Source organism: Bos taurus, chromosome 23 (assembly GCF_002263795.3).
Source record: "Bos taurus isolate L1 Dominette 01449 registration number 42190680 breed Hereford chromosome 23, ARS-UCD2.0, whole genome shotgun sequence".
Taxonomy (NCBI): Eukaryota; Metazoa; Chordata; class Mammalia; order Artiodactyla; family Bovidae; genus Bos; species Bos taurus.
In genome coordinates, this window is record NC_037350.1 from 38527224 (window position 1) to 38671402 (window position 144179).

General features: G+C 39.8%; 1 long non-coding RNA gene across 1 annotated transcript; it reads right to left on the reverse strand.

The window, feature by feature from the left end:
• Window positions 1-16834: 16834 nt before the first annotated feature.
• On the reverse strand, window positions 16835-76379 carry LOC132343645 (uncharacterized). Its single transcript, XR_009492575.1, has 3 exons — window positions 76162-76379; window positions 54079-54143; window positions 16835-17572 (listed from the first exon to the last, which is right to left on the reverse strand). It is a non-coding gene; the product is annotated as an uncharacterized lncRNA (long non-coding RNA).
• Window positions 76380-144179: the final 67800 nt, after the last annotated feature.

The window sequence follows — 144179 nt, forward strand, 5'->3', positions numbered from 1 at the left end:
CAAGGTTGGTTTAACTAAGCTGTGAGTTACCTGGAGTGGTTTTGTTTTACATGGGCTTGGAACTTATATTAACCATCTTTCTATGCCTCTTCTTGGAAAACTCATGGAAAAGAGGGATCACCTTAATTTCACTTGGTGTGTCCGGGGAAATCAGATAGTTTTTATACAGTTCACTTTAACTATAACACTTTATAGGATCCTAGGATTAATTTCGGAGAAGGCAATGGCACCCCACTCCAGTACTCTTGCCTGGAAAATCCCAGGGACAGAGGAGCCTGGTAGGCTGTAGTCCATGGGGTCACACAGAGTCAGACACAACTGAGCAACTTCACTTTCACTTTTCACTTTCCTGCATTGGAGAAGGCAATGGCAACCCACTCCAGTGTTCTTGCCTGGAGAATCCCAGGGACAGGGGAGCCTAGTGGGCTTCCGTCTATGGGGTCACACACAGTCGGACAAGACTGAAGCAACTTAGCAGCAGCAGCAGCAGCAGCAGGATTAATTTCAAGATTTGTGACACAAATGTCTTTGTGTTGATGTTGATTTGGGTTAACATATTTCCTTGTAGAAAGGAGGTTGTGATGAACTGGATGTTTGGCAAATAGAAAGAACTGGAGACAGTCACTTGCCCCAGAGAGTTAGGAGTTCACTCTGTATCTTCACTTTCATCTTTCTGGGATTATTTTGTCTCCTGGCAATGCTGCAGCTGAGTGAATCTCAGAGGCACACGCCTAGCTCTTCATTCCATATAAATTTCTGTCTTACCCTCTTCACCAGCAAAAACTCAAAGAAAGAAACCTATTTCTTTATTACTTATTTCTCTTCCATAATAAAATATATATTAGTCCTGGGTCCTATTCTTTCTCATCCAGGTATTATACAGGGAAATGATAGCATTAAATAAATATTGAATGAAGGATTTCCAATAAGATACTGATGGACTAACAATGGATTGGCAACTTATATTTCCAGACTTTTAAAATTTCAATAGGACTGTATGAGATACAATGTTTTACTCTAAAGACATAGGGGTGGTTTAGCAATAGAAATGTAGCCAAAAAATTACTTAAGGCAGGTACCTAGACACCTAGGAACTGAAAATAGTACTAAGCAGAGGCCATAAAGAAGGCTGAATTGATAGTTTCAACCTGTGGTGCTGGAAAAGACTCCTGAGAGTCTCTTTGTCAGCAAGGAGATCAAACCAGTCAATCCTAAAGGAAATCAACCCTGAATATTTATTGGAAGGACTGATGGTGAAGCTGAAGCTCCAATACTTTGGCCACCTAATGTGAAGAGCTGACTCACTGGAAAAGACCCTAATGCTGGGAAAGACTGAAGACAAGAGAAGAGGCTGGCAACAGAGGATAAGATGGTTGGATGGCATCATTGACTCAATGGACATGAGTTTGAGCAAACTCCAGGAGATGGTGAAGGACAGGGAAGCCTGGTGTGCTGCAGTCCATGGGGTCACAAAGCGTCAGACACACTTAGCAACTGAACAACAAGAATAGAGGCCATGAGGTCCCATTACCATGTTTTTCTAGCACCAGGCTGGATCTGTGTTCAAGGCCAAGTTCATCATATAGGGTGATAGGTCTGTTCAAGCTGTGAAGGTTGAAGTCATCGAAATGGAATATGATTTTGGTCATTATCATGCTCCTCCCAGGCAGTAGGGACCTTCCTGTTTTATTCCTGAATGTCTATCCTTACACTGAATACCCTGACTCTCTATCCTAATGGGGGAATTAGCAGGATAATCAGCATAATTGACCCATTCCAATCCTGGGCATCACGTCCCAAGGGGGATCTAGGAAACAATACTCTATTAAAACTGGTGTTTAGTTATCATTCAGACCGATAGTGTGGAGCTAGGCAAAAAAACGGAGTGTCCAAACATGGCAGCACATGATTCCAACAGTAGGCAAGCGGGGATAGTTTCAGACATAAAATAAGTCTAAAATTTCAAGGCATGGAAGAAAGGAAGATATCTTTGTACAAAGTCCAATTCAAGTCTAGGATCTGAAGAAGCCAGGAATCAGGCAAAAGAGGAGCCATGGAAGGAACATAGGAAAGATCTGGGATGGCAGACGCCTAAAAGAAGTATAATGAACTCAGTAATTAGGAGACTGGATAAAAGGGGACAATCACTGGATAAAAAGAGAAAAGATAGAAACCTAAATGTGGAGATACCTAACTATGCCAAAGCCTTTGACTGTGTGGATCACAATAAACTGTGGAAAATTCTGAAAGAGATGGGAATACCAGACCACCTGACCTGCCTCTTGAGAAACCTGTATGCAAGTCAGGAAGCCACAGTTAGAAATGGACATGGAACAACAGACTGGTTCCAAATAGGAAAAGGAGTACGTCAAGGCTGTATATTGTCACTCTGCTTATTTAACTTATATGCAGAGTACATCATGAGAAATGCTGGGCTGAAGGAAGCACAAGCTGAAATCAAGATTGCTGGGAGAAATATCACTAACCTCAGATATGCAGATGACACCACTCTTATGGCAGAAAGTGAAGAGGAACTAAAAAGCGTCTTGATGAAAGTGAAAGAGGAGAGTGAAAAAGTTGGCTTAAAGCTCAACATTCAGAAAACGAAGATCATGGCATCCGGTCCCATCACTTCATGGGAAATAGATGGGGAAACAGTGGAAACAGTGTCAGACTTTATTTTTCTGGGCTCCAAAATCACTGCAGATGGTGACTGCAGCCATGAAATTAAAAGACGCTTACTCCTTGCAAGGAAAGTTATGACCAACTTAGAGAGCATATTAAAAAGCAGAGACATTACTTTGCCAACAAAGGTCCATCTAGTCAAGGCTGTGGTTTTTCCTGTGGTCATGTATGGATGTGAGAAAGAATTGATGCTTTTGAACTGTGGTGTTGGAGAAGACTCTTGAGAGTCCCTTGGACTGCAAGGAGATCCAACCAGTCCATCCTAAAGGAGATCAGTACTGGGTTTTCATTGGAAGAACTGATGTTGAAGCTAAAACTCCAATACTTTGGCCACCTGATGCGAATAGCTGACTCATCTGAAAAGACCCTGATGCTGGGAAAGATTGAGGGCAGGAGGAGAAGGGGATGACAGAGGATGAGATGGTTGGATGGCATCACTGACTCAATGGACATGGGTTTGGGTGGACTCCAGGAGTTGTTGATGCACAGGGAGGCCTGGCATGCTGTGGTTCATAGGGTCTCAAAGAGTCGGACATGACTGAGCGACTGAACTGAACTATCGAATTTAGGATGGGATCAGCAAGATATATTTGACACTGGTTAACAACCACCCATCTCTCCTAAGGTTTTTGTTGTTCAGTCGCTAAGCTGTGTTTGACTCTTTGCGGCCCCATGGGCTGCAACACACCAGGCTTCCCTGTCCTTCAGTATCTCCCAGAGTTTGCTCAAACTAATGTCCATTGAGTCAATGATGCCGTCCAACCATCTTGTCCTCTGTCGCCCCCTCTTCTTCATCTCCTTAAGATTGGTGGTACTAGAATTTGGAAGTGTGTGTGTTTGTGGGAGGGGTGGGGTCAGTTAAATAATCTCAGTTTCTCTGTTAAAAACAAGGGACAATGGATATGATAGGGATGGGGCCAACTTTTTCTGGATCCCAAGGCATCCATTTTGGGGTTAGGCTTCCGTGCCCATGCAGCTCAAACGTTAAAGAATCTGCCTGCAATGCAGGAGAGCTGGGTTCAATCCCTGGGTCAGGAAGATCCCCTGGAGAAGGGAATGGCAACCCTCTCCAGTATCCATGCCTGGAAAACCCTATGGACAGAGGAACCTGGTGGGCTACAGTCCATGAGGTCACAAGGAGTCAGACACAACTGAGCAACTAACACTTGCACTTTTCCTTTTCTGTCCCCTGTGTCCAGCTTCTGAGATAGTCTGGCTTTGTGGTATTCCTGAAAACATACTCAGTGGTAGGACATGGATTCTCTGCTACGGGCCTTCTCTTATAAGCCAGGTTTCTGATCTTCCGTCCCCTGAGCACCTTCTCTGGACTGTAGGTCTAAAGGACTTTATGAAGCCTAGAAAGATTGACCTTGTCAGAAAAATCTGCCTTCTATAATTCAGGCAGGAGGTGTGTCAGATGGAGCTTTTCCAAGTTGGTCCAGTCTGCCTGAAGAGAGGTGGATTCTCTGAGGCAGAGAGGGTCTGGGGAATCAGCAGTTAGTTGCCTTGGTTTCTAAGAAATGTCTCCACCCTTCAGTTGGTTCTGAAAATAGTCTGTTTCACTTGAAAAGGGAATGCATGCTGAGTTCTCTTCTCAGCTTATAAATTATGCTGTATTAACACTGGCAACAGTTTCATTTTCACTGTGTAGACACGAGGCGGCACAGAGTGGGAAGGGCCGGCTGCCAGGCCCCGGCAGAGACGTGTGAGCAGCGATTTGAATGCTGGATGGTGTTCGTGCTAACGTGAAGGGTGGGTTTCCCAACACCTGTCTCCAGCACTCAGGCCTTTTATTAAAATTATGAACGCTTTTGCCACCTAGGTTGGTTTAGTACAAGGTGAAGCACATGGTCAAATAAATGCTATGGTTCAAACAGCCTTAAAAAAAAGAGGCTTTTCTCAAAAATGTCCACTGTCTGGTCAGTGAATCTGTGATTCTATTATAGATTCATCTATAGGGGGTTATGATGTAACAGTTTATTTTATTATTTTTTTTATAAAGTACTTTCTTAGTTTTATTTTTCAAATATTTATTTATTTGGCTCTGTTGGGTCTTAGTTGAGGCATGCCAGATCATTGTGGCATGTGGGTTCCGTAGTTTTGGGACACAGGCTTAGCTGTTTCATGGCACACAGGAACTCAGTTCCCCAACCAGAGATTGAACCTCCATCCCCTGCAGTGCAAGGCAGATTCCCAACCACTGGACTACCAGCGAAGTCCTGTGATTTAACACCTTAAAAACTCCCTCTTCCACCATAAATGCAATGGGGGTAGAATCACATATTTATTTCACTAACCCTTTGATTGAGCCAGATCTTCTGTTGTAGGCAAGGCACTTTGCCCATGTTTGCGTGCTAAGTCGCTTCAGTTGTACCTGACTTTTTACAATCCCATGGACTATAGCCCTCCAGGTTTTTCTGTCCATGGAATATCCCAGGCAAGAATACTGGAGTGGGTTGCCATTTCCTTCTCCAGGGGATCTTCCTGACCCAGGGATTACATCTTTATCTCCTGCATTGCCCACATCTCCTGGACTGCTCATGGCTTCTTTACTGCTGAGCCATCAAGGAAGCCCAAGGCACCTTGGTCCCACCTAAAATTTCTATTGCCATTACTGGCCACAAAGAACTAATTCATCAATGATTCCAGTCAACCATCATGACAAGTGCAACAGGGGGTGACTAACAGAGCATGAAGACTGAGGTACAGGAAAGGCAAGATTCATACCCAGAGAGCACAGACCTAGGTAGGATCTGACCAAGGCCATCCTCGGGAGGCCTGACGATGAAGCGAGAGCACTGATGGATTGAAGGCAAGGAGGGAAGTGTCACAAGGAGGAAAAGAAAACACAGGATGTAAAGATGGGAGACATTTTTATACAGTTTTGTTTTAGAGATCATTCATAAAGCCATACACTATGGAGCAAGGCGGCCCCTTTGAAACACAGAAGGACTTTCTAAACATGAAAACTCAGTATATTAAAATCCATAAAAAGTTAAATTTCCTATTTAGAATTAGAAAAGTAGCAACAGTTAATGTCTATCTGAAATGTGAAGTGTTTTAGAAGTTTCTGTAGGGTGGTGTTTTTGTTGTTTTTGTTTTTTATTTTTAATCCCTTTAAAGACGGAATGTTATCAGTCATAATGGGTCCTGCTGTGTGTGGGCTCACTTGCTTCAGGAGTGTCTGATTCTTTGCAATTCCAAGCTCCTCTGTGCACAGAATTTTCCAGGCAGGAATATTGGAGTGGGTAGCCATTTCCTTCTTCAGGGAATCTTCCCAGCTCAGGGATCAAACCTGGGTCTCCTGCATTGCAGGTGGATTCTTTACCGTCAGAGCCACCAGGAAGGCCCTGCTGTAGGTAGCTGAAGATCCAACTCAACAGACAGGCTTAAATGACAAGGACATTATTACCTTATGTAAGGCTTCCAAATGTCACAGTGAGCTTTAGGCTTGTGTTAGTCATTCAATCGTGTCTGACTCTTTGCGACCCCATGGACTATAATAGCCCACCAGGCTCCTCAGTCCATGGGATTCTCCAAGCAAGAATACTAGAGTGAGGTGCCATTCCTGTCTCCAAGAGATCTTCCCAACCCTAGGATCTAACCTAGGTCTCCTGCATTGCAGGCAGATTCTTTACCATCTGAGCCACCAGGGAAATCCTTAGGTTAGTTGAGTCAGTTGTTCAATAATTTGGTAAAGCATCCAATTCACCCCTTCTCTCTACCCTAACAATTTCAGTGTTGTTTAATCTCAGAGTTGATCCCCCCAGTAGTCATGAGATGGCTACTATAGACCCAGGCTACAACTTCTCTTTGTTCACAGCTGGTGAGAGAAAGAATTTCTCTCATAATGTGGAATTAATTTATTTCCCTTTGGTCTCAGTGAGCCACCCAGGTTCACATACCTGCAGAGAAGGGCATCTGCTGATTGGCTTCTGCCTGAGGTCCCGAACCGATTCATGAAGGGACTTTGAGATTATGTGATTGGCTGGAGGACTTATCAGGAACTAGAATCAGTTTCTCATAGTGCAGAATGAGAGACCAAGAGAAAACGGGAAGAATGGTTTAGGAAGTCAAGCACGATGTCCACAATCTAATTAGCGATGCCTCTGTGAGTGAGATGGGAGTGGAAGGCACAGTCACCCCTCATCCCTTGCTCACCTCTGCCTCTCATTCCTTTTTAGCCTTCAAACACTATTTGTACTTTCCAGGAACTTCTAGGATTCCAGTCTGAAACCACTGTCAGAGTAAGGGCCACATCAACCCATGAGATCAAGCAGGTGAGACTGAGTAGTTCCCTTCTCCAAGGGCTTAGAAATTCTGAGCTTATATCAAAGCCTCTTGTGCCACACGTTGCTGTGCCTTTAGTCTGTCATATAAATCCTTCCTCATCTGTGTAAGGAGAAGTAACCCAGAATACAGAGTAAGAAGTCCCTGGCCAAAACAAAAGACAATAAAGCTGAACAACACAAAATCTCATAATTAAGAATTTCTTTAAAAACAAAAAGAATAAAGGCATCTCAAATTGACTCTTATCTACATCCAAGAATATTCTATCCTTCCATGTATATTATTGGGAAGAGTTTTGTTTGTTTGTTAATGTTTCAATTTGCCAAAGGAATTTAAAGAAGAAAAACTATTTGGATGTAAATTTTGATACACCTGTTAGAAAATAGTTCTGTTTGGAAACCATGTTTTAGAAATACAGGCATGATTCTCAGCATCTGTAAGCACACGGCCTGGCAACTGCACTGAGCACCAGCTAAACTCACAGGAATCATCAAGGGTAACCTGGGAAAGGCCACCCAGGAGCCCTGTGTTGATACCAGGGCTGATTAGTTTTGGCCATTAACTGCGAAAGTGGGTATCCTTTATGAAAGTTCCTTTTTAAAAAAAGAAACTTCTTGAGAAATCTCTCAGGAACTGTTCTGGTTGACCACTAGAATGAATTAACTTCTTGTCTATTTTAACATCATAATTCCATGCTGTTATTCTCCCACCTACATAACCTATTTTAGGGACCTAACACTAGCATCTGCCCCAGTTGCATGTTTTGATCAGAACTCACTGCAGCTCATTTGTCTCTTTGCTCTCAAATGCCTGTCATGCTCTTTTCCCCTGTATTGCTGGGGCTGACCCCTGCATCAGCATTTCCAGACCTCTTGGCCAAGTCGTCTCCAGGTAAGTCCTAACAACAGGAGGCCATAGTCCCATGGATGGAGGAGCCTGGTGGGCTGCAGTCCATGGGGTCTCGAAGAGTCAGACACGACTGAGCGACTTCACTGTCTCTTTTCACTTTCATGCATTGGAGAAGGAAATGGCAACCCACTCCAGTGTTCTTGCCTGGAGAATCCCAGGGACGGGGGAGCCTGGTGGGCTGCCGTCTCTGGGGTCGCACAGAGTTGGACACAACTGAAGCGACTTAGCAGCAGCAGCAGCAGCAGCAGGAGATTGGAGGATCAGAGGGAAGAGGGCCTCAGCTTATTTCCCTATTTCTCTCTGCCACGTCAGATCTCCTCTGTATCTTCTCAGTGGCTTCAGCTCCCACTACTCAGTTCCTCCCTGCATGTTGCCAGCCCCCACCAGACAGACATGCTACAATTTCAGCTCCTGCCAACTGAACCCTTTGGACACAAGATCTGACATACTTGGTTGAATAATTAGTTTGATTTCTTCAAATTCATATTTTATAATAGCACTCATGGATCTCAGTTGCAATATCCCAATTCACATGTGTGGGCAGCTGCAGTCAGCACTCAGGTCCCAGTAACACCACCCCTTCTCATGGTTCCTCCAGGCCTATGGGTGGTAGTTACTTACTCACTATGGTTGGTACTCACCTTCCTTCCCTAGCTGCTCCTTGGCTCTTCTAAGAACACTGAAAACATTTTCCACTATTGCATTCCTCTTCTTGAATTATCTGACATAGGTTATTTTCTTAGCTGGAACTTAATTAATACTGTGGGGAAATAGTTGGGTTTTTTTGACAGGAAGTTATTTTGATATACCCACCATGCCAACCCTATAGAATTACAAATGATAGTAATATTCTTTGAGAGTGGAATCATCTTATGCTAAATCAACTCCTGTCTTTCTTTGTTTAAATTTTCTATCGCAGACTATGTTTTATATCGATGCTTGTCCACGTGTTTGAATAGTGAAGACTTGAAGTCCTAAGTGTATCAGATAAGTCAGTAAGGCAGAAACCATAGAGTGGGTTGAGTCCCTTGTGGGCCTTCGTCTATGCACCTTTGTCTTTCAAATTTCATGTTAAATGTTTCAAGTGCTTTTCAATATCAGGGATGCTAGAAGAATCTTTTGAGTTTAACTTAAAATTGATAGAGCCAAATAAAGAAGCTATGTTGAAAATTGACACCTACCTCCCATGCTTTCCACTTAGAACACTGGTGCACAAGGCATATCTAACTTGTAGTTTTTGACCAAACATCAGTTGAACTAAAGGGGAGAGCAAGGAGTTAGTGCTGGTTGAGTAAGTCTGAAGCTTTGGCTAAAAATTCCCAGAGGGGTCTCAAATCAAATTACATGTAAGGAGAAGCAGACATCCCCGGGCAGGACTTGAAGCACTCTGAGGTCCGCTATCTTGAACACGAAGGTGGGGTGGCTCCGTGCTTGTCTGTGTTAATTACCACTTAAATCATTGGGTAGGATTAGCAGAATATGCATAACTCTGATGGGTCTTTATTTGCACACGATGAATTTGATCTTTCCCATATCAAATGCTAAAGTATATTATGAGAGAAGAAAATATCCATGATTACATTTTTTAAAAATAGCAGACAGAACGGCTATAATTTATTTAGAGAAGAAGTTCAAGTTCTCCGTTTAGCTTTTAAGAAGGACTTGGGAGAAGATTACATTAGACAATTTTGCATCGTGCTGCCGACAGAAAAACAAGCCAGGGTTGGTAGAGTGTGAAGAAGATTCCCCACCCCTTGCTCAAAAGAAAAAAAAAAACAACACATAAAGCAAATTAAACAGAAACATAAGCAGTTACTCTCTCCCACACCCCTACGAAATAACAAAGAAAAATCTGTATTTTGTTTTTCAAGGTATAGTAGAGAGAGATTTTTTTTTTTTAATGTGCTTTCAAGTCCTCAGGGACTTTATAATTTATCAAGAAAGACACATTCTTCCTAATGAAAGGTTACTGACCTTCATGAATGTGACAGTTCAATTACAGCCCATTCATATGCAGAGCAGCGTTGATAAAGGATTTGGGAAATGTGACTAGCATAGCAAAAAAAGAAAAATGTCTAGGAAATTATTATTAGTTAAAAAAAAATTTTTTTTAATTGTGAAGCAAGAATAATAAATAAGATTGGCTCAGGTAGCGGACCCTTTTCCTCTGGGCCCCAGCAGCCCATTAGATTTGCTTCAATGGGCATGCTGGCTCTTTCTTCATCCTTCCTAATATTTCTGCCTTTTTAATCCTCTGAGCCACTAAACCTAACAAATCGGCAAGCCCTTGGGGTTCTGAAATGCCGGGTTTCAATTTTTTTTTTTTTTTCCTCTTTCCTTTGACTGGCAGGACAAGGTGGAACGTGTCTCAGTGTTATTTTAAGTGCTTGACTACTATTTAGATGCCGAAAGGGACTGGAGAGTTATAAGAGGGAGTGTTACATACCCTCAGCCACCCACATCCAGGCACTCAAGCCCCAGTTCACAGGAGGCAGGCCCCTCCAGAGGGGCGGAATAGTTAAGCCAGAGCCTGGCTAGACTCGCTGGAGCCAGTCTCCGCCAAACTTGGGTGACACCTGTGAGCGGCTGTTTGCTGAGCTCCTCCAGGTGTGGGAAAGAAAATCCAACTGCCACTCTGTAAATCAGCCCAGAATGGTCCTCTGCCAGGGGTCTCTGGAAGATCCCAGAAGGAGGTTCTTTTTTGGCAACTGCTAGTAGAGATGCTCCTTCAACCCTACACTTTCCATTAAGAATAAGACAAAATGCATCAAAATATAAGATTCTCTTTGGGATAGAACCAATATAAATATTTTAAACAACTTTGAAAAATAATCATTGTTTTCATTTTTTGTTCTTTGCCTTGGAAATCAACATCAGCCCCACACAGGTGTGGTGTGTCATCAGATGGTAAACTTTACTGAGAATTTTGAAAGAACATATGTGTCCCCGCCATGCAATATACTGCCTGGCACATAGTAATCATTTGTTATTTGCTGAATGGATCCCCCTTTCTTACAGCATTTCTTTCCACTCCATTTTTGGATAAGCACTCTGACCTAATTATAATTCCTCTCAGATATTTACCCACCCTAATTTGCTTTTATAGGTGGCCTTCTTCCTTCACCATTCCTTGGCTACTTCACTTCAAATTATTTTCAATCACATTGCATCTTTGAACATGTCTACTACAGAAGGCATTTTTTAAGGGAAAGATTTGAAGAAGTAAAAATAAGAAGGAAGAGTATCAGTGTTAATTCTGCATATGATGCTGGGAAAGACTGAGGGCAGGAGGAGAAGAGGGTGACAGAGGATGAGATGGTTGGATGGCATCATCGACTCAGTGAACATGAGTTTGAGCAAACTCATGGTTTGGAGATGGTGAAGGACAGGGAAGCCTGGTGTGCTGCAGTTCATAGGGTCGCAAAGAGTCAGATATGACTGAATGACTGAACAATAACAAAATTTGTAAAAAACACGTCTTTTCCCTCAGGCATTAATATGTGAAGTCATACCTAACTGGTAGAAAACTTTCAAACAGACAGTGACCAGCAGCAAAAACAGTCCTGTTGAGTATAACATAACTCAGTTTCTCTACTTCTGCTTCTCTTGAGCAGTATTCTGAAAAGCTTTATCAGATTTCTTTGCAAATCAGTATGTTAGGAATTCATGTGGAATGGAATTCAAATAAAATCATCTCAAAGTACTATTTCTTGAGTCTGAATATTCCATTTCAGAAAGATTTATCATTTAAATACAATACTTTTAGTGAAGTAAATAAGTAAGAGAAAAAACAAATATCCTATATTAATGCATATATGTGGAATCTGAAAAAATTAGTATAGTTATCTTTTTACAAAAGCAGAAAAATAGACACAGATATAGAGAACAAATGTATACCAAGGCAGTGGGTGGTGGGGGGCGGAAGGGGAAGGGTGGCATGAATTGAGAGATTGGGATTGATGTATATATACTGTTGATACTATGTATAAAGCAGATAACTAATGAGAACCTACTACTATATAGCCCAGGAAACTCTACTCAATGCTCTGTGGTTACCTAAGTGGGAAGGAACTCCAAAAAAGAGGGGATATATGAATATGTATAGCTGATTCACTTTGCTGTACAGTAGAAGATAACATAACACTGTAAAGCAACTATATTCAAAAAAAATTTTTTTAAGAATAAAATTATGATACTCTGAGAAACTAAGATACTTTCAGAATATAATCTAAAGACTAGTAGGGTAGTCTTTAGCTACAGTAATATTTTAATGTGTGTCTCTTTTATTTTGCCCAGTTTTTATTTTGTCCCATGTATAATTTGACTTATTTTATTTTTAATATGAGGTGAGGAGATAAGTATGCTGCATTACTCACACATTTTTATATACTAACAAATACCTTAGATGACAAGGAAGTTAGCAATTTGACAGTAAGATCTTTTTGAATTTTGAAATAAATTTGTGCCTCTTAATAGATATAATTGATATATGCTTTAAATTAGAGTTCTATAAGCTTTATTGGGAGAAGGCAATGGCAACCCACTCGAGTATTCTTGCCTAGAAAATGGACAGAGGAAATGAAAATGCTCCTCCTGCCATGGACGGAGGAGCCTGGTAGGCTGCAGTCCATGGGGTCTCTAAGAGTCGGACATGACTGAGCGACTTCACTTTCACTCTTCCCTTTCATGCATTGGAGAAGGAAATGGCAACCCACTCCAGTGTTCTTGCCTGGAGAATCCCAGGGACGGGGGAGCCTGGTGGGCTGCCGTCTATGGGGTCGCACAGAGTTGGACACGACTGAAGCGACTTAGCAGCAGCAGCAGCAAGCTTTACTGTCTCAAAGTTCACTTTTGTTTAGGCGTCTTATTTATTTTTTGCATAACCTGAAGGACATGTGAGCGCAAAAGTGTTAGTCGCTCAGTCATGTCTGGTTAGTCGCTCAGTCATGTCTGGCTGTTTGTGACCCCACGGACTGTAGCCCGCCAGGCTCTTCTGCATGCTAAAAGATACACAACAAAAATTTCCTTCGATGACTATTTTTCTCTGTGTCAGACCTACACATACTCAGAACTCTGCTGTAGTTTTGGGAAGCTTCTCAATTCTTCCAATTCAATGCTGTAAGAAGGTGAATTTGGAATTTTAAAAAAAAATCTAGATCATAGTTGCATACCTTATAGCTCTTAATACTATTTCTGACATTTCTTCTAAAATGTTTCTTTTTTTACTTTTTTAATTTTGGATATCACCCAGAACTATTCAACTATTAACAGACTTTCTCTGACAAATACTGTGCTTACAACACACTATTATTAATTTTCTGCTTTATGGATAAAAAACAGAGTGTTGCAAAGATAGTAAGTGGTAGAGCAAACCCTCAAATCCGTGTTTGCCTGATTCCAAAATCTTTTCACTTAACCAGCTCACTACTATGTTTGAAAATGCACTTAGCAACAAGTAACAGGAAATCTAACCCAAAGTTGCTTAAATAAGAAGAAAATTGTCACGTGATCCTAGGTAGGGTGGCTCTAGCAACAGATAATTCAGTAACTTAAAATTATTACAGAGGACACAGATTCTTCCCATCTCTCAACTTTTTTTCTCAGGGCGTGTTGAGTGCCCTTATCTTGAGAAGGCTGCTATAGCTTTTCGGCATCCCCTTTTTATATGTCAATGCCAGAAGTCAAAATACGGTAAGAAAAATTCATACTTTTTTCTGGACACTTTTTTAAAGAGCTAAGAAACATTTCTCTAAAGCTTTCCCTCATACTTCATTAGCCAGAGCCGGGTCATAAGGCCCTTTCTAAATAGCTCATTGATAAAGGAAATTAAATTACCACAAGTGATTTATATAAATCAAAATTTATTGGAGCTAGAGCTGTCCTTTCTTCAAGGACATGATGCATAAAAAAAAAAATGTGGGTAGTATATCAGAACAAAATTTGTTTTTTTTAGCAAAAGTGGAGCCTAGCTCCAGTTGTCAACCAATAAAGTCCACGACCACAGAGCTATCTCATGATTGCCAGGCACAAGAAGAAAGACAGGGAAACGCTAAAACAGGAAAGTTGGAGATCAGTGGAAAAAGAAAGAAAAAAAAATTGAAATCTTGTGTATAGCAGGTGTTTGATAATTGCTGATGACAGGAAATGCATGAAATATAATTTACAACAAAGTTAATCTGACACATATTTAATGATATGTGTTGTTCCATGACATTTCAGGCCAATAGTTTAGTAGTCTGCATAAATAATTGTAATTAGTACTACTTTTTGACAGATCTTTATAGCTTTTGATCTTCCATTGTTAATTAGTTTAAGAACAAGAAGCAAGCATCAATGTTCAGAGGCTTTTTATTTTCACTCTTCTTAAGAAACAGTTGAACCTTCATCATATACTTACTGACAAGTGCTGGAATGGTTCCCCAAGAAGTGAAATAACCCATGATTCCTCTACTCATCCTCACCTACCTGATGGGATCCAGAAATGAGCCACCCCACCTCCATTTCCTTTGAGAAGTAACCAGTGGCAGCTAAACATGTCAAAGTATCAGGACCTATTGCTGTCTGACCAATCAAATCTGTAGGTGAGACTTTTCAGAAAGCACAGCAATGAATAACTGGTTCCAGATATTTCCCAATTCTGATAAGGAAGGAGGGACTGGAATCACAGTGCAAGTTCATAAGAGGTTTCCACCATGGTTAACAGACACAGCACACTAGATAATAATTGGGAAATCTGGCTCTTCTTTGGCCAGATCCTTTAATGGTTAAAGTGTTGTTTCCATAAAGGTAAAGAATGTGCTTGGTAATAACCCATCTTTAAATTTCCTTCCAGCTCTACCTTTAATAATTCCAACTTACCATTTCCCTTTAGGCCAGAATAGTTTAATTCAATTATGAGCAGACACACAGAATTGTATCTGAGGTGATTTTGTATATTACTGATTTTAACGAGTTAAATCGATTCCTAGAAATTTAGGTTTGTTGTCCAACTCTTTGCGGCCCCATGAACTGCAGCATGCCTAGCTTCCCTGTCCTTCCTTATCTCCCAGAGTTTGCTCAAACTCACATCTGTCTTCACAGGATCAGGGTCTTTTCCAATGAGTCGACTCTTCACATCTGGTGGCTAAATTTAGGTTAGTCTCTGCAGTTTGACATTGCCAATAAAGAGCTCTACTATAATCTAAATGTGGGCTAGTTTCTAGAGAAAAGGTAAAGCATTTTGTTACATATTATTCTCTTTTTGGAACCCTGAGCCCAAGTTTGAAGTTTCTGAAGCCAGTCCAAAGAAAACTGAGATCAAACAAGACTGTTATTCTCTATTATTATTATTGTTTTTGTTGTTCTCTTCTATTGGTGGCGTAAGAAACTCCTTTGATGCAGCATCATTAGAATGCCAAAAATGGGCAATTTCTGAGGAATGTACACTCTTTCTTTGATCCTGAGAATGTATCTTCCAGACAACCCCCAACTTTGCAAGGTTAGACATTCTTGCTGATTAGCCTTGAATTCCTGGGTGGACCCTCCCCAGGCCATCTGAGATGTGACCACACTGGTCAGAGAATTTGTTCAAGTGCTCCATCCCAAGAAGCTCTCTCCATGTGCCCATGTCCCTGTGCCAGCATCCTCTCCCTTCTCTCCCACTCAGGGTGTCACTAGTCTTTTTACAATGTCACTGTGGATCTCAAATCCTTGCCTACCCAGTATGCTGACCAAAAACTGTGCCTTGGCAAGACCAGGGCACAGAATCCACCTCGCTCTTCTGGGAGAGTCCACTGCCTGTGCCCTACCAGGAGCAGTCTCTGCTCCCATCTCCAGCCCCACCTTCAGCTAGACCACGCTGACCTCCGGACTCTTTCTCAGAGAAATAGTGAACGGTTTTACTGCCCTGGGAAGAAATGTGGCTCCTGGACATAGCCTGATTCTGCTGGCTCTTCGCACCTACCTCTTCATCTTTTTCTTGGGGGGATCTGAGGAAAGTGGGAGCCTTGGGGTCATGTTTTCTCTTTGGTGCTGTGCTTACACATTGGCAGGAAGAGTCTAAGGTGAGGATTCTAGAGCTCCTCAAGGAAGGGCTCAGAAACGCTCATCTGTCTTCTTGAGTCACCAGAGTCTATTTAAACTCACTGAGCAGACTTGGAACAATTATTTGCACACCAGCACATGTGTGCTTGGCTCCCCAGGTGGCACTAGTGGTAATGAATCCACCTGCCAATGCAGGAGACACAAGAGATGCGGCTTTGATCCTTGGGGTTCCAGAAGATCCCCTGGAGTAGGAAGTGGCAGCCCACTCCAGTATTCTTGCCTGAAGATCCTATGGAAAGAGGAGCCTGGCAGGCTACAGTCCATGAGGCCACACAAAATCAGACATGACTGAATGACTGAGAACAGAGCACATGTGCTTATATTATTTGTCACCCCAAATGCCCAGCTTTCTAGAAGGAGGGGCTTCTACTTCCAAGGTACACTCAGCCCTGATGTTCCAAAACCTGTACAGTTTATGAGCCCCATTCAGTCAACATCTCCCCTTGTCCTGAGCAGTTCTCAAGTACCAGATTTTACATTCATCAAGTTTACTGATGGAATTAAAGCAAAGGAACTAGCATGCATATAACTTTCTCTGGGAGGGTTGAGCCCACTAGCATAATTTTGTCTTTCTTTATGCTTACCTACTCTTCAGAATAAGTGTTATTGCTGAAAAAGCACATTTCAAGTTTGGAAAATCTTAAAGTATGACACAATCATAGCATCTTAGTCCAAAAATGTGTACAAGAAGGGGAAATGTTAGTAAATATTTGCTAATTTTCACACATTTACTGATTGTTGTTTGGAATGTCTTGCTTAATCTTACTTGATTTCACTGAAATTGGAGGAGATTTACTAATTGGAGAAGATACGCACATTGGACCCAACCCCAGCGTATGCTTTGCAAATTTAATTAGAAACTGGCTAGTGTGACTTGGTGAGAGTAGGTTATATTTGCTGAACTGGAGACGAGAAATTTTCTTTTGTTTCTTTTAAGCAAGATTCAGGTGGTTCAATAAACACCACTTAACTGGGACAGACTTGATCAGGGAAGTTGCTGAATTGGGAAACCAATTAAGTCTAATGATAATTAGCATGTGCTGCTGCTTAATTGGGATAGGTGGTCCACGGAGTTGGTATCACTGTAGGTAATTAAATGATGCTCTTGGCGGATATGAGATAGAGTCTTCTTGATGCTTTCAAGACTGAAGGCAATTTATTTCCTCTCTTGATCATGCTATTGCTAGTTGAGGAAAACTCAATTTCTAAATGATGCCTTCAAAAGTTCTACTTGTTTTGAAAGGACTTCTTTGTGTATGTGTTCATTTGTCTCTCTAAATGGACTGGCAAGAAATAAAAGTTTTATGCATTTTTTCAAATGCAAAGAATGAGACATGGAGAGTTGAAGTGACTTCCCCATAGTTATCACCATATCATGGTCAAACGTGGATAAGAACAGGGAACTTCAGTATTCCTCCCCAGTGATTCAGCACAGGGTTCCTCAGTTGGCTGTCAGGTTCAGAGAGGCCCGATGGGGCCGTGGGAAGAGGCCTCCTGATGCTTGTCACTACCCCACAGAGATGAGAGCTTTGCCTCGCTGGGCTTCAGGGTGCTGCTTTTATTAAATGAAGGTGTGGGACTAAAGAGTCACAAAGATTCCTTCCAGCTGTAAAAACAAAAGTACTTCAGTTTTGTGGCATTAACTTAAAAATTGTCATTGGAGAAAAAACTTCATCATTACCAGTTATAAAACCTTTCATTATATGGCTGTGCATGCTCAATCACTCAGTCGTGTCTGACTCTTTGCAACCACATGGAGTAGCCCACCAGGCTCCTCTGTCCAAGGGATTTTTCAGGCAAGGATACTGGAGTGGGTTGCCATTTTCCTTCTCCACGGGATCTTCCCAACCCAGGGGTTCAAACCTGTGTTTCCTGTGTCTCCTGCACTGCAGGCAGATTCTTTACCTGATGAGCCATCAGGGAAGCCCCATTATATGGCCAGGTCACTGGCAAAAAGTAATAATGATCTCAGGCCCTACATTTAAAAAAGTATTACTGCACAAGATGTAGCTGTGTGCTTCTTGTAAGGTTGGAAGAGAGGTGGGGCTGGGTCCTCGTGGAATGATTTTTTGTCTGGGCTGTGAAAAAAGCATGAGTTCACAGAGCGGAGAAGAAAATGGAAGAGATACTCATGAGTCTGGACAATCTGAAAAGCATAAGGAAATGAATTACAATAGGAAAAGAAAGTAGAAGACAGTGAAATGTGCTCAGTTCTGTGAAAGGCAGAAAAACCCGAGTGTGCAACGATGAAGAACACTGGTTCCCAGGAGTCCTACAGGACAAGACAGTTGAATAACCTTGAACATAGCACCCAGAAAAGATGGGATTGGGGAAACCAGGCTCTACCAGGAAGAATGTCCTGAAGGCCCAGAGAACACATGAATAGCAGTTATTAGTGGGATCTACTCTACAATTTTTTGGATTTAGATATGAATTCAAGATACTGAATCCAAAACTCCTTTCTTCTATTTTTCCTATAAAAGTCAGCATACTACCAAGCCTTTGGACCCCAAGACACTCAATCATAATAGAAATGTGATGATTAAATAATGTGTAGCATCCAGCCTCCCCTAGCTCTTTTTTTCCTTTCTTAATTTGTCTCCCTGAGCTCATCATTACCAAGAAACGTCACATTCCTCCAAGAAACTTACACATTACCTCTAAGAAACGTCACCATCAATTCTCTCAATAGATCGTTGATGACTCATAATTTGAATATTATCTTAATTGGCAGAATCCTATACTGTCCTTTGAACTTGAAGATTGCTTTAAATCTCCTATTGACCTGCTAACAGTAAATTCTGTCTAAATATTTATTTGGGGGTCATGGTGTGGAGATAAATATCAGAGAAATATATGTAAACATATGCACATATATACACTCAGATAGAGATGAAAATATAATTTTCTTATATTTTAAAAACAAAATGATATGAACTTTAGTATGTGTGTTTTTTTTTAAATGATTTTGTTTCACCCATTAGACACATCCCAGTTTATAGCCAGTGAAAGGGCACATTTAGGTGACTTTACTCTGTTCCTATTTGTGCTATTACATGCAGGCTTGTAAAAAGTCAGTGAAGCATTGCCAACTACAGTGTGAGAGAATGCATATGGTTGATTTAAGAATAAATCAACAAACAAATAGACATAGAATTTCCTGTGAACTGCTTCAAGCTCAGCTGCCATTGTCTTTGTGGAGGAGTTACTGACATTCAAGAGAAAGACCAGTAAGAGATCACCAGTAAGAATCTGATGACGGTGGCCCTAAGCTAAATGGCAAGAGTTCTAAGCTCCATTGTGAAATTTACCTACTTCTATTGCCCTTCTTCCTGAATTTTGTAAATATAAAAGTCTACTTCTGGTGTCAACTGCGCATTATCCTGTTACATTACTTATCATTTTATTATTCAGATGGCCCTTGACGAAAGATACCTTTGGTGTACACATAAACTTTCTGAACATTTCCTTCATTAAGAAAAAACCTATCCATCTGGAAGTAAGGGCCCTCGTATAAGTAAATCAACAGTATCTCCTTGAAGTGTGTTCTTTGCTGTCACTTGGGAAGTGCAGTCAGGCACACAGGGAACGGAACTCTGGAGCACCTGCAATAACTCCAGTCAAGCTCCTTGACCACGGGGACAAAGCAGTTCACTGAAGCTTCAGCTCTGGTGACCTTTATACTCTCAATGCTTTACCGCTTGATTAAAAATGTGCTCATGCTTCAAGGCAGATTGCCGACGGGCTTTATAATAAGGCACAAACACACGGAGAGATTTACCAGAGGTACTTTATGTGACCATTTTTCGGGAATATGATTTTGTTTAGGAAGTTACTAGAGCCGGAATGACAACTGCTCTGTAAGTCCCTGGTAAGTTTTCCAAATCAGTTCATGTGGAAATCAAATTGCACCTGAGCAAATATTGAAGGGTGGAGCAAAAGGACGGAATAGCTTTCATTTTGCAACCACAAAGATTACAATAGCTCAGGCACATATTTTAGGAAAACAGTTTTTCTTCTGTGAAATCACTTTGCGTGAAATTGCAAGATCAATTTTGGTGGCGTGGATAACCTGAGTTGTTTTTTTCACAACAATAGCCTTCAGGAGAATTAGGATGTAACTCCTCATGGAAAAATAAATGGGAAAAAGAGCTCACCTTATGTTTTGCCACCTAACAAATAACATTAATGATGCTGGTAGATCGTAGAAGGCAGATGGTACGACATGATGGTCGATGGAAAAACATAATCTAGAAATTGATAAAAGCACTCCAAATCTTTCTCTAAAAAGATGACAGTCATAAAACAGGGCCAATATTTAAAAATTGATAATGATAATAATAGTTACTTGTAGAGTGTTTAATGTTCTGAATACTATTCAAAGAGCTCTATAGGTTTCCATCACCTAATCCTCACAACGCTTCTGTGAGTTAAGTACAATCATTACTTGGTCGCATCACAAGGAAACTTAAGCTTCTTGTTCTATGTTATACAGAGATTAGAGAGATATTAAGCATCTTGTTATATGCTATATAGACATTATGGTAGAACTCAAACTGACACAGTCTAATTCTGAAGACTTTCGCTTAAGCCACATATGACACAATTGCCACGTTTACTTTAGTTATAAACAAAGATGGCCTCAGTGACCAGAGATGGTCAACCCATCAATACCAGGGTATCTGTTTTGAAATAAACTTTAAAAAGTAGGAAAGATTCCACCAAGTTCTTCTTGAGCAGCAAGATCACCTGAGTAAACTAGTATCTCTTTCACAACTTTGAGGCAAAGAAGATTACAGTGGGTGAAAATATGAACTTTTGGAGCCAGACACACCAACACAGAAAGTGCAGCCAAGTCCCAATATACATTTGGCAAGTTAGATACCTTTATCTCCTCCATTACAGGCAGATTGTTTACCATCAGAACCACCAGGGAAACCCGTCTATGCCTATTTTCACATCAAGAAAGTGATGATAAAAATAGTCACTTCAAATATTTTTTAAAATTAGGACTAAAACAGGTGATATTCCTCAACTGCTTAGTCAATGACACTTAATATGCAACCAATCAAGGGCAACTGTCACTATTATTTCTTAAAAACATATGAATAAGGAGCATTAACTAGAGCTGGAAATTGCAACTTATTTGCTATTTCTTATTTTCTATTCAATATACTCTTTCTTTTCTCTCTCTTCCTTCTTTTCCTATGAATATTATGAAGGGGAATGTTCCTCCTGTAATAGTATTTTTATAATATCGAGTTTGAACTCTTTGGGAAAAAAGTAGTTATGTAAATTTACCTATAAGTAGCAATGAGGGATTAAAGAAGAAACTGAGATAAAAGTCAGTCTATGGGTGGCTCAGACGATAAAGAATCTGCCTGCAATGCGGGAGATCTGGGTTTGATCCCTGGATAGGGAAGATCCCCTGCAGAAGGTAATGGCAACCCACTCCAGTATTCTTGCCTGGAGAATTCCATGAACAGAGGAACCTGGTGGGCTACAGTCCACGGGGTCTCAAAGAGTCGGACACAACTGAGTGACTAACGCTTTCACTTTTTTCATGGGCAAGGGAAATGATCTTTTAGGGGGTGGTGATAAATTAAATTAATAAATTGAAAACAGAAAGCATGAAAAAGAGAGAGGGGACATGTCTTATACCAAACAAAGAACATGCCTAGAAAAAATTTGACAGGAGGTGTTAAAAACTGCCAAGTATGATCCGAATTATTTGAGACTATCCTTTGGTATGGGCTTCCCAGGTGGCTCAGTGGTAAAGAATCTGCCTGCAGTGCAAGAAATGCTGGTTTGATCCCTGGGCTGAGAAGATTCCCTGGAGAAGAGAAGAGCAACCCACTCCAGTCTTCTTGCCTGGAGAATCCCATGGACAGAGGAGCCTGGTGGGCTACATACAGTCCATGGGGTCTCAAAGAGTTGGACATGGATGAGCATGAACACCCTTTGGTATAAGTCCATGATTCTCAAACTTAGCTCTACTTCAACAGCTGGGAAGGCTTAAGTTTTGTTTTGTTTTGTTTTTTTAAATTGTGGCAAATATAACATAAAATTTACCACTTTAATCTTGTGGCTTGTGTTCCATTCAGTAGTATTCATTATATTCACACTTTTGCTACCATCACCATGGACCTTCCTCAGAGCCTTTTAATCTAGTCAAACTGGCCTTTCTCCCTCAATCCAGTTCCTGGCAAGAACCTTTCTACTTTCTGTCTCTATAAATTTGACTGTGTTATCCATTAAGTAAGTGGAATTACACGATATTTGTCCTTTTGTGACTGGCTTACTTACTTAGCATAATGTCCTCAAGGTTCATCCATGTTATAGCCTGTGTCAGCGTTCCCTTAATTTCCTTTTTTTTTTAAAGCTGAGTAACATTCTATTGTACGTATATATATTTTGTTTGTCCATTCATCATTTGATGGACATTTGTGTTGCTTCCATCTTTCAGCTTTTGTGAATAACACTGCTATGAACATGAGTGTACAAAAATCTGAGCCCCTGTTTTCAATCCTATTCAGATTTCCCACTTTTTTTTTCATGATTCAGTCATGAAAAGTTGTGTGTTTCTAGGAATTGGTTTATTTCATCTAGCTTATCCAGTTTGTTTATATACATTGTTCATGGTACTCTCTTAGAAGCCTTCATGTTTCTATAAAATAGGTAGTAATGTACCCTATTTTTTTACTTCTGATTTTATTTGAGTCTTGTCTCTTTTCTCATAGTCAACATAGCTAAAGGTTTGCCAATTTTGTTAATTTTTCTGAAAAACCACTTCTGGGTTGTGTTTATTTTCTCTATTGTTGGGGAGGCTTTTTAAAAAGTGCTAATATCCTGTTCCCAGATGTCCTGCTTTAATTTAGTGTGAGAAGGAGTTTGGATATCAGTATTTTCTAAAAGCTTCCTTGGTGGTTTTAATGTGTAACCACATTTTAGAATCACTGATATAAGAAATTCTTGAGTCTGGAAGTACTTAATGGCATTTCATAATTCAGTATTTAGGTTTATGACAGGGGAATTCTTGTAGAAGATAATGCAAAATAATGCTAATCGAATGGGTCAGTAAAAAGTGGTGAGCTGGAATTTTAATGCTGGGTTCCTCTCTTTCCTCATAATGAATGACTACTTGTGTTATGACAATGTAGTTAATAAATATTCACAATAGATTAGGTGTTGTATTGAATAAGCAAAGTGTACTGTTAATCCCTGCACTCAAAAAAAACTGACAAGAGTCAAGAGAACCAAACATGTATCATTTGTAAAACTTTCATCTCTAATACTTCTGAGTTCATTTCCCAAGTTTACTTCCCATTAACTCCCTGTTCCTAGAACTACCAAAACAAAACTTTCCAAGGAATTCCAACTTTAGTATTTCATGTAATCTAAGACACCATCAATTTTAAAATGTAATAATTTTAAATGTTTTAATAAAATCTCCCCAAATGGCACTTTCAATAAAGATTATGACACTGCATCAATTGTAAAATGCATCCTAGGTTAAGAGATATTAAAATGTGAAAAAATAAATATCTTTGGATCAATGAAATATGCAATGTTTCTCCTCACCTGAGCAGAAAGATAGATTGATAGGGGACAAAATAACACTGGGCTTCCCTGGTAGCTCAGATGGTAAAGAATCTGCCTGCAATGCAGGCAACCTGGGTTCAATCCCTGGGTCATGAAGATCCCCTGTAGAAGGGAATGGCTACCCACTCCAGTACTCTTGCCTGGAGAAGTGTATGGACATAAGGGTCAGGCGGGCTACAGTCCGTGGAATTGCAAACAGTTGGACATGACTGAACAGCTAACATTTACACATGCCAAGGGATACTTGCATTTATATGGCTAACCAAAGGTTGGCTGTGTATCTGTTTATCTGGGATAGTGGACTTCTGCTGTAAGAGTCAAAAGAACACAAGAGATGTGTTCTTGATGTCTCTTCCAGGGCTTTTAATATAATTCAAAACTTTAATGTTTACCAGATAACTCAAGACATGTGCTTTTGATAGAAGGGGCAGTCAGACCATGTCTGTTCTAGATATTTGCTCTTGCAAATATTTATCTTATCCAAGTTGGGATAAAGCCAGTTTATCTCAGTCCAAGTCTCCACCTCAGTTATGCTGAGAAAGCAGACAAAATGAAGCATCTGGATCAGATGAAATGGCAAGACCACAAATCTGAATCCACGCCATGCTGGTGGTCTTGCAGAACCAAATGCAATGTGAAGGACTCTCCCATGATATTTGGGAATTTGACCAGATCAGAGGAGGAAATTCATAGTGGAAGATGTGAATATTAAAATATTCCAGGAAATTCTAGAAGATCATGATTACTTTTGACCCAAACAATTAAAATGACCTGCCAACGTATATGGAGAAGGCAGTGGCAACCCACTCCAGTACTCTTGCCTGGAAAATCCCATGGACAGAGGAGCCTGGTAGGCTGCAGTCCATGGGGTCACTAGGAGTCAGACACGACTGAGCAACTTCACTTTCACTTTTCACTTTCATGCAATGGAGAAGGAAATGGCAACCCACTCCAGTATTCTCGCCTGGAGGATCCCAGGGATGGGGGAGCCTGGTGGGCTACCATCTATGGGGTCACACAGAGTCGAACATGACTGAAGTGACTTAGCAGCAGCAGCAGCAGCAGCCAACATATGTGGCTGTGCTGCCAGGTTAGAACTCAGGTCAAGTTTTCTGCGCAGAAAATCAAGACCCCTTGGTTTATCCGCTTTTCCTCTCACACTTTTCTCTTCCTACATACATATTTTGTGAAGATTTTTTTAAAGTTTCCTCATATAATATGCTACTCTCACTCGGTTTTTTCCTCCTTTGAAAATGTAAAAGACTCCTTTAAATAGAATGTGCTTTGTCAAATCCAAGATAACAAAGGATTAAAGAAACAGCCAGCTGTTTTCGACAGAAGTGGGGAAGTAACAAGCTAGAAATATTTCTGTTTTATGCATGTTAGCTGCTGTTAGGTTTCTCCTTCCTTATTTTATTGCCTAGTCCCTTGGGGAGGGGCACCAGCTTTTTACCCTCCACCCTTGATTGTCAAATCTTATGAGGAAAAAGCGACAGTGACTAATATTTAAGTCCTCTCAAATTATCCACCCCACCCCCCACTGTCTCCCAAACACAGACAGTGCAAACTCATAGTTTCATATGCAGCCTTTTAGTTTTTTGACTTGGGGATATAATCCTTTTTTAACTTCTCATCTTTAAAAATGCATGAAAAAGGGTGAAGGTAGCTGAAACTAATAACAACCAAGAATAAGAACTTGGTTCCTGGACAGACTTCTGGAACCCCGAATAGCCAAAGCAATCCTGAGAAAGAAGCACAAAGCTAGAGTCATCACATGCCCTTATTTCAAACTATATTACAAAGCTATAGTAAACAAAACAGTATGGCATTGATATAAAAATAAATAGATCAATGGAACAAAATAGAATGCCCAGGAAGAAACTCACATGTATATGGTCAACTAATTCATGACAAAGGAGCCAAGAATATACCATAGGGAAAGGACAGTTTCTTCAATAAATTGTATTGGGAAAACTGGACAGCCACATGCAAAAGAATGAAACTGAATCACTTCTCTTACACTATACACAAAAAAGTGAACATAAAATGGATTAAAGGTTTGAATGTAAGACTTGAAACCATAAAACTCTGAGGAAAAAACAGGCAGTAAGCATCTTGGCATTAGTCTTGGGAGTGATTTTTTTAGATTTGACAACAAAAGCAAAGGCAACAAAAGCAAAAATAAGGGGGGCTACGTCAAACTGAAAGTCTCTGCATGGCAGAAGAAACCACCAACAAAGTGAAAAGGAAGCCCCATTCAGTGGGTGTAAGTACTTGCAGGTCATATATCTTAAAGGCAGTCAACATTCAACATATATAAAGGACTTCTACAACTCAATATGCAAAACACAAAGAACTTGATTTTAAGATGGGTAGAGGATCTGCACAGACCTTTCCCAAAGAAGACATGTTGATGGCAAATAGGTACAAGAAAAGATGCTCTATGTCACTAATCATAGGGAAATGCAAATCAAAAACATAATGAAATATCACCTCACACCTGTTACAATGACTATTTTCAAAAAGATAAGAAATGAAAAGCATTGGTAAGGATGTGGAGAAAAGGGAACCCTTCTGGTACACTCTTGATGGTAATGTAAATTGGTGCAGGCACTATGGAGAATAGTAGGGAGGTTCCTCAAAAAAATAAAAACAGAACTACCATATGATCCAGAAATTCCATTTCTGAACATTTATCCAAAGAAAATGAAAACATAAACTCAAAAAGATACATGCATCTGATGTTCTTTACAGTATTATTTACAATAGCCAAGAAATGGAAGCAACTTAAGTATTCATCAACACACAAATGGATAAAGAAAATATGGTATATATACAATGAGTTATTATTCAGCTACGAAAAAAATGAAATCTTGCCATTTATGATGGACCTTAAGGGCATTATGCTAAATGAAATTAGTTAGACAGAGAAAGATAAAAACCAGATTATCTTACTTATGCATGGAATCTAAAACAAACAAGCTCAAACTCAGATACACAGAACAGATTGTTGGCTGCTAGAGATGGGGGTAGAGGTGGATGAAATGTGTGAAGGGAGTCAAAAGGAGATACACACTTTCTGGTACAAAATAAATAAGTTTTGAGGATGTGATACACAGCATGGTGACTGTAATTAATAATAGTCCTCTACATTCAAACCTTCAAGTTGCCAACTTCCAAAGATGCAGACACGTGTTCACAGGTCCAAACACCATAAGTGAGCTCATGTGTCTGGTGTACATTGTCCTGTGTGTGCATCCGCTACAAGTGGTTGTGCTTTTGTGTACCTTACTGTACTGAGTACTGTATAGAGTACAGTAGTACAGTATCTTTATTTCAAGCCCAGGGTGTCGGAAAGCAAGTGTAAAAGCTGTGGTGATGTAGCTAGTACTGCAAAGATGTGCCAGGAATTGAAGACACAGAGAAAGAATGAAGAGAGATGAGAGGAAGAAGAAGTAACTGAAGAACCAGACATTCACAATGCAGGAAATGGCAAGGGCCACTCGAACATAGGATCACGTTATCTATGATGAGAGAAAAGGAGCTACCACCTAGACATCACTGGATTGTTATTCAAGAGGGTAAATAGAATTGAATCCAGCAAGGATCCAGTATGGATGTGAGAGTTGGACTATAAAGAAAGCTGAGTGCTGAAGAATTGATGCTTTTGAACTGTGGTGTTGGAGAAGACTCTTGAGAATCCCTTGGACTGCAAGGAGATCCAACTAGTCCATCCTAAAGGAAATCAGTCCTGAATATTCATTGGAAGAACTGATGCGGAAGCTGAAACTCCAATACTTTGGCCACCTGATGCGAAGAGCTGACTCATTTCAAAAGACCCTGATTCTGGGAAAGATTGAAGGTGGGAGGAGAAGGGGATGATAGAGGATGAGATGGTTAAATGGCATCACTGACTCAATGGACATGAATTTGAGTAAATTCCGGGAGTTGGTGATGGACAGGGAGGCCTGGCGTGCTGCAGCCCATGGGGTCACAAAGAGTTGGACACGACTGAGCGACTGAACTGAACTGAACCTGTGCCATCAATGTCAGGCATCAGTGAAATTTCAGCTTGCCCTCCATCTCCTATTGGTAATCATTCTTCAGCTACACCATCTCTCACCTCCTCTCCCTTCTCCAGTTAGTAACTCTTTTTGCTTGTTTAACTATGCTCAAACTACCACACAATTGCACTCATCTCACACACTAGTAAAGTAATGCTTAAAATTCTCCAAGCCAGGCTTTAGCATACATGAACCGTGAACTTCCAGATGTTCAACCTGGTTTAAGAAAAGGCAGAGGAGCCCAGCTAGCTCAGTCGGTAGATCATGAGACTCTTAATAAATGACCCAATCAAAAAATGGGCCAAAGAACTAAATAGACATTTCTCCAAAGAATACATACAGATCGCTAACAAACACATGAAAAGATGCTCAACATCACTCATTATCAGAGAAATGCAAATCAAAATCACTATGAGGTACCATTTCACTCCAGTCAGAATGGCTGCAATCCATAAGTCTACAAGCAATAAATGCTGGAGAGGGTGTGGAGAAAAGGGAACCCTCTTACACTGTTGGTGGGAATGCAAACTAGTACAGCCACTATGGAGAACAGTGTGGAGATTCCTTAAAAAACTGGAAATAGAACTGCCTTATGATCCAGCAATCCCACTGCTGGGCATACACACTGAGGAAACCAGAAGGGAAAGAGACACGTGTACCCCAATGTTCATCGCAGCACTGTTTATAATAGCCAGGACATGGAAGCAACCTAGATGCCCATCAGCAGATGAATGGATAAGAAAGCTGTGGTACATATACACAATGGAGTATTACTCAGCCATTAAAAAGAATACATTTGAATCAGTTCTAATGAGATGGATGAAACTGGAACCTATTATACAGAGTGAAGTAAGCCAGAAAGAAAAACACCAATACAGTATACTAATGCATATATATGGAATTTAGAAAGATGGTAACAATAACCCTGTGTACGAGACAGCAAAAGAGACACCGATGTATAGATCAGTCTTATGGACTCTGTGGGAGAGGGAGAGGGTGGGGAGATTTGGGAGAATAGCATCGAAACACGTATATCATGTATGAAATGAGTTGCCAGTCCAGGTTCGATGCACGGTACTGGATGCTTGGGGCTGGTGCACTGGGACGACCCAGAGGGAGGGTAGGGGAGGGAGGAGGGAGGAGGGTTCAGGATGGGGAACATGGGTATACCTGTGGTGGATTCATTTCGATATTTGGCAAAACTAATACAATATTGTAAAGTTTAAAAATAAAATCAAATTTAAAAAAAAGAAAAGAAAAGGCAGAGGAACCAGAGATCAAATGGCCAACTTCTGCTGGATCATGGAAAAAGCAAGAAAGTTCCAGAAAAACATCTATTTCTGCTTTATTGACTATGCCAAAGCCTTTGACCGTGTGGATCACAATAAACTGTGGAAAATTCTGAAAGAGATGGGAATACCAGACCACATGACCTGCCTCTTGAGAAACCTGTATGCAGGTCAGGAAGCAACAGTTAGAACTGGACTGGAACAGACTGTTTCAAATAGGAAAAGGAGTACGTTAAGGCTGTGTATTGTCACCCTGCTTATTTAACTTATATGCAGAGTACATCATGAGAAACGCTGGGCTGGAGAAAGCACAAGCTGGAATCGAGATTGCTGGGAGAAATATCAATAACCTCAGATATGCAGATGACACCACCCTTATGGCAGAAAGTGAAGAAGAACTAAAGAGCCTCTTGATGAAAGTGAAAAAGGAGAGTGAAAAAGTTGGCTTAAAACTCAACATTCAGAAAACGAAGATCATGGCATCCAGTCCCATGACTTCGTGGCAAATGGATGGGGAAACAGTTGGAACAGTGGCTGACTTTATTTTTCTGGGCTCCAAAATCACTGCAGATGGTGATTTCAGCCATGAAATTAAAAGACACTTACTCCTTGGAAGGAAAGTTATGACTAACCTAGATAGCATATTGAAAAGCAGAGACATTACTTTGTCGACAAAGGTCCATCTAGTCAAGGCTGTGGTTTTTCCAATGGTCATGTATGGATGTGAGAGTTGGACTATAAAGAAAGCTGAGCACAGAAGAATTGATGCTTTTGAACTGTGGTGTTGGAGAAGACTCTTGAGAGTCCCTTGGACTGCAAGGAGATCCAACCAGTCCATCTTAAAGGAGATCAATCCTGGGTGTTCAATGGAGGGACTGGTGTTGAAGCTGAAACTCCAATACTTTGGCCACCTGATGCGAAGAGCTAACTCATTGGAAAAGACTCTGATGCTGGGAAAGATTGAGGGTAGGAGGAGAAGGGGACGATCAGAGGATGAGATGGTTGGATGGCATCACCGACTCAATGGATATGAGTTTGGGTAAACTCCAGGAGTTGGTGATGGACAGGGAGGCCTGGTGTGCTGTGGTTCATGGGGTCGCAAAGAATCGGACGTGACTGAGTGACTGAACTGACTGACTTGCCTGTTTCCTCTCTGTGGGCCCCTGACATCTATTGTACTATACCACTGTAGTCTTCAAGGTACTGTACTATAAGATTAAAAATGTTTTATTTTTTATTTATTTTTTTTATGTATTATTTGTGTAAAAAGTATTGTAAACCTATTATAGTCCAGTACTGAGGGGTATGGATAGAGAGAGATACTCAGTCTCTGGTGTCTTTTTTATAAGGGCACTAATTGCATCACAAAAGCCCCACTCTCATGAACTCATCTAACCCTAATTAGCTCTTAAAGGTTCCATGTCTAGATACCATCACATTGGTGACAAAGGCTTCAACATGGGAATTTTGGGAGGAACACAAGCATTTCGGTTATACATATTTATACACATACACACACTCACACACAAAGAGTGTTAAAATGTTAGCAATGGCTATTATTGTAGCTTAATCTGAAAGTCCACAATGGGTTTTTACCATTAGTTTTATATGTTTTTTTGCCATCAAAGTGTTCTGTGCCTTATTTTTGTTACTTATGCTATTTCATTGACATATATATATCATCTGAGCCACCAAGGAAGCCCCAAAATACTGGAGTGGGTAGTCTATCTGTTCTCCAGGGGATCTTCCTGACCCAGGACTCAAACCAGGGTCTACTGCAGTGCAGGTGGATAGATGCTGGTTCAATTCCTGGGTTGGGAAGTTCCCCTGGAGAGGGATAGGCTACCCATTCCAGTATTCTTGTGCTTCCCTGGTGGCTCAGACGGTTAAGAATCTGCCTGCAGTTCTGCCTGCAGTATGGGAGACTTGGGTTCAATCCCTGGGTTGGGAAGATCCCTTGGAGGAGGGCATGGTAACCCACTCCAGTATTCTTGCCTGGAAAATCCCATGGAGACAGAAGCCTGGCGGGCTACAGTCCGTGGGGTTGCAAAGAGTTGGACATAACTGAGCAACTAAGCACAGCACACATTTCATACTCTTTTCCTCACTCCTTTTTCCCCTTCCTTCCTTTCTTCCTTCTTTCAGAAGTCACCTCATAACATACCTTCTATATATGTAAGAGCAAGCCTCTTACAACTTGCTCTGAGATCAATTTTCTTTGAACAAGACCCTTGCACCATTATAGTACAGATGCCCCTCTGCAATCGTCTCAGTGCTGTATGAGAGACTGAAGCAACTTTCTAAGGATACATTTTCTATTTATTTTATTATCTTTGTATGAGGATAAGGACCATAATAGCATAGAAGTTAAGACCATGGATTCTGAAATCAGATTTCCTGGGTTCATTTTTCAGTTATATTATTAGTAATGTTACAATCTTAGATAAGCAATTTAATCCAGCAGTACTTTCATTTCATATCTATAAAATGAGAGGAATAAACATAAATACTTTACAGACATGTTGTAGGAGACCAATGAGTTCATGTATTTAAAGCCCTTAGAATAGTGTTTGTGCGTATGAAGTACCAAATGAATGTTATTTACTATTATTATGATGCTGTAACACGATTTCTACTTCTAATGGATTGTTTCTTAACGCCTCTAGACTATGTTTACTTTAAATCTATTATTTTAAAATATATCTGTTATCAGTCATGATACTTGGTTTTGGAACTTAACTGCCTTTCTCTCCAGAGATATCAGATTTATAATTTTTTTTGTGTGAAAAATCTCTTTTCTCATCTGCATAGCTGTATTTCATTCTTTGGCAATTTATCATTCCATTTTCATAAGCCAGAAGAACGAATCCCAAGTTTTGATAACATATATAGAGTCAACCATTCTTTTCTGACATATTATTTTAAAGGTCGTTATATTTCAACTAGAAAAACAAACAAAAAAATGCTTCTCTTCCTTCCTTTCTTGTTTCCTCCCTTTTCAAGGCTTTCAATATATTATCCACTCTTGAATTTAACTTTTAAAAATTTACACGTTGCAATTTTATTTGGGCCTGTTATTCATTCTTACGTGTATTCACAGGATACAGTTTGGGTCACCAGGTTTGGTGAGTCTGGCAGATACTTTATCGTGCAAACCTGTAGCCGTAACACTAGAAATAGCAGGATACGAGGAATCAGGGCATCTGTGATCAAGTCTCAGGCTTTCCGGGAATAGCCTGTGCAAGTCACTTCATTTCATGAAGTGTTAAAATTTTTTTTTCCTTCTAAAAAATGAGAAATGCAACTGGAGATCTTTAAAGCCCCTTTCAGTTTGGAAAAACACTTAGATTCTAGGAAGATGGCATTTGTCTATGATCAAGCCACAGCAGCCTGAACTACACTCTTTGAACCCCAAAGCAGATTACCAATGCCATGTACCCCTTCTTCTATAGGGTTAACAGCAGGATTGCTTGAATTTCTTATACCTGTAAGATGTACTTGACTTTGGTAAAATATGGATGGGGTAACCGCTGTCATTTATGTGTGAAGAGCTGAGTGGTCAAATTTTAAAACCTTAACCTTCTCCAACCAGCAAATGCTCCTGGGTGCCTTCCCAGCCTAAGAATGATGCTTATGTTAAGAAAGAAGGAAAACTGATAATTAACATACATTTTATTTTATTTAAACCTATCTAATGGTTAGCGAGATTATTCTTGGCGCTCATTTCTACCTAATGAACTTGCAGTTTGTTTAACTAGAACAGAAGGAAATTTCCAAAGATGGTTCACACTGGCTGTCGCTGTTCTGTAAATGGAGTCACCTTTAAAAGGCGTTATTTCCTTCTCTCTGTTTAGGTTGTGCTTCAGTGAAGAAGTTGTCCAACTAAATCCTATGAAGTGTGTTTCTCCCTTCATGTCACAGAGTTCACAGAGTCACAGTTTGATCAGTGTTCAGAAAGAGAAATTTTTTTTCCCTTTCAAAATTGTGTGGGTTGAAAAATCCTCCTTGCTGTCAAGCTCTTCATGACTAATAAATGTTACCTGTATCAAGTCTTCTAATTATCTCTAAGATTTTGGATTTTAGAGCCAGCAATTTTATTATTTTACCATCTGCCAGAATATTTTTGGCAGGGTTCAGTAGAAAAATAGGCAATGTGGATGAAAACTTAACTCATTAAATACTAAACCTAAGAACAATGCCATGGAGTTTTGCTTAAGCAAAGCTGCTACTGCATTTGGTACCACTAGGTCCATGAAGAATTTGAGTGCTTGCCATGCCTTATCCTCTGACATGTCATTCACACAAAAGAAATTAAAGAGGGAGAAAAAACTATTTTCTATGACAGTTAATGTATAATTTCTTCTGAGAGTGTTTTCTTACTTAAATGACTTATAAGTTATTGCAAATTAACAAAGAAAATTAAAAACACAGTTATACATTTAAAAAATATTTTCCCAGTAATAATGTTTGTATTGAGACTTAGGGTGTCTTTGTGATCCTTATAAATTCTTCCATCACACAGGGAATGTAGGTATATGAATTGCAGGCTGCCTGAATAGTTTAAATATTTCATAGATTGATTAAATTGCTTCTTAACAAAAACACTGCATGTATGCTCTTTTGCCTAAAGTAGATACCTATCTTTCTCTGCTATAAAGATGCCACACTACCATTTTAATGGAGAATTGATGTGATAGTATGCCCCATGCGTCATGCTGAATGATTATACTGAATGATTATTATGATTATACTGATACTCAGCCAGTATACCTGTTCACATGTGTTTCTACATCTTTGAGCCTGTATTTGAACTCCAACTCTGCCACTTCCCATCTAGCCATAAGGAAATTATTTAACCTTGTCCCTGTGTCTCTCAGATTCTGCCTCCAGTCTAGGGATGATCCCAGTACTGGTTTCAGGAGATGGATGTGAAGGTTACATGAGTTAATGTGCATGAAACATGTAGAACACTAGCGTACAGTGATCCTTCAATAAATGTTACCAATATGTAAATATTATTTATATTATTTGACCTAGAAATTGTGTTAAGAGAAACTTCTTAAAACATGTATGTATGCAGAGAGATACATGCCTCAACATTTATAATAGAATAAATATGGAAGCAATTATAATAACCAAATACAAGAGAAGTGCGAACAGAAAGAACAAGCATATGGTGGTGTGGCTATTGTTGTTGTTCAGTCACTAAGTCGTGTCCAACTCTTTTCAACCTTATGAGCTGCAGTGTGCCAGACTTCCCTGTCCTTCACTGTCTCCTGGAGTTTGCTCAAACTCATACTTGTGTTTACTGAGTCAGTGATGCCATTCTACTATCTCATCCTCTGTCACCCCCTTCTCCTAGAAAATTAAATGAAGTATGTAAAGATTTGAGCTTCCCTGGTAGCTCAGCGGTAAAGAATCTGCCTGCAAATGCAGGAGATGCTGGTTTAATCCCTGGGCCAGAAAGATCTCCCGGAGAAGGAAATGGCAGCCCACTCCAGTATTCTTGTCTGGCAAATCTCTTGGACAGAGACCTTGGTGGGCTACAGGCTGTGGGATCACAAAAGAGTTGGACATGACCGAACAACCAAGTAACAACATATAAAGATTTACATATCAATTCCAATTTTATAATATAAAATAATAGAGACATGGCACAAAATTGATCTAAATATAATTTCACTTCTATAAATCAGTAAAGAAAGAGGGAATGAAATATAAAATGGTGTAAATATACAGGGATGATCAGACTTATGGATGATTTTATTTGTTCACATCTTTGGGCTTTTTCTTGTAATAAATATGACTTCAGAAATAAAGAGACAGAGAGATTTTACTGTTACTCAATGTCTCTCTACCTCCCCAGGCATCTTTTGACTATGGAGATAATCAGCCAGTGCCTCTGACCAAGCCATGTTTTAATCCAAGAGTAACTACCCTTGGAGAATATCGCCTGTTTCCGGGAGTAAGAAGAAAATGGTCTGCACCATGGCAACATGTATTACTACTGGCTGCCCAGTGGAGCAAAAGGTACAAGCAATGAGAGTAAGGGGAACTCCTAGAAAGCTCTCCCGAGGCCAGACTGTATATGTGCACCCCGGAGCTCTCCCACTGGGAGCCATTTCCTACATTGGGACTCAGTCGTTTTGTTCCTCCTCAAGATATTTAGTCAAACTTTTTGTTAGTTACAGAGGCCTCTCCAAATTTGAGTTGAAGGGAAAAAAGCCAGAACCTGGAATAGTTCTTTACTTACTGTTGTTGTGTAGTCTCTCAGTCGTGTCTGACTCTTTGTAACCCCATGGACTGCGGCACACCAGGCTTCCCTGTCCTTCACTATCTCCTGGAGTTTACTCAAACTCATGTCCATTGAGTTGATAAAAATATCTGCTACATCAGATTATATTTGGTTGATGAGTATTTCAATATGACTATAGGACAAAATCAGAGAAGGCAATGTCACCCCACTCCAGTACTCTTGCCTGGAATATCCCATAGGTGGAGGAGCCCGGTAGGCTGCAGTCCATGGAGTCTCGAAGAGTCAGACATGACTGAGCGACTTCACTTTCACGTTTCACTTTCATGCATTGGAGAGGGAAATGGCAACCCACTCCAGTGTTCTTGCCTGGAGAATCCCAGGGACGGGGGAGCCTGGTGGGCTGCCGTCTATGGGGTCACCCAGAGTCAGACACGACTGAAGTGACTTAGCATAGGACAAAATAGATGTCAAAGAGGAAATAAGTTGGGATAATTAATGTGGAAATTAGGCTAGGAGTATAATCATTATTGAACAGCATGAATTTTTTTGAATAAGAGTAATATGAACCAATAAATTATTTTTTTATTTTCAAAATCTTTATTTTAATAAAACATTATCTGATATCCCATTTATATAACTCTAATAAATTCAGAGATTCTCTGGTTGAATAAAGGATTGAAAGTACCCTAGACATTGGAGCACTGCTGGAAATACCTGCTTAAAGGTTAGAAGATGTGGCCAATATCTCCTGTGAACCCCTGAGTTATTTAGAGAGATGCTTGTGGTAGGCTTTTAAAGAATTATGCATGTGCTAATTCACAGGTAGAGTGAATTTTATTTCTCTCTAGTGAACTCTTACGGTCAAACTGTATTAACAATGGAACTTTACTAGAGAAAAGAAGATGTAAAAATGTGTATGAAGAAACAAAAAGAAATATTGCACAAATGACCTCTTCCCCTAACTTATGACTGTTCACAAGAAAAAAAATGCATATATATACACACTATATCACTGACATGTAAACTCTAAGTATGTTGACTTGTTTCTTGAGCAGAGTAGGAGTCTCTAATGTCAGAAATACACAGAAATTTTAACTAAATAAAAACTATTATAAACATTATAAGAAAAGAATATAGTAGTACAAATTTTAAACAACTTAGTTTTGAAAGACTAGATACAGAATACAGGTATCAAGAACCCCTCAAATAAAATAATAACATTATGCAAAGAGCTGACTCATTTGAAAAGACCCTGATGCTGGGAATGATTGAGGGCAGGAGGAGAAGGGGACGACAGAGGATGAGATGGTTGGATGGCATCACCGACTCGATGGACATGGGTTTGGGTGGACTCTGGGAGTTGGTGATGGACAGGGAGGCCTGGTGTGTTGCGGTTCATGGGGTTGCAAAGAGTTGGACACGAGTGAGCGACTGAACTGAACTGAACTGCAGATGTTAATTTGTATTCTACAGAGAAAAGATAATTCATTTTTAAAGGTATTAAAAGCTCTAGAGGAAAACATCAATACATTTTAAAAGGTAAAACTTTGACTAATCACATTCTCATTGTTGAATTGCTGCTAAAAAATTTTGGAACAATATTTAAAGATTAAGGAGTCACCACTAAAAATGGGAAAAACCCAGCTTCTTAGAGATTAAAATATATCTACTAAATATCACTGACATCAAATTATAAATTAAAATGTTGACTGTGTGGATCACAACAAACTATGGAAAATTCTTAAAGAGATGGGAATACCAGACTACCTGACGTGTCTCCTGAAAAGTCTGTATGCAGGTCAAGAAGCAACAGTTAGAACTGGACATGGAACAACAGACTGGTTCCAAATCAGGAAAGGAGTAAATCAAGGCTGTATATTGTCACCCTGCTTATTTAGCTTATATGCAGAGTAGACCATGAGAAATGCTGAGTTGGATGAAACACAAACTGAAATCAAGATTGATGGGAAAATATCAATAAGCTCAGATATGCAGATGATACCACCCTTATGGCAGAAAGTGAAGAAGAACTAAAAAGCCTCTTGAAAGACTCTCCTCTTTCAGGAGAGTGAAAAAACTGGCTTAAAACTCAACATTCAGAAAACTAAGATCATGGCATCCAGTCCCATCACTTTATGGCAAATAGATGGAGGAACAGTGGAAACAATGAGAGACTAATTTTTTGGGCCCCAAAACCACTGCAGATGGTGATTGCAGCCATGAAATTAAAAGATGCTTGCTCCTTGGAAGAAAGCTATGACCAAACTAGATATCATATTAAAAAGCAGAGACATTATTTTACCAACTAAGGTCTGTCTAGTCAAGGCTATGGTTTTTCCAGTGCTCATGTATGGATGTGAGAATTGGACTATAAAGAAAGTTGAGCACTAAAGAATTGATGCCTTTGAACTGTGGTGTTGAAGAAGACCCTTTAGAGTCCCTTGGACTGCAAGGAGATCTGATCAGTCCATCCTAAAGGAAATCAGTCCTGAATATTCTTTGGAAGCACTGATGCTGAAGCTGAAACTCCAATACTTTGGCTACCTGATGTGAAGAACTGACTCATTTCAAAAGACCCTGATGCTGGGAAACGTTGAAGGCAGGAGGAGAGGGGGTCGACAGAGGATGAGATGGTTGGATGCCATCACCGACTCAATGGACATGAGTTTGAGTAGGCTCTGGAAGGTGGAAATGGACAGGGAAGCCTGGCATGCTGCAGTCTATGGGGTCACAAAGAGTTGGACACGACAGAGCAACTGAACTGATACATTAAGATTGGCCAGAGTGTAGAAAAATGTTCTTGAATATATACTATTGTTGTATGAACTGGTATAGTCTTTTGTGGAGAGCAGTGTGAGAGTACTTATCAAAATTAAACATGTACATACCCCTTAACCTAGGAAACCCTCTTCTGGAATTTACTATAGGGAAATATTTATATTTCCCTATGATACGCCCACAAGGTAGACATTTACAGCCTTTGTAATGTAATGTATGTTTATATGAATCAAATAATATTTGAAAGAATAAAGAGACTATTAGCGGTTGGTACTTTGAAAAGTTGGTTTGAGGTAAATTAGAGAAAGCTTATTATTTATAGTTATATCTGTACTGCTGGAAATTTTATAATTAATAAAAAACAATGAAATACTGATAATATTCTCAATTTTAGAATATTTAGGAAATAATCATAAATTGATTTTAAAATATTATTATGATATATGGCTAAAGATATATTCAAACACCAATTTAGACCCTTCAATGCCAACATTATACTAGAAAGTGTGAAAATATGTAAACAAAATATTGGATGATAGAAATTAAACCTGTACAACAAAGCGAGTTCTAAAAAAAATGAGAAGAAAAACTTTTTAAATGAAAGTTGTAATGAATGATTCAGCATATACTGTCAAACACTGGGATTCTAATTACATATATGTTAACTAGACTTTGCTCAGTCATGTCCGACTCTTTGTGACCCCATGGACTACAGCCCACCAGGTTCCTCTGCCCGTGCGATTCTCCAGGCAAGAACACTGGAGTGGGTTGCCATTCCCTTCTCCAGAGGATCCTCCTGATCCAGGGGTTGAACCTGAGTCTCCTGCATTGCAGGTAGATTCTTTACCATCTGAGCTACAGTATGTTAGACCATTTGATATTGTTTCACATCTCTTGGTGATCTCTTCTGTTGGGTTTTCCCTTTTCTCATTTATTTCAGTTTCAATTTGTGTCCCATCTGTAGACTTATCTTTAGTTCACTGAAACTTTCTTTGTGCTATATGCTGAGTTGTGTTGTTCTCTTTCTCAAAAAACAACAAAAAAGTTATATGTTGAAGTCCTAATCCCAGCATTTCAGAATATGACTGTTTTGGATACAGGGTCTGTTTTGGTGACCTCTTCAAAAAATAAGTAAGTTAAAATGAACTTGTTAACTGGGTCCTACTCTAATACTGCTGATGTTTTTACAAGAGGAGATTAGGACATACAGATACACACAGAGGGAAGTTCACATGAAGACACAGGGAGAAGATGACCATCCACAAGCCAAGTAGAGAGGCCTCAGAAGAAACCAGCCCTGTCAACTCCTTGATCTCAGTCTTCTAGATTGCCCATTTATGCGGAAAAATTTTGTTGTGTAAGTCACGCATCCATAATATTCTGGTATGGCTGTTCTGAAAAACTATGACGCTTGACCCTGCTAAGTCTACTAATAAGTCTGTAAGAAGTACTTTTTATCTCCATTTCTTTGTTCTTCATTTCTAAACTTCTATTGATACTTTCTTACAGTTTGCTTTTCTCTCCTGAAATCACCCAATTGATATTACATGTTACTTATCTTTCCAGTTAGTGCTTTTGCCTATTATTCATAGTTATTTGAAATTCCTTGCCAGAGAGTTCCAACATTTGTGTCATATCTGAGCTTTTAAGAATTGCTTTGTTTCTTGGGAAACTTTTTCTTTCTTAATGCTTTGTAATTTTTATAAAGACAAGACATCTTGTGTACTACAATACAGACTGAGACATATAATGTTTACGCTTAGAAATGGGTACAGTTTTTTTTTTTTTTTTCCTGCTGGGACTTTACTATGGGAGTTAATCTCATTAGATATTGAGCTGGATTTGAGATTTGTTGTTGCTATGGTTATGATCTGTACACTACATATTTTTTTTAAGTGAGTGGGAACTGTTTTGTCAGAAAGCTTTTGTGTTTTTCGAGTGTCTTCTCAACCCTCAGCTTTTAATCTTTCCATTGTGCAGTGCCTCAGAGAAGGTCTATCTCTTGCAGGTTACTTCTTACCTGGAGCTGATTAGCCTCACTTGTAGGAGACTTGGGTGTTCTCTATTGTCTGACTAAGCTTCTGTATTGAAAGCCAGTCCAGGTTCGATGCACGATACTGGATATTTGGGGCTGGTGCACTGGGACAACCCAGAGGGATGGTATGGGGAGGGAGGAGGGAGGAGGGTTCAGGATGGGGAACACATGTATACCTGTGGCAGATTCATTTTGATATTGGGCAAAACTAATACAATATTGTAAAGTTTAAAAATAAAATAAAATTAAAAAAAAAAAGAAAGTGAAATTAAGTCGCTCAGTCTTATCCGACTCTTCGTGACCCCATGGACTGCAGCCTACCAGGCTCCTCCATCCATGGGATTTTCCAGGCAAGAGTACTGGAGTGGGGTGCCGTTAGGCCTGGACTAATATAGAATAACCCTTTTAGGCAAATGTGTTTGCTCTTATAAGTTATATCCTTCTCCCGTTTTAAATTGCCATATTATTCCAAAATGATTATGGGGATGTGTATCATTCAACCATCAACATATTAATGAGAGACATAAGTTTGGAGTATAGATATATACATATGCCACCCCTCCACAGACACACACTTAATGTCTACTCTTAGAGACTTGCTTTATAGAAAAATTATGTAAAATTATGTTGTCCAGATTTCTAAAACCCTTCACTTTACATGTGTCCATTGAAATTTTTCTTTTATAAAATATTTTATGATGAGCTACATCATTGCATATGAGGAAGAAATTATTTTAGATTGTTTTTCAATAATCACCAGGGGGAGTCTGGTGGGCCTCCGTCTATGGGGTCGCACAGAGTCGGACATGACTGAAGCGACTTAGCAGCAGCAGCAGCAGCTATCGTAGGCGAATAAAAATCATACTTTCATTAGACAGAAGAGCTAGCATTCCCATTTCTTTAAAGCAATGGCAAAGAAGTTTGTGCCCCCTGTTCTGAAGTTTCTGGTGAACACAGAAACACAGGAGAAACTCAGGGAGGCAAGGATCCAGACTTGCAGGGTAGGTTGACAGTGAATACAGCCCTCTCTCCGCTAGTGATTAATTTTCAGATGATCTTATCAACAGCCAGTTTTAGGAAGAGGTTCTGAGGGTGCCTTATAGGGAAGAAAAATCAGCCTTTGAGTTCTGGGCACCCGGATGTTTGACTTTTTCAGGTACTTTGCTCATTTGGTGATACCATTTCATGAGGGGTTTTGTTTAGTTTTTCTATCAGTATTTCCCCTCACACTTCAGTAAAATGTAAAATAAACTTACTGGCTGCCAAAATCAAGCTTATAAGTAAACAGTGGTGGAGAGAGCGCAGGCAGGGTGCTGCACTGGAGGCCATGGAGAGGAATGAGCGACCAGCCTTCCCTAAGCCTTTATATGATCCTCCTTGAAGTGACTAATAAAAGCAGACTAAAATATCCAGGAGGAAAACATAATTTTTAAAAAGATTATAGCAAAGAGGCCAGCAACAAATATGCGACACAGAATGTTCTGAAGCTGCTTCACTTTTCTCACTGTCCAAGATGTTTTGGCTTGGTTTCAGGCGCCAGGATATGGCTCAAAGGCACTTCTGTCTTTTGGAAATCTTGTCCATGCCAAGAACTCTCGGTCCAGAATGCCTCTGGGAGCCTGGCTTGGTTCTGGGGAACTGGCATAAACTCTGGAGACATAGAGAGAAAAAATATATATATGTTTTTTATTCTGAAACCTTCTTCCTCTCCCTTAACCAGCTCTATCTCTTTTCATTTTCTTCACAGTTTGAGATATCTTGAGGTAGATGGAAAGCAACCAGGAACACAGAATGGTAAGAGAGAAAGAATTTTCCAAGGTTCTTAGACCAAAATTATAGGCGGGAATACCAGTGACATTTGCTCAAGCCTTCGTTGAATCCTTCTAATCTCTGTTCCCATACAACCCCTTCAATCACTGAGCCTATCAACGCTCAATTTTCTCTTTATCTGAATTCCTATGGTTTTTACATTCCATCATTTTTGCTGATTCTTTAGATTTTTACTCTAGAATTACTCCTGGAAGTTTCAAATCTTCATGGTCGCATCACAATTTTGTATTTGCTTTTTAAAGTTTATACTCCATTTGTTGAAAGCTAGATATAGGCACCCTTTCGATTAACTCTTTCAAAGCATAATGTTAATAGAATCCCTGTATAAATATGGCTGGGAAAGTCATCATAGTTCCTCTTTGCTCCTGGACATCATACAGCAGAAAAACAACAGCGAAAACCTCTAAAACTCTAATTTTTATCAGACCTGGAAGATAAATATAATCCAAAAAAAGCAAGGGATTTGGGAATTGTAAAAAAACAAAAAAAGTTAGATTTCTCTTGGGAGGCAGTGAAGCTATGAAATGTCAAGAGTGATAAGGGACCCAACAGAAGTAGAGCTCAGAGGATAATAGCAAAATTATAATAGTTCTTAAAGATGAGGGGTTCACCCTCAATTTAAAATTTATAATCTTGTTTGGAAAAAAATTTCTGCTGGAACTACAGTCAACAAGCTATTGACAAAACCCTACCCTTCACTGCATTTGACTCAGAATCAGAGGGATTAGGGGTGCAACACATTCACGTACTTGAGCCATACTTGTATAGAGAACTATCTATCTTTGTGACAGCAAATAAAGATCCTTTTTGTAATAAAAAGTCAATGGTTACTCTGGCAACAACTGCCTCCCTTTCCCATCAACACTGTAGAGGATACTAATCCAAGAAAATCCAACGTATTCAATGACAACTAATAGGAAAAGAACCAGCAGAACAACCGTACAAAATTCTTACGTGAAAACAAATGTGAAAAACAGCATGAAAACTCATTCCGAAATGAATACTCACGAGAAAAATGGTGACACAAAGACTGAATATTTGACCTTAGTCTCTACCAGCAAGTAAAAGAATATGAAGCAGTATCCTTTTTAAGTGTATGACAGAAAGTGAAAGTCACTCAGTAGTGTCTAACTCTTTGCGGCCCTGTGGACTATACAGTCCATGGAATTCTCCAGGCCAGAATACAGCAGTGGGCAGCCTTTCCCTTCTCCAGGGAATCTTCCCAACCCAGGGATCAAACCCAGGTCTCCTGTATTGCAGGCGGGTTTACCAGCTGAGCCACAAGGGAAGCCCAAGGGAAGTAATACTAGAATTCAGAGATAAGAGGGAACTACACCGGAAAGAAATGAAAATTGAACTGGTAGAACTCAGGAAAAATTGAAGAAAAACCAAAATCAGCACATAAATTAAGAAAATGCAAGGAACACTATTGAGGAACATACAGTATGGAAAATATAGTAAAGGAAATAAATTACAGAAATGAGATGAATTAACAAAATGAATTAGAAACAGCAAAATAAAACAACTGGAAAGGTTACAGATAAAATGAGATACAGAAAAGAAGCAAAAATTAAAAATATGACATATGTATAATTGAAATCTCTGAAGATAAAAAAAACAAACAGAAGCAACAAAATGGAAAATAACTTATCTTAAAGAAATAAATCAAGAAAAATATTCACAATTAATATGCCTTGAATATTTTTTACATTGGGAAGATAATGTTCTAGTGAATACTGAAACTGATACAGCAACACCATAGCTATGCTAATAATGTTATCAAAATTCCAAGATTTAAGCAAGAGGATCATTTGAGTGATCGAGAAAAAAGATTACGCTAAGTATAAGATAAAACAACGAAGCTGTCTGTATGTTTCTCCATAGTCACAAACAAGGTCAGAAGTCAGTACAGCAACATGTAAAAGATATTCAATAAAAAAGAAAGGAAGAGACCCATATCTTATGATCAGGTAAATTTATCTTCAAGATTATTTAACATACAAAGTAAAATAATGAGGAAGAAAATATTGATAAAGAAACTAAGATAAAGGAAGGCGGGTATAGCAAAATTGTTACTATTGTTCATATTAGGAAACTAATAAATACCATTATAATTCAAAGTATATTGGGTAGAGTAGGTACCAGCTAATCACAGTTTATGGGCCAAATCTGGTCCAACACCTATTTTTGTATGGCCTGCAAAATAAGAACGCTGCTTACAGCTTATGTGATGTTTGGGGGAAAAAAATGAATGATAATAGTTCATGATGTGAAAATTGTATGAAATTCAAAATTCAGTATCCATAAAAAAGTTTTATAGGACCACCAACAGGCTTATTCATCTACATGTTGCCTAGGGTTGCTATTGTGTTAAAATGATGGAGTTGATGACAGAGTCACTATTATGTTTTTTAATTCCAATGAATTAGAAAAATGGTAGCTGTAATCTGTGAAGACAAAATCTGGTTGTCTTAAAAAAACAAAAAGAGAGAAAAATCATTAGTTAATCAGGAAAGAGAAAACTGCGATTAAAAACAAAGAAACAAAACTCAACAGTAAAGGAAGAATTAACCACACAGGAACTGGGGAGATTAAAGAATCTTAAGATGATGAAATTGAAAAAGTTGGATGAAGTAAGACTTTTTTAAGGAAAATATGATTTACACTAAATGACATCAAGAAATAAGAATCTAAATATTTAGAACTACTTCAGTAAAAATGATAGAGGATAAAATGATCAAAAGGTTATTTTCAGCAAAGCTGCAGGGTTAGTCACTTTCATAAGGGAATTTAAAAGCAAATAAAACCAGGGATATTTCAACGTTTCTAGAGAAAAACAGACGAAAGAATTTCTTAAGATTGTTTCTGGGAAAATGGTGCAAAATTGATAATAAAACTTGACAAAGATGTTTTATACACAAATAAAATGAATAGATTAATCTATTACCAAAAAAAAAAAAAAATGAGGGCACCATTTCAAAGAACATGTACCCAAAAGAATACAAAAAGAATAGTTATTTTGACAGAGGAATTTACTCCAGAAGTACAATGATGGTTCATTATTAGGAAAAATGTTTGTATGTAGTTTATAATATTAGAGAAAAATTATGATCATTTTCATATATGATGAAAGGTCATTTGGCAAAATACAATAGCCATTTCTCACTAACACATTCAGTTAAATGAGGATAGACGGACACCTTTTACACACAGTAAACATAGATTGATCTCAGTCCAGAAGTCAGCATTGTGCTCACTGGAGATTGACTAGAAGCATAGTCATCAAAACCTAGGGTCTGTCATACAGTGAAGTCAGAGAAAGAAAAACAAATATTGTATATTAACGCATACATGTGGAATCTAGAAAGATGGTATGGAGGAACCTATTTCCAGGGCAGCAAGAGAGACTCAGATGTAGAGAACGGACATGTGGATACAGTGAGGGAAGGGAAGGGTGGGACAACTTGGGGAGATTGGCATTGATGTATATACACTGCCCACGTATAAAATAGATAACTAGTGGGAAAATGCTGTACTACACAGGGAGCTCAGCTCTGTGGTGACCTAGAGGGGTGAGATGGGGGTGAGACGGGAGGGAGAATACAAGAGAGAGGGGATATATTTATACATATGGCTAATTCACTTCATTATACGGCAGAAATTAACATTGTAAAGCAATTATGTGCTATGTGCTTATTTGCTCAGTCGTGTCTGACTCTTTGTGACCCCATGGACTGTAGCCCTCCAGGCTCCTCTGACCATGGGGATTCTTCAGGCAAGAATACTGGAGTGGGTTGCCATGCCCTCTTCCAAGGGATCCTCCCAACCCAAGGATCGAACCCAGGTCTCCCACCTTGCAGGAAGATTCTTCACTGTCTGAGCCACCAGGGAAGCCCAAAGCAATTATACTCTAATAATAAAATAAAATCAAGATCAAGAGAAGAATACCATAAAGTATTAGCTTGCGTGCGTGCTAAGTTGCGTCAGTCATGTCTACTCTGCAACCCCACAGACTCTAGCCCACCAGGCTCCTCTGTCCATGGGGATTCTTCAGGCAAGTATACTGGAGTGGGTTGCCATGCCTTTCTCCAGGGGATCTTCCCAACCCAGGGGATCGAACCTGTGTCTCTTATGTCTCCTGCACTGGCAAGTAGCTTCTTTACCACTAGCACCACCTGGGAAACTCAAAGTATTAGCATTACTAGTCAAAACAGACGAGCCGAAGGAAAAGAAGAAGCAAAAACTTTATAAACTGTAATTATGTGGCAATAACATGAGGGAACATTTGAAAATCCAAGGGAATCAACCAAAACACTACAAAGAGTGAGAGAATTCAGGGAAGTAATGGGACATAGATAATAATAAACAGAAAGCAATAAATTTATTATGTACCAGAAGCAAGCAGTTAAAACGCCTAATGGGAAAAACATTTAAAACAGCCAAAACCAGCAAAACAATATCTTTGGAAATAAACTTTAAAACAATGTAGAAATCCACACAAAGAAAAATTAAAACAAATGTGAAGGCAAAGATGGATTTTTCAATAAATGGTGTTGTAGAATAACCCATCTGGGGAAAAAAGAAAAACTGAATCCATATTTCACACCAAACATCAGGAACAATTCCAAATGGAGGGTTTTTTTTTTTTTTTAAACATTCAAGAATGAAAGTCATAAAAACAGTAGGAAGAAGTAGGAAAATTCATTTGTAAATGTGAAGCAGGGAAAGTCTCCTTTAATCAACAACTCAGAATCAAAATTGCAAAAGACAACATGAGAAAACAGAAAAGAAACTTCTGCATGCAAAAGCGATAAGGCAAAAAACCATGAATAAAGTCAAGAGACAAATACAAAATGGGGGGGGGAGGGGAGGAACTGCAATTCATATCATGGGCAGCATGAGTTTTTTTTCTCAATAAAAATAGCTTCTTAAAGTCAATAATGAAAGACAAACAGCTGAATAGAAAATAAAATAGATTGGGCAGTTCATAGACAAGAAGCTTATAAAAACACTGGAACATACGAAAAGTAAGCAATCTCACTTAAAATAAAACTGCGTAGATACACCATTGTTTGAACCTATCAGGTTAACTCAAATTCCAACTCTTCATTGGTGACACTGAGGGGAAGTTGGCGTCATGCACTGCTTACTGAAACACAGAGCCTCAGGACTTCCCGGACCTGGTGCTGGGCGTTCTTCCCGCAGGTCTCTGATGCCCAATGGATCCTGGTCAGTTAGAACTAGTAGGCTTACTGCCTTTGGCCACAATCAATCTAAGGCTTCAAATCTTTTCCAGTTTATCCCAAGTATAAACCACTTTATTTGCTTTGAGTGTTATGATGAGGAAAAGTTTGGGAACCCCTGAAACAGTACACTTGTTAGAGATAGATAGTTGTTAGAGATAGATTGGTTCTACCCATCCAAAATTATGAATTTGTATAACTTTTGATGCATCTTCAATTCAGGAATTAATCCTGTAGATGTACCTGCAGGTGTGCTCAATGAAATATATTCTAGGTTATTCAGTATATCAGTATTTGTAATACTGCTGCTGCTAAGTCACTTCAGTCGTGTCTGACTCTGTGCAACCCCATAGACAGCAGCCCACGAGGCCCCCCTCTCCCTGGGATTCTCCAGGCAAGAATACTGGAAGTAATCCAAATGTCTATCCAGAGTTTACTTGGGTTTGCTGCTGCTGCTGCTGCTAAGTCGCTTCAGTCGTGTCCGATTCTGTGCCACCCCATAGACGGCAGCCCACCAGGCTCCCCCGTCCCTGGGATTCTCCAGGCAAGAACACTGGAGTGGGTTGCCATTTCCTTCTCCAATGCATGAAAGTGAAAAGTGAAAGTGAAAAGTGAAAGTGATGTTGCTCAGTCGTATCCGACTCTTAGCGACCTCATGGGTCGCTAAGGCTCATGGACTGCAGCCTACCAGGCTCCTCTGTCCATGGGACATTCCAGGCAAGAGTACTGGAGTGGGTTGCCATTGCCTTCTCCGTTACTGGGATTTAGGTAAATTATAATCACCCAATCAATGGGATACTGGGAGTGATACTAACAAAAGGAGAGAGAGAGAGAAAAAAATCACATACTGATACAGAAAATTTCTCTGAATAAATAATCAGAAAAAAAGAAGTGTGCAGAACAATGTACACAGAATGCTAACTTTTGTCCAAAAACACAGAGAAATAATATATATTCATATTTGCTTCATACATATTTAAAAAACTCTGGAAGGATACATAGTAGACAGTGCTTTTGTGAGGTCACGGAATATGAAGGGGAGAGAGATGGGGAGGATCAAAGGTAGGAGAAAAACATTTCACTGTACATATTTCTATATTTTGTAATTGTTTTTTATTTTTGAATAATATAAATGTATTGCTATATCAAAGCTATTAAACATGAAAACAATGCTGCCTTATCTATCTCCAAAAGTAGGAATTAGGCAATCTGGTAGAGTAAGTGAGGAAAGCTGTTATGTCAGATTTCAGAGGCAGAGGAATATATATTGAACCCCTCAGGGCACATCATGGACAGGAAGTGGTAAATATCTTCCTGAACAATTTCCCCCCCGACACACTGCCGGTAATGGTTCACTCTGCTCTAATGGTTTAAGGACATGAAAGAGTGGGCTCCTTTAGGAGCTATTTGCTTTCCCCTCCATCAGGTTCAAAGCAGCTACATTTTGGTAGTATTCTTTACTTTTAAGGAGAGCTAGACCCAATCCCTTTGGATAGAAAGTGGAATGTACACACTATATATTTAAAAGTGATAACCAACAAGGACCGAGTGTAGAGCATGGGGCAAACTGCTCAGTATTCTGCAATAATCTACATGGGAAAAGAATCTGAGAAAGAACAGATACATGTGTGTATGTGTGTATAAATATATATATTTATATAAATATATATATATTTATAATAATATATAAATATTAAGATATAACTGAATCACTTTGCTGCACACCTGAAACTAACACAACATTGTTAATCAACTATTGCTCCAATATAAAATAAAAATTAAAACAAAAGTTGAGGCAAATCGCTATTCAAGGCAATCGAGTGTAGAAATCCCAGACTCTGGGAGAGTCTGTTGGGCATGAGTTTAGATTCCACCTTTAGAAACTTTCTTATTTGGCTATACAGTTAAGATCTCCTCAGCAGAAAAAGAGAGATCATAGCAACACCTACCTCCTGAACACTTAGAAAGAGTACAACACATGTAACATGTCTAGGAGAGTGTGCGTCACTTGGAAAAGGCTCATAAGTTTTAGTTATTGTTCTTTTTTGTGTGCAACTCTTGAAATGATCAATAATGTCTTATCCCATGAGTCCCACTGTGTATTTCCCCTTTATTGTGCCCTAAGGAAGGACTGTGTATGATCTGTTGCTTTTTAAGTTAACTTGGGGAGCAGACACCAGACTAAAGTTTTCTGGTATTTTTCTTATTTTTCAAAGGACAACTAAATGTCAGTCTGAAGGTGACAGATTGCCTCTGAATGTGTACAGTGCCGTGACTACATATGAGCTCTTAGAGTCAGCTAAGTAGAGATCATGTCCCAGCTTCACAAATTCCTTATATCTTCTGAGTCTCAGGTTCCTCTCCCCAATCAGTGTAATGTCAAGCTCATAGGGGCATTGTGACAATAATGAGACACTGCATGCATGATGCCAGGCAAATGCATAGCAGGTGCCAATCAAAGGGCTATTGTGTTCTTTTGCTAATACGTCATCATGACTCACCTCAGAGACATCTAGCACATAGCAAATAAGGAGAGAAAAAAATTGCAACCCAAAGAAAAATTCCCAGGATGAATGCATAATGTTTTCATTGAAGGGAAGGCTGAAGTTAATTTTTGTTTTTTTTTTTGGAAAACTTCCATCTCATCCATCACCCGATTCCTTTCCAGGGCGTAGACGTCAGAATTGTTTCTAACTTCAGAGGTTCACCACACCCTATCCAGACTCTATGGAACATCAGTTGTGTTTTATATTTTAGGTGTTGGCTCTTAGAGGAATATTCTCTCTCTCTCTCTCTTTTTTTTTTTTCCTAAATAGTACAAGGTCACACATTATGAAAGCCCTACAATTCACAGGAGAGAATCTTGTGAGGGGCTGCAGCTATCTCAGATTTTCCTGAAGAAATGTTTGCTTCTTTCCCTTGCCCAATACCATTCAATGTTCATTTGGTAAACTTTATTTTACTATAGTAATAATAATAATTAAAATGAAGTTCAGAAGTATAACCATCTTGCTTGCTGCTGCTCTTGCTGTCTTCAAATCTTCTGGTAGAAAGGCTTTTATACAATTTGCCATAAGGCAGATATTCTTAAGCTGCCTCCCTGCTGTTTAAGTTCAGTACATCAAAATAAGTGTACAGACAACTTCTCTGAGGCCATTAAGGAGGATCTGCTGCCCTAACCACATCTCTGGAGTCCTGGCTACCTAATATATGGACTTCTGGGGCATGAGGTGCTACTTAATTTTCAGTTTCAATCTGTTCCAAGTCCATGGGGAGACCACAGTGATGAAATGTTATCATTATGGCACCAATGCAAGCCTCAGATTATTAAGTGTATTGCAATGGATAGACCATCTGTCATGATATAAACTGGTTTGATCAAAAATATATGCTGGGGACTTACATGGAATTTCATAACATGGTAAAAGATTTATATCCCAAGGATACAGATGCATAGTACAGAGACATGCATCATTAGAAATGTATATATGCACACCCAGCACCAAAAATACATATATATCTGGGTCTCGATTTCATCAGTTCTGTAAGAAGGATACTAACATCTCCTAGTGGAGGTATTACATACTGTCTTTGTAAGTATAGGTATAAAAATTGAGTAAGAAAGTCAGTTATAAAATTTCCTTTCATGTGTCTCCATCAGAATATTAAAAAATTTTAAAGTTTCCAGAGCCTGGGTATACTCTTTTGCAGGCATTCATCACAGCACCTTTAAAATTCTACTTCTTGTCTTGCGGCAAAAATGATGATTTAGATCGGCTTGGAGAACTAACTAATTGGATAAATTAAGCATTGTTAACTGTAGTGACATCAGGAATCTTGGAGTGAAACGTAGCTTAAATGTCATCTTTCAACTGAGTGCTTTTTATAAAAGTAAGTTATAACTGCCCCTATTGTTTCTTTTTTCAGGAACTCTGTTCGGGGCTAGATTTCACGTCAGACAGAAAGGTTATCGTGGAGACACAAAAAAACATATGTTCTTGGGCGTATAGGTTTGAACCATATTTAAATCATATGAGATGATAACATTGAGTAGAACTGGTTGAGTATCACACATAAACATTCAAAGTGGATTAATTTTATTTTGCATTACGTTCCATTTGGATTCTCTTAAACAAAAAGCCATCATTTTTTCTACAACCACCAATTTTATAGCAGATGTTATACATTCTTTGAAAGCAAAGACTGTGACATTTATCTTTGTATTTCTTTCAGCACCTATGTAAAGATTTCTAATAAATGCTTGATGGATATATTAATGGTTTCTTTAGAAAGTCCTTCTTGTTAACTCGTATAATTGAACTAATATACTCCTTTGTATTGAACCATACATACAGATTTGTATTAATAAAGCATGTGATTCATAAAATATTGGAAACTGCTATTCTTCCATGTGACTTTGCTGTGCCTAATTCCCACAAAGAATAGATGGAAAGATGAATTTAATTAATGTGTCTTCCTAGGTCAATTTTTTTAAGGAGGAATTTGTCAATGCTTAAGTATCAAATATTGGAGAAGGAAATGGCAACCCACTCCAGTGTTCTTGCCTGGAGAATCCCAGGGACAGGAGAATCCCTGGTGGGCTGCCGTCTATGGGGTCGCACAGAGTCAGACACGACTGAAGTGACTTAGCAGCAGCAGCAGCAAGTATCAAATACAAATGTTACATGACTCCTTCCCAGTACTTTTCTTATTGATCTTAACTTCCAAGTGATAACATTCATTAGAGTTGCATCATAAAATCCAATTTTTATTTACTAGCACAACTGGAGTTTTATGGAGAATAAAATTCAAACTCTATCTTTCTCAGAGCTTTCAGGAAAACTTTGAGGCTATTCATCACTTTTCCTTGAAATTTACAAACAAGAAATAGCCAAAGAGATGATGCCATTTTGAGTAAGAATTGCTCTCAAGAAAGAGCAATTCTATCTATCTATCTATCTATCTATCATCTATTTATCTATCATTTATCTCATTGAGATAAGTTTGTTTAGTTGATGAGAGCTTGGGATCCCTAAGGCTAAGCCCATGGATTAATACACAAGGGGTTGTTTCTATAACTATGAGCCGCTCTATTGATCATGGGGACAGGCTTGTATATACATGATCTGGTCACCCAAGGACTGAGTGATGAGTCCATTCACATCATCACTACTAGAAAAACAACTCAGAACGTGAGTTCCATGTTTGGTGGATCTACGGTCTATACTTTATTACTTGTTTCTTGGTCCCTCTCTGTGGTGTTATTCTGAGCATTATGTAGGTACGGGGAATATATCATTTGACTCAGGTAAGACAGGTAACACCCTCACTCGCCTTTGCTCTTCATATTCTGTTTTTCCTCATCCAGGACTCATTTCCACATCAAGGCCTTCACTCCTGTTTTTCCTTCAGGTTCAGATATTCTCTTCCTTTCACTCTCTAGTCCTCTTCCTCTCTTCACTGGACCAATTTCTAATCAACAATCGGTTCTCACTTGTTTGTCTTTTTTTAATGTGGACCATTTTTAAAGAGGGCTTCCCAGGTGACGCAATGGTAAAGAATCTCCCTGACAATGCAGGAGATGCAAGATATGCGGGTTCTATCCCTGGGTCGGGAAGATTCCCTGAGAAGGGAATGACAGCCCACTCCAGTATTCTTGCCTGGAGAACTCCATGGACAGAGGAGCCTGGTGGGTTATAGACCATGGGGGTCACAAAGAGTCAGATACAACTGACTGATTTAGCACTTCAGCCCTAATGTTCAAAGACTTTACCAAACTTGTTATAATACTGCTTCTGTTTCATGTTTTAACTTTTTACTGCTAGACATGTGGGGTCCCAGCTCCTCACCAGGGATCAAACTCTCACCCTCTGCATTGGAAGGTGAAGTTTTAACCACTGGACTGCCAGGGAAGTCCCAGCTCTCACTTCAAATGTTATTCCCTCACATTTTCTTTTCTGGTATCACAATTTGTAATCCCTCCCCCCACACACAGACTTTATAGACTCTTAAAACCTTATGTACCTCCCTCATAAAATTTATCCTTATTATGGTAGAAGAAATTGAGAGACTAGTTATAGACTGTCTTCTCCATAGAATATTAGCTCCATGTGGGCAAAGACAAGGTTTTCTTGTTCTACATATTCCCAGCATATAGTAGAGATTTAATTATTATTTTTGAATAAATTAGTATAATGATACTATTTTTTATACTTGTAGGTTGCTGGAAAATTGTATAATACTTCACACACAATAATTAGGATTTCAGTAGGTGAGCATATGCTAACATTTTGAATCCATGAAAAATGTTTTGAAATATAAGGAAAAGGCATAAGTTGTAAAGTGAGAAGGAAACAAGATACAGCTTTGTTAAGTATAATATGACCTAATTGGTGTATGCATAGGAAAACCCAGAAAGAAAATTTACCAAAATGCTCAAAGCATTTTATCTCAAATACTCAAAGATGAGATATTAAACATACAGTTTTATAGTTTCCATATTTTTCTTAACTAACATGAATTGAGAAAATACTGTTATTATGGAAATAAACATTTTTATTATTTATTCATCATTTTAAAACACTGCTTTTCCAGATCCTGGGCATAAGTAAGCATTTTTGATAAAAAGGAGTCTCTACCTGCTTGAACTTTCATCCTTATGAGAAAAAATATCAATAAATCAGTAAACAAATAAATAGAGAGTGTCATATAATAAGTGCTTTGAAGAAATAATACAGGCATTGTGGCAGAAAATGACTGATGGTAGAATTTTAGATAAGAAGCTTATGATGAGCTGTTCACGACAAAAACAATAGGTAACAATGTTTTAAAACTGCCAGGCAACCTGGTAGACATCTCAAATGTTTGACCTCATTTGCTTTTAACAATAATCCTAAGAAACAGGTGCTGTTCTTATTCCCATTTTCACACACAAGGATGTGGACGTTTAGAATCAAGATTTTAACAGAAAACTTGTGGTGTACCTCAATCAGAGTATTTATCATATTGCACTTACTCATTTAGTTCTCTGTCTTCATTATCATATTCTCTGCTTCATGACTAGAGCACATATTTCAGAGCCTGAAACATAATTTAAAATCTCATCATATATTTGTTCAATAATGAATATATGAATAATTAAAAAAAGAAAATTCATTATTAGAGAAAGGAAGTATTATTCTGGAAATTTGCAAAAAAAATACTGTAATTCTTAAAATGAATTATTATGTATAATTATTAGGTAACATGTTCTCTTATCTGTTCATGTTTCCATATAATAGGGGGAAAAGTATCTACGAAAAAGGAACAGATAGTCATAAAAAATGTTAAGGTGAATCATGGATTAACTTTAAAAAGAGCTAGTTGGTTTTATTAAAAACTTACAAAGTAGTTTAAAATAAAATAATTTGAAATCCAAACTGGAAGATTTAAAAACTTTAATGGGATAACTTAACACTCAAACTTTTTCAACCTAGGTGTCTAATAAGTTCAACACAATACCCCATAAGAACCACACAAATATAAAAATTATAAAATTTATGAAAAAGATAAACTTTAATTAATAATGAGTCATATTGTTGTAAGACTGTTAAAAATATATCAATTCTTATGTATTAAATTTACAAGTTTAAATACTGTTCCAAATACAGCTTAAGTGAAGTGAAGTGAAGTGAAGTGAAAGCCGTTCAGTTGTATCCGACTCTTTGTGATCCCATGGACTATATAGTTGATGGAATTCTCTAAGACAGAATACTGGAGTGGGTAGCCTTTCCCTTCTCCAAGGGAAATCTTCCCAACCCAGGGGTCGCACCCAGATCTCCCACGCTGCAGGTGGATTTTTTACCAACTAAGCCACCAGGGAAGCCCAAGAATACTGGAGTGGGTAGCCTATCCCTTCTCCAGAGAATCTTCCTGACCCAGGAATGGAACCGGGGTCTCCCACATTGCAGGAGGATTAAGCCCAAATACAGCTTAAAATACGTATAATTCTGGGCTCATCAAGAGACTAGATATGGCCAATGAAAGAATCCATAAGCTTGAAGATGTATCAGTAGAAACTTCCTAAACTGAAATGCAAAAGTAAAAAGATGAAAAAAAAAAGGGGGGGGGACTAGAATATCTAAGACTATGAGATGATTACAGACTGTATAGCATATATGTAATTGGGATAACAGAGGAAGTAGAAGAGAGAATATAATAAAGGAAATATTAATATCTGAATTAATAATAGCCAAAGGTTTTCCAAAATTAACACCAGACATTATACCACAGAGACCTCCCCCAAATGACATAAGGTGTTGACCTCCCTCTGAGTCAGTTTCTTTGGACCCTTTTCAATTCATTCATTTCTCCCTCGCAGCCATTGCCACTACTTCCTAGGTCGAGAAAGGAAGTCACAGATAAAGATATCTTCTCAGGTTGGATCTCTCACACTTGGGAGTGCTGGAGAGAATGCTGACGTTTAAGCTGACTCATCAGAGAAACATTTATGAGTGAAAGTAGTAATTATTGGAGTCATGCTCCATTTGCATTGTGCCTTTGTCAATTTTCTGGATTTCTTTCTTTGGTTTTTATTCCTTGACATTTATGACATTGGACCATCCTTTTGTAATGGGTCAATATACAGGATTTCCGCCTTACTACATGCAGGGCACCATCATTGCCTTGAATCCTGCTCTTCCAACTGGGGGTGCCTGACTCTTTGAAATACAAAGACAAAATTGAATGAGCCGTGCAGTTATTACAGGTGGAAACCATGAACTCTAGCCATAAAGTATCTTTCCTCAACAAGTCTTTGAACTCAACACTAGAAATTCTCCCTAACAAATCTATTCATTTACCCTAGTATATGAAGTGTTTGTGTTGTGAGGAGGGGATCGGTAAAAAATGACTCCTGGTGAAATTTAGAATGGCACTCTGAGGAATATGCTTTGTTGTGCTGATACTTAGAAGCATCTTGGGATAAGGAGCACACTCTGACTAGTTCTTTACTCTAGGAAGCTGTCCTCACCTTATGCCCAGTTCAGTACATAAACACACGAGTCACATGCTTACTCAGATATATTCTACTTCTGTTTTGACATGACCACTGACAAAGTGTTTCTGGCTTCCAGCATTGGGTCAAATCTAACACAGCCAAACCCATTCTTGCAGCTGTATTTTCCCATAGTTGTAATGCAATAAACTTTGAGAAGACCACATAAAGGAGGTCTGTCACAAAGCTAGAGGTTACTGGTTGATCTGCATGAAGAGCCTGTGGGAGATGCTCGGCGTTAAAGGTTAATCCTGCAGAAAATTTGAGAGCCCTGAGGGTTACACTGGAGACGGCTGGCCTAACAGTGCATGTGGTAGGCACTAAGTCTATACTTCATAACTGATTGATTTTCCTTCTGGAACATTACAAAGGACTACGGCAAAAACAACAGGATCATTTCCCTTCATTCACCCTAGTGTGCTTTGCTATTAGGACTAGGGACATGAAAACAAACTGATTTATTATTTTTGGAATGAAAATTTCCCATTTTGGTTTAATTTTGCATAGGTGACAAGCCACATGTACGTGGGTGTTTAGAGTCAGACTTAAAACCTGAAATAGATTTACAGAGTTATTTTGTTCTTACCATCACCTTCTTCTCCAAAACAGACTAATGCAATAAAAAAATTGCAAATAATTGAAGTTCTTTCTAGGTTTTAAAGATAGATGAAGAGTTTAGTATCATCTCTAGAAAGTGCTCTTAAAATTTAACTTTGTCCAACTTTCTTCTTAGGTAATAGATTTCCAGGGCTGTGGAAAGGCCAGCTTTGTGCATGGTAAGCACTTGGGTGGGGGATATTCGGGTTGGTGAAGGGGGCTTTTAGCAACTCTCTTCTGTCCTTCAGCCTTCTAGCCCTTTCATAACCACCTGACACTTTTCTGCTGGGATTACAAAGAGTGACTGCTGTGGTCACCAAGATAAGGGAGTGCAATCCTTTTGGCCAGCCGCATACTGTTAGCCACATTGGAGAATGATGGAAGTGAGAGAAGAGGAGATAAGAAGAGTTGCTTCTTCAAGGCCATGCCATACAAGCTGTTATCTAAGTTACAGGCTGTATCCACATGCTTGCTTGGGAAAATGAAATTTAAACTGCTTGCATTGTACTTAGTTCTGCAAATTGAAGAGAATGGAGATGCATCTCCAAACCAGAAAAGGATTTACAAGAAGGATTTAGAGGAAGGCTCTTCTCCCAGACCAAGGAGGAAAGTTCCTTTTAAGCCCAAGTCCCTCCCTAGTCTCTGCTACGTTCACTGTATCATAGGTGATTTGCAGCACCCTGGTTGAGGTAACATATCAGCAAAGTTCAGAGCTGGACCCGCATATGAACCTTGTGGAGGAAAAACAGGGTGAACTGTTATTGCTACAAAAAGAAAAACATGCTTTCTCATGCACTTCAGAGATGTAGGAAAGAAAAAAAAATCACAAAGACAGCAGACTGAATACAAAAAATGCAATTATCTTTTATTCATTCATATTCCATTTGGTAAGAGAAAAATTATATGCTGTTGGGCTTGGTACCCTTTAAAACATTGAAAAATCAATCAATCAAATAAATTAGGTACTTTGGAATTTTACAGCCGATGCCAAGGACATGCCATAGGGATTGCTTATGAATTTCAGAACTATTTTTAATAAGATATATTGCATTAAAAACATTTTGAAATGATTTGAAACAATACAATGTAATAAAAATAAATGTGGAAGAAGAAATAACAACAACTGGGCAGGGCCTTCATTTGGGAAGGGAAAACAACATCCATGCAAAGCTTGGCCCTGTTCAATGTTAAATGTGGTATCAGGCCTTTATTTTGAAAAGAAGTTTCACAAAAGTCTTCCAAAGCCCATGAAGGATTACATTGTACAGTGTGGGGATAGTCTTTGCCGCATATTTCTTGGCCTGAGAATTCATTATGCAGAGTCAATGGCTCCTCCCTAGCCAATGCCCACGTATCCTGGCAATTCTCAGGTCAGTCCCTGTACTAAAGCCTACAGGAAATGCTCCATGGACTTAGCTATGAATGTGAAGGCAATATTGTATGGATTTTTGCTGTCTATCCAGCTATCTAGAGCTGCAGATATTCATTTATAGGCTGACTGTCATTGGTGGACATTGGCATATCCACAAATTTATCAGTTGCTTTGTATACTTTCTGTAATTGTTTAGTCATTATGTCTAACTCTTTTGCGAACCCATGGACTGTAGCCCACCAACCTCCTCTGTCCATGGGACTTCCCAGGCAAGAATACTAGAGTGGGTTGCCATTTCCTTCTCCAGGGGATCCTCCTGACCCAGGGATCGAACCTATGTGTCCTGCTTGTCAGGCTGATTCTATACCACTGAGCCACCTGGAGAGCCTGTAGTTTCTGTTATCAGAGCTTTAACATCTAAAGATAGATATTAGTTAATACATGTTTGTACCCTTGGGTACAAAGCCCAACATATATAAGGGAAAAGTAGTACATGATGGCAAAATATTCCCTAGGTTTGCCAAGAATAAGCAGATTCTATTCAGTGCAAGTTTAGTGGAACCTGTATTTCAGTCATACTCTAATATTTTAAAAAGAAGTTAATCCACATATATTAAATTGGGGAATTCTCTTCATCCAATATTGGTTTATTCATATGTAATCTCTTAACTGTTTCTAGGAACAGAGTTTATTTTACACTAATGTGATATCTACTTAAATGGTCAGGTGTTGGTTATGTCATCTGACAAACAGTATCACGATACTTGAAATATATTTTTGGATTCCTTAAGGACAGAGCACAAGGGCTGTCTATGTTAATGTAAATAGGCACATTTTGGTCATGGGAAATCACCATTATAAAAACAGAGAGGAGGAAGCAGACACTCATTGGGTGCGGGGGTGGAGAAGCCAAATACCATGGTTCAGTTCAGTCACTCAGTCATGTCCAAAATTTGTGACCCCATGGCCTGCAGCACGCCAGGCCTCCCTGTCCATCACCAACTCCCAGAGCTTGCTCAAACTCATGTCCATCGAGTCGGTGATGCCATCCAACCATCTCTTCCTCTGTTGTCCCCTTCTCTTCCTGCCTTCAATCTTTCCCAGCATCAGGGGCTTTTCAAATGAGTCAGTTCTTCACATCAGGTGGCCAAAGTATTGGAGTTTCAGCTTCAGCACAGTCCTTCCAATGAATATTCAGGACTGATTTCCTTTAGGATGGACTGGTTGGATCTCCTTGCAGTCCAAGGGACTCTCAAGAGTCTTCTCCAACACCACAGTTCAAAAGCATCAATTCTTCAGCACTCAGCTTCCTTTACAGTACAACTCTCACATCCATACATGACTACTGGAAAAACTATAGCCTGACTAGATGGACCTTTGTTGGCAAAGTAATGTCTCTGCTTTTAAATATGCTGTCTAGGTTGGTCAGAGCTTTTCTTCCAAGGAGAAAGTGTCTTTAATTTCATGGCTGCAGTCACCATCTGCAGCGATTTTGGAGACCCCCAAAATAGTCTCTCATTGTTTCCATTGTTTCCCCATCTATTTGCCATGAAGTGATGGGACTGGATGCCATGATCTTAGTTTTCTGAATATTGAGTTTTAAGCCAGCTTTTTCACTCTCCTCTTTCACTTTCATCAAGAGGCTCTTTATTTCTTTGTTTTCTGCCATAAGGGTTGTGTCATCTGCATATCTGAGGTTATTGATACTTCTCCCGGCAATCTTAATTTCACCTTGTGCTTTATCCAGCATTTCATATGATGTACTGTGCATAGAAGTTATATAAGCAGGGTGACAATATACAGCCTTGATGTACTCCTTTCCTGATTTGGAACCAGTCTGTTGTTCCATGTCAGGTTCTAACTGTTGCTTCTTGACCTGCATACGGATTTCTCAGGAGGCAGGTCAGGTGGTCTGTATTCCCATCTCTTTCAGAATTTTCCATTTTGCTGTGATCCACAGTCAAAGGCTTTGGCATAGTCAATAAAGCAGAATTAGATGTTTTTCTGGAACTCTCTTGTTTTTTGTATGATCCAACAGATGTTGGCAATCTCTGGTTCAACTACCTTTTCTAAATCTAGCTTGAACACCTGGAAGTTCATGGTTCACGTACTGTTAAAGAATGGCTTGGAGAGTTTTGAGCATTACTTTACTAGTGTGTGAGATGAGTGCAATTGTGCAGCAGTTTGAGCATTCTTTGCAATTGCCTTTCTTTGGGATTGGAATGAAAACTGACCTTTTTCAGTCCTGTGGCCACTGCTGAGTTTTCCAAATTTGCTGAGATATTGAGTGCAGCACTTTCACAGAATCATCTTTTAGGATTTAAAATAGTTCAACTGGAATTCTATCACGTCCACTAGCTTTGTGCATGGTGATGCTTCCTAAGGCCCACTTGACTTCACATTCCAGGATGTCTGGCTCTTGGTGAATGATCATGCCATCATGCCCATTCCAGTCCATTTTAGTTCACTGATTCCTAAAATGTCAACGTTCATTCACTCTTGCCATCTCCTGTTGACCACTTCCAATTTGCCTTGATTCATGCACCTAACATTACAGGTGCCTATGCAATATTGCTCTTTACAGCATCAGACTTTACTTCCATCACCAGTCACATCCACACCTGGGTGTTGTTTCGCTTTGGCTCCATCTCTTCATTGTTTCTGGATTTATTTCTCCACTAATCTCCAGTAGCATACTGGGCCCCTACCGACCTGGGGAGTTCATCTTTCAGTGCTGTATATTTTTGCCTTTTCATACTGTTCATGGGGTTCTCAAGGCAAGAATACTGAAGTGGTTTGCTATTCCCTTCTCCAGTGGACCATGTTTTGTTAGAACTCTCCGCCATGACCCATCCATCTTGGGCGGCCCTACATGGCATGGCTCATAGTTTCATTGAGTTAGATGAGGCTGTGGTCCATGTGATCCACTTGGTTAGTTTTCTGTGATTGTAGTTTCATTCTGCCTGCTCTCTGATGGATAAGGATAAGAGGCTTATGGAAGCTTCTTGATGGGAGAGACTGACTGCAGGGGAAACTGGGTCTTGTTCTGATGGATGGGGCCATGTTCAGTAAATCTTTAATCCAGTTCTCTGTTGATGGGCAGGGCTGTGTTCCCTCCCTGTTGTTTGACCTGTGGCCAAACTATGGTGGAGGTCATGAAGATAATGGCGACCTCCTTCAAAAGGTCCCCTGCATGCAGTGCCACACTTAGTGCCCCCAACCCTGCAGCGGGCCACCACTAATCCATGCCTCTGCTGGCAACTCCTGGATACTCATAGGCAAGTATGGGTCGGTCTCTTGTGGGATCACTGCTCCTTTCTCCTGGGTCCTGGTTCACACAAGGTAGACACGGAAATCTAAGAAGATGAGGGTACCTGTTTTAAGGGCAAGAGTATAGGACTTGTGAAGTAAAAGACAAGTATCTTTCATGATGGTTCTCAATACAACAGCAATTTACAGCCCTAGGTCTGTGGTAATGTGAGCTGTGTACACTTATCTTTAGGTCAGTGGTTCCCTGGGAATTGAAGCCAGCATGGCTTTTTCCAGTGATGAGACAGAATGTTGAAATAAAGAGTACATTCAGGATATGAATATATCTCAGTAGAGACTGAGAACAGAAGAGGATATAAAGCTAGGTAATTAGGAGAATTACCTAAGCTGAGTGCCGAAGAATTGATGCTTTTGAACTGTGGTGTTGGAGAAGACTCTTGAGAGTCCCTTGGACTGCAAGGAGATCCAACCAGCCCATCCTAAAGGAGATCAGTCCTGGGTGTGCATTGGAAGGACTGTGTTGAAGGTAAAACTCCAATACTCTGGCCACCTCATGTGAAGAGTTGACTCATTGGAAAAGACCCTGATGCTGGGAAGGATTGGAGGCAGGAGGAGAAGGGGACGACAGAGGAAGAGATGGTTGGATGGCATCATGATGGACATGAGTTTGGGTGAACTCCGGGAGTTGGTGATGGACAGGGAGGCCTGCCGTGCTGTGATTCATGGGTTCTCAAAGAGTCGGACACAACTGAGCGACTGAAGTGAATTAGCAGAAATACTGTTCCCTAAAGAATCCTTAGTAATAGTGGATGAGATGCCATTTTATATGGGATAGGGTATAAGTCAATGTTCATTACATTTTTAAAAATTTGAAAGCCTTGAGAAGATTGAAAAATGTGCAAGTTATATTGTTATCTCAAAATCCTTAGTGAAATTTTATTTAGGGGAAATATAAAAATGTATCAAGGCAGGGAGAAATTTATTGTAACTGAAGTAAAACCTCAGTGTCCTGATCGGATTATCTAAGGCCATAGCCTGGACCAAAACTGAAAAATGGCTCCGTACAAAGAGCACTGTACCAAGAATAGAATGACTCTAGTCTTTCCTTTTACTTTCCTTCTAAACCTTCTCATCTTCTGCCTGCCTCATTCTAAAAGCTTCCGGGCTTTACCACTGAGACTTACATGTCTTTGGCAAGCCTCAAGTTCTTGGCCAACACTATGTGATTTCTAGAGGACCAAATGATAACAAAATGCTGGCAAGTGCCTTGAAAAGCAAAAGTGTGCAAATAGAAGCTGCTTGATATGGGAGCACTTTGAGGGCAAGTAGTAAATGAGTGTTTCTCCCAGAGGTAAAAGAAAGGCTTGTGTTCTTTATTCAGTGTCTTCCTCCTGTAGTTCCTGATTCTCTTTTCTGCTCTTGTCTTCACACAGAAATTTGTTCATGATTAGCCTCAGATTTGTCCAGGAGCCTCTTCTAGGGAAATACAGTGGGTTTTTGTTTGTTTTTTCATCCCTATTTCAGTACATCAGTAGGAAGGAATGGTGACCGACTGAAAACTTCAGGCACCATCTTGATTTTGATGGTCTTGGTAACTAAGGGGTGACTAGAAAGTGTGACATACAGAGCTTATTTTCAAAGAATGCCAAGGTATTTGATCACTTTAGCAGCAGGGCTTCAGACTCCAAGGCCAACTCTTCAAAATCTACTATCAGAATATCAAAAGAAATGTATCCTGGATAGCATCAGAGTACCAAGATGTTTAACCAGCATTGCTCTCCAAGAGGATGGGAAGACATTATGATGTGTTCACAAAGAGTAAAGGTATTAAACTAAATTTTTAGGCAGTACCTAAAATAACCACTTCTATTTAACCTCATGTATCTTGGACAAATGTACCATAGCTCCTTTAAAGAGCTGTATAACACATAAAGACACTCGTATCTGGTATATTATAGGTTCTCAACAATTTTTGATAACAATAAATAAATCAAAATATTTGGGTACCTTGGGTCAGTAGTTTCTCATTTCCCAGACTTAATTTAAAAGGGTATTATACTTATGAATTAATAAAATGCTTATATGCTTTTACAGTTATCCACTGATCCAACTACTGCACCTGTAGTCAGAGAGGAATCTGTTTCTGGTCTTCAACTAACAAATGGTGAGACTTCAATTTCTTTATCTCTAAATTAAAACACTTAGCCAGAACATTCTGTTATTCTATATACCACACAACTGTATATAAATACACACAACCAAACAGATCCTGGTCGAGAGTAAAGGAAAAATTGTGGAGTCTGCCGATAACATAGGCTAGGCATGGGTGCCATGTTTAAAGGTGTGATTCAAGTTCATGACCACCTCTAGTGCAGAAGAAATTTAGAGCTAATTACATTTTTTTTAAGGTTACCAGGGTCTCTTGTTTAAATACTGATAGGGACCTTGTATTCAGCCTTCAAAGATCCCCAATAAACCTTCTATGTTTTGTTATTGGGTCCTCAAGGCAACCCTTTTACCTCCCACTGTTCCTAGATCTCCTAAATTACAGAAAAGTGGGGTGTGGTTTTGTAGAGATAAGGAAATAAAGAGAAGCTGAGCTCCCCTGGGAAAAGCAATGGCTGCTCTGCTGAAGATGCTCTGATTAAGGAAAAAGAAATCAGAGGCGAGAAGGAGTCATGTGGAAGCCTGCTTATGGTACTGGAGAGTATTTAAATCTATGATTCAAACTCTAAGAAATTCTATAACCCTTTCTCACCTTCCTCTCCTCCCTCCTAACCCGATTCTATCTCAAAATACTTGAAAAAATCTCATTTGGCAAGTTGGCATGAGACTTTAGGGATGCAGTAAGCAGAATGTACTGTGGTCTGAAATCAGCATGGCCATAGCAATAAAGCTGTGGGCTGGGATGGGAATAGTATGTCACAGAGATGTGCTAAATGCCTGTGCGTCAGACCCTGTGTGAGAGATTCTTATATACCTTGCCTCTTTACTCCTTAAAAATCAGTTTCCTAAGTATTAAATATTTTCAAACATACAGATAATCATATTACATCACTATTATTAACACTATTATCATTCAATTATTATTGAAATTAAAAGACGTTGCTCCTTGGAAGAAAAGCTACAACCAACCTAGACAGCATATTGAAAGCAGAGACATTACTTTGCCAACAAAGGTCCATCTAGTCAAAGCTATGGTTTTTCCAGAAGTCATGTATGGATGTGAGAGTTGGACTATAAAGAAAACTGAGCACTGAAGAATTGATGCTTTTGGACTGTGGTGTTGGAGAAGACTCTTGAGAGTCCCTTGGACTGCAAGGAGATCCAAACAGTCCATCCTAAAGGAAATCAGTCCTGAATATTCATTGGAAGGACTGATGCTGAAGCTCCAATACTTTGGCCACCTGATGAGAAGAACTGACCTGATGCTGGGAAAAGCCCCTGATGCTGGGAAAGATTGAAGGCGGGAGGAGAAGGGGACAACAGAGAATGAGATGGTTGGATGGCATCACCGACTCGATGGACATGAATTAGAGCAAGCTCTGGGCGTTAGTGATGGACAGGGAAGCCTTGCACGTTGCCATCCATGGGGTCGCAAGGAGTCAGACACAACAGAGCGACTGAACTGAACTGATTATTAACACAGGTAAGTATTAATGTTAAATTTTGTTGACAAAGATTTTTAAAATGATAGAAATAAAATCTTACCCATTCAGCTGAACTACAACTGCTTCACCCATCCAACTAAGCTTTCTCTCCTTTCTCACTATTCACCAGAAGAACAGAGGTGCTGTCCACCTCTCCGAAGCACACCATTGATTGGGGGAGTCAGAGCTGGCCAAATGGTGGCCAGCAGAAGAGATGCCATGGTCATGCCAAGGTAACTATAAGTGAGAGATCTCTGGGGTTGAGGAGTTTTTGAAGAATCCATAAATGTGCCCTGGGAAAGGAAGGACAGTCATGGTGTATCTGCCAGGTTCGGTTGGTACCAATGTCCAGATTATAGTTACATCCAGATAGCAACACCATTTCCGTCCTTCCTCTATTTTCTCCCTGTGTCCAAGAGTGTGACAGGCCTTCTAAATTAAATCTATAACACTGTTTCAGTCATGGTCCCAACAGGAAACAGATGGCACTCTCCAAACAGTACAATTTGAGGAGGGTTTATTTACAACAGGACTGTTTACAAGGATATGCGTAGAGGGGAAACCACAAGAGATAGTACAGTAACCCAGGACTAATCGCAGCTGGGTATTTAACCTCCATCCCACAGAGATGAGGGGAGTGAGCACTTCCTGGGACCCAGGAGGAGAGAGAGTCAAGCAGAGTCTCCCTCTTTGAGAGGAGCAGTAACTGTTGTGGGGCAGAGCCAGGCTACCTCTCCAGCTGAATGCCAGGAGAATAATCTCCTAACATCAGTTTCCTAACTCAGTCTGGTCCCCTGCTGTGGCTCCATCATGAAGCTAGAGGGCATTGGAACCCATTTACATAAATCTATATGGGTCAGCCATAATTTATATACCAACAGTATTTTAGCAGCATTACAAAGTGTGTGCGTGTGTGTGTATGCGTGTGTTCAGTCAGTGGGTTGCCATTGCCTACTCCAGAGGATCTTTCTGACCTAGGGCTCAAATCTCTCACATTGGCAGGTAGATTCTTTACTGCTGCACCATCTGGGAAGCTCTATTCCAAAGTTTGGCTATATGATATTTCACTGTTTAGTTCTAAATACTTTGTATGTTTGATTACCACTTGTTTGACCCAAGGATTATTTAAAAGTGAATTTCTATATTTTCAAATTTGTAACTTTATGACTATCTTTCATAATTGAATACTAGTTTTCTTGCTTTAAATTGGAAAACATTGCCTTTCTTGTATAATTTTTCATTGCTATTTCTTGAGTCTTTTGTGACTCAATAGATGGTCAATTTAAAAATGTTCTGTGTGTGGTGGGTAAGATCATATAGTCCCTAACTTTTGATTACAGAGTTCAATATAAGTCTATTAGATATAGTTTGTTAATTTTGTTGTTGAAATTTTATATATTCTGACTTTTTTCTTTTATATGCTTTTTCTAAGAATTTAGAGGCTTAATTTGCTTGGTGATTTGGTTTCTGTGAGTTTGGTCAACATTTTTAACTTTTTTTTTTTGTTTGTTTCTTATTGCAATTTTGTCAATCTACATGTTTATATAATACATAATTATGTGCCAAAATAATTTAGTGTGGCTGTGTAAATCTTACAGTTTCCTTCTATTATTACAATAATCCTCTTTGTCCTTAGTGGGTCTTTTTGTCTTTAATAACTTTTCCCTGTAATTCTATTTTATCTGCTATTACTACAGCTAAAAACAAACTTTATTTTTTAACAATATTTTCTCAGATATATTTTTGATCCTTTAATTTTCCAGCCTTTTGTGTACCTACATTTTAGGTATCTCATAAATAACATATAGCTAAATTTTATTCTATAGTTTGACCACTGAGAGAAAAATAACAAGTGATTTAAATCTCTTTACTTTTATTGAGATTACATATATATTTGGAATCTTTTTTCTTGCTACTGTGTTTTCCTTTGCTTTACTTGTGTCCTTTCTTGCCTTAAGTTGATTGACCAAACTTAAATCTTCACTCTTTCTTCCTCTCCCCTTCCCTTCCTTTTTTCTTTATTTCTTTATTTTTAATTAGTTTCTTTATTCTTTATTTTCTCTTATTTCTTTATTTCAATGATTAATACTTCTACTTGGATATTTTACCAATCTGCTTTCCCCATGGTATCATATTTTTATTATGCTTTTTATGCTGTCTTTGGTCTCTTTATCATGTTCAGTGTACATATTGTGTTATCTATTTTAGATATTCTAAGAAGTTCTAGTTTTCCTTTATGTTTTGCTGACTCTTTTTCATGGCTGACCATTTCGTTGAGTGACTGATTTTTTTAATACTTATCTTCCAAGGAGCTTGTTTTTCTGTGGTAGCCTCATTCACCCTGGGTTGTGTCCTCTTAGAAGAGTTTTTTCTCGTACAGTGTCTGGGATATCTTCAATTTAAGGCCAGTTTTAATGCGTTAATTTATCATTTGTGACTCTTGAATTTGTAGTAGAAATTCAGACCCCCTTTCCCACTACAATCTCTAAGTAGATGTCTTTCTAGTCTCGTTTCCATATAGAGGGACCAACCCTTCAAGAAGCTCATCCTTCTGTAGAGATTTCAGTTAGAAGTCTTCACCTTTTATGAGTTCAAGGCCACATTTACTTTCTCCAACCTGGGCATTATAATGCTTTTTAGTTAGCTCTTTGGTGTATATATTTTTATCTAATGCTTCTTAGGTGTCCTTGAGTGAGTGAAAGCCCGTTTGTTGTGGTTAGTCCCTCAGTCGTGTCCGACTGTTTGCAACCCCATGGACTATACAGTCCATGGAATTCTCCAGGCCAGAATACTGGAGTGGGTAGCCTATCCCTTCTCCAGGGGATCTTCCTGACCCAGGAATTGAACCAGGGTCTCCTGCATTGCAGGCGGCTTCTTTACCAACTGAGCTATCAGAGAAGCCCCTAGGTGTCCTTAGCATTAGCCAAGTTTAAAACTCTGGCTTTGACTTCCTTATTTAACAGCTTAAGGATTTTCCTTTCCTCTATTTTGAGCTTTTCCTCTATTTTGTTATACTAAAAGCATCATTGTTTTATATCCTATATTTCTAAGTGTTTGAAGGAGAAAGCAGGAGCACATTCCAGCAACTGAGCTTGCTTTCAATGTATCTGTCAACTGTGTGAGGCAGGGATATTTTGAATTCCTTTTAGAAAGTCTCACAGAAAATCTACAACATACAGTGTTTTAAATCCTGGGAATACAGAAGTGACTAAGATGCAGTCCATCGTCTAAGTTCTATGCAAGTAATGATGACAGTTAAAGGTGAGAATTTCGGAAATAAAGGCATGAATAAAATGATACAGAAAGAAAATCTGGCTCTTCATTCTTTTAGAGAGGAGAACTGAATTTCAGAGTGTTGATAAAGACTTGCCCAATTTCAAGCAGGTATTAAATATAGAACCAGGATATATGTTTCACTTTTCTGACACAAAATCTCATGCTTTTTAAAGCAGAAATAGCAGCTGTAGCTTCAATATAAGTGTTACTTTGTGAGCAGTGGAGAAGTTCATTTAGAGTGTTGGCTACATATCAGATTTATGAAGAAAAGACATTTATTGATTAAATAGTCTTCAAGGGTCTTGCATCTCTCACTTCTGCCCTATTGAAGGAAAAAAAAAATTTTTTTTCCCTCTAAGCCTGAGCTTTTACTTGCCACTGCTGACCCAGCATCAAGGACAGAGAATTCAGGGGCTAGTGGAAGGTGGATTGCAGACCAGAAATTGGTGCTCTGAAAGTTCAGATGTCATAGAAAGCAACAGAAAAGAAGCTATACTAGGCTGAGCATTTAATCCTAGAGTAGAGGCTTGATAGAGTTTTACATTCAGTAGGAGGGAAGGAGATAATAGCTGGGACTGTTCATATCCTCACTAAACAAGGATTTCACTTTGACAACAGCTAGTGAGCCACAGCCAAGGCCCCTGCTAGTCCCTCCTATTGATGATTAGAGAGACTTCTCAGAAACCTAACCTTAATTTCTTTCCCAGTTGGCAGGCTTTGAATTTTTCAATAAGTTTTATGTTAAATAAAGTTGTTTTTTTCCTCTTAAATGCCAAATTTTTCATGTGATTGTGTGTCTGTTTTTGATCTGGAAAATGCTCTGAAAGGCATTAATTGTTTCATCTGATATTAATTTGAAATGAAAAACAGAAAGAAGGGGGCAGACAGATTTGCTACATCAATGATGATTTATAGCTAATTTGATTTACGGGGTAGAAGGGAATGTCAAGAAAATCTTAAGTATCCACTTCAGCAAATATGTCTGCTGCCTCGTATTAACCCACCACCATTTTCTTTTCACATGGAGTAGAAAGACGTGCACTCATCTTCTGCGAGAACTCCAAAATACGACTCGCAGCTGAACAACCATTGACAGGAGAATGTTGGATCCCACCAAAAAAAGATACCCCATATCCAAGGGCAAAGGAGAAGCCCCAGCAAGATGGTATGAGGGCTGAAATCACGTTTATAATCAAATCCCATACCTGCCAGAGACGGTCGGAGGGCTCTAACAAAACCTTGTGTGCACCAGGATGCGGAGACCCCACAGAGACTGAGCCAGACCTTCCTTTGAGTGTTTGAGTGTCTCCTGTGGAGGCACAGGTCAGCAGTGGCTTGCTTCAGGGGCAGGGGCTCTTGGTGCAGCGACCTGGGTATGACATAAGCCCTTTTGGAGGAGGTTGCCATTAACCCTACCACAGAGCCACCAGAACTTACACAGGACTGGGGAAACAGAATCTTGGAGGGTACAAACAGAACCTTGTGTGTTCCAGGACCCAGGAGAAAGGAGCAGTGACCCCACAAGGGGCTTACCCAGACTTGCCTAGGAGTGTCCAGGAGTCGCCAGCAGAAGCGTGGGTCGGTGGTGGCCTGCTTCAGGGTCGGGGCACTGAGTGTGTCCGTACATGCAGGGGACCTTTTGAAGGAGGTCGCCATTATCTTTGTGACCTCCACCATGGTTTAGTCTCAGATCAAACAACAGGAAGGGAACACAGCCCCGCCTATCAACAGAAAACTGGGTTAAAGATTTACTAAGCATGGCCCCACCCATTAGAACAAGACCCAGTTTCCCCCACAGTCAGCCTCTCCCATCAGGAAGCTTCCCTCTTATTAACCTTATCCCTCAGAGGGCAGACAGAATGAAAAACAGAATCACAGAAAACCAATCAAACTGATCACATGGACCAAGGCCCTGTCTAACTTAACAAAACTATGAGCCATGCCATGTAGGGCCACCCAAGATGGATGGTTCATGGTGGAGAGTTCTGACAAAACGTGGTCCACTGGAGAAGGGAATGGCAAACCACTTCAGCATTCTTGCCTTGAGAACCCCGTGAACAGTATGGAAAGGCAAAAAGATAGGACACTGAAAGATGAACTCCCTAGGTCGTACGTGCCCAATAGGCTAATGGAAAAGAGAGGAGAAATAATTCCAGAAAGAATGAAGAGACGGAACCAAAGCAAAAACAACACCCAGTTGTGGATGTGACTGGTTATAGAAGTAAAGTCTGATGCTGTAAGAACAATATTCATAGGAACCTGGAATGTTAGGTGCATGAAGTGAAGTCGCTCAGTCGTGTCCGACTCTTTGCGACCCCATGGACTATAGCCTATCAGGCTCCTCCATCCCTGGGATTCTCCAGGCAGGACTACTGGAGTGGGTTGCCATTTCCTTCTCCAGGAGATCTTCCCAATCCAGGGATCGAACCTGGGTCTCCCATATTGCAGACAGATGCTTTACCATCTGAGCCACCAGGGAAGTCCACCAGGTCCCCTGGTGGCTCAGACGGTAAAGCGTCTATCAATGTGGGAGACCTGGGTTCAATTCCTGGGTCAGGAAGATTCCCTGAGAAGGAAACGGCAACCCACTCCAGTACTCTTGCCTAGAAAATCCTATGGACTGAGGAGCCTGGTGCAGGCTACGGTCCATGGGGTCTCAAAGAGTCAGACACGACTGAGCGATTTCAGTTAGGTGCATGAATCAAAGTAATTGGAAGTGGTCAAACAGGAGATGGCAAGAGTGAACATTGACATTTTAGGAATCAGTGAGACAAAATGGACTGGAATGGGTAAATTTAACTCAGACGACCATTATATCTACTACTGTGGGCAGGAATCCCTTAGAAGAAATGGAGTAGCCATCACAGTCAACAAAAGAGTCCAAAATGCAGTACATGGGTGCAATCTCAAAAACGACAGAGTGATCTCTATTTGTTTCCAAGACAAACCATTCAATATCACAGTAATCCAAGTCTATGTCCCAGCCAGTAAAGCTGAAGAAGCTGAATGGTTCTGTGAAGACCAACAAGACCTTCTAGAACTAACACTCAAAAAAGATGTCCTTTTCATCATAGGGGACTGGAATGCAAAAATAGGAAGTCAAGAGATACCTGGAGTAACAGGCAAGTTTGGCCTTGGAGTACAGAATGAGTAGGGCAAAGGCTAACAGAGTTTTGCCAAGAGAACGCACTGGTCATAGCGAACACCCTTTTCCAACAATAAAAGAGAAGACTCTACACATGGACATCAACAGATGGTCAATACAAAAATCAGATTGATTATATTCTTTGCAGCCAAAGATGGAGAAGCTCTATAAAGTCAGCAAAAACAAGACTGGGAGCTGACTGTGGCTCAGTCATGAACTCCTTACTGTCAAATTCAGACTTAAATTGAAGAAAGTAGGGAAAACCACTAGACCATTCAGGTATGACCTAAATCAAATCCCTTAGGATTATACAATTGAAGTGAAAAATAGATTCAAGGGATTTGATCTGATAGAATTCCTGAAGAACTCTGGATGGAGGTTCATGACATTGTACAGGAGGTAGTGATCAAGACCATCCCCAAGAAAAAGAAGTGCAAAAAGGCAAAATGGTTGTCTGAGGACGCCTTACAAATAGCTGAGAAAAGAAGAGAAGCTAAAGGCAAAGGAGAAAAGAAAAGATATACCCATTTGAATGCAGAGTTTCATAGAATAGCTAGGAGAAATAAGAAAGCCTTTCTCAATGATCAGTGCAAAGATATAGATGAAAACAATTGAATGGGAAAGACTAGAGACCTCTTCAAGAAAATTAGAGATACCAAGGGAACATTTCATGCAGAGATGGGCACAATAAAGGACAGAAACAGTATGGACCTAACAGAAGCAGAAGATATTAAGAAGAGGTGGCAAGAATGCAGAACTATACAAAAAACATCTTCATGACCCAAATAACCATGATGGTGTGATCACTCACCTAGAGCCAGACATCCTAGAATGCAAAGTCAAGTGGGCCTTAGGTAGGATTACTACGAACAAAGCTAGTGGAGGTGATAGAATTCCAGTTGAGCTATTTCAAATCCTAAAATACAATGCTGTGTAAGTGCTGCACTCAATATGTTAGCACATTTGGAAAACTCAGCGGTGGACACAGGACTGGAAAAAGTCAGTTTTCATTCCAATCCCAAAGAAAGGCAATGCCAAAGAATATTCAAACTACCACACAATTGCACTCAAGTGGCACACTAGCAAAGTAATGCTCAAAATTCTCCAAGTAAGGCTTCAACAGTACATGAACCATGAACTTCCACATGTTCAAGATAGATGTATAAAAGCCAGAGGAACCAGAGATCAAATTGCCAATGTCCATTGGATCGTACAAAAAGCAAGAGAATTTCAGAAAAACATCTAATTCTGCTTTATTGAAGCCTTTGACTATGTGGATCACAACAAACTGTGGAAAATTCTGAAAGAGATGGGAGTACCAGGCCACCTTACCTGTCTCCTGAGAAATATGTATGCAGGTCAAGAAGCAACAGTTAGAATCGGACATGGAACAACAGACTGGTTCCAAATTGGGAAAGGAGGGTGTCAAGGCTGTATATTGTCACCCTACTTATTTAACTTATATGCAGAGTACATCATGCAAAATGCCAGGCTGGATGAAGCACAAGCTGGAATCAGGATTGCCAGAAGAAATATCAATAACCTCAGATATGCAGATGACACCACCCTTATGTCAGAAAGCAAAGAAGAACTAAAGAGCCTCTTGATGAAAGTGAAAGAGGAGAGTGAAAAAGTTGGCTTAAAACTCAACGTTCAGAAAACTAAGATCATGGCATCTGGTCCCATCTCTTCATGGCAGATAGATGGCAAAACAATGGAAATGGTGAGAGATTTTATTTTGCAGGGCTCCAAAATCACTGTAGATAGTGACTGCAGCCATGAAATTAAAAGACGCTTCTTCACTGGAAGAAAAGCTATGACAAACCTAGACAGCATATTATAAAGCAGAGACATTACTCTGCCAATAAACGTCCGTCTAGTCAAAGCTGTGGTTTTTTCAGTAGTTATGTATGGATGTGAGAGTTGGAGTATAAACAAAGTTGAACACTGCAGAACTGATGCTTTTGCACTATGGTGTTGGAGAAGACTCTTGAGAGTCCCTTGGACTGCAAGGAGATCCAACCAGTGCATCCTAAAGGAAATCAGTCCTGAATATTCATTGGAAGAACTGATACTGAAGCTGAAACGCCAATACTTTGGCCATCTGATGTGAAGAACTGACTCATTGGAAAAGACCCTGATGCTGGGAAAGGTTGAAGGCGGGAGGAGGAGGGGACAACAGAGAAGGAGATGGCTGGATGGCATCACCAACTCGATGGACATGAGTTTGAGTAAACTCCGGAAGTTGGTGATGGACATGGAAGTCTGGCATGTTGCAGTCCGTGGAGTCACAAAGAGTCAAACATGACTGAGTACTGAACAGAACTGATTTTCTTTTCAGAAAATACTATACACATGAGAGAAGGCTATCCGTGTAGCCTGTCCAACCTGGCCCAATGGTTCAACCTCAGGTGACTGTCAGATTTCACAGTCTTGTCCCGCTGTGCCTTGTTTCTTATAGAGTCTCAAAAAAGTTCAGTTTTCATAACATTTCCAATCCCTTTCTGTTACAATACAATTCCTTAGCTGATAATTTAGGAGTCGACAGCTATGGATGATAGAAATATGGACTGAAGAGGAATTTTTCAGCAGATCAACATGGAACAATAAAAGGAGAAGAAAGGGACATTATTTTTTGTATCATATCCGTGTTCATTTGAAAATACATCTTCAGCCCAGATCGCCTTTACTCCAGATACATGTATATTAAGCCAACTGGATACTACATCTGCTATTGTAGACATGCCTCCAACATGTGCAGAATTGAATTTCCAAAGCCAGAAACTTGGGCAACAATCTGACTCCTGTGTTGTCCTTCCCGAGTCCTGCACTGTAATATTATAATTTTCTATCATTCATCAAGTACCTTCTTATTACCTCCTATATGGTAAGCGCTAGAGTAGGTGTCACACACACAGACACACACACATACACAATTGTTCTTAATATTGAAAGTGATAGTTACACGTGTCTTTGCAACCTGTAACTGTTCCATTTTTCAGATGAGGACACTGAAGCTCAGAGAGGTAGGACGCTCATGTTCACATAGGCAACAAGTGACAGTCATAATGCATTACTTTCAGTTTCATAAACACATCTCAAGTGTTTATGAGATCTTTCCTTCTTTCCTTCTCCACCTTTTTGTCTGACTATCCCTTTCTTACACTTCTGTCAGGACTCAACTTAAAATAAACTTCCTCCAGTATCTCTGGTCTTTCAAGCTTGGTCTGAATTTCTCTCCCGTCTCCATCACCTATATCTCTTCCCCTATGTTTATCCTTATTGTATTAATCTTTGTCTAATTGCCTGCATCCACCATTATATTATATATAAAGGTGAGATTATTTTCCTTGCCATAAAATCCCTAGCCATACCATGTAGCAGGCATTAAATAATTGCTTAAAGAATGGAAGAATGTTGGGAGAATAAGAAACACAAATTTTGTTCACTTCTGAATTATAGTCTTGGACTGGCCCTTTCAAATTTTCCCTTCTCTAGAATGATTCCTTGTCTTCAGAGCTCTTCCATCTTAGTTTTCATGTGTTAAACTCATTGCCAGATTCTGCAGTTTGCTCAATCGCAGAGAGCAAATACAAGTATTCAACTTGTTTATTTAACAAAATAAATACTTAGGTATTGCTGTTTTATCATATAAGCTTGCAGAGGACATGGTTTTCTTGTTTATCCTTCCTTCCTTCTTGGTGCCATTTCATAGGCTTATGGGGTGTCAGTGTTCAGAGGGAACTTAGAAGACTATTTAATGAAATCCCGCAGAGGAAATGCAATCCCAGAAGCACAAGGACATTTACCCATTCTCCTGCTGCTAACAAGCAGTAGCCTCCTTTTGTTTTATTTACTCTGTGTCTCTCCACCATTTTCCTATTTTTGGAGTCAGATTAACCTCCATGTGGGAAGGTGGCACTTCTAATAGTCCAAGGGGTACCAACCTGCCTTTGGACACTTAAAAGGACTTTCCTTCTTTGGGGTTTGCCAAAGGCTGACTTCAGTATTAAAAGAAGGTCTCCTATTATCTGGTGTTACAACCTTGGAACAGCCAGCAGACTGAACAGTCACACACTAGGAAGCAAAATGCTGAACAGAAACACAGCCAATTCTGTCAGCCATCCAAGGGTGTGTAGCTCAGCCATGTCAGCTGGCAACAGTGTTTGCAGCAACCAGTCCTGAACTCACTGGAGCCATGGCCTCACATCTGGAGTCTAGACTGAGTGGCTCTCACTTGGGCCCACGGCCTCTTCACACCTCCAGACCTCTCTCTAGTGCTCTCACTTTACTTTTTCACTTTGCCAACTTTTTTTTTCCCTCCGGTCTCTTGTGATTTTTTTTTTCTTCTTTCGTTTATCCTTTCATTGTTCTTTTCTCAAATGAATTCTAGCTTAGAGACTTACTTTCCAGATACTCCTGACAAACATCATAGAGAAAAGGTTTTCCCAACAATGAGGAGTCCATCAGGACACGATGTCAAATGTCAAAGTGTACAGTGTCTGAGAAAGGTTCCGGTTCAAGATTTTCCACTCACCAGTTGCATCTTTTTGGAAACTCAGTATTGTTGGGGCTTGACTTTTCTTATCTTTAAAATAAAACAAGCTGGATTGCCTTTGTCATGTTCCAACTATTTTTTAAAGCTACAGAATCCTTTCCTCAAAGAAAATCATACGAGAAACATCAAGATGGAGAAAGTATTGAAAAAAAGCTTTTCTGGCTCTATAGGGGGATGGGGGAAATAACTGTTTCACCTTCAGGAGTTCCTAATGGATGCTGGGAGTAGTAGAGTTCCTAAAATGTGCAGCTGGAAAACCCCCGGCCTGGATGATCTTAAAGGCATCTTCTATTTGGTAGGTAGGTGTAGTGAAAACTATTGTGATCATCACATGTTCTCTCTGCTTCCTTGCATTCCTCAGTGCTTTGCAGTTAAGCATTGTGATGTCAATGGTCTGGCTAACTTGAGCAGAGATGATTCATTACCTCTGAGCTGAGACAAAGGAAACTCACGTGTGATTCTTCATAGTCTCTTTCCTTGCTACTATGACAAAAGAGGCTGCCTCTTGCACAAGGTGCCGCTACATACAATTATAGACCCTCTTTTCATCCTGGGGCCTTGAATATGTTGAGCAGAGAAACTTGTGATGCCATAATGAACAGGTTGTGATTGAAAAATAACCCTTTGGTGTGTGAAGTCATTGGGATTTGGGAATTAATTTCTATGCTGGAATAAAGCTAGCTTATGTTGATTAAGGTAGCAGGCAAGGACAGCAGAATTATGAGAACAAGATCAAACTCTCACGTTAGATCTTATTTGACCATCTGCTTGTGTGCAGCCGTCTCTTTCTATGGGGTCATACAGTTAGATAAAACTAGCAGTCTCTGTCTGTACTAGTTTATTTGAATGGAATTCAGCAGAAAGGGGATCTACTGATTAACATAAATGAGAACAACATCATTAGTCTAGAACTCTTCAAATTCAAATAGTTTTAAAACAAAGTACTTTCCCCAGATAGAAGCCCAGACAATTGTACAGAATCCTATACCTTGGAGATAAAAATGCTGGACATATTAGAGCATCTCTGGATGGGCTGGAGCAGAGGCTGACTTCTCATTGTAATGCGTGATGTCTAACATCCTTCTTGGGGCTTTGTCTGTCTCTCCTCTTCCTTCCCTTCCCTGCACGCTACCACCCCGGGGCAATGCTATCTGAGGATTTTTATGATCACATGCAAAGTCCAGCTCCTTCCTGGGGGCAAGGGGACAGGGGCACCACTCTGAGTCACAGGGTTTACACCGAACCCCTGAGTTTCTTAGTAGAATCAAGTCCCAATTACCCAATGGGCTCACTGATATAATAACACATCCTTTACTGGCTGCTTTCCTTTTTCTGTCTCACCCCCTTTTCCCTCAGTTGTTATCTCCTGGTATCACAGCCCAAAAAACCACTTGCACTTAAATCCTTTTCTCAATATTTGAGTGGAATTCAAACTATCCCAACCACTCTGGCTTCCATGCTTTCAGAACTTCTGTCTAGGAGATTTCTAAATGGACTTATAAGTGGCGATTTTAGGCAGATGGGTGGAAATTTTTAAAATGGGTATTACAAGAGGCTTGAGGGCTTTTAATTAATTAAAATTTAGTTCAATTAATTTGGAAATGTAGTTACATCTTCTATGGTGGAACCGTAGATTTGCCTCCTGATGTGTTTTGCAGTTAAGGAGATCGCTAGAACTCATCTCTCACCTGCTAAAAAAAAATCTTAGAAGAAGAGGTGGTGCCATGCTTTTATTTTGAGTCTAGCATTTCCATTGATTCACACATGGAGGGACATTGTCACATGACCAACACCTTCAAAATGTTCCTCTTTTCCTGGATCTAAGTTGTTCAAGTTTCTTGGGAGAGTGTTGAACTATGGAATGGAAAAGAATAATAGATAGAAAGGAAAGGAATCAATTTACAGAAGGGCTCAATAGCAAATAGTTTAGTGCACTGAAAGCACTGGAGTGCATGAGATGGGAGAAATGGTGTGTGGTCACAGAGTATATTGTTTGAGTTTGTCATTTCAGGAGTGACACAGTAACAAGTCATGACAAATCATAAGGTGTGGCCACAGAAGGAAATGGCTAAGATGAAGGGGACAAGGGAGGTAAGAGATCAAAGACGTGTGGAGCCTCAGAATGGGGTTGTAATGAACCTGTTAGTAACGAACTTCATGTTTTCAAAATGCAAGGTGCATTTTCAAGTCTCTTGATTTCTGAGAAGGATTACCATTATCTATTTCTTTTTTCAAGCAATATACTCCCCTTGGCTCCATGGCTCTATAGTCTTAAGAGGTTTCTTTCCTGCTTTTGTACTCTTTCCATATCCTCTTTTTAAAATGCTGGTGTTCCTTAGGTAAGTCTTCCACTATCAGTAAGTCTTCACTATCAGTAAGTCTTCCACTATCAGAATTACTATCAGTAATTCTCAGCATTTTCCCCTGATTAGATCCCCTCGATGGTGTTAGCTCTCACCTGTATGCTGACGAGGCCCAAATCAATATCTCCAGCCCAGACTTTTTCTTGAGCTCCTCCAGTAAATCCCTGCATGGATACCTCACTGGCACCTCAGACCAACGTGTACACGGCAGAATTTTATGCAACTTCATCCCCCTCAAAAAAAACAAAAGAAAATTTTACAAAGCATTTTTTCTATTGTTTTCTCTGTCTTAATAAATGAGCATACTGGAACCCAAGTTACATGAAATTTATAGGGACTTCCCTATATTCAGATGGTAAAGAATCTGCCTGCAATGCTGGAGACCCTTGTTTGATCCCTGGGTCAGGAAGATCCCCTGGAGAAATAAATGGCAACCCACTCCAGTATTCTTGCCTGGAGAATCCCATGGACAGAGAAGCCCGGTGGGCTGCAGTCTGTGGGGTCTCAAAGAGTCAGACACGACTAAACAACTAAACACACACACACACACACACACACACACAGGGATGTTTATACATTTTGTCTACTGATGTATCCCCATTAGAACCATGGCTAAAAAAAGAGTAGTTATTAAAAAATATTTGAAGGAATGAATTTTTGACCCCTCCACCCTCTATAAAATCAATTAAAAAGCTGACTCTGATTAGTTGCCAGCAAAATTTCTGTCCTTCTCATCAGAGTACAAGAACTTAGTAAGAATCCAAAAATAGGAAAAAGTTTTATCACACCATTATTAGTGGCACCAAAATTTGGCTTTAATATACATGAGTTTCGAAGAGAAATAATTAAACATACGGCATCCCATGACTAATAATAGTACTTAAAAAGAACTTTGAATATTATGAGGAAAAGAATAATGCATAATGTTATAATTTATTAAAGGAACATGGACTATTTTAAATATAGGGTTTAAGTGTATAAAGAAATGACTAGGAGAAAATGCTGCAATATGTTAACATTGATTATCTTTAGTATAATGGGTAATTTTTATTTTATTCTTTGTGTTCTTGGCTCTTTTCCAAACTGTCTACAAATAAGCATGTTTTACTTTTATATTAAGAAAAACACATAATTAAAATATTTTATGTAGTAGAATCAGGGCTAGTCATTTTCTTCTTACCATTTTCTTGGTCATTTTAAATTTGTTAATAGTTTTCTTTTATTATTCAGTAAATTTCACCAAAATGCTTTCTTTTGATTGCTAAAAATGGACCCAAATATTTATTTTGCCATAGGCTTCTTTATTCCCTGCATCTCATTGTTTTTTAAACACTAATTAATATACAACAGAATATGCTATTCTTTTTATTTTATGTAGCTATTTCCAAAGTAATTGGACCCTAGATATTTCTGTAAAAAATATTGGGCCAGGCAACAGATCAACCTTGATTTTTACGTTAATGAAGGAGTGGATGAAATAACATCAATCTGAAATTTAACTACTATTTATGGGCTTCCCTGGTGGCTCAGATGGTAAAGAATCTGCCTGCAATTCAGGAGACTTGGGTTCAGTCCCTGGGTTGGGAAGATTTCATAGAGAAGGGAATGGCAACCCACTCCAGTATTCTTGCCTGGAGAAATCCACGGACAGAAGAGCCAGAAAGAGTCAGACACGACTGAGTGACTAACACATACATTATGAACTTTGTAGTCCTTTAGCAAGTAAGTCATGGCAACCCACTCCAGTACTCTTGCCTGGAGAATCCCATGGATGGAGGAGCCTGGTAGGCTACAGTCCATGGGGTTGCACAGAGTTGGACACGATGGTTGGACCTTGATGCGACTTAGCAGCAGCAAGTAAATCTTTAAGTTGCAAAACAGAAGCGCCCAGCACAAGCAAAAGATATCTCACTCTTCATAGATATTGAAATGTGATTAAATGTGGTCTTATAAATGAAGACGTTATATACGTATAATGTGCTATGAGGAACGACTTAGGAAAGTAAAAATATGAGTATGCAAAATTTAGGAAGATTGTAAATATTACTATGTCTACAAAATGAGTGTACACAGCATCTTTAAATAACCGATGTTAAACATGATTCATGTCATGCACAGAGGAAAGAAGTTTATATCTTAATTTCAAGTAGTTTTGATTTCAGAAAAGAACAGCATCCAGTCACCAAATGACTCTCTTTTGTTCCATTGGGATTCAATACTGAGAAAGAAGATGAGAGCGTAGTCTTTCTTTACTCTCCTCCCAAACACCTACAAGTGTAGCCTTACATCTCAAGCAGAGTGTTCCATAAGCCTCTTCACTCTTTCCATCATGCTTTCCAGCACACACTCAATCATGCTTCTGCCCTATTTTGGAATAAGCAGTCACAAAATTTTGCTGAAAATTTCTTGCTGTGCCTTTGAGATTAATTCTCTCCATTAAGTGAACATGGATGGAAATAATTAACCTTTCACTTGGTATTAATAGAAGAAAGTAGAATTTCAGTAGTGCTAACCTACTTTATAGGCTGTTACTTCTATTGTCTCCATCCCATCTCTGTTCCCACATGTGACCATCTGGTTCGCAGAAGGCAGCTGTTCACTTGGGCCATTTGCATGACTACGGGTGCAAAGAGCATAATAGGAGATGAAGGAAACCATGCACGTGTTGGAAGGAGAGAGCTGAGTTATGTACCCCAGGGGTTCTCATTTTGGTTAATTTTGGAAAGTACATAGTATATCACCACTGGGCAATGAGATTGTTAAATCGCTGTTCTGACCTCAGAAAGTGAATGTGTGTGCGGCAATTGGTGCTTGGGACAAGAAATATGCTTATGGTATTACATGTTCAAATGACATGTGAGATTTACTGAGTATGAATACAGTATCCCCTGACTTGACTACACATCTCCTCTAATTACAGGAAATGCGATCTGCACGATGTGGTGCTTGACATTAAGTGTTGGACGCATAACTTTCCCTTCTCTGGAATCGTCAAGACTTCTTGGCCCCCATGATTCTCTGCACTGGGACCCAGAAATCTGTGTTTTAAGAAGCCCTGCAGAAGATTGTGATGCACACTCAGGTTTGAGATCCACAGCCATAATTCTTCAACCACTAATTCCAAGTGATGTTCCCTCCTCCTGTGTTCGGTCCTACTGTGCTGGAAGGTTCCGTCGTTTGTCTCTTAACCTCTTCCATTCCTTTTGCTTTGTCAGATAATCAGCATCTCCTCCTAGAAAACCGAATCCCTAACAAATTTTTCTGCCTCTAGTATCCATTTCCTTTGACCTTGTAGTCTTTCTTAAACAACGCTTTCATTGCAGTCCCCTACTTCAAATCCCTAGAGTTTTCTCAGTAACACCTGGGTGAAGTCCAATGGTCCTATCGTATTTTTTAACATTCTGCATTGTACACATTTCTGACCAAACTTAAGAATGTATTTCTCCTTTCCGCCCAAACTGATTCTCACTTTATGTTGTGCGCTGTTCTCAGTCTTGTCTGATTCTTTGCGACCCCATGAACTGTAGCCCTCCAGGCTCCTCTGTCCATGGGATTTCCCAGGCAAGAATACTGGAGTGGGTTGCCATTTTCTTCTCCAGGGGATTTTCCCAAACCAGGGATTGAACCAGTGTCTCTTGCAGTTGCTGGATTAGCAGGTGGATTCTTTACCACTCTACAGCATATCTTGCATGTATTTTTCCTCTGTGCTTTTGTATATGCTCTTATCCTAGATCTAGATCAATCCTCCTTAACCTTTTTTATGCTTTCAAATCCTAGTTGCCTGGCAAAATTCCCTTCTTCCAGGAAGACTTCTCCATCAACTCCTCACACCTAGATCTCTCTCTTACTATTCACTCCTTTCCTCTGACAACTCCTTACACAGAACTTTGTATTATTATATGCATGCCGTCCTCATGAACAAAAATTTCAATTTATGTACCTTTGTATCTTTTCACCCAATAGCTTACATGCAACAGCCTTGTGTTCAAAAACTGCATTGGCCTGTGAGTCATAAGACCAAAGTTTTGAAAAATTGATAGCCTGCTTATCTTCAGCCTAACTGTTAGTTAGATGATTGAAACATTATTATTTATTCCTTGGTCATAATTCACTGTACTAAGGGAAAATTACTTGCAGTGTTTTTGAATAAGGGTAACTATGACAAAAGGTCATTCTCTGTGGACTCAGGGGAACTGTGAAGCCTGGTCCTAGTGAATGGCTCTGAGAGTGAGTTTTTAGACCAGGATAAGGAAATGAACTTGAGCAGACTCCAGGAGATAGTGAAGCACAGAGAAGCCAGGTGTGCTGCAGTCCATGGGGTTGCAAAGAGTTGGACACGACTTAGCAACTGAACAACAACAAGGAAAATGAGCACCATCTTCAGGGTGTATCAGAGAGTTGCAAACAGTCCAGAGACACAAAGATAATGTTCTGGGTTTTTTGTTTGTTTGTTCATTTTTTTCCAATGACATAAAGACCGAAAAGGAAAAAAAAGGAGGGAGGGAGGGAGCGGGGAAAGAAAGAGAAAGGAAATAGAAAGGAAGAAAGGAAGTTTACCTCTTTCTGCTTGCCTTTTCTGGACCTGAGGTACGTAATTTGGAAAAGGACATATCGTATATTTCATCAGATATATGTCATATGATACAAGAAATCTCGGTTTTAAGTTCAAGATGAAGTCCTAACTTGCTGCAAGGTATTCATCAAGTTACTCAGATTCTTCATGCATCAGGCGAAGATCCAGACTGTAAGTGCTTGGCAGTAAGCTTTTTTTGAATGTAACGTAAGTGCCTAACATTTAGTTTCTGATTGCCAATGCGTCTATTTCAAAGACACCCATCTTGAATAAACATACCTCTAGCTACACATCTAAATAAATAGCCAGGTCCCTCCACCCAGGAAGTCGCCCTTTTAGACAGCCCCAGGCAACCTAGATTCCTGACCTTTTGAGTGACCCTGCTTTTCCCTTTCCAGGCCCAAATTCCTACCTTTAGGTTTTAAATTCACCAAGTAAAGAATAAACCTATAAAACCTTAGGCATCCCACCCTCAATTCCAGGAAAGGGAGAACTCAGGTCTACACTGTGTCTCTACCCAGAACCTCCTTGGGTGGCTCTGAGCATGCCGTATGCCATCCAAGAACTGCGAATAATAAATCTTATTTTTTCAAAGTTCCCAGATAGCTTTTCTCTGAGGTGCATCTTGCAATCATAATAAGAACCACAAGGCCCTGTTCAGCCATAACACTGACTCTTTCCAGGCAGGAAACCTCTGTGGGGACTACCACAAGTGATTTGGGCCCAGGTGAGTGTTCCCAGGCATTCCTAGGCAGAACATCACTGATAGGCTGAGACCAACAGAAAACAAGATCATGCACCTTTTTCTTGAGGTTATTGTAAAGATTCTAGGACACAGTGACAGTTCCTGGATCAGAGTTGAGAAAATCAAATCATTGCCATTTAGAGGCTGGTTTCCAGATAAGATTTGAAGTGGTAGAGCACAGGCAATACCAGAGAACATGAAAGGCTTTCTTCCTGTAGTCTACATTCTGCCCTGACCATTGGAGCTTTCAGGCCTATAGGAGCTGTGAAGAGAAGAACGTTAAATGCTTGAAAAGATATGAGAAAAATAGCAGGGCTACACCTGTATCAGGAACAACAGACGTTCTCCGCAGGTCTTCCTGGATATAGAAACACCAAGGTCCATTTATTTTTAGAAGATACCCCTGCATAGTATCTATAGTATTTACTGAGTGCCTGCCACGTGCCAGGCAACATGCTAGATGCATTCATATATGTTATTTCATTTCATCCTGGTCACACGTCCATAATATAGGTAGCCCAGAGGAAATACATCAAAAGAGGACAAACAGATTTTCCAGTAGCCAAACAGAAGGCTTTTTGTTGTGTTTTTTTCTTTCTTACGTCAACAGTGGTGTACTTTCTGCTATGCTGGGACAGCATTCTGAAGTCAGCATGAGCTAGGAGGAGGAACCACAAGCAAGAGAAGGCAAACTTCTGCTCATTGTAGAGATCAAATGGCCAACATCCACTGCGCCATGGAAAAAGCAAGAAAGTTCCGGAAAAACATCTATTTCTGCTTTACTGACTATGCTAAAATCTTTGACTGTGTGGATCACAATAAACTGTGGAAAATTGTTCAAGAGATAGGAATACCAGACCACCTGACCTGCCTCTTGAGAAACCTGTATGCAGGTCAGGAAGCAACAGTTAGAACTGGACATGGAACAACAGACTGGTTCCAAATTGGAAAAGGAATACGTCAAGGCTGGGTATTGTCACCCTGCTTATTTAACTTATATGCAGAGTACATCATGAGAAACACTGGGCTGGAGGAAGCACTACCTGGAATCAACACTGCCGAGAGAAATATTAATAACCTCAGATATGCAGATGACACCACCCTTATGGCAGAAAGTGAAGAACTAAAGGGCCTCTTGATGAAAGTGAAAGTGGAGAGTGAAACAGTTGGCTTAAAACTCAACATTCAGAAAACTAAGACCATGACATCTGATCCCATCACTTCATGGCAAATAGATGGGAAACAGTGGCTGACTTTATTTTGGGGGGCTCCAAAATCACTGAAGATGGTGACTGCAGCCATGACATTAAAAGACACTTACTCCTTGGAAGGAAAGTTATGACCAACCGAGATAGCATATTAAAAAACAGAGACATTACTTTGTCAACAAAGGTCCATCTAGTCAAGGCTATGGTTTTTCCAGTAGTCATGAATGGATGTGAGAGTTGGACTGTAAAGAAAACTGAGCACCGAAGAATTGATGCTTTTGAACTGTGGTGTTGGAGAAGACTCTTGAGAGTCCCTTGGACTGCAAGGCGATCCAACCAGTCCATCCTAAAGGAGATCAGTCCTGGGTGTTCATTGGAAGGATTGATGTTGAAGCTGAAATTCCAATACTTTGGCCACCTCATGTGAAGAGCTGACTCATTTGAAAAGACCCTGATGCTGGGAAAGATTGAGGGCAGGAGGAGAAGGGGATGACAGAGGATGAGATGGTTGAATGGCATCACTGACTCAGTGGACATGGGTTTGGGTGGACTCCGGGAGTTGGTGATAGACAGGGAGGCCTGGCGTGCTGCGGTTTGTGGGGTCACAAGGAGTTGGACACGACTGAGCGATTGAAATGAACTGAACTGAACTGAACAGAACATTTAATAAAAACTTGAACTGCATTATTAGAGACCTGAGCTCTCCAATTTATTTGAAATAAGCTTTACAAAGACATATAAGCTGAAAATACTGAAGAGTGGACCTCAGTAAAGGTATCACACATCCATGCCTAGGACAGTTTCACAAAACTGTCAAGCAATAAGGAATCCACTGTCTTCTCACCTAGTTTCATGAATAACTGGCATAGATCACTCCAACTCTCAAAATGCTGGGTCTTTTGCTCTTCCACTGCCCCATTTGGTATGTAGTAAACTTAGGATATGAGATGTAAATCCTTACATGGTCATTTGTTAACTATTAGGGAAGCATAGGAATAAGTTTGAGATGGTCCCCTGATGGCTCAGACGGTAAAGCATCTATCAATATGGGAGACCTGGGTTCGATTCCTGGGTCAGGAAGATTGCTTGGAGAAGGAAATGGCAACCCACCCCAGTACTCTTGCCTAGCAAATCCTATGGACGGAGGAGCCTGGTGCAGGCTACTGTCCATGGGGTCGCAAAGAGTCAGACATGACTGAGTGATTTCACTTCACTTCAGGTTCTCTAGTCCAGCTACTGGTCCCAAGCATTTATAAGGCGACCTTCCTGCATACTTCATTTAGTCCATTTGCCCTGATCTTAGAATATCATTTAATACCCTGAACTTATTTCTTTTTCATATTCTGTCCTCAATGTCCTGCCAGTCCTTGATTATTTTAAGATCCTCACGAAACGAGCTCCTTCATGCCTTTACTCTTGCAAAAGAGCAGATTATCCCTTCAAGAAGAGATTGATGGTACATTTAAAAAGGCCTAATTGCTATAAACACAAAGAAAGTCTTATGTCCAGCTTGGCAAGGAGATGGATCAAGTCCCTGTTATTTGCTCCCAGTGCTTCACCCCTCAAAAGACTAACAAAAAGATTTCTTGCTATAGCTATGAAAAATAAAATGCAAGTTAAATCCTCAAGGCACACCACAAGACAAGACTTTGGCAGCATGCCTCAGTTAATTTATACTTCAACAGAGCCCGTTTTTCCATTTTAAAATGAACATATGGACATTAGAAGAAGGAAAAGGAGAAGAAACGATGAATGAGGTAGCAAAAAGAGCCCAAATCAAAGGATTTAGGTACCAGATTAATATTATATTTCTGAAATTTTGTTCTGTCAGTGCTTAATTTATCTGTGTACTAATCAAGGTAAACACTTGTTACTCTAACCCTAAATTTTAATGACTTTACACAGAAAAGCAAATCTTCCCACACATCACAGTTCAGTCACTCAGTTGTGTTTGACTCTTTGCAACCTCATGGACTGCAGCATACCAGGCTTCCCTGTCCATCACCAACTCCTGGAGCTTGCTCAAACTCACATCCATTAAGTTGGTGATGCCATCCAACCATCTCATCCTCTGTCGTCCCCTTCTCCTCTTGCCTTCAATCTTTCCCATCATCAGGGTCTTTTCAAATGAGTCAGTTCTCATCAGGTGGCCAAAGTACTGGAGCTTCAGCTTCAGCATCAGTCCTTCCAATAAATATTCAGGACTGATTTCCTTTAGGATGGACTGGTTGGATCTCCTTGCAGTCCAAGGGACTTTCAAGAGTCTTCTCCATCACCACAGTTTTAAAGCATCAATTCTTTGGTGCTCAGCTTTCTTTATAGACTAACTCTCACATCCTTATATGACTACTGGGAAAACGATGGCTTTGACTAGGCAGAACTTTGTTGGCAAAGTGCCTTCTCTGATTTTTCATATGCTGTCTAGGTTGGTCATAGCTTTTCTCCCAAGGAACAAGCATCTTTTAATTTCATGGCTGCAGTCACCATCTGCAGTGATTTCACATCACAGTCCAATACATGTCAGCCTTTGGGGAACATGGGCCTTTCTGCCCCACACATTCAGCTTATAGCTTACCATCTTTAAGAATCTCATATTCTTTAATTATATCAATTGCTTTGGGCAAAGTGAAAGAAAACCAAGCACAAGTGAAGAATATATTAGCAAGTGTCTAGGAATCAGTACTTGAAATGTATATGCATCACTTTTTCCCACATTCCATTGGCCAGAACTCAGACATATGACCTTTTCTACATAAATTGAAAGCTATAAGTATCACTCACTTGTGCAAACAGGAATAAAAGGAACAGGGTCTAAAGAACACTAGTATTGTTTGTGTAACAGTTAGGGACAGAGCTAGAAGTGGTTCCCCTCAAGCAGTACCCCTGGCTGAATGCGAGGGGAGTGTTCAGCCAAACTACGAAGTCTCTGACTAGTTTTCTTATATTTAAACTGTCATGAGGTAAAAGTAATTTTGACCATCTTTGGCCCTTGGTACAAACACACAAAACATACCACACATTAATTTTTTTCCATGTAGATGAGGCTTTTATGTACTGGTTCAAATCTGTTTAGAAATTTCATGCTATGAAAACATTTGATGGGTGTCTATATTTGTGCTGCCTTCGAAATTTAGATTTTCATGGGAAACTACAATGTGGAATGTCCCAGGGATGGAATTTTTTACTAAATGATTTAATAACCTTGAGCATTATGAAAAACATATCAAAAAAAACCCCTCTAAAACTGGTACGTTATTTTCTTCTAAGAGAGTTCCTTTAAGTAGCAATAGAAAAGGTTACCATGTGGTTATAATGGAAATTTTAAAAATCCTTTCGGCAAGATACATTTTCTTCTATTCACTCAAAAATACATGATAGCAAATCCTCAATAATTAATTATAGTTCAATATCATGAAAATAGTTAGATTTGTTGCAGTTTTCCCAGTACTCCTCTAGGTTGTCATTACAAGGCACTAAAATAACCCTAAACATGTTACAAGTGCTAATGATGAATGTTATGTACATAGAAGTGTAGAGGTTAAGGTTTAACCAGAAAAACAAAACTAAGTTCAGATATCTACACTCAGGGACGTGGTTATACATGTGGTGGTTCTACAAGTATATCAAACAAGAGACAGTCAGGTAACCCAAGAGATTCTGATGGCAGGAACCATTTCTATTCCTAGGCTGGAGAGACAAAGAGAGGAGATGGTGTTCTCTGAACCCACAGGTCAGCATCGCTTTATGAAAAGTGGAATCATAGCAGATACGTCTGGTAGGAGCTAATGATTTGGTACTCCATAAAATGAAGTCACCCCCCAAGAACCTGTCCAAAGCAAAGAAGAAGGAATACAAATAACTAGGTTCTTTTCTCTCTTCGCCTCCCACAGGGTCCTTTCTGTGCTTACTCTTGACCAAGCACAGCCTGGGTGACTGCCAGGGTGACAGGAAAATGCTTAACACCTGCTCTTCCCTGACGCTACAGAGGACAGGAGTGATGAGAAATGCATCCTAGGACAAGCAGCAAATGCCATCAACGCACCAAGGAAGGCAGCATCATTATGCTCTCTCTATATTCTCCATTGATTTGCTTACTCAGTGCAAAGTGATGGCCTCTCTCCACATAGCTGCTTAAAGAACACTTGCCAGTTCAAAAGGATTTTAAATCCTTGGAGTCATGTTTGAGTACAAGTAATGTTCAGTTTAATCAAATTGCTACCTCAGGTTTCAAATCACTTCTAATCAGTTTGAGTTTTAGACTTCTGCCTTTGCTGGAGAAAAACAAAACAAACTAAAACTAAAGTAGGTGTATAGATGCATTTAGATTTAGCACATAGATGGTCTTCTCCAAAAATATCTTAGAGATGAACATAGAAAAGAGATGGTGTTCTTTGGGAATCATAGGGATAACTACTTTCAACTACATGTCAAACCAACAGAGTAAGTTGATAAACCCTGGGAAATCATTCTCTAATAAATTTTAAGTTAAAATTAAACAAATAGATCCTCACATTTCTTACAGATCTCTGAAATTCTATAAGCTTTCTTTGGAGTTCAGTTCAGTCATTCAGTTGTGTCCGACTCTTTGCAAACCCAGGGACTGTAGCACGCCAGGACTCCCTGTCCATCACCAACTCCAGGAGTTCACTCAAACTCATTTCCATTGAGTTAGTGATGCCATCCAACCATCCCATCCTGTGTCGTCCCCTTCTCCTCCCACCTTCAATCTTTCTCAACATCAGGGTCTTTTCCAATGAGTCAGTTCTTTGCATCAGATGGCCAAAGAATTGGAGTTTCAGCTTCAACATCAGTCCTTCCAATGAACACCCAGGACTGATCTCCTTTAGGATGGACTGGTTGGATCGCCTTGCAGTCCAAGGGACTCTCAAGAGTCTTCTCCAACACCACAGTTCAAAAGCATCAATTCTTCAGTGCTCAGCTTTCTTTACAGTCCAACTCTCACATCCATACATGACCACTGGAAAAACCATAGCCTTGACTAGACGGACCTTTGTTGGCAAAGTAATGTCTCTGCTTTTGAATATGCTATCTAGGTTGGTCATAACTTTCCTTCCAAGGAGTAAGCATCTTTTAATTCCATGGCTGCAGTCACCATCTGCAGTGATTTTGGAACCCAAAGAAATAAAGTCTGCCGCTGTTTCCCATCTATTTGCCATGAAGTGATGGGGCCAGAAGCCATGATCTTCGTTTTCTGAATGTTCAGCTTTAAACCAACTTTTTCACTCTCCTCTTTCACTTTCATCAAGAGGCTTTTGAGTTCCTCTTCACTTTCTGCCATAAGAGTGGTGTCATCTGCATATCTGAGGTTATTGAGATTTCTCCCGGCAATCTTGATTCCAGCTTGTGCTTCATCCAGCCCAGCGTTTCTCATGATGTACTCTGCATATAAGTTAAATAAGCAGGGTGACAATATACAGCCTTGACGTACTCCTTTTCCTATTTGGAACTAGTCTGTTGTTCCATGTCCAGTTCTGTTGCTTCCTGACCTGCATACAGATTTCTCAAGAGGCAGATCAGGTGGTCTGGTATTCCCATCTCTTTCAGAATTTTCTACAGTTTATAGTGATCCACACAGTCAAAGGCTTTGGCATAGTCAATAAAGCAGAAATAGATGTTTTTCTGGAACTCTCTTGCTTTTTCCATGATCCAGCAGATGTTGGCAATTTGATCTCTGGTTCTTCTGCCTTTTCTAAATCCAGCTTGAACATCTGGAAGTTCACAGTTCACATATTGCTGAAGCCTGGCTTGCAGAATTTTGAGCATTACTTTACTAGCATGTGAGATGAGTGCAATTGTGTGGTAGTTTGAGCATTCTTTGGCATTGCCTTTCTTTGGGATTGGAATGAAAACTGACCTTTTCCAGTCCTGTGTCCACTGCTGAGTTTTCCAAATTTGCTGGCATGTTGAGTGCAGCACTTTCACAGCATCATCTTTCAGGATTTGAAATAGCTCAACTGGAATCCCATCACCTCCACTATTGTCAGGAAACATTTGACAGGACGCTTCCTGTGTGCTGTTTTGGATCTGTCAAAATTTCTCTGTTCCTTACAAATTCCTAAATATTCAGGAATTAAGAGGAGAGGCAAGCCTCTCCCAGGGGCTGAGGAATCCAGACATTTCCTTCGTTAGTTTTTCTATACAGTGATAAGTACCCTTTTCCTTTTTATGAACCATATGGTAAAAGTGATTATTTACAACCCTCTCTCTTTCATATGGATGATCTCATGTTTCCTTGTAAGTTTTGATTTTATCTCTGCTGAAAATAGCTATCTTGTAGGACAGTATAAATACCTACACAGTGTTGAGTAAAACACCTCTGCTCCATCAGAGCTTTGGTCCCTGTGTCTTGCTTTCTCTCTCTCTCTCTCTTTTTCAAGCTGATCCCCTGGAGCGCAGAGGCTCTCTGAGTTCACTTTCCTGCCCAGGCTTCTAAGACCCTCTTGAGAAGGCACTCTGTGCCTTCACCCCATCGAGAGGGTGCCTGAGGCCTTTGTGAACAGAGCGAGTCCCATGCAGGGGCTTTATTGGCTTTCTGGGTAAACCAAGGAATATCAGCCTCTTTCTCTCTCCTTTACTTTCTTATCAGTTGACTCCAGACCACCAGGTTCCGGTCCATTAAAGGACCTCAATACACTAGCTTTGTTCGTAGCGATGCTTCCTAAGGCCCGCTTGACTTCACATTCCAGGATATCTGGCTCTTAGGTGAGTGATCACACCATCATGATTATCTGGGTCGTGAAGATCTTTTTTGCATAGTTCTTCTGTGTTTTCTTGCCACCTCTCCTTAATATCTTCTGTTTCTGTTAGGTCCATACCATTTCTGTTCTTTATTGAGCCCATCTTTGCATAAAATGTTCCCTGGTATCTCTAATTTTCTTGAAGAGATCTCTAGTCTTTCCCATTCTTTGGAGTTAATTCATAGTAATTCAAATAACCTAACCATATTTTCAGACAGGCAGCTCTTTGAAAGATGATAGAAATGAAACCAAGGTAGCAGAAATAAAGAGTTGGATGCAGAAACAGTCTCAGAGAAGTAATGAAAATGACACATTTTCAACCCAGCAGTGCTAAACATTATTAAAGAAATGTCTAGAAACATGTAAAATGCTTTAATCGTTCATAAAAATAATTACGGTTCTCAGCTACTTTAGCCAAATGGATGTCACAGTAATTCTCTAAGGATGATGTCTAATGTGTACTTTGTCATTGAAAGGCTATTTTTTTTTTTTTTTTTCAGAAAGTAGTATAGTCTAAATGGTAAGTGGTTGAACTATATGGCCAAAACAACATAAAATTTAAAGTCTGATCAGACATCTGCCAAATGTATGGTCTTGGAGCAAAGTATTTTACCACTTTGACCCTCAGGTTTTTCTTCAGTGAAAATGGGATATTTCTTCTCCTATGATTTATAAGAATTAGCAATAATGCTTATAATGGATTTGACACATAGTAAATCAATGTTCCATAATTCTTGGTTATAATTATTATTATAGTCTCATTATTTGAACATTTGCATAACACATTGACAAACTAACTTCTTTTAATACTACAGTTTCCATCTCATCAAGAAATATATTTTACCTTCTTGAAGACCACTTCAAAAATGCAAATACCTTTATGGGAGAAATACTCTTAAGTATGGACAGTGTCTGTGAACATTGTGATTAATTTTCACACCTCTGCAAAGATTGATTGGCAGCCACCTAAGAGCAAATTTGGGAAGGGTAGTTGGGTGGAAGAAGTAGGACCTAGAGAAAGCTTTATTTCACATATTATTTGAAGTTTTTGTCAAAATTACAGGCAAGTAAGTGCCATACCAGGCATATTAGAACCCAGGAATGCTTTTTAATAAACAAACCAGCTGAATCTGCTTTACATGGTGCAAGATCCCACCTTGAAGATTATTGCTCTAAGACAATGTGAGGAGTTAGACAGGAGGAATTGAGGGGGTTAGTGGTCATCTCACACAGACCACAGCTCCTTTTTAAAAACTACTCGGTCCAAGTTTTTCTAAGCTTCTTGGTTCTGCCCTATGTCATTGCTAAGAAAACAAGAATAGGCTTGTGGTCACCTAAAGGTTCCTATGGCTTGATACTAACAGCAGTGAGTTCAGGAAATCCCTTAAATGCTAGGCCCTGACTGGGAGAAGGTGTGGGGAAATATAATTATATATTGAGAACTGCATTTGGCAAGATAAAAAAATGATTCTCTGAAAAGCATACTGAATTTATCAGTACAGGTAGCCCAGAATACCACGGAATGGGCAGCCCTCCTTTGGGGCAGAGATGAAGGGTTCATAGACTTCTATCCTTGACTCATCCCTGAAAATAGTTAATTACACTTCTCACTTACCACTTGACTTTGATCTTTCTCTTCTTGGTTTCTCTGTTTCCAACTTTTCTCTTGTACATTTAGTACTCCCCACATCTGCCATCTACCCATGACCTGAGTTAAGCTGTGGCTACAATATGCTCTGACTTCTCGAATGCATCCTAGCCTAAATGAACAACAGGTTTAACCCCTGGTTGTATAATAACTGTTATTAACAGTAATAAAAATTAATAATTGCCATTATTGCTTCCTTTATTCTTATTCCTGCCATGACTAGAGATATAAAAAGTAAATGAAAAGTTATGCTAAGAAAGTGAAAAACCAATTTTCAAATATTATCTCATATTATCCCCATTAAAAACTTGAAAACATATAGACTCAGTGTTATAAAACCATTCTTCAGGGCCAAGATGATGAACCATCAGCAAATTCATCCCAAATTCAAAAGTGAAACACACATTTGCAGCTTGCCTCTTCTCCTCTAGAAACTGTCTTTCTGTGACAGAAGCAACCTAATTGCTAAATCAGAGAATAAATACACAAACTTCCCTTGATGGTAGAACTCCGTGAAATGTGTTCTTCCTGTCAACATTTGCACGTGGAATTGAGTACCTTAGATCCCATTGACAGTCAAGAGAAGCGCACTGTTCCATGTATTAGCCTTAGTTACTCTGAAGCTTCAGACCTGGGTGACTTGTGGAACTGATAGCCGACCTTTAGAATCAGAAAGGGGCTAAGGCCTAAGTTTCTATTTAATCTGATTTCATGGAAAGCCCTCTTTCCCTTTTGGTTCAGAAGTGCTGTGAAGTATAAAACTTGAGCTGTATATCAATTTCCGGTTGATGCAGGTTAGTTATTTTACATACCATGATCGGTTTCACAGCTGATTCTCCTCCATGCTCAAAATCCAGAGAAATGGTAAATGTAATGACTCTGGTTGTTAGCAAATAAGAAAAATATTTGATAATGTTTGTTAAAATCCTTAAACTCAAATACAGCCACTAATTTTTCCTCCTTAATGAGAAAAAGAAATGTTTCACTGTGGCCTAGTTATAATAATTAAACTACCATTTAATTTGTGTCAGATGCTAGGAGACATATATCTGTTTATTCCTCCCCCCAAACCCTAAGAGGGGGTATTGTTAATATCCCCATTTAACTGACCAGACTGCAGCAGCTTAGACAAGTTAAATGACTTGTTCGTGGTCACCTGAGAGTATGTGGTGGAGCCAGTATCAGAAGGCACCAGATAATCCAACAAATGAAGGTCTTCATCATCTTGTGATTTTGTTTTTCTCAAAAAGCTATAACTTCACCTCAGTGGTGTTCTCCTCCAAGCTGGTGGTAAAATCACTAAAGCAGTTCCATATATATATATATATATATGGAATCTAGAAATAAACGGCATTGATGAACCTATTTGCAGGGCAGGAACAGAGACACAGAGGTAGAGAACAGACTTGAGGACCCGGCAGGGGAAGGAGAGGGTGGGACGAATCAATAGAGTAGCACTGAAACATAAACATTACCATATAAAAGAGCTAGCTAGTGGGAAGTTGCTCTATAACAAGGAGCTCAACCTGGTGCTCTGTGTCAACCCAGAGGGATGGGATGAGGTGGGGGATGAGAGAGGCTCAAGAGGGAGGGTATATGTGGATACTTACAGCTGCTTCACACTGTATGGCAGAAACCAACACAACATTATAAAGCAATTATCCTTCACTTTAATAAATAAAAATTTTAAAAGGAGACCTTATCACAATGCCTATAGTAAAGAATAATAAATGATTCCTCTCCCTTTAAAATTCCCTTGAAATACCTTCTTGCTAATACTGCAGAAACCTCTTCTGGTTTTTTATCCTGTTATTCTTATCTTGGGGCTTTCCTGATAGCATATTAGCAAAGAATCCACCTGCAAAGTAGGAAACCCTGGAACAATTCCTGGGTTGGGAAGATCCCTTGGAGAAGGGACAGGCTACCCACTCCAGTATTCTTGGGCTTCCCTGGTGGCTCAGCTGGTAAAGAATCTGCCTGCAATGTGGGAAATCTGGGTTTGATCCCTGGGTTGAGAAGATCCCTGGAGAAGGGAAAGGTACTCACTCCAGTATTCTGGCCTAGAGAATTCCATGAACTGTATCAAGAGTTAAAAAAGAACCAATATATGGGAAATGGGAAATACAGCAGCAAAAGCTTTTTCCTTAAAGCTTTAATTTCAGTTCAGTCACTCAGTCGTGTCCGACTCTGCGACCCCATGAATCGCAGCACGCCAGGCCTCCCTGTCCATCACCAACTCCCAGAACCTACCCAAACTCATGTCCATCGAGTCAGTGATGCCATCCAGCCATCTCATCCTCTGTCGTCCCCTTCTCTTCCTGCCCCCATTCCTTCCCAGCATCAGGGTCTTTTCCAATGAGTCAACTCTTTGCATGAGGTGGCCAAAGTATTGGAGTTTCAGCTTCAACATCAGTCCTTCCAAAGAACACCCAGGACTGATCTCCTTTAGGATGGACTGGGTGGATCGCCTTGCAGTCCAAGGGACTCTCAAGAGTCTTCTCCAGCACCACAGTTCAAAAGCACCAATTCTTCGGCGCTCAGCTTTCTTCACAGTCCAACACTCACATCCATACATGACTACTGGAAAAACCATAGCCTTGACTAGACAGACCTTTGTTGGCAAAGTAATGTCTCTGCTTTTGAATATGTTATCTCGGTTGGTCATAACTTTCCTTCCCAGGAGTAAGCATCTTTTAATTTCATGGCTGCAATCACCATCTGTAGTGATTTTGGAACCCAGAAAAATAAAGTCTGCCACTATTTCCACTGTTTCCCTACCTATTTGCCATGAAGTTATGGGACCAGAGGCCATGATTTTAGTTTTCTGAATGTTGAGCTTTAAACCAACTTTTTCACTCTCCTCTTTCACTTTCATCAAGAGGCTCTTTAGTTCTTCACTTTCTGCCATAAGGATTGTGTCTTCTGTATATCTGAAATTATTGATATTTCTCCCGGCAGTCTTGATTCCAGCTTGTGCTTCATCCAGCCCAGCGTTTCTCATGATGTACTCTGCATAAAAGTTAAATAAGCAGGGTGACAATATACAGCCTTGACGTACTCCTTTCCCTATTTGGAACGCGTCTGTTGTTCCATGTCCAGTTCTAACTGTTGCTTCCTGACCTGCATACAGATTTCTCAAGAGGCAGGTCAGGTGGTCTGGTATTCCCATCTCTTTCAGAATTTTCTACAGTTTATAGTGATCCACACAGTCAAAGGCTTTGGCATAGTCAGTAAAGCAGAAATAGATGTTTTTCTGGAACTCTCTTGCTTTTTCCATGATCCAGCGGATGTTGGCAATTTGATCTCTGGTTCCTCTGCCTTTTCTAAAACCAGCTTGAACATCTGGAAGTTCACGGCTCACATATTGCTGAAGCCTGGCTTGGAGAATTTTGAGCATTACTCTACTAGCGTGTGAGATGAGTGCAATTGTGCGGTAGTTTGAGCATTCTTTGGCATTGCCTTTCTTTGGGATTGGAATGAAAAGCTTGAATTTAGACATTGGCAAAAAGGACTTTTAAAATACATCTAGAATGCTGGCAATGAACTCTAGGTCTTCTGTATCACCTTACAGCCCCTCACTTAAGTGGCTCATGGTGCCCAGAAAGCCTGACTACCCCTACCCCTCCCTTTCCTATCTGGCCAATTCCTTTATTTCTCCAGGATATATGTCACTTCCTTAGGGAAGATGTTGCTGATCCTCCAATTCTCCAGGCTAAATTTAGTCCTCTGTTATTGGTTCAACAAATGATGTCTCTCCTCTTTTGTATCCCTCACCATACTGGTGATTTCAGTTTCTCTCTGTCTTCTACCTGCTCTGTGATTTCTAGAGGACCCAAACGACTTTATATATTTCACTGCCATAGTCCTGGTGCCTACTACATTATACTTGGCACAAACACACAAGGCACTGAAAAATAGCTCTTAATTAAATGCTTTCTCAGAATTCAGAAAATTTGACTTGTTTCCTGTATATGCCTGGAAAAAGGTAAGAAAAATGAGCAGAAATAAAAGTCCTTATTTTCCTGTGTGAGTACACAATGTACAGGAGGTTCAATGAAACATAAAAAGAAAATTAAGTTGGGAAAGTGTTGATTCCAGCTGACAGACACACTGTTATGTAAGTTCCTTATCATTCTTATTGGATCAAACTATAGTTCACAGATGCAAAAAAAAAAAAAGGAACAGGAAAACAGAATGTGAAGGAAAATGGAGGTAGATATGACAAAAATATTTAAATTAAAATCAAGCACGGAAGGCCAAACTCCTTCAAATATCTCTTAAAACTCCACAAAATATTAAAAGAAAATACTTAGAACTACTGAAATCTAAGTCCAAACAAAGTGCCTAATCTCATTAATTATGCCAACCACATTAGGCAGTGATTTTTCATTTGTGTTTTGAAAAATAATGCATGCAAGTCCTGATATAAGACTTGCGGATTTATTTTCTCTGATTCCTGAATTACAGCACTTCAAATGACTAAAGATCCCAAATGCAGCTCACTGCAAAACTGATAGGTATAACACTGTGTAAAGTTCCATGCATTGTGACATTTTCAATCTTCTTGAAAGGAGAAGAATGTAAAGAGTATAAGGTGCCTCTGATTAATAAAACTGAAAATTTGATTAGTATACACTTTGTATACTGAAAAGTTGAAGCCTGAGTGAAACATATTCAGAGCAGCTTCACAGTAAGAGGCGAATAGTATAGAACACTGATTTTGAATTCAGATTTTTCTTGGGTTTAAATTCTAATTTTTATATGGTTTTCAGTCACCTATTTAATTACTTTTTAATTCCTTTGACATTGTTTTGAAGCTCTTTAGTAATGATGATGATAATAACTACATATTATTTTTGTTTGACTCAGAGAAAACCTGACTCATAGTAACCTAGGCCGTGACACACACATATTGTGTGCACAATAAAGAGCAAGTTATTCTGTAAGATGATAAGAAGCCACCTCTGTCAACAAGACAATAGGCAGCTTCCCTTAACATGAAACCCAATTTATTTCAGCATTAAAGTTGGAACCACCAATGGTAACAAATAGCCAGGTTAAAAAGCAATATATTTGGCAGGTATAGAATAAAGAAAGTGCTCTTGTCTGCATAAGTTGCACTTGTCATAAATCCTACTGACAGCTTTGGTGAGAGCACTTCAAAAGGAAAATATCTGAAAAACTGAAAAATGCATTGAGAACTCAAAGAAGAAAGGGACCCTATTACCAGCAAAAGTGCCTACAAGAAAGCTTTGTTTTCACTTGAACTCTTCCCTGCCAATCTCAAAACCACCAGCTTCTCCCACCAACTGCAAAAACAAAGAGAGGAAACAAAACTGATAGATAAGTTCAAAGTTCGATTTCTTTGAGTCAGTGATGGTGGGATGGCTTCAAGGATAAGGATTACTCCTTCGAGTGATCTGTTTTCTTGAACTTAATTTCACAGTCTATCAGTTACCCGAGAGACATTATTTTCTTTGGCCTGGTCAAAGTCAAAAGCAAGATTTCACAGATATAAATAAAGAGAAGAAATAATGTCTTCTCTCAAGGGAATATTAAACCCTGGAGACATGAGTCAATTTCTTACAGCTTCTTGCACCTCTAGGGTTTTCTGAGGCATTGGTTAAATCATAGAATATCTTTAATAACTTTAATTTCTCCATGTGGAAAAAAAGACCCAACAATATCTTAAAGTTGCAAAGAAGAACATTGCACCTTTATAAATGTAACTGTAAGACTGATGATATCTGTGGTGTTATTCTTAGGTATATTAGCCTGTCTTTAACTTATTTCTGTTGGATATATTGGTAAACAGACCCCCTTTGGCTAACAGACACTCTATTAAAACAAATGATTTTCAGAAGATAGTAACCTTCTGTGAAATTTGTGGACTGTGAAATGCATCAGTAAAAAGGCTAGTGGTGAGGTGGTAATTTTGATTTATTTATGTTAATTCATTTTTATTATTTTTGTCTTTCCTTGTACCAAAAAGGATTTAAGATGTTTAAGAATAATGTTAAAATGAGTTTTAAAAATTAAAAATGACTTAGAGTTAAAAGGGCTTGTGTGGTTTTGTACGTTTGCTGGTTTTGTCTGATTCAGAATTAATTTAGTAATCAGTCAGGAGCTTCCCAGAAAGTGTAGTGGTAAAGAATCCACCTGCCAACGGAGGAGACACAAGAGACATAGGTTTGATACATGGGTGGGAAGATCCCCTGAGGGAGGAAATGGCAACCCACTCCAATATTCTTGCCTGGGAAATCCCATGGACAGAGGAGTCTGTCACGCTACAGTCCATGGGATCACAGAGTCAGACATACCTGAGCACACACACATTCCACCACCAAGCAGTTAACCAAAATCTATGGACTAGCCGAGATTTTACTTTTCAAAGACCCAGAAGAGAGAAAGCAGCCCTGAACTCTTGCCCCTGGAAACCCTACCCTGGGCCCCACTGTCAAGGTTGGCCCAGTATGTTCTGGTAAGATTACTGCACTTGACGGGTTGTGTATACCACAGCTTGGTAACTGATGAGACTTCAACATAGGGAAAAGGGGATGCTATAGACAATAGGTGTTAAACTTATTTCTCTATCATGCTTTTTACTTTTCATGATTGTTACAGATGTGCCTGCCAGGAAGGCATCAAAGCTTCTTGAGGAAAAATCAAACCAGAAGAAAATAACCTCAGAGTGTAAAGGGCAGCTTCTTTTGTAGATGTGACCACTTGAATCTACAGAGATGTTTCCAAGATGATGGCTGCAACTTTTCTTTCACTCTGATTCTTACCCAGAGATATTCTATGTCAAGAATGAAAAATAGATTTTTATATCTAGTTAGGTGGCTCAGACCACCCTTATGACACCACCCTTATGGAAGAAAGTGAAGAGGAACTAAGAAGCCTCTTGATGAAAGTGAAAGAGGAGAGTGAAAAAGCTGGCTTAAAGCTCCACATTCAGAAAACTAAGATCATGGCATCTGGTCCCATCACTTCATGGGAAATAGATGGGGAAACAGTGGAAACAGTGTCAGACTTTATTTGGGGGGGCTCCAAAATCACTGTAGATGTGATTGCAGCCATGAAATTACAAGACGCTTACTCCTGGGAAGGAAAGTTATGACCAACCGCGATAGCATATTCAAAAGCAGAGACATTACTTTGCCAACAAAGGTCCGTCTAGTCAAGGCTATGGTTTTTCCAGTGGTCATGTATGGATGTGAGAGTTGGACTGTGAAGAAAGCTGAGCGCCGAAGAATTGATGCTTTTGAACTGTGGTGTTGGAGAAGACTCTTAAGAGTCCCGTGGACTGCAAGGAGATCCAACCAGTCCATTCTGAAGGAGATCAGCCCTGGGATTTCTTTGGAAGGAATGATGCTAAAGCTGAAACTCCAGTACTTTGGCCACCTCATGTGAAGAGTTAACTCATTGGAAAAGACTCTAATGCTGGGAGGGATTGGGGGCAGGAGGAGAAGGGGACGACGGGGGATGAGATGGCTGGATGGCATCACTGACTCTATGGACGTGAGTCTGGGTGAACTCCGGGAGTTGGAGATGGACAGGGAGGCCTGATGTGCTGCAATTCATGGGGTCACAAAGAGTCAAACACGACTAAGCGACTGAACTGAACTGAACTGAAGTAGGTCAAATGGTAAAAAATATGCCTGCAATGCAGGAGACCCAAGTTCAATCCCTGGGTCAGGAAGATCCCCTGGAGAAGGAAATGGAAATCTATTCCAACATTCTTGCCTGAAAAATTCCATGGATAGAGGAGCTTGGCAGGCTACAGTCCATGGGGTCACAAGAGTTGGATGCAACTTAGTGACTAAACCACCACCAAAGTTGCTATAACAGGATTCAACAACTTAAATCAACTGTCAGTTGGAAATAGATACCTAAAGCTTTATGTTGAGAACAATTCTTCACTCATATCTGGGTCCATTGGGCTAATGTGATCAATTAACAATGTTGGCCAAGAGAGTGGGAAGCAGAGTGGTAGTGACTGTTATTGAACATGTGTGGTTTCAGTTGCTTTCTGGTTCTTTGATTCTGATTATACCCCAGAGTTGTAGGAAATTTATTTCATGGGATCTCTATTTCTTTCCTAAGACCCTTTAAGAAAGGCTAATTAGGAGTCAAACATTTTTTTTCTCTCTCTAAAACATGGAAGGACTGATGATCCTGCCTCATCCTGTGATTGCTCCCATCTGTATTCATTGTTGTAAAAAAATAAATAAATAAATAAAACTGGCAAGATGCACAACAGTATACACTATATATTGGGAAAAAAAATCCCTAATTCAAATATAAGTGATTTGGAATGTTGATGAAGAGAAAAAGAAAGCCAAAGACCCTTATAACAAGACCAAAGTCTTTCACAACTTTACAGATTCTTTCATTATAGTAATTTGCCAGAAATAGGCAGTTCAGACAATCTTCTGCTTCTGGTTTGTAAGTGACTTCCAATTTTGGACTCTTCATATTATGGATGGTAGGATGATTTCAGGTCCAGCATAAGTCATGTTTGCCTTCTAAGATTCTAAAGGTATTACTCAATCCTTTAGGAATATGAAAATTATTGTGGACATTGTCCTGATTAAAAGGGTAAACACAGATGTGTGTTGCCAGTGAATTTTTGAGCATTCATAGTGTGAGAACATCATCAATGGAATTCTAAGAACTTGAAATGCTGTGGGAAACTGGCTTCCAAGGAGCTATACAACATCTGAACATGCAACTGTCCTTCTGCTAACCATTTCATTAAGAATCAAAGTGTTCATAAGGCTAGTGGACTGCTGAAAAATATTCATGGGAGAAAATTTGAACTCCAGGGAAATTGCAACTGTAGATTGAAATTTGTTTTTCTGTTTTAAAAGGTCATCTCTTCTTTTAAATTTTGTTTAGTTTTTGGCTGTGCTGGATCTCTGTGCTGTGTGGGCTTTTCTCTAGTTGCAGCAAGCAGGGGCTACTCTCTAGTTCTGGTACAGGGGCTTCTCATTGTGGTGGCTTCTCTTGTGGAGCACAGGCTCCAGAATGTTCCAGCTTCAGTAGGTGCAGTGCAGGGGCTCAGTGGTTGCAGCTCCTGGGCTCTAAAGCACAGGCTCAATAGTTGTGGTGCGTGGGCTCAGTTGATCTGCAATATGTGCGATCTTCCCAGACCAGGGATTGATCCCATGTCTTCTGCTTTGGCAGGTAGATTCTTTACCACTGAGCCACCAGGAAAGCCCTTAAAATTTTTAGCTGAAGACAACAATAATTGAATCTGACAGTTACTGCTAAGTTTCAAGTATAAATGTATAACAGATTGAGTCATGCATGATATTGTTGTAAAGAATCAAACTTGTTCAGAGAGCTGAGACATCCCAACATTGGTAGCTGAATTTCTTTTACTGATGTTGGATGTATTTACATTTTAATTGTTGGAACAGAAATCTGTTTGGTAGGATGTGAACAGGTGTCTCTGAAGAGATATCGCAGTGGGAAATGTTCATGGAATTTCCATACTTGGTTTCAACCCAATAGTACATATTTCATAACATTTCAGCTAAATTAGCACATCCATTTTTGTATTATATGGGGGTGGGAAAAAAACTAACCTTTTCTAGCTCTTGAAAATTAATCAGACTTTTTTAACTTTCGTTTTCTTTTGAAATGAAAAAAAAAAGTTGCAAATGTGAACTTCCACCTTGGCAAAATTATAAAGCTCATTCAAACATGAAAAAAATCAATGCCAAATCAGAAAAAAAGGAAATGAGAAGACTCAGTTTTGGTGGTTTGAAATTTAACTCTTGTGTACAATAAGTCCCATCTTCTAAATGTCATCCCTGGTGCCTGGTGATCCCTACAGTGACATGGGCTTATGAATCAGGAAGTACAGTAGAGCACGGTGAAGGGACACACTCCTGGGGGGTGGGGGGAACCTATTCAAAGCTGCTAGGTTTGGGGGGAATCTCATGGCCTTCATTGATACCTCTAAGGTGAGTACTTGGGAGATGGAAGCTTGACACTGAAGTTTATGCTTCATCTTCCTTCCAGTGGGATTATCAAGGGAAGACTTGGAGGCTGAAGTTGAAGTTTGTAGTTGAGATTGCTAGCTGATCACCAAACTCATTTAAAAATTTTCTTGGAAGATGGTATGGAGACTCCTTAAAAAGCTAGGAATAAAACTTCCATATGACCAAGCAATCCCACTCCTAGGCATATAACCTCAGGAAATAAAAGCTGAAAAATACACATGTACCCCAGTGTTCACTGCAGCACTATTTACAATAGTTAGAACATGGAAGCAACCTAGATATCCATTGACAGATAAATGGATAAAGAAGCTGTGGTACATGTATACAATGGAATACTACTCAGCCATAAAAAGGAACAAATTTGAATCTGTTCTAAGGAGATGGACAAACCTAGAGCCTATTATACAGAATGAAGTAAGTCAGAAAGAGAAATATGAGTATCATATACTGACACATATATATGGAATCTGAAGAGATGGCACTGATGAATTTATTTTCAGGGCAGGAATGGAGAAATAGACATAGATAAGAGATGTATGGACAAGATGGGAGGAGAGGAGGGAGAAGGGGAGATGTGCCGGGGTCCAGCCCCGGCTGATCCAGGGTATTCGAAGGAGAGACGGCGTAGGCGAAGATCAGGAAACAATTGCTTAATTAAACATTAATTAAGGATATAAAGAGTAATAGAATGAGGATAGCTCAGTGAGGAAATTCAGTGGAGAAAAGAGGCTGAAAAAAGGATAGCTCAGTGAGGAAATTCAGTGGAGAAAAGAGGCTGAATAATTCAGCCAGAAGGTAAGAGAAAGAACGACATGGTGAGACCAAGTTTCGGTGAACAAGGCCCACACTTTATTTTCCAAAGTAGTTTTTATACCTTAAGTTATGCACAGAGGATAATGGGGGAAGGGGTAGAGTCATGCAGCAAGCCAGGCTTTCTTCCTGCAAACTTATCATATGCAAAAGCTTAGGTGATTTGCATTATCTTCTGGCCCGGAGGCCTGTTAACATTTTAAGACCTTTTCTTCAGAAAACTTATTTTTCTCTAAAGGTGATTGGTCAGGAGCTACCCTCCAAAAGCATTAAATAAAGTTGCATTCCTACAGAGCAAAGGTGTGGTGGGCTATAACAAGAAAAAGAATTAACTCAAGGGTCCCAGGTTACAAACATTAAAGCTACTACTTACACCAATTATATTAATCAATACACTGCCAGGGACACAGCAGGTAAGGGATATGGAAACTTAGCAGCAAACATTGGCCCAACAAGTGAAAATCCCTTCACCAATACAATTTCTAATCAATCTTTTAACTACTCAAAAGAATCTGTGTTTAGACAGTTTAGAACATCTCCTGCCTCTCACAGTTGGGAGGCTCTGAACAATCACATGTGGCCGGAAAAACCTATTCAGGCAGGCTAGAGGATTTCCAAAGGAGTTTGTAGGTTAAACACTGTCACACCCAGGAATTATTAACTGGAACTGTAAGCTAACTCTTTTTTCAGAGAGAGGTAGTGGGGGACAGCCCCCCGTAAAGTCAGAGGTGTAGGTGAAAGCACAAAGCAGAAAGTAGGCAGACTCTGGTTTGGGGGGTATATGCTCGAGAATTTCCAGGGGGACTCCTGAAGCTCGATCCCGCCTTTGCGTATGCCGAACCTCCTTCCTCATGACCTTTGTCATGGGCGGAGTTCCTCACACTGGCTACCAGCAGTGATAGAATTCCAGTTGAGCTATTCCAGATCCTGAAAGATGATGCTGTGGAAAGTGCTGCACTCAATATGCAATATGCACTCAATATGCAATATTCCGGCTCCCGGCAGAGATGTTTGGAAAGAGTAGCATAGAAATTTACAATACCATATGTAAAACAGATAGCCAATGGGAATTTGATGTATGACCCAAAGAACTCAAACTGGGGCTCTGCGACAGGTGGGGTGGGGAAGGAGATGGGAGGGAGTTCTGGGAGGGAGGGGAAATGGGTGTACCTATTGCTGATTCTTGTTGAGTATGACAGAAAACCACAAAATTCTGTAAAGCAATTATCCTTCAATTAAAAAAAAAATTTTTTTTAAGATGTTTTTCTTGGACACACAGCCAGACTACATTTCCCAGCCTCCCTTGTGGTTAAGTGTGGCCATGGGAATAAGTCCCAGCCAAGGGGATACCCACTTGTAGGGCTAATCTAGGAAATTCAAAAAGAAATCTCTCCTTCCTCTTTCCCTTGCACAGCTTAATGCTAAAAATTTGGTGTCCTTAGAGGCCTTTGGTAAAGACTGCTAAGCTCCAGACTGGAAGGAGTCTGGGGCCAGGAATTAGTACTTGAAGAAAAGTCACTTGATCATAAATATGCATTAGGCAGTTATATGAATAAAAAGTAAAATTTTACTGTGTTAAGCCATTGAGATTTTGGAATTTTTTAGTTTTAGCTGCAAGTATCACCTTAAGTAATATGGATAATTTTCCTCATAATCTCCAGAAGGCCCTCCACAGCTTCTCAAAATAAACATGCAACTTATGTAAAATGATGTACTTGCTAGTAAAGCCAGCTTTCTGGCAAGTACTTTTGAACTCAAATCCGTTTTGCATAGAAATTATGGAATAGCTTCCCATACTGCCATCTCCCATGTGCTTCCACTGGGGGGAAGAATGGAGAAAATGTCAAATACAAAGGTATCTTGTGAGTAAGATCTCTAACTAAATTCTATCTACTACCTTTATTTTTCAAAAAAACAAAACACCTCGGCAGTGAGATGTCACTATGTTAGGAAATTTTAACCAATTTAAAGCCTAAGAAAGTCAACATGCTTTGTCTAAGGTGACAGTTGTATATTAAAAAGAAAATTCTTGAATACTTTGTTTGCCGACATGTTTCTTCTCCTTTTTGCATGGAGTATTGAAGCAATGGAAAATCTTCATGTCAGGCTAATTGTGTGGCTGAAACAAAAATTTACAAAAGTAGTGAAAGCAAGGATTTACGCTTCAAATTTACAGGGTAATCTCATGAGCTCAGATTGGCAGAATCAAAAGTCAACATCATTGTCAGTCATCTGGAAGTTTCCAAATATTCAGATTTCTGGCAATAAGTAAACAAAAGATCTAGATGAGTTATTGATATATATATTTTTTTAACTTTGGGGGAAATTCTCTTGGTCCATGGGATAGCAAAAAGTCAAACAAGATTGAATGTCTAAGTATGCATACACACACACACACACTGTTATAATGTTAATTGAGACCATGTATTTCACATAGCATTATAATTATGTAACAGTGTAGTAGCTGCCTCTATATCAAAACCATCTGGGATTGCTTTGATAAGAGGGATATTCAGAGTAGGTGCATGTGTGTGTGCTAAGCCACTTCAGTTGTGTCCAACTCTTTGCAACCCCATACACTGTAGCTTGTCAGACTCCTCTGTTCATGGGATTCTCCAGGCAAGAATACTGGAGTGGGTTGCCACGCCACGGGATCTTCCTGACCCAGGGATCAAACCCGTGTCTCTTACGTCTCCTGCATTGGCAGATAGGTTCTTTACCATTAATGCCATTTAGGAAGCTCATTCAGGTACACTTTACATATTTTGTTGTCCGAGAGATTCTGCCCACACATTTATAAAATATCTTCTCCAGAGATATGACTGGAATAATTTTCCTGAAAGATTTCCTCTTAAAGTTTTAGTGCTTTCCAGTATATTCTGAATATACTTATGCTATAAAGAAACATAAGGACTTGAGTTTTTGAGACTGATCTTAAAAGAGCACAATGGACAAACATTAGTGAAGGGTAGGGTGACAGAGTTCCCACTGCAATAGAATGAGATCAGGGAGGAATCACTGGTGGAAATGTACATCACAGAATGTTCCATTTAGGTGAGAGTTTAATTTACCTTGAGAATGAAGCTTCTAGGTATTGTGCTTTTGTGCCATTTTCAGCAGATTTTTCAGTTCATAACGTTCCTCTGGCCGTGTTTGTAAGATATTTATGCTCGACTGTGTTCATTGTTTTTTGTGAACTTATAAAAATTGCTTTTTTATTAGTCTATAAAAGCCATGTTTGGAGACAGACTAAAATAAAAATTAATGCAACTTATCACCCTACAGCAGAGAACAAGTGCCTGTTTCAGTCTCGTATTTAAGTACCGCAGATGCGTTAGAACCTCATAAAAATGGTTCCCTGGCCCATCAACCCTAACCAGGGAGCAAGAAGCTGAAATCTGTGAATTGCCCACAACCAAAAGGGAAGTCTTTGGAGAGCTGCATTGTAAAACCTCTGAGAACTGATATGTTCTGATTGGAAGCGTAAAGTCTGGGATTCATTAAGAAAAAGCACTCCCCGTAATAAGCATCTTCTTCCTCTATCTATCACCTTTACTTTAAAAAAAAAAAGTCCTTTTGATTGTGATATGCCTCATTTTGGCTTTAAAATCTATCTTATTTTTTATTTCTTTTTTAAAAATCTATCTCATCGAACAAAAATGGAGGCTGCATTCTCTCTGGTCCTTAAGTAAAAATTGCAAGCAATGAGATATGAGATTTGCTAATTCAAAGCATGTTCAACAGCTATATTTTCCATGTCTATGAAGGCTTTACAGCATATTAGGAAATATATCAAATAGGCCAGTTTGACAAAATCATAGCTACAATGATGAGGATTATTATTACTATTACATTACAAAATCAAAACTGAACAAAAACATAGCTCACAGCCCTGCCAATGGGATTCTTTCCCAGGAGGTAGCTTGGGCTGTTTCAGCCTCCAGTTGACTTCCGCCGGGTGTCTGGGGGTGCACTTGCTGAATGAGTCAGGCCACTGGCACACAGAAAGCTGAAGGATGAGATGGATAGAGCAAAGCACAATCCATTTTATTCCAAGTTTTCCTATGTTGTCTTCTCATGAGGTAGAAAGGCCAAGAGAAGAGCCTTCAGCAGGTTGGTACTTCCTAGGCATTCTCACCTCTCTCGGTCTCCTGCCCCCGATCTGGGCCAGGAATCTTACTGTGGGCACCGTGGCCTTGTTCTCTGGGTGTGGAGGCAGGGCACTGAAGGAACTGATAGGGAAATACAGCCCCAATACTCTCTCCTTTGGATTGCTTTTCAGATGTATTCTCAGTGACATATCCATCGTTGAATGAGTGTTTTCATTCCTAGACCCCATTCTTTTCAGCTGGCCTTCCCACCCATCTCTTATTTAAACTGTGCAAATCGAAAGCTGTACCTGATCAGCCTTTAGGAAAAGTATGCTGGCCCTCCCAACTGTGGTAAGAAGCCAGTTACAATGATCTGGGTGAGAAAGCAATCATAGCAGAAGAGTTCTAGCTAAACAGACACCATCTACACCCCTCGAGTGAGCACGTCTTGTCCAGGTCCCGACCCCATCAGCTCTGAGCTGCTGCTCTTGGGGCCCAGTCCCTGAACACATGCCTGGGGTTCCCAGGACACAGACCGATTGCTTGTGCAGTGAACACTTTATGAGAAACTCTTCTCCCCAACCCCCCCTCGCCCTTTTCCTCAGGGCTTGAAATCAGCAAGCCAAAAAACATTGTATCCTAATATAGAAAAGAATTAGACAGCAGATGCTTCTTCACAGCAGCCTGCGTGCTGGGGAGAAGGGGGGAAAAATGGCATAGCCCTCCCTCTGGCAAGAGTGAGGACTGAATCATCACGGGAGTGTTTGTGGTAAAATCACATTTTTCTTTTAGATAGTGAAACGATTATCACAGGGCTATGGACAGCTCGTCCAGAGTGACTTTGGTGAATCTACTCTTTTTCATCACGGAAAGAGTGTGTCTTGGGCTCCAAGGGAACAAGACGTACAAGACTATTATCGTGGGAGGAGAGCAGATAGAAGGAGACCCTGGAGAAAGTTGGCTGAGATCAAGAAGTGAGGAGAGCCAACAAAATAATGAAGAGGATGTGTTTTCTTTTTGAACTCAGGGTGGGGATTTGGGTCATATCTCGATAATTATGTGGAAACAAAAGGTCACCCCAATGAATGATTTTCCCAGAGGCCCCCATGAGACAAGCTACAAAATCAGTTCGATGGTTCAAACCCATCCCACCAAAGACCACCACTAGGGGCTGGGAGCATTTCTTTGGCTTGGTGAGTGAAAGCATAATTTTATCTATATTACCTCATGACCCAGAGGCTTATTCAGATCAAGAAGGGAAAGAGGAAAGAAGGAAAGAGAGTTAGTGATGGAGCTTCTTCAATATCAGAGTTTTTCCATTTTTAATGCTTTAGGTCTTCACCTGTTCAGGACAAGTCCCATAGACATCTATCTTGACTCTCGCTACCTGTCTTTTGCCTCAATCAGTTCTTCCAATTGGCCCTTGCTTGATCTTTCTAAAAGATGAAGTTGTCTCCCATAATCCTTTCCCATTGCTAGTACCACATAAACTATTAGGAAAAGTCATCTTAATCTAGAACAATGGTACTGATGAGCCTATTTGCAGGGCAGGAATAGAGATGAAGACATAGAGAATGGACTTGTGGACACACTGTGGGAAGAAGAGGGTGGGACAAATTGAAAGAGTAACATTTAAACATAGACATCTGTGGCCTTGCCTGCTAAGTTGTTTCAGTCATATCCGACTCTTTTGTGATCCCATGGACTGTAGCCCACCAGACTCCTCTGTCCATGGGATTCTCCAGGCAAGAGTACTGGAGTGGGTTGCCATTTCCTTCTCCAGGGGGTTCCTCCAACTGAGGGATCGAATCCATGTCTCTTCTGTCTCCATTGGCCAAGTGGGTTCTTTACCCACTAGCGCCACCTAGGAAGCCCTTACACCTGGGAAACACATACCTCACCACTTATAAAACAGAGAGCTGGTGGGAAGTTGTTGTGTAACAGGGAGCTCAGCCCTGAGCTCTGTACAACCTGGGGCGCGGGTATGGGAGATGGGGCCAGGGAGAGAGGGATATATGTATACTTACGGCTGATTCACATTGCTGTACGGCAGAAACGAACGCAACATTGTAAAACAACTATGGTGGTGGGGTGCATGCGTGCTCAGTCACGTCTGAATATTTGCAACCCCATAGACTATAGCCTACCAGGCTCCTCTGTCCATGGAATTTTCCAGGCAAGAATACTAGAGTGGGTTGCCATTTCCTACTCCAGGGGATCTTCCTGATCCAGGGATTGATCCCATGTCTCTTAACATCTGCATTTGCCAGGCAGATTCTTTACCACTGCACCAAAGTGCTTTACCACTGGCTGCTGCTGTGAAGTCGCTTCAGTCGTGTCCGACTGTGTGTGACCCCATAGACGGCAGCCCACCAGGCTCCCCGTCCCTGGGATTCTCCAGGCAAGAACACTGGAGTGGGTTCCCATTTCCTTCTCCAATGCAGGAAAGTAAAAAGTGAAAGTGAAGTCGCTCAGTCGTGTCCGACTTTTCACGACCCCATGGACTGCAGCCCACCAGGCTCCTGTGTCCAAGGGATTTTCCAGGGAAGAGTACTGGAGTGGGGTGCCATAAGCCCTAAAAAAAAAAAAAATTAAAGAAAAAGAAAAAAAGTCCATCTTCTTCTGTGTGAACGTCTATAAAGTATGATCCTACCTCCCACTAGTGCTATTATAACAGCCTCTCTGATCCAAGAGGCCTTTCTTTTTACTATTCCTGGGAGATGTCACCTTCATTTCTATGTATTCACCCCCTTGGTGATCTTATTCCCGTCTAAAGTGTTTACTATATTCTAGACATCTGTCCATCCAGATGTCTGTGGTCCAAGCTTCTCCTTCAAGACCATCTTCAGCACTCCTCCAGCTGGAGATCATGTATCTCTGAATCTCCAAAGCAGCCAACATTTATACTTTTGTGATGTTAGCACTTCATTCGGGCTTATTTGGGTTTTTACAGCATTATTGTGTTTTCATAAAGAATGTTTTTCCCAAGGACAGTGAACGCTCCTCTGTGACATGGACTGTGCCACAGACATTTTTATATTCCACATGATATCTAAAAGAGTTTATATAAATATTCAAAATATTTTCCCCTAAATCCTTTGAGCATGTGGCCTTTAAACCTCATTGCTAGCCCTTGGAAATGGGAAAATACGTCCAAATGAGGCAAATAGAAGCTGTTTTAGGGTCATCATCAAATATTGTTATGCCTCTCTCTCTCTTCTCCCCACTGGGTCACGGGATCATACGGACCTTTGAGCTGGCCAGGACACTAAATGACACTGAGCCAAATGCTCTCATTTTAGAGATGAGTATGTGGCTGGTCTTGATGGAAGTCACACGGTCATTTAGTAGAGACTGAGAAAGCAATAGAGTCCACAACTCAGTAGTTTTGCCCCTATTTGTTTATATTGCTTCTTGTCTTAGCTTTCTCATGGCTGCTGGAACAATACATATTATTAATTTGATTTAGGGTTTGCCTGAAATAGCCCTCAGCTTTTCAGTTATATTTTCAAATGCTTCAGGAGTCTAGTGCGTGTTTGTCTATGATTGTTTGCACTTTGATTACATTTCAGTCTCTTCTTTCTGACATTTTGGAAGTTGCTTTGAATCTATTTAGCCATTTGAAGGGCTTCGTTCTGTCTTCCATGTAGTCGGGCTGCTGTTCATTGCTCTACACTCTGAGAGAGAGCAAAGGTCAAAACACTAGGCCTAGGAAAGATACTACCTGAAGGGAGTTCCAGTGAAAATTTTGATAAAATATTCAAACGTAGACAAATGCTTACAATGTAAGAAGAATAGACATTTGATACACTTCAGAAGTATTCTAAGATCACTACTGTTCTGCTTTGAAATGCCAAAAGGCATTCCTAGAAGGAATAAAATTAAAATATCAGTATGGTTTTAATAAAATAATTTTAAAGCAAGATCCAAGTCCTGGGATCCAGGTTTTCATCAAGGCATTGGTCATTAATTTCCTCAAGGGCCAGTTCCTCCACTGAATAAGAATTACACCTGTTCTCCAGAACTCATATATTTGCTTTTATTACTGGAAGTCCATATAAAATGTGTGGAAAATTTATTTATATATTGAATTTATTTTTTGTGGGCTTCAATAAGATTGTTCCCTGGGCTGGAGTTTATTTTGCTGATTGTGTTGTAAAGATTCCATGCGCATCAGTCGGGAAGAAAATAATAATAAGATGTCTAGTATTTAAATGCGTGACTTAACCATTCAAGCTACAAGACAGATGGAATCAACCGCAGAGTGTACAATGTTTAATTCTTTCTACTTCCATGTTGTCTTCCCTCCATTTCTCTCACTCCCCACATTTCATCACCCCATTCTAATCGCTGGCAGTCAAGGCATTGTCTTTTTCCCTTGTTCTTTTCCCCTAACCAGTCAGTTTCACAACAGACAGGAACTGCTTAGGAGGGATCCAGCACTTCAAACCGTACGTGATTCTGATAGTCCCTGTTAGAGGTGGATGGTTGCAGGAAAATGACAGAGCAGCAGACAAGTAACTAGCAGCTCGGCTCATTTCCACTGAAGGGGTTTTTCATGGTGGGGTGATTATGTGCCCATTTATTGCACCCTCGTTATAGCCACTGATTTAGTTCACTTAACCCTTTGAGTTTTGCTGTGAATGCCCACATAGTCTCTCATAGTAAGAGAGATTCTCAGAACTGAGCAGATATCTCTGACTTTCTCTCCCATAATTACCTTTAGAATCATTCTAGGGCAATATGATGTGCTTCTGCAGAGCAACTTTCTCTTGGACAAAGCTAATCCTATTAATATATCTAAGTAGGTGTCAAATTCCACTTTCAATTAACATACTTTATAGCAGATTAAACTTTTCAGTGATGAGATACAGGAAAATGGATCAAGTGAAATCATTACAAAATTTAAAAATAATATATACCACTTACAATAGCTCGAAAATTAGAAACTGTCAAATACCTAGGAAAGATGTGCAAGGCTTCTACAGTGAAAATTAGAAACACTTATGAGAGAAATTAAAGAACACGTAAATAAATGCAAGCATATTTATTTCATGTTCACAGATGCAAGATTCAATAATTTCAAGGTTTCAAATTTCCCCAAACCGATCCATATAGTTAACCACGATTCCTATCAAACCCCCAGAAAGTTTTGTTGTATTGTTGCCATGAGGGATACAGGGAGACTGTCAAGCTTATTCAAAAACATATATGTATAAATGAAAAGCTATCCTGAGGAAAAACAAAGTTTGAGAGCTTATAATACCAGATACAAAAACTTACTGTAAAGCTTTACAATTAAGATAATGTAGTATTGGCCTAATGATAGACAAATAAACCAAAAGAATAGAATCCAGAATCCAGAAATAAACCAAAAGTAAGTAGTCTCCTGAAACATAGCAAAGGTGTTACGGCAATGCAGTGAGGAAACAGATTGCATATTCAGTGAGCGATGTTGAGTGAGACGTACATTTGTAGAGGAAAAATCAATATAATTCATATTTCAAGGTGGCTTATAGATCTAAATGAAAAAAATAAAAAACCTTATAGCCCCTAGAAAGTACTATAGAATGTTTTAATGAAATTTGGGTAGAAAATGATTTCTTAAACAGGACCCCCAAAAGTACTAATCATAAGGAAACTTTTGGTAAAATGGACACAGTTTAAATTAAAATGTATGTTCATTAAAAGACATCATTAAGTGACAAGGCAGGCTACAGAGAGGGGAAGACACTGGCAAGCAAATATATAACAAAAGACATACAAGAAGTACAGAAAGAACTCCTACATATCAATAATGAAAAGACATGGCAGCAGGAAAAATGAGTTTAAGATTTTAACAAGCATTTCCAAATGGCCTGTAGACATGCAAACATGTCTACCTTTATTAGCTGTCAAGGAAATTCTAATTAAAACTAAAATGTAAACCCCCTACATGCCCATTAACTGGCTAAAATCACAAAGACTGGCAATACTAAGAGATTGGGAGGACACAGTGGGCTTCCCTGGTAGCTCAGTTGGTAAAGAATCTGCCTGCAATGCAGGAGACCCTGGTTGGATTCCTGGGTCGGGAAGATCCCCTGGAGGAGGGATCAGCTACCCACTCGGTTATTCATGGGCTTCCCTGGTGGCTCAGCTGGTAAAGAATTCGCCTGCATTGCGGGAGACCTGGGTTTGATCCCTGGATTGGGAAGATCCCCTGGAGGAGGGCATGGCAACCCATTCCAGTATTCTGGCCTGGAAAATTCCATGGACTGTATAGTCCATGGGGTCACAAATAGTTGGACATGACTGAGCAACTTTCACTTCCTTTATTTCTTTCACTTGTGAGGACATAGTACAATTGGAAGCCTCACGCAGCTTGTGATGGGTGCCTGAACTGGTACAACTGCTCTGAGAAATAGTATGGCAGTATCTACTAATGGATACAATATGCACACTTTATGACTCCAAAGAATATGCTCAACAGAAACGCCCATGTTTCTATGCCAAAGCGAGGATGATCATGGCACTACTGTAAGGGTCCAGATACTAATGGATATTTGATATATTGTAGGTCTATACAACAGGATACTGACCTAGGAATAGTGACCTATCTCAGGCAGCAACCTGAGTGAATCTCTATGACAGTACTGTAGAGTCAAAGAAGCCAGACACAGAAGAATACTCATTATATGATTTTGTCTCTATCAATTTCAAACACTGGCTAAGCAACACTAGGTTATAGAAGTCCTGAGAATGATTATTTGGGGGCTGATTGGAATGTATGGGCAGGGCATGGAGGGAGGCTTCTTGGGTGCTGATTAAAAGTTCTATTTCTTGATCTGATTGACTTTGTGCAAATTCATCACACTGAGTAGTCAATATTTTTGTAATTTTTCTCTTTGTGTATTATGCTTCAGTAATAGTTTTCTTAAAAACAACACAGATCTCCTATTCCCTTGCTTATACTATTCACTCTAAATCATTTAATTCAATTACTTTTGCTCTCTAAAACTGCTGTGCTAGATTTGTGCAGTATATAGGATGCCTCCTGAAATAATCAGGAAATCCCAAATTTAAGGGTTTTGTGTTGTTGTCTTTTAAAAATCAACACACATACAATCAGGCTGTCAAGGACCCAGCTTGTCTACCAGAGATAGGGAGATTCAGATCAAGAAGAGAATTTTAATACGGTCATACATTATCTATAACCTGTAGGATGAATAAAGATAAGAATTAAAGTGGACTTAACTGAAAATAGCCTTGTGATAAAAACAAGTCACTTTATTTCAATGACACTCAACTTCCACTGTGATTTTTATCTGGTGCTTATTTAGTTTCTAGGCCCACAACAAGAAGGCTTGTTTTATTCTTTCTTTCATTCTTTTTCTGATTCCTCATTTCTGCAAGGTCAGTGTAACCTGTGCAAATGAAACTGCCTTTGTAGTCGCTTTGCACAATGTCACCGAATCCATAGTTCAGAAGGAAAACAGGTGTGAAGCTAGAAGTATTTGTAGTCTGAGCTACTTGTTCTTAACTTGAATTTCAAAAACATTGTTTGAAGTGACTCTGATGTTATTTTGATTTACTATCCTTAGAAACAGCCCTTTCTCAGTTAGCTCAGACTTGCAAGCCAGCCGCATAAATTAAACAAAACAGTCTCATGGGAGGAATGATGAGGGAGAGGAAAAAAACACGAAGGTATCATATTGCAGACCAGCAAAATGAATATTTTTATGTAAACGTTTTAATGGATGGTCATGGCAGATTAAAGGTCTTATTCTTAATTTCCCAATGATACTCTGCTCAGTTTAAATGCTGTGCGAAGTTAGATTCATTCACAGGTATCACCTACAACAGTAATTTCACTGCAACTGTATTCTTTTCTGGTTTCTCTTGTCTTATTGCCCTCACTTTATATTTGGTCATCAAAATATAATGACAGGGCCACCTTCAAGCAATACTCCCCCAAAGAAAGGACAGAAATAAATTTATCTGAGGGCATTTTGAGTGTTAACTTGAAATTTCTAGATAAGGAAATATAAAACTGATGGGAGTGAGAGATGAGAGGGTGAAAAACCATATGTTATCCGAAGGGAAGAGAATGATGACATCTTGCTGTATCCAGGATCCTTTGAATATGTGCAAGGAGTAAATACACGGATTCACTGGTCATTTAACTTAAGGATGTTTGCTTCACTATAGTATAATGTGTGCCTTTAGAAAACTTCTGTTTCCTAGAGATGGGGTCAGACACTAAAGAGCTGATGTTAAATTTACTGTAATCAGTCAAATGACTCACTGTAGGTGACTCTAGAATTTTACTTCTCTAATGTAGAAGCCCCTTGGACTGCAAGGAGATCCAACCAGTCCATTCTAAAGGAGATCAGCCCTGGGTGTTCTTTGGAAGGAATGATGCTAAAGCTGAAACTCCTGTACTTTGGCCACATCATGCGAAGAGTTGACTCATTGGAAAAGACTCTGATGCTCGGAGGGATTGGGGGCAAAGGAAAAGGAGACGACAGAGGATGAGATGGCTGGATGGCATCACCGGCTCGATGGATGTGAGTTTGAGTGAACTCTGGGAGTTGGTGCTGGACAGGGATGCCTGGCATGCTGAGATTCATGAGGTCGCAAAGAGTCGGACACAACTGAGCGACTGAATTGAACTTAGTAATAAACCAGAGTTGTCCAAAAAGGACAAAAATAGTATCTATTTAGTAAAACGGTCATTCCACAGCAGAAGATCTGTTCATAAAGAATATAACTCTAATTTCTAAGAATTGTTGTAGCTAAAATTGCATTTTTTAATGCAATGAATAGCTTTGATGGAAAATTCACACCACCAACTTAGCCTTACTTGCTGGCAAAGCAGTTTCCACCTTCTCTTAAGAGATAACAGCTTATTCTTCTAATATATGTACTTCTTGGAGAGAAGTCCACTTTCTCTGAATTAGTTACTTATTGGTAAGCATAATTTTTTTTCTATTGACAGTCTTTTCAAACAAATTTAGCATGCTGGCTTGTTCTAATGTCTGTCATTGAATATTCTAACATTCATAAATGCACCTCTCTTTACCCTCCCTGTGACACTGCTTGATCACTAATATGACACAGTGATAATTGTGGTATGGGAAAAGGCACAAGTGTGTTAAGCTATTAATATGAGGCACACCCTCTCTGCAAAGGGAATGGTTATACCAAGGTATAAACCATATTCTACAAGTTTCTCTATGAACCATTGAGATATGCTTCTACTATGAGTCACATGTCCATGTACTCACTTGGCGATGTTGGAAAGTTGTTAGATGGCAGTGCTTCTCAGGAATGGTACTTTGTGATATGTATGTGTGCCTGAGTACCTTGGCCTGAGTATTTTAACCAAAATGAATGGGTACTTGTTTTGTTCCATTCAATGAAATAAAGAATTTAGAAAATAATGCCCTATTACATCCTTTATCTACCTTGTAAAATTTTAATCAAGTATATGTCTTTATATTCATGAATCTACATTTGCAAATATTCAGTGCTACTGACAAACCAGAAAACTTAGCTGTAACTTTCATCTTTATGTTTTTGTAACTCAAGGGTTGCTGACTCTAGATTTTACTGAGTGATTAGACAAAATAAGTTATTCCATTGAGTGAAAAATGAAGAGCCTCTGGCCCAGGTTTCTAACACTACTTTGCTTAGTACACATGGAAGTATTTGCATCTCATAGTCTGTATGTTAATAAATAGTTTCCAAGCAAAAATGAAATTAAGTTCAATTTTTAGTAATCCATATTTGCAAAAGGCAAAGCTACATGTATGTGACCTGGTTCGTCAGAATAGAGAAGCAAAGAATTATCTGGATTTAAAGAATTCAAGGGTGAATAAGAAAATTATATTGTAAATCATACGTTGTAGATTAAATCTGAAACCTGAAGAAGTTCAGTGACTTGCCCAAGTTCATACAACCAGCCAGGGCAAAATCAAGACTGAAAGAGAGGTCTCTCAATTTCCAGTCCATTTCTTATACCACTAAAACATGTTGCCCCTAGAATACTAGATTTTCATATCAATAGCTTAACACATCTTGATCATATACCATGAATTTTTTTTTTTTTAGTTATTGTTAGGAAAATATATTTATGTGAGAAAATAACTGCAAATGTTCTGGGATCCAGTGGAAAGTCTGGAATAGTCTCCAGACTAGTTTTGCAACTCAAATACAGAATGTGTCACAATCCTCTGGAGACATCTTGCTGTGGGGCCTTAAAGAATTCAGGCAGTCAGTAGTGAGTCCAGAAATAAACTGGTAACTCAAAGATGGTATATGGAACCCCACACAATGCAAGGCTATGGATCCTCTGCCAAGAGGGTGGTCTGTGATGTTTGCTAAACTCTTGAAGTTTTAGCATGATGAAACCCAGGGCAGGGAGCATATCTGAAACCCTCTGGAATTTTAAATAGGTCTGAATTGTGGAGAATCCTTTTAAAGTTTTTGACAGTTTCTTCAGAAATATTTTTCACATTGCCATGTGATATGGGTAGAGCTCATTTCAGCTAAGTCTTACATTGAGAACTAGAAAGCTAAAAGAAGCTACAACTCTTTTTTTGGCCATTAAAATACCAACTTGACATATTTTACTCGCAATTACCAGGTCGTCATCCATCCCAATGGCATGTAGCCATGCATTTATTCACTAAGGACTGGGTTGTATCTCACAATCTTCTCATAAACTAGGCAAAAGAAGAAATGCTCAAAAATGTTGCTTGGCTCCAATGACTATTCTTAGTGACCATGGAAGGAAAGGCCATTAAGAAAAAAATGAAACAAGAAAAGAAGCAGGTCAGTGTGCACTGGCCAAGCTGATACATTATTCACCAGTCGCTTAGTCCAGCCAGTATTTAAGTAAATGAGATGTTCTTACAAAAAGCGCACAGCCTAACAGCAGAAATAGATAATCAAAGACACAAAGAAACACATAATTATTTGTAGGTAAGTATCCTGGTCAGGATTTTTCAGGAGTTACGTTGAAAATGCTGAGCTTGGAGATGAAATAAGAATTTACAAATCTGTCTGGATGGGAAAGGGTAAACAAGGAATGTAACAATTCTTACAAAAGGTGCCAGAATCCCTTTTGAAATGGGAACTCTGTGGAAAATAGAACCGTAAATGCTTGGGGGAGAAAGTGGTAACCTTTTCATTGTCTGGCTCCAAGATGTCCAAGAACACAGTTATGTTTTCTGTTAGATAAAAGGTAGGGTGGGTGATTTGGAGGAGGGGAGAGGTGTGCAGGATGGGGAAGACTCAGAGATTCAAAAGTACTTCTCAAAGTGTGGTCAATACAACTCTAGGGGTCCCTGATACCTTTCAGGGGTCTGAAAAGTCTAGATCATTTACAAAATAATACTTAGATGCTGTTTGTTTTTATTGGTACAAAAGCTGCTAAGTCGCTTCAGTTGTGTCCGACTCTGTGCAACCCCATAGACGGCAGCCCACCAGGCTCCCCCGTCCCTCGGATTCTCCAGGCAAGAACACTGGAGTGGGTTGCCATTTCCTTCTCCAATGCATGAAAGTGAAAAGTGAAAGTGAAGTCGCTCAGTCGTGTCCGACTCCTAGCGACCCCATGGCCTGCAGCCCACCAGGCCCCTCCATCCATGGGATTTTCCAGGCAAGAGGACTGGAGTGGGCGCCGTTTGTTTTTATTGGTACAAAAGCAGCCGTGGGTAAAACTGCTGGTGCCTTGGGACGGATCCAGCCAATGGCAACAAACATGTTTAAACTAATTTCATTTAAGAATGTCTTTCATGACGCAATGAAAAGTTGCTAATTTTATCAAATCTTGATTCTTTAGTATATTTCTTCCTTTCTGAATATATATCTGGGAATGGCTAGATTTTCTTTATAAACTTCCACCAAAAAACAAAAACAAAACTGTTACAATAGATAGAATGAAGAAACAGCTATAAGAATCCACCACTTTCTATTATAAAGACATTAAAAAGTTTTCAAGAATGTAAAATAATGCTACATTACGTATGCTATAGAGCTGCTGAGCTATAATACAGAAGCCACAGTTATATGTGACTGATTATATTTAAATGTGTTAAATTGACAATAAATTAATCTGTTTCCCAGTCTCACTAGGCTTACTTTAAGCGCTCCATGGCCACAATGCACCTAGTGAAGTGAAAGTCACTCAGTCGTGTCCGACTCTTTGCGACCCCATGGACTGTACAGTCCATGGAATTCTTCAGGCCAGAATACTGGAGTGGGTAGCCTTTCCCTTCTCCAGGGGATCTTTCCAAACCATGGATTGAACCCAGGTCTCCCACATTGCAGGCGGATTCTTTACCAGCTGAGCTGTCACAGAAGTCCCCATGATGTACCTAGAGGCTACCATGCTAGCACAGAAAGCAATTCTGTTATCACAGAAAGTCCTGTTGGGCAGCACTGTTACAGAGCGTGCAGTTGACCCTTAAACAACTAGATGGATTAGAGGTGTCAACCCCACTGCAGTGGAAAATCTGAGTATAATTTATAGTCAGCCCTTCTTGTACCATGGTTCTTCTGTATTTGCGGTTCCTAATTTGTGGATTCAACCAACTGCAAATTCTGTGGTACTGTAATATTTATGGTGGAAAAAAATCTGTGTTTAAGTGTCTTCACACAGTGAAAACCCATATTTTCAAGAGTCAGCTGTATATGTAAATGTGACTTTTGGGTCTGTGTGTCTCTATACTAAAAGCAAGTTTTTAAGGGAAAAAGCCTGAAATGTATTTCTGTAGGAAAGTATGAAACTCAACACTATTTCCATATAACTGGTCTCTGTTTTCTCCAAATTCACTTCCTTTGAGTTCTTGGACTCTCAGATTCTCACTTTCATGGTCACTCAGACCAAGAATTAGAGGAAGCAGGCATCTTTGCTTTACTCCACAGCTCAGAGGGTATCAACCTCAGAGTGTTCATATGCAATAAAGTCAGGAGTCAGAGTCCCTGGAAACAAGTGACCCATCTGCCAGTAGAGCTCTGATGCAGATGGGGGCGGGTGGTGGAGAAAAAGCCAGAAAACATTTCTTTCCAGCATGAATTCAAGTAACCCCCTCAAGTGAACCAACCTGATGGCACATTTGCCCCCATAATACAGTCACCTCTTCTATGGCCAAAGTCTGCAGTATTTTCAAATGCATTTCTGATAATAAGGCTCTAGCCTGGAGTTTGCAAGCTTGTTAGAAACTGGGATGAGAGATTGCCTGTTAGCAGACGCCAACGCTTTACTTTCCCAATATTTTCTCTTCCTGTGATAACAACCATCATCATTCTCTTTTTAGGAGACAGAAACCCATGCACAGAAATTTGTGTGGTGTTATTTGCAAGGTAACGATATTTGAGTATTTGCTCTCACGCTGGTGTTAATTAGTTCACAGCATATTTAAGTCTGGGAACGACACAAGTCAGCTGACATCTCGGAAGGGCATCTTTTACATAGCTACGTTATGTTCTGACAAAACCCAAGCAGCCTTGCCAAGACACCGATGGTGCCTGGTAAACACAGTTTTGGCAAAGAGTGCAGAGGGATTTTTCTCAACTGGCAACCCGGCAAATGCAGGTTTACAGATGTGCCACCCTTGGTTAATTAGCGACAGGGTTGGCTTTTAATTTAATTTGAAGCAACGTGAGGAAAAAAATCAGGGGGAGAGAAGTGGATAAACAAGCCCACTGGTCTCACTGCTGGAGGAATGAAGTTACACAAGCATGAACGATCCATCCCACAAAGAGCTTGACGGATGTGGTTGCTTCTGAAACACAAGAACATCTGGCTACGCTGCACAGCTGAGAGGGAAAAAAAAAGAAGGGTCCAAATTCATGGACACATTTCTGTCAGAGACATCCGGCAAACAGATGGCTCTGGTTCCAAATAAAGTCTCGTAGATGTGCTGAGAGGTTTTTGAAAACTCATGTGTTCACAAACGCATTCTCTTTACCCCTTTATTTCCAGCTCAGTAACTTGTCATCAGCTCTTCTCTACTGGCTATCTTCAGAGCGAAGACAGAGGACTGGAGAGGGTCCGAATTATATTCTCTGCCGAATCTAGTTCTGCTGTGATGGGGAAAAACAGTACATCCCAATGGCAGATCTCAGTCTAGGCTACAACCTACCATTATGAGAATGAAAACTTTCCACTTCAGTGATAGGCTGGGGCTTCCCTGGTGGCTCAAATGGTAAAGAATCGACCTGTAGTGCAGAAGACCCAGGTTCGATCCCTGGGTTGGGAAGATCCCCTGGAGAAGAGAATGGCTACCCACTCCAGTATTCTTGCCTGGAGAATTCCATGGACAGGGGAGTCTGGCAGGCTATAGTCCATGGGGTCACAAAGAGTTGGACATGACTGAGTGACTAACAAACATGATAGGTTAATATACTGTAATGGCCACAGTAATTGAACACGTGTGCCAGGGCTGGATTAAGTGCTCATTTTATCTCATGTAATCTCTGGTGCAGCTTTTCTATTATGACCACAAGTTTTAAAATGAAGAAATTAAGGTACATATCTGAAGTTATCCAACTCATTTGTGGCAAATATAACATTCTTTCTTAGGTCCCTCTTGGTGAAAGAATGGATTCTAAATCACTTCCCTGCTTATGAATATTTTAGGGAAATGAAGCACTTTTTGTTGGAAGTGGGCAAGTCTCAGGCAATGGGAAGATGAGACATTACCACTCAGAACAGTGAATTGCTATAGTCTCCTGAATAGAGAATAATATACTGTTTGGCAAATACATCGAAAGCCTGCAATTTGAGAGGGATTTTTTCTTTCTGCTGTGATCTGCTCCTTGTCCAGATGATCCTTTAAGTCTGGAAGGGGATGGAGGGGACAGAGTGCAGCAGCAAAGACTTCTTCAAAGCACAGTGGAGATCAGCACTTGCTGGAAGACTTGCAGCCTACGATGGGTATGACCAGCACCCCAGGGGCTCACACATTGCCCCCTTCACCTGCTCCTAACTGAAACAAGACAAGAACAGGGGTAATCATGACAAAAAGGAAACATCCCTAGATTTACTTACTCCTTTCCTCAGAGGGGATCATGAATGTTCGCAAACATCAATATCATCCATGCAGACACGATATAAGAGAAAGTCAAACAGATAGCTAGTGGGAATTTGCTATGAAACACAGGGAGCTCAGCCTGGTGCTCTGTGATGATCTAGAGGGGCGGAATGGGGAGGTGGGAGGGAAGCTCAAGAAGGAGGAGACATATGTATATTTACAGTTGATTCACATTGTTATATGGCAGAAATCAAAACAACATGTAAAGCCATCATTCTCCAGTTAAATTTTTTTAAAAAAATACCTTGTACTCTGATATATAACAATGTCAGCAATCCTATAGTTCTTAAAATTAGAAAGACACTGGCAACTGGCAATGCTGAAGCAACATATACTTTTGGTAAGTATGACTCTAATGATCTAATTATTTCATTCACCAAAGAGGATCTGGTGATAAGAATTTCTGCAGAAAACTGGTACAGCCACTATGGAGAACAGTGTGGAGATTCCTTAAAAAACTGGAAATAGAACTGCCATATGAACCAGCAATCCCACTGCTGGGTATACACACTGAGGATACCAGAATTGAAAGAGATACATGTACTCTGATGTTCATTGCAGCACTGTTTACAATAGCTAGGACATGGATAAGGAAGTTGTGGTACATATACACAATGGAATATCACTCAGCTATATATAAAAAAAAAAGAGTTCTAATGAGGTGGATGAAACTGGAACCTATTATACAGAGTAAAGTAAGTCAGAAAGAGAAATACCAATACAGTATATTAATGCATATATATATATATACATATATACATATATATGGAATTTAGAAAGAAGGTAACAATGATCCTATATGCAAGACAGCAAAAGAGACACAAATATAAAGAACAGACTTTTGAACTATGAGGGAGAAGGCGAGGGTGGGATGATATGAGAGACTAGCACTGAAACATGTATATTACCATATGTAAATAGATGGCCAGTGCGAAGCAGGGCATTCGAAGCCAGTACTCTGGGACAAACCAGAGGGATGAGGAGGGAGGTGGAAGGGGGTTCAGGATGCGGGGGACAACATGTGCACCATGGCTGATTTGTGTTGATGTGTGGCAAGGGCCACCGCAGTGCTGTGAAGTGATTGTCTCCAATTAAAATAAATAAATAAATTTTTAATAAAAGGACTTTCCGTGGGGGGGGTGGGGGGATGGAAGGAAGAAAAGCTTAAAAAGGGAAGAGAGACGTTATTAATAGTATTATTGCATTATGTATGTCATACATTTTTGAGACCCAGACTTGTGTCCTAAACTGATAGTGGAATCTACATAGGGCAAAAGAATAATTTGTGTGTTTTCAGACTTCTGAGACAGTAAAAAAAAAAAAGAATCCACAGTGTCATTTGGTTCGGTTTTCAGATGTCTGCAGCTCCTTTGATCCATAGAATGGCAGCAGACAAAGATTTAGATGACTTCAGTTTCAGGTCATAGAAGATAATTTCACTGTAAGGAAGAGACGTTACTCTTCCCAGGTTCATTTCATCATACACATAACAACACATGTGAAGATAGCAAAATGCCTTATACATTTATAGGACGTGAACTCAGAATGCAGGTTATGCAGCTTGTTGAGCATGTTTACAATTGTTACATCTATTTCTGTCTTCACTTCAGAGTGAGTCCAGGAGCTACTGCTGATTACCATGGACCCCAGAGCAAGCTTGATGTTGGGAAAAACCCATACAAGAGAAAAATGAATAGGGGCCCTCCTTACTGCCCCTGACACCAGGAGGACTGCCAGATGCAATGGACTGGTTTTTCTTTTTACAATTTTTTTGATGTGGACTATTTTTAAAGTCTTTATTGAATTTGTTACAATATTGCTTCTGTCTTATGTTTTGGCTTTTTGGCTGCTAGGCATGTGGGATCTTAGCTCCCCAACTAGGCATCAAACTCACGCCTTCTGCATTGAAAGGCAAAATCCCAAATGCTGGTCTGCCAGGGAAGTCCCATGAAGTGGAGTTTTTTGGCACAGAGAAAGGCGCACACCCCTTTGAAAATGAGGAGGTCATTAACTGTAAAAAAACAAAGCAAAACAAAACAAGACTGAACCCCATCAGTTCAGTTCAGTTGCTCAGTCGTGTCCAACTCTTTGTGACCCCATGAATCACAGCACGCCAGGCCTCCCTGTCCATCACCATCTCCCAGAATTCACTCAAACTCATGTCCATTGAGTCAGTGATGCCATCCAGCCATCTCATCCTCTGTCGTCCCCTTCTCCTCCTGCCCCCAATCCCTCCCAGCATCAGAGTCTTTTCCAATGAGTCAACTCTTCGCATGAGGTGGCCAAAGTACTGGAGTTTCAGCTTAAGCATCATTCCTTCCAAAGAAATCCCAGGGCTGATCTCATTCAGAATGGACTGGTTGGATCTCCTTGCAGTCCAAAGGACTCTCAAGAGTCTTCTCCAACACCACAGTTCAAAAGCATCAATTCTTCGGTGCTCAGCCTTCTACACAGTCCAACTCTCACATCCATACATGACCACAGGAAAAACCATAGCCTTGACTAGATGGACCTTTGTTGGCAAAGTAATGTCTCTGCTTCTCAATATGCTATCTAGGTTGTTCATAACTTTTCTTCCAAGGAATAAGTGTCTTTTAATTTCATGGCTACAGTCACCATCTGCAGTGATTTTGGAGCCCCAAAATACAAAGTCTGACACTGTTTCCACTGTTTCCCCATCTATTTCCCATGATGTGATGGCACCGGATGCCATGATCTTCGAATATTGAGCTTTAAGCCAACTTTTTCACTCTCCTCTTTCACTTTCATCAAGAGGCTTTTTAGTTCCTCTTTACTTTCTACCATAGCTTCAAATAAACCTCAGTCTGTGGAAGGGCTCTGGGTGGGGGATGGTGATACTACTGCTGATGATAATAACTGGTAACATTTAACAAATCTTTCTGTATGTTCCAGGCAAAGTGTTTCAACCTTTTATAGTCATTAGCTCATTAAAGTAACCCTATCCAGTAAGTTCTATAATTATTCTCATTTATCATTTGAGGTGACTGAAGTCTAGAGGCGAAAAACAGAGTAAGTCTTGTCAAAACGAAGCTCAAAAAATCACATCTGGGTTCAAATTCAGGTCCATCTGAATGTCAGATCCCTTTAATTTCATTTTATTTTCCAATGAATGTATGAGGGACCTAGGAGTAGAATGGACATACAGTTAAACATCTGCTCTGGGGCATATTTGAAAGTGAAAGAGGTACTATTGGTAATTCTACTGGGACAACAGGGTGAGCTAAGGCATATGACCACGGTATTGAGGAAGGGAGCTGACATGGGATGGACACTGGCTTGAGAGATGAAATGGCAAATCTGGATCCAGTTGGATATGAATATATGAATATCAACTCAACCCAGAGTTAGCAGGAAAATTTTCAAGAGAGGCCACTATTCCAATGTAGGCCACTTTCTCTCATCTGCTGAGATGAATACCTACTTAGCAAGTTAGCATCTGTTAGCCAAGTTTTTAACACCTTTCTCTTAGTTTCATTTTTGCTGTCACAAGCATTTTAAAAAAATCAAGAACATTCTGCTTTCAAAGTATTTATTGCCTTTTCTAGTTCAAGTGAAGTGAAAGTCGTTCAGTCATGCCTGACTTTTTGTGACCCCATGGACTATACAGTCCGTGGAATTCTCCAGGCCAGAATACTGGAATGGGTAGCCTTTCCCTTCTCCAGGGGATCTTCCCAATCCCGGGGTTGAACCCAGGTCTCCCACATTGCAGGAGGATTCTTTACCAGCTGAGCCACAAGGGAAGCTAAAGAATACTGGAGAGGGTAGCCTATCCCTTCTCCAGCAAATCTTCCTGACCCAGGAATCAAATCAGGGTCTCCTGCATTTTAGGCGGATTATTTATCAACTGAGCTGTCAGGGAAGCCCCTTTCCAGCTCAGGTTGTCATTAAAATAAGTTGTTTTATGTAGAGACACTAAAACAGAATTACAGAATCTTTGCACCCAAATGACCATTTTCAAATGGGTGGGTTTGGTGTTTAAAGTTTCAGCTCTAATGAAAATGTGCTCACTTGGCTTACACTCTTAGTTATCCCAGTGCACAGGAAGCGGACATTGGGGGAAATATCAAATAGAGCAGTATCAATTCTACCTGCTCTCTGTTCATGCATTGCCTGCCCCGAGGTGCGGTGCACACAAAACAGCTGCACTTTTAAGCACAGCCCCAATATTGGAACCTCTGATCACATATGATACAGTGGACCCACTGCCCTTTTGTTTTTTCCCTGAAGTTTTGCTCTATTTTCTGGCACTTTCTTCCTCCCTCTCTTTACCTGCTTTTCTCTCTTTTCTACCTTCTCTCCTGCCCGACTCAAGGCTGTCCTTGCCCCCTGGGTCTCACTACTGGCTTGCTTTTCCCTGTTTTTTTTCTCTACCCATTGTGTCATTTGACAATCTCATCTGGCTTCATGGTTGTGATCAATGTTTCCACGTGGTTCAAGCCTTTCAGATCTTTACTTCCAGCTCCAACATTCTCTCTCTCCCAGACTTTGAAATCCTATCTGTCTAAAACTTCTTCTCAAGATAGTCACCTTCTGGTATCTCAAATGCGATTCATCCAAGCTGGTCTCCCCAACATTCTCTCCAAAGCACAGACACAAGTTTTCAGTTTTCCCCTCTCCCAAGCATCTTTCTCCCTTAAATTTCCTCTGTGAATTATGAATTACTTAGTTTCTCAATCTTTGCATTCTTTTCTTTTTCCCATCTAAAATAAAATTGGTTGACAAATTTCCCCAGGGCTATTACTTCAATACATTTCAGATATATCCATTTCTAGAAAGGCTTGTTCAAAGTCTTAACTACTTCTCACCAAAAATGTGCTAACTGGTCTCCCGAACTCAATTTCTCATTTACTCATATTTATCCTGTGTAACAGTAAGATTAAACATCATAAAGAACAGTTTGGATCATATAACCTCTTTGTTCAAGCTTCAATGCAAACAAATTAATCTGTGCTTCTGTTGTTCAGCCGCTCAGTCATGTCTGACTCCTTGTGACCCCGTGAAGATTTGGTGTTACCAATCTTTTTCATTTGCATCATTCTGGTGTCATGAAGTAGAATCAGATTGTGGTTTGAAATTGCTTTCCTCTGATGACAATGAAGTTGAACATCTTTCATAAATGGCCATTTGCATACTTTTGCGGCATTCAGGATTTTTCCCCATGAGATTGTTTACCTTTTTCTTGTTGGTTTGCTGGAATTCTTTACATATTTTGAGATTAAGTCCTTTAGTCAAATACATGAATTGCAAATATTTTCTCCCACTCTGTGGCTGGCTTAGCACACTCTTAAGGAAGTGAACTTCTTTTTCTGCCTCTTTGATGTTCTGGTTCAAGGACCATATCATTAAGGAAACATATCTGAATTTGGCAGATTGTACCTTGAGTCACAGCTGCTTCTCAGTGCTTCCTGAGTTACATGATGAGAAAGATGTGTCAGGCTCCATAGTAACTGGCAACCATCCCAGAAGTACTTGCCCTCCATGCCTTTTGGGAAGTAATTATTCTGGGTCACACAGACATATGTAACACATAAAGTTTGGACTAAACTGAGTGGGCACTTGGTTCAGGATATCTGAATTGGGTACCTCTGAGTCCCAGCATCTCTTATATATTAGGTTTGGGCCTGATAAGGGAGACTGAGTTGGGGCTTCATGCCTTTTTTCAATATATACAGCTTCGCTTTCATCTTTCTTTTACAAAAAGAGGTTTGCATAAAATTGCAAAAATTGAAACTGTGCTTGCAAACCTAAATCTTGTTCAACCATTTACCACAGTGCTTATTGAACAATGGATTTTCATGTGCAGTTGCCAGGTTAAGCTGTATTTAATCGGTGAGAACACTGAAGCCTGGAAAGCTAACTGATGTAGTAGTGAGTTTATAGACTGGACTTGGAATTACCTGCCAGTGCAGCAGATGCAGGAGACTTGGGTTCGATTCCTAGTCAGGAAGATCCCCTGGAGAAGGGATGTCAACCCACACCATTATTCTTGCCTGGGAAATCCCATGGACAGAGGAGCCTGGCAGGCTACAGTCAAAAGAGGGTTGCAAAAGAGTCAGACATGACTGAGAAACTAAACAAAACAACAACAATATCCGTCATTTCAGGGCATCCACTGCTTCAGTGACCACTTCGACATGCTAGCTTTGTCCAGATTCATGCTGGTATAACAGGCAAAACCCTACCTCAGGACTGGACTGTATCTCTTCCTGTCCTGGGACTTCTCTGATGCCAAGGTAGGAAACACCTCGTGGGAACCCACTTCATACTCATACACGTGGGAGCCAGGAGGGCAGAGCAGTTAACAGGTGTGAGTATGAGGTGCCAGTGGTTAAAGGTTTCACTCTTCTGGACTTGGATGGGCAGTTTGAGATGCATTTCATCATGCTTCTGTGATGCTACTGGGATGAAAGTCTAGTCGCCCTCTCTGGCTTCCCTTGTGGCTCAGCTGGTAAAGGATCTGCCTGCAATGTGGGAGACCTGGGTTCAGCCCCTGGGTTGGGAAGATCCCCTGGAGAAGGCAACGGCTACCCACTCCAGTATTCTGGCCTGGAGAATTCCATGGATTGTATAGTCCATGGGGTCACAAAGAGTTAGACACGACTGAGTGACTTTGACTTTCACTTTTCTCTGGTAGCCAACTTAGTAACACTTCCTTGTACTGACTTTTTCTTCTTTCCTATTTCATCCCCTCTGCCCTGCACACCTGCTCTTTACCATCATATTCCTCAATAGACTGCCTCAGCTACCTCACATAAGACATGATCTCAGTTCTGCTTTCAGGAAAACCCAGACTAAGACACATAGCTATTAAGTTAGGACCAGACCCAGCTTTGGACTGTGGCTATATAAGTTTAAAACATATTTCTGTGTTAGTTTCTGCTGTAAAACATTGTAAAATAACTATACTCCAATTAAAAATTAACATACAGTAATAAATAAATATACTATGTATTTTATTATTTTTTTAAAAGACTTCATGGTAGGATTAAAATTTTTGTGATCTAACTTAAAATAAAAGCCAACTTAATTTATTGGAAAAAAAATGCATCTCCGTGATCCTCAACCTCAGAGATTTAGAGTACTGCATTTTATTATCTCTTTAACACATATCACATCTAGAAGAAGAATTGTAAACAGACAAATAATTTTTACTGGCTACTATGACTTATTTGTAAAAGTGAAAGTGTTAGTTGCTCAGTTGTGTTTGACTCTGTGCAACCCCATGGACTGTAGCCCACCAGGCTCCTCTGTCCATGGAATTCTCCAGGTAAGAATATTGGAGTGGGTAGCCATTCTCCTCTCCAGGGGATCTTCCCAACCCAGGGATAGAACCCAGGTCTTCCACATTGCAGGCAGGTTCTTTACCATCTGAGCATCCAGGGAAGTGCATGACTTCTTTACCTAAAAATAAATAAATAAATAACTATTGTCCAAAAAACTTAGAAGCAAATATGATATCCACATGTATATTGCTCTTTAAATGTTTCTTTTCCCAGAGCTGAGTCTATGGAAAAAGAAAAGATTGTGGCAATAAGTGCAGACTTAGACTGTAAACGTTGTGGGTTTAAAAGTCCATGGTTAACTGTGATGAATAATGCTAAACTTACATATTAAGCTATCACCATTGAGGAAGAGGCACCCCAGAACACACACCTTGTCTCCAGTTTGTGCCAGACACTGTCTTATGCAATTTGCTCACATGCTGTGGGCCCCTGCAGGCACCCCTAAAAATGATATCAGTAATAACATATTTATAATAATTACAGCTATCCTTTATGAAGTATGAGCCAAGCACCATTCAAAACATTTAAAACCATACATTACTTAATAATCACAACAACCTTATGAGGTAAGCACTCATTATTCCCATTTGTCAGGCAACAAGATGAGGGCTTTGACAGTTGCTGTAACTCACCTAAAGTCACATAGCTGGTGAAGGATAGAAACAGAAAATGGGTCCTGGTCTGTAAGTCATGTATGGATGTGAGAGTTGGACTGCGAAGAAAGCTGAACACCAAAGAATTGATGCTTTTGAACTGTGGTGCTAGAGAAGACTCTTGTGAGTCCCTTGGACTACAAGGAGATCCAACCAGTCCATCCTATAGGAGACCAGTCCTAGGTATTCATTGGAAGGACTGATGCTGAGGCTGAAACTCCAATACTTTGGCCACCTCATGCGAAGAGCTGACTCACTGGAAAAGACCCTGATGCTGAGAGGGATTGGGGGCAGGAGGAGAAGGGGACGACAGAGGATGAGATGGCTGGATGGCATCACTGACTCGATGGACATGAGTTTGAGTGAACTCTGGGAGTTGGTGATGGACAGGGAGGCCTGGCATGCTGTGATTCATGGGGTTGCAGAGTCGGACATGACTAAGCAACTGAACTGAACTGAGCTGTAAGTCATGACCCTACGTTCTTATGTCCAAGGACTTCTGGAACTCCAACTCTCCCTCTCCAGGTGGAGCCCCAGATATTAGCCATTCCCATCTCAGATATTCTATGCTAACACATTTAAGGTATGCTCCGTGCTGCAAAACTCTTTTCCTCATCTCCCTAATCACCTAAGTCTGGGTCAATTTTGCCATTCACCACTCAATATTTCCTGGGAGTCTCAACTGTTCTCCAGAATGCCCCATCCTCTGAAATATCACTGTCATCAGTGTTTGGTGAAAAGCTGCTGAATATATGGGCAAACAGATTTTCATTCATTGTACGTAAATGGATTTTAAGCACAGTTCTTTTTCCAATAAAAATGTCTTCACCACGGGGAAGCCCAAGGTTTGCCCTTGAATGTTTTTACATTTGTTCATGCTCAGGTTTCCTGAGAATCTGTCCCCATTTCTAAGAACTTCTATTGTGTTATGTCACAGACAATCTCAAATATAAACTTTTATTTGCAAAGAAAGCATTCCTGGCTATTTTCTTGTGAAAATGCTTTGTGGTTTTATTTAAAACTTCTCTATTGCAAGAGCCACTTTCAAGCCCCAAAGTATGCTGACCTTTATGCAAATATGTTAAAGAGATACATTAATACACACTTCCTTCATGTACCACTTTTTCCTAGCACAACAAAATGCATGTTTTCTTTAAACAAGCGTTTTAATTTTAGAACAGTTTTAAGTGTGCATAAAAATTGTGAAGATCGTGCAGAGAGTTCGTGTATATCTCATCTTCAGTTTCTTCTATAACATCTAACACTAGGATGGTACTTTTGTTATATTAACAGGCCAAGATAGATAGGCACACAATTATTAACTGGAGTCCATACACTATTCATATTTTCTTAGTTTTTTTGTCTAATCTCCTTTTTTGTTCTAAGATCTCATCCAGGGCACCACATTACATTTAGTTATCTCCTTAGATTCCTCCTGACTGTGGCAGTCTCTCATGCTTACTTTAGTTTTGATTACCCTTGACAGTTTTGGAGGATACTGCTCAGGTAGGTAAGCTGTCTGTCCATGGGACTTGCCTGGTGCTTTTCTCATGTTTAGACTAGGGTTAGGGGTCTGGATGGTAGACCATGGAGGGAGGCAAAGAGCCATTTACAACACATCATACCAAGTGCGCGTACCATCGGCATGACTTATTGTTGCTCATTCTGATCTTGATCATCTGCTTGAGTCATGGTCCTCAGGTTTCTCTACTGTAAAGTTACTCTTTCTTCTTTGTATTCTCTGTTCTTTGGAAGAAAGTCACCAACGTGCCCCATTAAACTGAAGAATTGGTGAGTTACACACTCCCTCATTTATGGTAGAGTATTTAAATAACTTCTTTGAAATTCTTCTGCATGGAGAAGGTACCTCTTCCCCATCTACTTACTTCTTGAATCATTTATTGGTATCAGCCTGGATTCATGGATATTATCTTATACTTTGGGTTATGATCTAATGCTGTTTATTTTGTGGTTCAAAGTGTTTCCGCTTTGGTCTCTGAGAGCTCTTCCTGTTGGTGCCTCTGTCCCTTTAGCACAGTCTCATTGTTGGGAGGTACTTTTTATTTCTTTGTTTTGCTTTTAGCCCTGCTTTACTTTCTGGCACTATAAGATGCTTCAGGCTCATCATTTCACCATGGGTCCCCAGTCCTAGAAATAACCAGTTCTTCAAGGAGCCTGGGTTCTTTTTATCGAATAGTTTTAACTGTGGGTTACTAACTGGGTGCTAACTATGCCTGCTGCTACTGAATGCTTGGGCCCCCTTGTGCCAGAAAATTTAAGTTTACAAACTAATACTTGTAGATCAACATATCTATTGCCAAAAAGTTAGTTCAGGGTTTTGTAAGATGTTATGGAAAACTCTGAGTGAACTTTTTGGCCAACCTAATATAAACATTTCTACATGTAGCCATCTATATCAATAATAAGCTTTACATGAGTCCATAAGGATGTCTCCAACTCTAATCCATTACTGCACGGATCATTCTGGCCTCTTCCCCTCGTTTACCTATTAACTCCTACTCCAACAGTGAGGAAACCTGGCTACTACCATCTGTCAACCATTTACTTCATTGTTCAATTCCAGTACACATGTATAATAACACCAGAACTGTTAACCATTACCAGCTGAGAAACTACTTAATCCTCTAGAGTGTGGTACAATGCCATGCATTTGAAATTTATGTATGAAAAATATAATTCTAAAGATATCTGTCCATGCTTTGCTTGTTTATTTCTTCCTATTGATTTCTGCCTTTGGTCCCCCTTTAAAAGGAATAAAAGCTTCAGACCAGAATAAGCCATAAGTTATCTAGAAAAGGCTTAAGAACGAGTGAAAATGAAACCCACAAACACAAATAGAGAATTGGCACGGCGGGGCTGTGAGAAGAGTCACTGCGATTTCAGACATGGCTTTGACAAGCCCAGTACAGATAGGAGCATTGCTGGCTGATGAGCAGAGGACAAAGCTGACGTTGATGGACACACTATCTGAAAGCTGGTGACCGGCACCAACTGCCTGTTGCTTCCTTTTTCAGATATATGGGCTTCAGAAAGAAGCCTGACCCTTTTGATTTCTTGTTGCTGTTGAAGTCATGTCCGACTTTTTTGCAATCCCATGAACTGTACCCACCAGGCTCCTCGGTCCATGGGATTTCCCCAGGCAAGAATACTGGAGTGGATCACCATTTCCTCCTCTAAGGGATCTTCCTGATCCAGGGATCAAACCCACATCTTGCATTCCTGTATTGGCAGGCAGATTCTTTACCACTGAGCCACCAGGGAAGCCCATCACTTTTGATTGCTAGATGAAGGTAAATGTAGATGAGAAAACTAAAGGTGCCTTTTTTTCCTAAGAGACTTGATTTTTCAGAACTGTTTTAGGTTCACAGCAAAATTGTGTACCAAGTACACAGAGTCTCCATATGCCTCCTGCCCCAGCTCCCCAACAATCTCCCTCACTGCCACCACAGGGCACCACAGTTATATATTTGTTCAAATCAATGAACCTACATTGACACAGCATTATCTCTCAGAGCCCATAGTTTACATTATGGTTCAGTCATCCTGTGGCAAATTCTGTGGGTTTGACAAACACATAATGACATGTAGCTCAGCTGGTAAATCATCTGCCTGCAATGCAGGAGACCTGGGTTCGATTCCTGGGTTGGGAAGATCCCCTGGAGAAGGAAATGGCAACCCACTCCAGTATTCTTGCCTGGAAAATCCCATGGACAGAGGAGCCTGACAGGCTACAGTCCATGGGGTCACAAGAGTCAGACACGACTTAGCGACTAAATCACCACCACCACCACTATTATAATACCATACAGAGTAGTTTCACTGCCCTAAAACCCCTCTGGGTTCTGCCTATTTATCTCCACTTACCCTTTAATACTTGGCAACCACGGATGTTTTTGTGTGTCCATAGTTTTGCCTTTCCAGAATGTCATATATCTGGAATCGCACATCTGTAGCCTTTTCAGCCTGGCTTCTTTCACTTCAAAATATACCTTTACATTTTATGCGTGTTTTTTCAAGGCTTGATAGCTCATGTCTTATTAGAATTGAATAAATGTTTCATCTTCTGGAGGCACCATAGTTATTTAACCTTTTACCTGCTGAGGGGCATCTTGGAAGCGTTCAGGTTTTGGCTATGATGAACGCAGCTGCCATAAACATCTATGTGCAGGGTTTTGTGTGGACATATATTTTCAACTCATTTGGGTAAATACCAAGGAGCACAATTGCTGGATCGTATGGTGAGAGAATGTTTAGTTTTATAAAAAAAACAAAAAACAAAATACCTGCCAAATTGTCTTCAGAAGTGGCTGTACCATTTTTTGTTTTTCCACCAACAGTGAATAAAAGTTTCTTTGGCAGCACTTGGTGCCATCAGTGTTCTGGATTTTCACTGTAGTAGGTCTGTAGTCATAACTTGTTTTAATTTGCAATTCACTAATCACATATGATATGGAACATCTTTTCCTAAGTGTATTTTCCATCTGTACAACTTTTGTTTTTTTGGTATAGTGTCTGTTCAGATCTTTTGCCCATTTTTTAATTGAGTTGTTTTTTCACAGGAGAGTTTTAGGAGATCTGTTTATATTTTGGATAAAAGTCCTTTATCACATATATCTTTTGCAAATATTTTCTCCCAGTCTGTATCATAGTATCGTATCTTCTCACTCTCTTGAAAGCCTTTCCCAGATCATATTTTTTTCAGTTTTTAAGTACAAGTTATCAATTGGATCTTTCATGGATCATGCCTTTGAAGTTGTATCTAAACTTATGTATAGATCAGTCTTATGGACTCTGTGGGAGAGGGAGAGGGTGGGGAGATTTGGGAGAATGGCATTGAAACATGTATAATATCATGTATGAAATGAGAAAAAAATAAAATGTCATCATCAAACTTAAGGTCATCTAGATTTTTTCCTATGTTACTTATAGGAGTTTTTTGATTTGCATTTTTCATTTAGGTCTATGACTCACTTTATGTTAAATTTTGCAAACAGTGTAAGATCTGTGTCTAGATTCCTTATTGTACATTCCTACATCCAGTTGTCCTAGCACCATTTTTGAAAAGAATATCTTTTCTCCATTGTGTTGCCTTTGCTCCATTGTCAAAGATTGGTTGATTATATTTATCTGGGATGACTTGGGCTCTCTATTTGTTCCACTGGTTTATTTGTCTATTCTTTCACCAATACCAAAACTTTATAGGAAGTCTTGAAGTTGAGTGGTGTTGGTCTTCCAACTTTGTTCTTCTCCTTCAATATAGGCTCATTTTTAGACTAGTTCCTTACATGAACAGTATGAAAAGGCAAAATGATAAGATACTGAAAGAGGAACTCCCCAGGTCGGTAGGTGCCCAATATGCTACTGGAGATCAGTGGAGAAATAACTCCAGAAAGAGTGAAGGGATGGAACCAAACCAAAAACAATACCCAGTTGTGGATGTGACTGGTGATAGAAGCAAGGTCTGAGGCTGTAAAGAGCAATATTGCATAGGAACCTGGAATGTCAGGTCCATGAATCAAGGCAAATTGAAAGTGGTCAAACAGGAGATGGCAAGAGTTAACATCAACATTCTAGGAATCAGCAAACTAAAATGGACTGGAGTGGGTGAATTTAACTCAGATGACCATTATATCTACTACTGCGGGCAGGAATCCCTTAGAAGAAATGGAGTAGCCATCATGGTCAACAAAAGAGTCTGAAATGCAGTACTTGGATGCAATCTCAAAAACAACAGAATGATCTCAGTTTGTTTCCAAGGCAAACCATTCAATATCACAGTAATCCAAGTCTATGCCCCAACCAGTAACACTGAGGAAGCTGAACAGTTCTATGAAGACCTACAAGACCTTTTAGAACTAACACCCAAAAAAGATGTCCTTTTCATTACAGGGGACTGGAATGCAAAAGTAGGAAGTCAAGACACACCTGAGGTAAATTTGTCTTGGAATACAGAATGAAGGCAGGGCAAAGGCTAATAGAATTTGGCACTGGTCATAGCAAATACCCTCTTCCAACAACACAAGAGAAGACTCTACACATGGACATCACCAGATGGTCAACACCGAAATCAGATTGATTATATTCTTTGCAGCCAAAGATGGAGAGGCTCTAAACAGTCAGCAAAAACAAGACCAGGAGCTGACTGTGGTTCAGATCATGAACTCCTTATTGCCAAATTCAGACTTAAATTGAAGAAAGTAGGGAAAACCACTAGACCATTCAGGTATGACCTAAATCAAATCCCTTATGATTATACAGTAGAAGTGAGAAATAGTTTTAAGGGACTACATCCGATAGATAGAGTGCCTGATGAACCATGGACAGAGGTTCGTGACATTGTAGAGGAGACAGGAATCAAGACCATCCCCATGGAAAAGAAATGCAAAAAAGCAAAATGGCTGTCTGAGGAGGCCTTACAAATAGCTGTGAAAAGAAGAGAAGCGAAAAGCAAAGGAGAAAAGGAAAGATATAAGCATCTGAATGCAGAGTTCCAAAGAATAGTGAGAAGAGATAAGAAAGCCTTCCTCAGCGATCAATGCAAAGAAATAGAGGAAAACAACAGAATGGGAAAGACTAGAGATCTCTTCAAGAAAATTAGAGATACCAAGGGAACATGCAAAGATGGGCTCGAAGGACAGAAATGGTATGGACCTAACAGAAGCAGAAGATATTAAGAAGAGGTGGCAAGAATACACAGAAGAACTGTGCAAAAAAGATCTTCACGACCCAGATAATCACGATGGTGTGATCACTGACCTAGAGCCAGACATCCTGGAATGTGAAGTCAAGTGAACCTTAGAAAGCATCACTACGAACAAAGCTAGTGGAGGTGATGGAATTCCAGTTGAGCTCTTTCAAATCCTGAAAGATGATGCTGTGAAAGTGCTGCACTCAATATGCCAGCAAATTTGGAAAACTCAGCAGTGGCCACAGGACTGGAAAAGGTCAGTTTTCACTCTAATCCCAAAGAAAGGCAATGCCAAAGAATGCTCAAACTACCACACAGTTGCACTCATCTCACACGCTAGTAAAGTAATATTCAAAATTCTCCAAGCCAGGCTTCAGCAATACGTGAACTGTGAACTTCCTGATGTTCAAGTTGGTTTTAGAAAAGGCAGAAGAACCAGAGATCACATTGCCAACATCTGCTGGATCATGGAAAAAGCAAGAAAGTTCCAGAAAAACATCTATTTCTGCTTTATTGACTATGCCAAAGCCTTTGACTGCGTGGATCACAATCAACTGTGGAAAATTCTGAAAGAGATGGGAATACCAGACCACCTGACCTGCCTCTTGAGAAATCTGTATGCAGGTCAGGAAGCAACAGTTAGAACTGGACATGGAACAACAGACTGGTTCCAAATAGGAAAAGGAGTCCGTCAAGGCTGTATATTGTCACCCTGCTTATTTAACTTCTATGCAGAGTACATCATGAGAAACGCTGGGCTGGAAGAAGCACAAGCTGGAATCAAGATTGCCGAGAGAAATATCAATAACCTCAGATATGCAGATGACATCACCCTTATGACAGAAAGTGAGAGGAACTAAAAAGCCTCTTGATGAAGGTGAAAGAGGAGAGTGAAAAAGTTGGCTTAAAGCTCAACATTCAGAAAACGAAGATCATGACATCTGGTCCCATCACTTCATGGCAAATAGATGGGGAAACAGTGGAAACAGTGTCAGACTTTATTTTTGGGGGCTCCAAAATCACTGCAGACAGTGATTGCAGCCATGAAATTAAAAGATGCTTACTCCTGGGAAGTATAGTTATGACCAACCTAGACAGCATATTGAAAAGCAGAGACATTACTTTGCCAACAAAGGTCCATCTAGTCAAGGCTATGGTTTTTCCAGTGGTCATGTATGGATGTGAGAGTTGGACTATGAAGAAGGCTGAGTGCCAAAGAATGATGCTTTTGAACTGTGGTGTTGGAGAAGACTCTTGCGAGTCCCTTGGACTGCAAGGAGATACAACCAGTCCATTCTAAAGGAGATCAGCCCTTGGTGATCTTTGGAAGGAATGATGCTAAAGCTGAAACTCCAATACTTTGGCCACCTCATGAGAAGAGTTGACTCATTGGAAAAAACTCTGATGCTGGGAGGGATTGAGGGCAGGAGGAAAAGGGGATGACAGAGGATGAGATGGCTGGATGGCATCACTGACTCAATGGATGTGAGTTTGAGTGAACTCAAACCATTGGGAGATGGTGATGGACAGGGAGGCCTGGTGTGCTGCGATTCATAGGGTTGCAAAGAGCCAGACACAACTGAGCGACTGAACTGAACTGAACTTACTAATGTAAAGCAAAGGCACTCAATTCCAGCTTCTTTTTCTCTCTCCTAGCTATGATCTTTCTCACAGTGCTTACCTTGGGAATAGTAGGCAAAATGGCATTCTGTTTTCTCTTTAATTTTTACCTTAAGGAAATTTGCTATCAGAGGCATTTCTTATTAATCCTCTGTCTCACGAGCGAGGAAGAAGCGGTCTTTCTGTCTAATTGTACGACTAGGGATAAGGGTTGGAAGGAGGGCCCCTGGATGTTTCTGAAATTATTCTAGACACTTTTTTCCTGGAAGATACCTGGCAAAAAAGCCATTACTGACCAGTGAGGCTTGGTTTATTCACGGGCCAGACCCTTTCCTGTGACCACTAGGAACGGGACAAATAGCTTTAAACACTGACTTGAGAAAAGTGCTTTTCTCAACATAGGGTTCAAAAATAAGGATATACTATGGCAAAATGATTTCATACACACTGAAAATCCTGGATTTTCTGCACTATATTTTTCTAATGTTGATCATACAGGAAAGAGTAAAATGTTTTTAAAAGTATAATATATATTGTTCTGATTAGAAAGAATAATCTTTCACATATTTAATAGTGTTCAAAATAGAAGGAAGAAAATGACTCAAAATGCTTGAGGCTAAAGCATGTACTTCAGATTGTCTTTGATTATATAAATGTAATTCATTTAATAATTCATATTTTGGAATACATTAATGCAAATGATGGTTTTAGATTGTCATCAAATTTTTAAATATGCAACATAAGACATTTTCATTTTTGTTGATTTTCCCAGATAAAATTGGACACTTCAGATATATGCATAGTTTCCCTCATGGAAAAGAATCTGAATTGTTTAAAGCAAAATAGAATTAAGAAAGTCACTCATATTTTACTTAAAATGAATAGTGCACTTCTGAGTATGAAAGCTATTGAAATAGGTAAAGTAAGAAATGTCGTGCTTTATTTTCTAGCATATCTGGAATAGCATATTTTAGATATTCTATAAAATAAAGAATGTTTCAGGGATATTTGCAAGGTCCCCACACATGATCCTGTCTGTGGATAATGTATTTCCTGGTTTTGGAAATAAGGGATTTATATACAGAAAGACTCTTTAAAGTATCTAATTACAAAGAGTGAAGAAGATCAGATAAAACAACTCTTCAAAAGCAGTAATCAACATCTACAAAGTCACTTGGGACTATCTTTAAACATTGGCATAAGATGCACTTTCTACTTTCTTACATAGCTTGTTAGTATTATTTGGAAAATTTCACCTCCCAATACTTCCTGAGTCATGATCATCACATGTATAATTATCCCCTATAGCTGAAGAGTGTGAACACTCAAGTTTGTTGTTATTGTTTATGTGTTATTGTTCTTTTTTTCTTTTCTGTTGTTTATGTATTTCTTGGTTTTGGTCCAGTCTTTGGTTCCACCAAGTTTGTTTTAAACAATTTATTCTGGAATGCATCCTAGAAAAGTAACTGATCTGAAACTACTGTATAGTACTACTTCTCCCTCCGGTGAATCAAACACATCCCAAACTTATTTTGGAAACAGGGTTTTCATGTGTTGTTGTTGTTTAGTCACTAAGTCATGTCCAACTCTTTTGTAATCCCATGGACTGTAGCCTGCCAGCCTCCTCAGTCCATGGGATTCTCCCGGCAAGAATATGGGAGAGGGTTGCCATTTCCTTCTCCAGGGGATTTTCCTGACCCAGGGATTGAATTCAAAGTCTCCTGCATTGGCAGGCAGATTCTTTACCACTGAGCTACAGGGAAGCCTAAGGTTTTTATAGAACTAATCAAATTAATACGAGATCTTCAGGATGAGCTCTACTGAAACATTACTGGTCTTCTTGTTCTGTTTTTTAAAAAAGGGAAATTCGGACATAGAGACATACACACACAGAGGGAAGACGATGTGAAGAAACAGGGAGAATGCCATATGAAGATGGAAGATTCTAGTGATCCATCTACATAATCCCTGGAATGCCAAAGGTGGCCAGCCAGCCACTGGAACCTAGGAACAGTCAAGAAAGGGCTCATCTACAAGTTTCAGAGGGAACATGGCCGTGCTACTACTTTGATTCCAACTTTTTAGCCCTCAGAACCGTGAGACAATACATTTCTGTTTCTTTGAGTCAGCCAGTTTTGTGGTTCTTTGTAACTGTAACCCTAGTAAATGAATACAATTCATTTTCTGACTTCTCTTATTTCTGTTGAAAAGACTTTTATGTTAGTATTTTGAAGGTGCTGTATCATTTCTGTTTTATGATTTTCCTTTTGTCTTTGGTTTTCAACAGTTTGACTCCAGTGGGCCTACACACGGTTTTCTCGACATGTGGGATCTCTTTGGGCCCCATTTTCTTTGACCTGTGTCTTGATGTATTTCATAGGTTTAGAAACATTCTTCAAAATATCTTTTCTAATAATATTTTCCACATTTATCTCTCTCTCTCTTCCATATGAAATTTCAAATAAACATTATGTTAGTCTTACCAGCTTCCATATATCACATGCATTTCCTGTATTTTAATTTCTTTTTCTCAATACTGCAATCTGGATATTTCCTATAGTTCTTTCTTCCAACTCACTAATCCTCTCTCTCTCTCCTATTCTCTTCAAAACTCATATTTTGAATGATCAATTTTAGGTTCTTGTATGTTTTTAGTCCTGGACTTTCCATTTGATTCTTTATTGTATACTCCAATCCTCTTGTGATAGTTACTGTATTTCCAAAAATGCTATTATTGAATCTATTAATCATAGTTATTTGAAACTCTGGCTCAGATAAAAATTGCAGTATCTGCATCATCACAGATCTGTTTTATTGTGTAAATTTTCTGTTGGCTTTCTGTCATTTGGTCTGATTTACTGGCAAGTCTGGTAATTTCAGATTGTCTGCCAGACGTTGTATATGAAAAATTATAGGTGCTCTGGTTGAAGTTATCTTCCTCCAGAGAGGAGTTAGTCACCTTCTGGCAGCAAATAGATATGAGAGAACCATTTGAATACAATCAGGCATTAAGATTATTCAAGGCTATGTTTCAGCTGTGTGGTGTTCTGCTATTTCTAATTTATTCTTACTCTTATAGTGCAGCCCTCCAGAGGTCTCAACAGAAAGCCTGAGGTTTTGCTAAAACCTTCATGAAAAAATTCCAATTCCAAGTTTTGTCCCTTCAGAACTTTAAGTCAGGCAAATCTTCAACGTGCTTCATAGCTTCTTATCAGCTGGTTTTGCTCAGTTTCTTGACCTCTTGCCCCAAGATCTAGAGAGTCAAGAACTGGGAAATTTCTTGAGAGAAAACTGAATACAGAATATAGAGCCAATTTCTCTGTGCTTCTTCTCCGTGCAGGATCTTTGATTTCTTGAACATTGGAGCCTATTTTTGTCTCTCTGGGCTAGTGAACCTACCATAGATACTAGGATTTCTACTTAGGCTCTAGGCTTTTCCACATATATGAACAAGTGGAAAATATTTGTTGAATATAGGACTCAACTGAGTGACATTTTCTTTTCTCTAAGATGTTAGCCCAAAAAATCTGTTATCCTTAGTTGATCTCTAGTGTTTTCAAATAGCTGTCTTGTTAAAGATATATTATTAAATCCCATTTTTACCTGTTAGTCTCTAGGTTTTTTTTCCCCCTGACACTTTAATTTTTAATGCATAAACCCACAAGTTAAATATCTGTATTTCATCTATTTTTATTTTGTCTTCTCTGTATCTGTATCTTGTCTACCACTTCCATCATTTTCCTTATGTTCTTCATTCTTTCAGTGCATAAAAATGATCTAACTATGAAAATAAGCATAGGATTGATATAATGATATTAAGGAATAGCCATAAATGTTGAATAAACTTAAAAAGAAAGCCATTATTCCAATCTACAATTTATCTATTCTTTTCCAAATGCCCTCATCCCCCAAGCAACACTTTTTGGACTGACTGAACCAGGTATCAAGTCTAGCGTTTCTACCACTTTTAAACATTTTATCACAATCCTTTACTTCATTTCCCTTTTTAGGTTTCCTATTCATCACTAAAAGAATTTCACTTCAAATATGTTCAACAATTTTTCTCTCTCCATCCATGGCTGACCATTCAGCCCTAGTTTGTAAGTTTGAAGAAGTCTGATCTGGATATATCCATTTGGGAGTCCATGGGGTCGTTAAGAGTCGGACACGACTGAGCAACTTCACTTTCATTTTCACTTTCATGCATTGGAGAAGGAAATGGCAACCCACTCCAGTGTTCTTGCCTAGAGAATCCCAGGGACGGAGGAGCCTGGCGGGCTGCCGTCTATGGGGTCGCACAAAGTCGGACACGACTGAAGCGACTTAGCAGCAGCAGCAGCAGCAATATGTAGTTTTAAGAACCTTATCTATCACCTATTCTGTCCTGAGACTAATACCCGTTCAGAGTAGAGGGTCCCTGAATAATTATAGAATAAACTTTTGAAAGGCCTCTAAAGTTCCAAAAAGTTCTAATTCATCTATATTTTGCTGAATAAGATCTAATTTCTTAAGTATTAGCATTTGTAATAAAAATGATTTATTTTCAGCTTTATGTTCTGATATAATATATAGTATAGCCAATTATATTTTATTGCAAGTCAAAAGCATCTCTGTTATATCCTAGATCAAATAGGCTTTA